The sequence below is a fragment of the Rhea pennata genome, chromosome 3 (assembly GCF_028389875.1).
Source record: "Rhea pennata isolate bPtePen1 chromosome 3, bPtePen1.pri, whole genome shotgun sequence".
Taxonomy (NCBI): domain Eukaryota; kingdom Metazoa; phylum Chordata; class Aves; order Rheiformes; family Rheidae; genus Rhea; species Rhea pennata.
The window spans coordinates 23,393,143-23,537,321 of NC_084665.1; the positions used below are offsets into that span (position 1 = coordinate 23,393,143).

Consider the following 144,179-nt stretch of genomic DNA (forward strand, 5'->3'; position numbering starts at 1 on the left):
AATTCAACACAGCTCATGGTTTCAAGCTTTCTTTTACAGTCAGGAATACTGAAAACTTGCTTTCAGGTTTGAAATGAAAGCTGAGATACTGGTATAGCTATATGACCCCAACAACCTAGAGTGCGTGTGACTGAATTCTGCTTTCAGGCTAAGCTATGAATGCACAGTGTTTCTGATTGGAGAGTACGAGGCAAATATACTCTCTTATTGTCTCAGACGTCAAAAATATCTCAACAAAGTCTGATAAAACTTTGCAGATAAGTTTATCTTTGGGCTGAATTCCAATGTGGAAAAGTTCAGCCCGAAAATGATTAGAGAAAGCTACAAGCAACTGGAAAGGATCGTTCCCCCTAAGTTTAGCAGGATAATGTACACATGCAGTACACAAAGCGTGGAAGAACAAAAGCCTGTATTAAAGGCTACATGCTTTTGTTTTTCGTACTGGTGGGTGTAATAAAATAACAGCAACACTTTGCAAGATGTACCAGTTTTAGTGAGAACAAGATCAATTTCCCTCTTCAGTGATTATAATATTCTTCATTTTTTGAGATATGTTTCAAATACAAAGTCAAATATGCAATATAGATGCTTTCATGTAGGCTGTTGCACCAACTGGTGGTCAAACACTTTTTAAAAGCACACACCTATGTGTGAAGCTGCCAGTTAAATGACAAAACTGGGCCTCACTTTTCTTGTCTACATGACATTAAATCTTTCTTTATTCCCCCACTGAAATAGCTGGAGTAAAGCTAATGTAAGGGAGCTGGGAATAAGACTAGCCAGTTCAACTAGGTTGCCTCTAAAAGTCATTTCCTGCATCAGCAACAGAAGTCACAAAAACAACCTGCTATTGCTGGAGTAACCCAGAAGTGAAACAAGCTCCAAAATTTCTTTTTTTCCTCCCTAGGGCCATACAGTAAGATTGCTAAGAATATAACTAGTGAAGCTGTCCAGATATTGCAATGAGACTTAACAACTAGAGGGAGAGACTTATGAATACTGAAGAAAGCATACTGTATAAACATTACAGTCAAATACAAATTTTAAAGAGGGCTCTAAATTTATGTAATCACTTCTGTCTATGCATCCACACAAACGGATCAAGTATGAATTGACTCCTTCCTTTCTTGATATGTACATTCTTGTTTGCTCATGTACAGATGTGGTTTTTCTATCTGCAACCTGGGACACACATTTTTGTGTACACAATGATTCAGTCACTTCTGATGATAGACTTCCTCCAGGGTGGCAGAGAGTCACTGATTCCTCCTACATGGCTTATAAAAGAGGAAGAGGTTAGTTAAGATTGAGGAATATCAACCACATATTAATAGCCACCCAGTAAAATTGGCTAGCCTCTGCCTCCAGCCTGAAGTGATGAGGAACAAGCTGATGGGTGGGACGAGTCTCAGCACGCACCACAGTCGAGTCAAGATGTAGTGCTGTCTGGAAATCTTAGCTGTCATCTTGCTATTGAGAGGTTGAGCAAGGAGCAACACATTTCCCTCTGGAAAGTATCTGGAGAAGAGCTACCCCATTAATTCTGGGCCTGAGATGAGGTAAAAGAAGCCTAGAGAGCAGGATGAGGAGGACTGTACACAGTGTGGCTGGTACAGGTTAGATTATGAAGCTAGTGTACTAGAGCAGGACAAACTCTGACTTCATGGGCTGGAGACAGGCCCAAGAAGCATCAGCGTCACTTTAGAGCTTGTGGCCAGTGAAGCAACTGACCTGGGCTAGAAAAGCAGGTCAAACCCAAGGACTGGCTATTGAGGAGCAAGCACCTGATGGTAAACTAACGTATCCCATCTAAAAAGAATTAGGTTGCCACTCTCCAGGGAAGCAGAGCTGACACAGACATTTGACATGGATTAACTAAAGTTGTATAATTTATATGTTACACTGGAACTCAGAGCAGAAATCCCACTATGTGATTAATTGGTAAGGCTGAGAAATACACCTACGAGGAAGGTCTGTTCGGTGAGATAGCTGTTTGGATGTGTCCCTGAGGGTCTTGTGGAGACCTGAACACAATGTGTTTGCATGATTTATACGGATTGCCACTGCTGAGAGTGCATTTAAGGTCCTGTTTTGTGCCCAGCTGCAGAGAACCTGAATAGGTTACAGAACTGTCTAAAAAACCTAGAGCAGACTAGAGCAACTCGTGGTTTTAGCTTTTGAGATCTCTTACTGAATCCTTGAGATACCAACTAAATTTTCAAATACCTGACAGACATCATTTGTTAACTACAAATCAGGGAAGATACTTTTCATACTAAAACAAGTGACTGAGGCCAAAAGAGCAGTTAGGGGTGTTTAGTTACTGGTAGTGCTACCTATGGTCTTGTTAATAGCTCATTTTAATTATGTCTCCTGATTGAAAACATCTCAAAGTATGTTTATGACTTGCAGTTATTCCCCAGTAGATTTCAACCTCCCTTAAGATTCCCCTATTCCAAGACAAAGTGATGAGAAATAGGAACAGCCGTTCGTGCTATGCAATCACAGCCAAGGCCCAAGCAAATAGTACAGGAAAATCCAGTTCAGTTTTCCTATGGCTTCATTTAGGGCCTGTACTTTATGCTGACATAATCCTTCTGTTGTATTCAACTTTACAGCTCTGCTTTCTGTGACCTGGCTCTGCCTACACCAATTGGCTGTATCTGAGACTCAGGATCTGCAATGATTCATCTCCTGTGTTACACACATCATAGCTAGATAGCAATGTGAAAAAAGAATCATATTCTTGTTTATAGTCTATTGACTTTTTCAGTGAAGAAGTGAAGGAGACAACACGTTTCAGAATCTCTCCAGACTCAGGTTGCACTCCCAAATGTTCACAAATTGATCCAGACCACCTCTTTGAGAACAGGTTACACACTGCAGTGGAATGCATAACTTGCCCATGAACTGCTGCATATTTTGTCCTTTGTATTTACATTTTTCCAAAAGGGGGGGGGAGGGAAGAAGTTTTTTCCAGATAAAGATATTTTCTGCTTGTGATGGATGAAATAAATCTGCATGTCCCTGGAGACTGGCAACAAGTTTACACTAGGAACTGGAATGAAGCCATCAATTCATTTCACATGGTTCCATCAGATGGCAAAAAAACGCATCACATCAGTCCCATACTGCTGGTCTTTTAATCACGTAAGAATGAGGTGACCTAAGGTCTTTGCATCCCACTATTAATTCCCTGGGAACTAACATGATGTGTAGGGATACTCTGACTGTCTCTGACTGCCATTACGACAATGGGAATCAGGTCTGTAGATCTTTCTGTCTCAGGAAGAAATAAAGCACTCCTGCGAGGCTTGCACCTGGTACGCTCAGAGCTTCTCGAGTGCAAAAACTTCTGGCACCTCACGGCTTTACACACCCCAGCAGTGAATGTGGCCATTAAACTTTGTTTATAAACCAGTTGCAGGATTGGGCCTAACCAAATTTTGGAAAAGTGATTCGGACTTGAACATTACGTCAGAGCTCTAACTAACTGATTTCAGACTTTGGTAAAATGTGGGCTCACATGTCAACATTTCAGTTTGATTCGTCTGTAATTAGCCAGAAAAAAACGATATGTAACAACTGCCTTCTGCACCTTATGGTGAGTTTCACTGCATAAAGAGACTCAAGTCCCATTTGCCGTTTGTGTCTAGGTGGTTCCCTGTCCTAGGGCAAATGTTTTTGCTTTAAGTTGCAGGCATCTTTTTAAGGGGGAGCAGGCTACAGTATGTGCAAATAGTATTGAGACCCAGAGGTCGGTGACTACTGACCCTTCCTCTATTCCTGCCATCGTCTTGATTTGGCATTAATACATCCCATTCAAAGGCAACATTTGTTTTTTGGACCACCACTTGTTTTAAGAAAGGTTTATACCCAAGGGATTCTGTATTAGATTCCAACAGGTTACTTCATTAAATGAGCATATCAAATTTGATTGGAAGTTCTCATCAGCTTTCTGTTCCATTTAATTTTATTTTTATACAGATGAAGAAATTAATGTTACACCCATACCCACTGACAAGCCAACTACATTACTTCACATCTACTTTATAACCACATATAATTACATAACCGCTCAGTTTATTTTCTTCCAGAACTCATGGCTCCTCATAGAATCTGTTCTGTCTGATCTAAGAGGCACATTTTGGCCTAAAAACTGGTTTTCAAGACATTTACATGATTTGGGATTTTTCCTATATTGAATATTCCGCATTTATTAACCACAGTTTGATTCAAGCAGAGCAGCAAGGGCTTCACTGATACAGCCTGGAGAGGCTGTGTTAGTGAAGGGAAAAGGCAAACCGCGAAGCAAAATATTCTGCATAAATAGTTTACTTTTACTTGGGCGTAGCTCTTTGATTACATCTCATTTTCGTGGGACAGCTCCCACTTTTTTCAGCCCCACACTATAAAATCTCTCTTAGCACAGTGTGTTCCCTCAACTTTGTGCCTCTTTAATTATCTACGCAACTATGACTCTATCTAAAACTCCAGTCAACTTCCCCATCAAACTCTCCTGTTATTCATTGATTTCAGAAATAAAGCAGCCAGGATTGCAAAGTATTTGCATCTGTAAAAACTCTGTGAGGGCTACCTTTCATAAGAATGGGGCTGGCAGATTACATTCATGTTAAAAGCATGTAATTATAGTTATATAACTAAAAATAGAATGAAAATTAGTATCTGACAATGTTTGCAGGACCACATTTTATGCTAGTATAAACTCACTGAAATCAGTTAAGACAGACCACTATAAGACCGGAGTATAACTGTGGTTAAATGACCCCAAAGATTGTTTTTACGCTCATCCCAAGTTGCATTCTTAAACACATATTCACAGACCACGGGGGCCATTTGTTATAATTTATCACAATAACACTAAACAATTTGGCATAAACATATCTTTCCCTCATGCCAAGAAATGCTATGCACCCCTTAGATCTCAGAGAAACCACCAGGAGCAGCAGATGTTCAGCCCTTCTTGTGAGCAGTCTCAATGCAGAAGCATTTTCATATATGATTTTTATCAACTCTAAAAGTCGATAGAAGTTATATCCTGCAGCCCTTCCTCCTGCGAGTTTTATTTATTCACATGACCAGAGCTGCAGAAGGTCTAAGAAAGCAAAGCTCCTCGATTCGTATTGCTTAGATAACGCAATTGTACATTGCAGAGCACACTGAGAGAGACTTGCAGCAATCTAGGGAATACTATTTCCTGTCAAAGAAAATCACTTCCATGCAGCTACGCATCTGCTGTTAACAAACTGGAATAACTGTGACAGTGGAGTGCCAGCAGCTCTCGCATGTGCTTTGCCAGTGACAGGAATAACGCCTGGGCAGGACCGCGACGCTTGCGGAGTCACGGGATAGCCCAGGTGAGAAGGGGCAATCCTCCCTCCGGCTCAGAGCAGGCCCAGTCAGAGCAGCCAGCTGCTCAGGGCTGTGTCCGGTCGGGTTTTAAGTATCTCCATGGATGGAGGCGTCGCAAGCACTGGACAACCAGTTCCAGTGCCTGACCACCCTGACTGTAAAAATCTTTCCTTGCATGAAGTCAGAATTTCCCAAGTTCCAGCTTGTGCCTCTCATCCAAAACACAACCTCATCCCATACACCACATCATACAGTGCACAAAATCAACAGTTTCACAGAGCTCTGCTACAGGATGTCATGGTATGGGGCCCTTTACTCTATGGGCACCAAGAAATGGACTCAGATCACCTTCTCACCTCCCACAGCACTGCAGAAATAAGCAACAAACTATTTTGAGACTCAGAATAGACAAACTATTCTGAGTTCAAAGTCATTACTGAAGATAAAAGCCAACATCATCAGTAACTGCAGCAACTGGCAAAGAGGCCCTGAATTACCAGTGCATGATTTGGATGAGGGACGGGGCACAGCCAGGCAGTGGGGTAATGCCTTTCCTACCTAGGGCAGTATCTGTCCTATGCACACACGGGAAACTGCTGTCCCCGACAGTCAAGCAAAGCCATTTCTTTCCTGTAGGCCAACAGATATTTTGCAGTCGCTCCGTGGAAAGCAATCCTTAGAGCATTGGAGTGATCCATTCTTACCCTGAACGGTTTTCTTAACCTCAGTCTATGCCGTGCCACGTCAAGGTCACACACACAAAAAAATGCTTTGCACTGATTAAGCTGAGACAGAGCTAAGGAATTTGCTACTTCAGAAGAATACTGCCATATGAAAGCAACACCAGCATACAATTGAAATAATTTATTTACCACTAGAGCACCACAAAAACAGACATACAATGTGTTAAAATACAGAGTAATCGATCACCAAAGTACAACACAGCTGTCCTTATGTTGCTTTTTCTTTTTTCCTTTAAACCATGCCAACCATACAATTGTATTGTTGTTAAAGACACAAAAAATGCTGTCTAACCCACTCCGCTAGGTGCTAAGATTCCCCCTCAGCCCTACGTAACCCCTTTGGGTCTGATCTTTCAAGGGGCTGAACATTTCCTGCCAAATGTTGGGTATCACCAGGTCTTAGTGACTTTGCTGAGAGGTAATTACTGCTGGGTAATTCTCTCTTCATAAGAAAGCCACTGGTACAAGGTCTTTGAGCTTGTCCCATCTAACGTCGTTCGGGGGGGATTTACATCAGAACCAAGGGGCGCTTAGGCCTCACAATATCCCACTCTGTAGAGGGGAATTTCATCCAGGAGCTCTGCACATTGTAGGATCAGGCCTAACATCCTTGATAACTAAAGGGAAATACACAGTTAATTCTCCACCACCTCCCAACCCCCAGGTTGCAGGACCTTTATAATAGAGTATTTCAAATACTACCAGTGCATTTCTGAGGAAAAAAAGTAAAAACAAAAATATATCTGATTCTGGGGTAAGGACTTAAAGAAAAAAGGTTTCATACTTAGATTCAGAGAACAAAAACTCCAAATCCAAATCAAAAATTTCAGCTGCGTCCAGCGCATAGTGAGTAGAGTTGGACAACCACGGGATCTCGTATTCCACTTTTTCAAATCAGCAAGCTCAAAACTGGCTTTGAGCTGCATTCACATGGTAGAGAATTGCAAAAATGTTTTTAAGTTTTTTAAAATGTGTTCATTCTTGCTCCATTTCCTGCCCAACAAAAATACATTTCTCATACTGAACCTGATAAAACTACTTTTGCTGCTGTGTACAGCAACATCCAGAGTATTTACTACCCTGAGGAGTTTCACTGAGTTCAGTGCATCTTCTCGTTGGAGTAAATCTGGCTCACACAAGTATTAGCAGGACAGATTTTTCACTTGTGAATCTTAACTCACTAAATAAATCAAAAGTCTAACATACCTCCTCCTCTGCGCTGAGTCAATGCGTGGGATTAGACCATCTGTGGGGCTACATTTCCATCTAGGCAAAAAGCATAGGCTCTACTGAAGTCCAGAGGAGCAATGTGTGCAAGCCACTGCGGCACTTCAGTTTTACATCAGTGTTCTGCTGAAGGTAAAGAAATTGCACTTCTTAAAACTGGAGCTAACAACATAAAGCCCAGGAGCGTCTTCCTGATACCATTTAGGTCAATGACAGAAAATGTCCTTCTCATCCAAGTAGTTTGTTTCTAGCACAGTTTTCGAGCTTTGCCACTCAAAACCATTCATCATGTGAAATGAACTGAACGTTTCCTCTTCGTGATTTTTTGGCTTATTGAGTTTAGGGATTTTTTAAAATTAAATGAATGCTGTAGATTTTTTAAGCATGTACGAAAACATTCTAGGAACCTGTTTCTTTTTCCTTTTGAAAAAAAAAAAAACAGTAAAGCTTTTTATGTGAACTCAATTAAAAAAAACCTTTTTTTGACAAAGCTCACAAAATCAAGGGGCCGATCCTGCAATTCCTTACGTGCACCGATCGCCTTCAGGGGCTTGCCGTGCCCTTAGAGAAGTTAAAGGCAAACCTCTTAACTGCAATAGGAGCGGGTTCAGTCCTAGAGCCTAACCGCAGGTGAAAGTCCCTGCTGAGCGACAGGCCGCCACGAGGCCTTTGCGTGGATAACGTTCCCACTCGAGCCCTGCTCTGAAGGCACTGCTGAGGCATCCGCTTCGTCCTAGCCTTCTGCACAGTGGTGAATGTCATTCTCTGTAAGGGTCTGCCTCGCCTCACTCAGGCTGGGACATCTTTTCTTGAAAAATCTTGCTCCCTGTCCATCTGTTTAAATGTCTATAGCCAAAAAAAAAAAAAAAAAAAAAAAAGTGTAGAAGTCTGAATCACACTGAGATTCAAATGTTACAAATGGGGATGAATTAGGAGCGAGGGAATGAGGGAAGGAGAGATCGTTTTAATCCACCCTTTTTATAAAACAAAAAACAAATGGAGTCAGGTAGCTTATGTCATAATGATGAACAATATACAAAGCACATGTATAGCAATTATTATAAAACATGTATTTGTAGTGCAAGTCAAAATACAGGGACTCTACTCATACTGGCCAGCTAGAGGGAAACACATGATTCTGAGTGATCAAAAAGAGCCCCAAATTCAAATTCAAACTCATGAGAGCTGACAGTATTACAGAGTACAAAAATATGGTGAAAATTTACACATTACACATAAAGTACTTATTTTTTTAATAGTTTACAAATAGAGATCTACAGATATGTTTCCAATTAAGCTGGCTTTTACTACCCACCTATTGTAATACTCTAGGTATGGTTATATATACCAAAAGAACAAAAAATCCCATAGCATAGCTATACAGCAACATATTAAGGTCTGAAGATTAGACCAGTACATGTTAAATATTTCACTGGTTTACTAAACTGACATTTTAAATCATTTACAGTAAAAAAAAAATCTTAAAGACTTGTCTTTGAGACTGAAACAGAGTGTCCTTTATTAGTAAGTTATTCAGTATTTAAAACAAGGGTTTGAGACCTTACAAGAAGCCTCCCTAGGCAGCTGGCATGAAAAACAAGGTATTTTAAAGGCAGAGTTTCTCAATAATGTAATAACTGAATTCTATTTTAATTGAGCTAAACTAGCCACTACTTTTCAGAATCGTTTGAGTTCCTTTAGGCTTTATATGCATTTCTGGCAGCTTATTTGGTCTCCGCTTTGTCCACATTTGCTGGTTTTCTTTTTTCCAAGGGTGATATGGAAATGTTCGTTTGATAGTTTTTACACACAAATAAATAATGCACTGTTAACTCTAAAGCTAAGAGGAATGGGTAGGATGCCTACTGCGTAACGATACAGAGAGATCAAGTAAGGCACGAGACAGATACAGCAACTCCACTTCATGGGATTTTCCTGTTTTTTTCCTTTCACATAGTAACACTAACAAATTTCTTCCAGTGTTTATTTTTTAAAAGGTTTTTTTTTCCTTTAACTTTGCTTCTTGTCTATCTCACACTATGTGTAGGTGAAATGTTGGATAAAGGCCTTCAATGTTTTGCTTCAGATGCCAGTTAAAAAAAAAACAAAACAAACTTTCAAACAGTTCAGACTAGTACCGCTTTTTTTCTTCTTCTTTTTTTTTTCTTTTAACACTGATGAACCTGGGTTTTCATTTTTCTTTCTTTCTTTCTCTCTCTTTCTTTTTTCCTTGGTATTTTTTTTTTTAATACACACACATCATGCTGTTTCGGGGCATTCTTTAGCTGCATTTGCAAGACTTTACGATCATGTTGGACAGCTGTTCGATTTTGGGCGTTTTGCCAATGTAGTAGAGGATGGTGAGGGGCTCTAAATCCTGGGACACACAGCACGGAGAGGCAGAAGCTTCTGGATTTATGGTGTTATACAAGCTGAGTACCTAAAAGGAGAGAGGAAAAAAGGGTGATTAAGAAGGTTATCCCTGCCTTCCTGACACTCTGCAAATCAAATTCCTTTCTGCTTCATTTCTTCCGATTGTGCCTGACAGGAAGCCCTGAAATCAACAGGAAGATTCCTGGACGTTAATATTTCAGTACGTTTCTCCAGTTCAATCTGTTGTCACCCCCGTGAGCTTCCTAAGCTTTTAACTTGACAGCCTTAAATCCCAGAACAGGTACGTGCCTGGAGCCTGCCCTGAAAATGTCACCCTTTAAATTACCATGCACGCCGTGTTGATATGGAAAGAAAACACTGGAAGGCTTTCATTTGTGTCTTCAGATTACCATTTGCTGTCACAGGATTTCGTGCACCAGCGAAGAGAGCCCGTTAGTGCATAAGCATCCCTCTGCCGTTCCTCCCACACTACCTTTTAGTAGGTCCCTTAATGCCACTGTGCAAGAACTACGACTTAAACAGCAGTTACCCTTGCTGAGAATCAGCTGCGGTAAAGTCAGCAGCTCTGGCGCTTTCCATCACATTAGATTCATGTGCATGGTTCCCTGCACGGGAAGTATGTAGGTTACCCACTGATGATACATAGGTATTTCCGAGGATGCCATTAATGTGTTAGCTAAACACTAAGTGACCTTTTCCTAGAGCTTCGGTACAACATTTACAGCTTAGAGAGACAGAAGATCTGTTCAGGACAACAACACTACTTACTTTATTAAGCAACTTTTGACTCCTTGGGTAACTATCCAAACCACGTATTTGCGACCGTGACAGTTATTCTTCCTCTTTCCTTAAAAAAACAGTGCTGCTCCAAACTACGTACACTATTACTGCACATCTGCAAAGGAACATACTTACCATATTTATACCTGTGCCTGCTGACACTGCTAGTACTATAAGGACACAGCCAGTGACAGCTATGAGGACCATGAGACTTAGCTGTTTAAGTTCCAGAAGAACACAGACCTGGACTTCAATACCCTTCCATGCCAAAGGGAAAGCAATCTGACATGAGGAGTTCTTACTGCTGCCTAATGTTGACCTGGTATTTTAAAGGTGGCTTCAAGAGAGGGAGGCATCATTATTAGTGTGAATCTGAGAGTAAAAGCCTTACTTTATGACAACTGCAATGCCTACGTCCGCCTCTTGCATTTACTGTCTACATGGCCTTAGTGTCAGTAGAGAGAAATAAGCGCTTGAAGGCACAATTCCACTCACCCTAACATAGGTGGCTAAAATACCACATCCAATCCCTAAAAAAAAAAAAAAGACAACATCCCAGATGCCTGTCAGTTCATCAGCATCACAGACAAAGAGTCTCTCTTTTACATACAAACTTTCAAAGTGCAAGAACTTTCAGAGTAAAAGAAGAAATACTTGGCTTGGCACATTTTCATGAAATGGCAGTAGATTCAGATCGTTTCTTGGTCTGGTAGCAGATCAATAACAATGCAAAATGAAGAACATCAAATCATAAAGTAGGTGATAATCAGGTGGTAAGATTCAGCCACATTATCGCTCTGATAGTGTGTCTCCCTCATTGCCTCTTGAGGGAATTCATTGTGCCATCTTTCACTTCTGCTCTTTGGTGAACGGTCCCCTGTTCAGGCAGCCTTCCAAAGCTACACTATGTTAATATTCAGAAACAGTATTTGATACATCCATATGTCATATTGATGAATACATTAAAAATAAATCTCTGAGACAATACACGCCCTCTACTTCAACTTTAGCTTAAGATCACGTTCAGGTCCCTCTGCAGGGCCATATTTCACCATCCTAAGTTATTAGGAAAATAAATGGAAGCTTTTGGCATTGGTACTGATGACAGTCCTAGAAACATATTTTACCCTGCAGTTATAAAATAGAGCTGAAAATTACCAAAGTCATTACTTACTCTGCTATGCTGAGTATCTGAGCTCCATAAATACGGGCATGCTCCTGCACAGAAATTAGCATGATACCCTTTAGGTTCATGAATCCATTTCCAGCCAAGATCCCTCTTGAAGTCAATATAAAGTGGACGCAGGCAGCAATTATCCTGAACATTCCTGGAAATAAAATACAGACAAATGCATCAGTCATAAAAAGCCTACATAGGAGATAAAAAAATAATCTAGTTGCTTGCTGCCTGAAAGATGCTTTAGAGGGAGGAAATTCTGATTCTCAGCAATTTACAACCAAATTACACTAAAAATAGCTTATACTGTAGCTGAAATCAGGTGCTTAAGCATGGCAGTACTTGCTTATACAGCCAAAGCTAATGGTTTGGCTGGAGAACCAGTAAGTATTTTTTCTCCAGGTCCTACTGAATGGCCTATCTGAGTAGGTGAACATATTGGAGCTCACAATTTGTCTACAATTACGGAGCCAGTAAGCCTGGGAACATCCCAGACAGAACTCAGCTTCCTGCTTTCTCAGGCCATAAAGCCTCCTCTTTTGCCATTATGTTCCCTGGGAGGGGAGACTGCTTGGCAGATACCAGCTGCACATCCTAAGCAACCATGAGAGTACTGCTGGGCACAGACACCGCTGGTCTGCAAGTGAGGGGCCAAGTCCTGTATAAACGCCTATCAAAAAGAAACATCAGTTTATATTATAAGCAACTACATCACACCTCCAAGGGACTTAGGTTTGTGTGACTATGTAAGTTTACTGAATATAGATGCATAGTTACCTAAAACAATAGGCAGCATCTAGAGCACGCTTCTTCCGCCGACTGGGCTGTTGCGACTCAAGTCTGTAGGAGGGTAATAACATTAGCAGAAGATGTGGGGTCTTCCCACTGTATTTTTTCCTATTGGACTTTAAAGCTTTCACATCACCACTGGAATATGTGTAGTCATCAATACCTTCAAAAAATACATTTTGGTGATAAACATTGTGTTGCTTTTTCTTCACAAGTTAAATAAACCATCTCTTTAAAAAAAAGTTCTCTCAGAAACTGGGAAATGATGGTGTCAGCTGAGTGTGTTCACTGGCAAAGTGGGAGCAAATTTCAACCTGAGATCCCTGCATTAGGACATTCACAGTTCTTATGCATCTATCTTATCAGCCATCACACGTTCAGAGCCATTAGAATGACTTTTCAGTACATTTACCAAAACAGTTGAAATGAATAACAAAAAAGACATCTTGGGTCACTTACTTCATCCCACAACATGTGCCTACTCGCTCCGCCTAACTTAGTTTCAAATGTCCCAAGCTATGACGATTTTGCCACCTCACTTAGGGCAGTAATCCAATTTTTGAGTAGCTGTACAGCTTTTAAAACCTCATGACACACTTAAAGCTACTCTGGATGCTTAAGGTGCACTTCCCACTGCTTACTTCCATCCAATTAGTTCTCTTTAACTACTAACTGAATAACTCCTCCTCTCCATCACATTTACCTCTTTTTCATTATTGTAACTTCTCTTTCTGTCTCCCACTGGCAGTCTATTTAATCCTGTTAATTTCCCCAGGAAATCAGTTATTCTAGGCCTTTCTTTTGTATATATATGGCAAGGACATTGATCAAAGCATTTCTTCTTGAAGTAGAAATCAGTGACCTCACATTTTGTATTTTCTCTCTTGAAACACTTACTAGCTTCTTATCTTGACAACAGAACGGGCAAAAGAACTCAAGGTGTTAGCTTTTTCTAGCAGTTCAAACAGTGAATTTTATACCTTTTGCTAAGTGCCTTTCGAAAATTAACTTCCTGAAGCAGATAATGCTATCTAAAAAGATATATTTTTCATTCTGTAACATTCACATTGATCAAATGTCATACAATTGTGAAATTCATAGTAAATACATACAGTGGCCTTACTCACATGTACAGTGCTGATAATTACTTAGAGAAAAAAAATCTCAACATAGTGAAACAATGGTAAAAATATACTTGAGACAGAATATAGCTGAATCCTTGAAAAACAAAACAAATGAACCAAATCGTGATACACTTGAATAAATGAGAATTTCACATATAGAATTTGGATTGCTACATTGAGTATGTACTGTAATGGTAATGACTGCACAGTCAATGCCACTAAATAGTAATTCCTTTTTTGAAACCAAAACTTGGTTTAAAAACACAAGGGAGTTTATGTGACCTTGATATACTTGTGCTATCTCACTTTGTCTGCTGTTCATAAGAAGCACACATCCATAGCCTTAGATACAAACTATTATTTATTATTTTATAGCCACACAATCCAGTCTTTAATTTTTCACCAACCAAATTGTCGGCATAAAAAATACTATGTGCAATGAATATACAAAATATAAGTTACAATAAATGGAATGTGCCAGCAACGGTGAGTAGATATTGAGATACTCAGTGTTAACTAATATAGTTCTGTTAAAATGTTGCTGACATAACAAAAAAAAGTAAGAAAAAAGTTATTTAGCACTGTGAAAACAGCTGGAAGTATTTTTTTAGGTACCTACAAAGGCTCTGATGCTCTATACACAGTGAGGACAGAGGAAGGAGCCTCTGTATAGCAATTCATCCCATTTTGCAACAGGTAAGTTGATTCACATCCTGACCATGTCAATTTTCCCCCATTGACTGGGTAACTGGTTTAGCTTTGACAGCTGCTAACAGGCAGCTTAAGTTAGACATGAGATGATTTGTCACTCTTGGATAGCAGGCAGCCAGTATTCAATGTCTTTATGTCACGGAAGTGACTCCTCAGGGAACTGTGCCCTTCCCATTAGAATTACCTTTCTTGCTTGTTTGGGGGAGTTAATGAGCAAACTAGCCGCCTGTCGCCTAAACTTTGAAAATTTGCCATGCCAAGGATTGTTTTCTCTGACACACTTCTAAAATGCACCATAATCACACACAGATCTACTGCAAGCAGCTTACATGTGTGCCACATGTGATCCTAATTCAACTTTCCAGCTGTCATCTTCGCTGAACCATCACAATACTAGGATGGACAGCAGTCAAAAAGTTTAGTTAGAAAGCACTCAGCAAGTTTTCTCATGACTATCCAACACTGGATTGTCTACTGTCCATTTGTCTTCCCAGGTCTCCTAAATATCCAAAATTGAATGCATGTGTACCCAGTGCTGTAAACTGTAACAGCAACATTTAAAGACATCAAAGCTGAATTCATGGAATGAAACAACTTATTTGTACCATTTGCTTTCAGAATAGTTCAGCTGATACAGTTTTATGCTTGTGCCTTCAATACCATTTACTACCAGTTGGGAATCAAGATTTCAAATGAGTAAGCTTTACTCAATAAGTTGAATTCTATTTTGAAGAGATAGTAAGAGCTCTTTGTTTCTCTCCACAGTTAGCACGTATCATAACATTTTAAGAATTTTTTTTCTTTCATTACCTGCAAATCTTGCTTCAAGCTCCTCACTTTTATTTGGGATGATATAATTATTGGAAGGCACGAAGGTGCAGCACGGACAATGTAAACTTATCTTAAATCCAAGGTTCCTGTCTGCAAAACACGAAAGTAAGTGGAATTGATTTTCACATGTGGAGTGAACCTGAAATAGTGCTGAATTAAGAGGAGGAGCTGGGTCAGGAGCGAGGGGAAAGTGCCCATGTTGTCACCTCTGTGATGGAGCCATTCATGTACAGCCTCAGTGACATCAAAAGATAGCCATTCTCCTTCAGCTCTGGTTTTAACTACTTTGCTATCAATGTAGCGCTGTCCTGGTGATGATAATTCTTTGGATTTTAGAACCTGCAAGAAACAACAAATATGACTGCCTATAGATTAAAATATAGTAGGTTTTATCAAAATAAAACAAAGACAGACAGCTAAAATAGCAGCAAAAACTCAAGCCTCTACATAGCAGATGAACATTTGGCCATGTTGTCAGTTTATTTCAGTACAGGAAAGCAACAGTGTGTTTCTGATTAGTACATGGTTTTGACAAAATCTTTACTACCTACTTTAACGGCAACAAGAACAGGGACTAAATCAGCTCACTACTGTGGTAAAGGAGACTGTCTAACCTGGTCTTTCATGTCTCATTTCTCTCAGGAATTGTGCTGCAAACTGTCTCTATCCATCACCGGTTGTTCCACACTTATAAGTGCAGGGGTACAGCCACGGCACCATTTTGCCCTGTCACTGCTGCAGTGCATCCCACAACTAAAGATGTTTGGCTCTCAAAAATGAGAAATGTATTCCCACATTTTCTCTTTGCTTTATAAAGAATTTTCTTAGGGGTATGGGGAGATAAAGGCAATATGAAAACACCCTAGAGAAATCGGCTTACGTTGTCAAGTAAAACACTATTGTATATTCCGTATTAAGAAAAAACATATAAAAAGACTGTAACGAACTCTTATTTTGCAACACAAGAGGACAAGAGATCACAATAAACTAGGACATGAAAAGGGAAGTTATTTTACCATATTCAGTAATACTTGCACTGGCTACAGCATAACAGATGCTGAAGGAGAACCTGTTTAATATGTTCAGTACACGAAGATGTTATACTGTTCACCCATAACTAAACTGTGCACTGCTGCCTTATTAATGCTTCCAGTTTTCCCTTTGAGTTCTGTTACTGGTTACATATTAAAATTAAAAACAGGAAAAAAGTATACACACAGCTAATTCATACAGCTAATCTGGGGGCATGTGGAAACTCTGTGAGGTGTGAAACTTGGCTGCACATGGATTTGTGCAACAGATGATGTTGCTTCTGTCCAGATTTTGATCTCAATTGGTCAGTATTTGTGTCGGAAGATTTATCAAAGCTAGCTACGGAGCATCCAACAAAATCACCTTTAAGAAAAAAAAGTCTCCTCACTTTCAAGACACAGCAACGTGTGCCTAGAATGTCAAGTCCTCCTTATGCCTAACCAATTGAGCAAGCACTTTCCCACACACAGGCAGAGACTGCTATTACTTTCTCTAACTTTTGAAAGAAAATAATTGGGCTGTTGGCTGCTAACAGCTTTCTAGTTTCCTAGTTATTACTATGTTGATAGTTTTGTGATGCAGGGAGACAGAATGCAATGCAATGTTAAGTCAATTCTAACCAAGAACATATGATAACACCACTTTGTAACTTTTGGCATGTCAGTCATATGACTTTGTACATTGTTTTGGGTTCTTCCTTTATTTAACCACCCAAGTATATCTGCAAATGAGTAACTGGCAGACATTTCTCATTGTTTCCCCTTATTTTCTCAACCTGGATTACCTGACACCTAGCAAACTGTGCTGGTGTAAAACAATGGTGAAACTGCATAAAATATGTGAAGAAAAATATTTCAAAAGAGGTGTGAAATTATGTCATCATGATAAAATTATGTTTTTCAAAATGAAAAAGAAGCAACACTGAAACAAACAGATTCTACATGCCCAACATGTACAGTCTCCCCTTTTATTTCATTGGAGCGCTAGACTGCTCAAATGCCCACAGTACATTTGATGCAAATGATAACATTTGTCTTATGAGAGGACAGCAGTATAATAACCTCTACCTCTTCCTTCTGATTAAGGCATTTACAGTAGGACTAGGGAAGTGGAAAGACATGGGAAGATATTGGTTTAAATTCAGAGAGTTATGAAATGCCCTTAGGTAGAAATTGAGGGCATTCAAACATTTAACATTGGGGCCCCTTTCTATGAGGCAACCTTCAAACAAAGTGTTTGAACAACTGTTTATAGAGAGTCTGACAGCAGCAAGGAGGCTCTCATTGCTCAAAAGAGCCAGAGGGATAAGAGCATCAGTAATCACTGCTGGAAAAGTCCCCGAGAAGCACAAATATAATTTTGCCTTGTGTTTCTGAGGACACAACACAGTTGTCATTCTGCACAGATATGTCTGAGAGCAGGAAAAAAAAGAAGGCAAAAGAGACACATGAATTTGGTTCTCCCCTTCCTTTCTGCATAGTCATCTTTCCAAAGACTCCAGAAACTGCATACCTCACAGCAGGTTTGGCAGTGATGTAAGGATCTAAAAATAAGTAATATGTTAAGAGTAACCTACTGTTTACAGTAACTGGTCTTCAGTATGTTATGAAGACTCAGCTGCACCTTAGAATCCAAAAGAGAATGTCTTTATCCCAATCCCACTCCCAGAGAAAGACAAAGTCAAGGACTGTCAGTATGTACTTGGCATGGAAGGCATTTATGAAAGTAGAAGAGATGATCACTACACATATTCAAAGGCAGTGAGAAAATCCATCCTGACCTATGAACTGAATGATAAGAAAAGCATTTGCGGGTTTCAAAACAGAAGGATAGGATGACATCAGTGTGGATTAAAAGAGCTGTGAATGCTATTCCATATGATCCATACTGTGATAGCTGAAAGCAAGGCTTCTCTCCAACTTGTTTATGCAGTGTGTTCTGGAAGAAAATTATGCCAGGAGGAATGAGCTAAAGGGTCACGAGCTAAGTACAGCATAAGTAATTTCCATGATCAGCATCATGGGCTTAGCAGGCATTAGTAGTTCTTAGGTAAAAAGCTACTAAGTGTGAGAAGGGCCATACTTGGTGAGATTAGCAAATCTGCTTCAATCTCTGCATTCTACATGGTGGTACATGCTATAAAAAGTTCTGACCTGTATCCACAGATACAACATGTTCTTCAAATAAGTGTTCCACAAATTATTATGACATCAGCATTTTAGGTTTTCTCTGTTGTCTTCCCCCTTTGGTTCACTACTTTGCACTTAATTTCTGGTCATACCTTCTGCTTCAGTAACATGTCCTTTTTTTCCAATGCAAACTTAAGCCCATTTCCTTTGGGAAACTTCTCTTTCAGTACTTTGACACTCTCAGATCTCACTACTAGATCAACTAGTTTTGCTGCAAAAAATGCACAGCCTTTTGTATGCCTTGCAGCTTTTGTGCTTCAAAGTTTGTCTACTTCTTCCAACTATTCTGACTGGTCTTAGAAGAGATATTACCTTTACCTATAAACATTGCTTTACCTTGCCTTTGTACTTGGCCCATCATAACCACATCAAACTCCACTATCAGATTTCAATTTTAATGCTGTATCAGCTCAAAATATTGTTGTACGACTTGTATTTGCAGGAGCTAAATGAAAGACTAAAAAGCGAAGGCCTTTGGCCAGAAGAGTTTATCTGTAAAATCTAATTTACATTTTCAGTACACTGAAAGTATTAACAGAAGACAAAGAAAAGAGAACACAGGAGAGAAGGAAGACTTAAAATCTGCATGTAAAAGAGGTTACAATTTAAAGTTCCACTTAATTCTTTATCATCGTCCTCTTGCATCTTGTTTAAACACTCCCTCTTAAAAAGGCATAAAGAGTTTGATATCCCTTTGAATCACAACTTGAATTGCTAGCCCCCCCCCCCCTTTTTTTTCCTTTGGTGCATCTGGAAATGCCAGATTCAATCACTTGCATGAGTAGGAGACAGAAATTCCACACACTCAGCCTCATCCCCCTCACTCACAAGCAGCACGTTTGAACATCTGCACGCACAAGTAGCTGACAACGTACAAAAAGTGCATACACACAGGTGCGAGCTTGCACACCTTTACTCATGCATGAGTGAAAGCCCAAGATCAAAATATTCTAAATTCGAGTTCTACAAAATTTCTGCAACCTTTAAATATAGGATGTTGTTCTAGGTAGATCTGTTTGTTTGGTCCTGCTTTCAACATAGGGATAATGCATCGTTGCCATTTTTAAGAAAGAATTACACTGGGAATATATGCGTATGATTATATGATGTGGGAATTAGCTGAATGGGTTCAAGTGTTAAGAAAAGGTTATCTAGCATCCTTCTGGCCCAGGGTGCACAGGAATTTTCCTTCAGTAGCATTGCTTTAAATTTTAAAAACATCAGCTTTCTTTTGTCTGTCCCTCTTTTTGGATGAGATTCCTCCCCTTCTCCTGAAAGCAAATTCTTAGCCAAAACTCTTATTAAACTCTTCTTGTCATACTATCTTGTATACTTGAGCCTTGCCTTCTAGATATCATTTTCTATGTGCACTGCTAATCCTTCTCCCACTGTTTTTCTATTCTGACGTATCTTAAAAATGTATTTTAAAAATCTTAAAAATACCTATGAAGAATCTCTAGAAATCACATACATAAAGATACTGTCAGCACTATAAGGAAAAATAAATACATAAATAATTCATTTAGATAACTGAATAAAGTAGGTAATTGTTGGAAAGGGCTGAGGAAGCAGCACAGACAAATGCAAAAAAATTGCTCTTGCCTCTACATCTTCATATGTTTGGGAAGCACCGTCGGTGTTCTCAGTGGTGCGAACATTTACATGCCTCCTCCATCAAGTCTACCAGATTTCTGGTATGTTATTAATCCTGTTGAGATCTTCTGCTCTTTAGCTCTACAGAGGCATTCTGCCCAGTCCTGTTTTTTAAAGGGGAGATTCTCTGCTCTGCTGGCAGTAATTTTTCTGTGTTCCTCTCTGTCCATTACGAGGAGACTTGACCCTGATACCACCTTGCAAGCATAGCCTGAATCACCATGATCTGTGCAATTAGTAGTGACATGGTTCAAACTGGCTGCAGAAGAAAAACAAATGAGTTTCCAGAAAAGACTGATCTCTAAAATACTTATGCCACCTGCTCTGTTTATTTGTCAGCAAAATGGGAGTGCCTTAACTATTTTTTTTATTTAAGTATCAAAAAACTGAACTATCGATAAAAATATTGGAGGATAAAACTATTTATGGGCTAATACTCCCAAGAATAACTTGTATAACAAGTATAACTCTATCACTATAGGTCAATTCCAAATATAAAAATAAGGAAAATGATTGTCAGTGCATATCTTATAAACCATAAAATACACTGAGAGCGCTATATAAATCATAACAATAAACAAAAGCGTTTCAAAAAAATTAGTAGATACATGTCTTCTTTAAAAAAACGAGGCAAATCAGAGGCTGTTAAAAATCCAAGTACCAGTACTTCATGTCAACGTACTTGTAGCAGTTAAAAAACAAAAACATGAATAGAAGAAAAAACTCCAAGATCCAGGACACTGTTAACAGAAACAGATAAATATTTTGCTCAAATGTTTGTCTACTTGCTTTCTCATATATATGTAGGCAGCTAAAGTAGGGGATAGCTGAATGAAAACATTAGTGTATGTATTCTAAACAATAACTACTGAAAGCAGTCTCCAGTACAGCCCGTCTTTGTGACTCACTACACACATCACAGGAAAGAGCTCCACCGAAAACACACTGGTTCTTTCAAATAACTAGAGCTCCAGAAAAGCAACTGGCTTAGTTTATTTCAGGCTTGATGGCCTGACCAGTAAATACTCTTATTTTCCTGTAGATACCACAGTAAGATGTGAAAAAACAGGAAAATTACAATTAAACATAACTTACAGTGCAATAGTTTTGGGCTAACAAATTCATCACCTCCGAAAAAGCAAATAAATAAAAAATTGGCGGTGGTTCAGCCGTGATGATAAACAGGCTGATGTGTCAATGACATACATCTACTGAAGCCAAGAAAACCGGAGGCACATATCAAAGGCTACACTTTAGCAACAAGGGTATTTTATAACTAGGTTTGAGAACTATGGTCATCAAGTGGTAGGATGTATTTTGGCAATGTATGCTTTTTTTAAAACAAGCTGATGAACTTGCAAAACATAATAAGATACCTAAGAATACCTATCTTGTCTTCTGTGTTGACCTGGAACTCAGGATGGTAACTGCAATCAGAAAGCGTAGTTTCTAGCTATCGCCAAATAAAAGTAAATATGGTATTATCTTGTAAAAGCTTCTCATTAATCTGTTTTTTTCTCTCCATTTATTCTGAACTGTCTGATCTCCTCCCTCCAGATGTTGTTGGCTCCCTGATAACTTCCTTCCTTCCCCTCTCTATCATTTCAGACTTCTGTGATGTTGTTGTATTACAACATCTTCGTGGACTTACTAATCTTTCTCTTACTTATCAGTCATTATCCGTGGTTTCCATTGGAACTTCAAGGGCCTTTCACAATAATGGAAATAACCTAACATGTACTTATGATCTCAAAGTAAGTAAGTCCGGACAACAAGATCCAGTGGTAAGTTATGTGCTGGTTAACATTAGAGCAGAGATAAGTTCAGCTATACTCAGCATCATGGCTGAAATCAGACATTTAGGATAACCTCTTTGGAATTAACAGAATATTGCAAGGGACAAAAATATAGCCCTGTGCAATATAACTACATTCCTACGATTTGCATATGCGGCCTCTTGTGGCTTCAAAATTTGTATGTGCTATTTGCTGCCTAATTTCAAATTTCAAAGGCCTCTTCAGACAGCTCTGTGACTTCACCCAGTCCTTTCTGAAATTTACCCTCCATGTTAGTTCTCAATCCTTTCTCACTCTCTTGTTCAAGGCCTTGGATACTGTCTTGGACACAAGGATAAGCAAACTCTTAATTCTATTGCAAACTACTACAACCTCTTCTCTCCAATTTCTTATTCAATGCATGTGAAAACGTAAGCTGTAAAGTGTAATACCTCCAAGTAGCACATTTTGCAAGATAATCAAAAGTCTACCAGCTATCAGAATGTTTGCTTTTTCTTATCACCACCAGTGCAAGAGACCAACTGCCAGATTTTTGAAAATTCTCCATGTGATTTTTCAAACTCCTTTTGTAACTGCTTTTGCAGAAGAGTAAGTCAGATTCTGCTTTCAGTGCTATGGAGTCAGAAGGGGTTTATAGCTCTCCTGTTTATCAATGGAAGTCTTTCCATTACTTGCAAAGGTCTCTGAATCAGGCTCAAACTGAGGGCAGAATCTTTAGAGACTAGTATATGAGATGCAGATTGCCTGCCAAAATACAAAGGTATGGAGTACTTGCCAAAGTTTTTAAAAAGCTATAGCTCTCTGATCCATCTGCTCAGAACTTGCCAGACACGTTCTTCATGCAAACTTGCAAATAAAAAGAACGTATTGCACGCATAACCCAACTCTTTCTACATCTGGATGGGCTACAGCTGCATCAAGATTCCCTCACTGTGCTGGCTGCTACTCACGTAAAGGTGAAAGAAGGTGAAGTGTGAAAAGGGTAAACAGATGAATGGCTAAAGCAGGTCAAAAAGGGAGGGGACGTCAGATATTTTAGGGAATCACTATGACTGGCTCGTTGCATCACCCTGCGGTGACAGCAAGAGCCTAAGGGAAGAGAACATATCATGCGAAGGGATTCCTCCCCATTTGTTCCCCAAGCAAGGCCTTCCTCGTGCCACTGAAGATACATGTGCAGTATAAGTTGTGGATGCAGCCCTGAGGCTGTTCAGTCTGATTTATGCTTAACCTGGCAGGAAGACTCTGCATTGCATAAGCAATAAACAAGAGCGGAGGGTCTGGGGTCCTTCTCCTGGAAGATTTTGAAATACTGAGTGCAATTTCCTGCCATTTAAGAGATTTTAAGATAGCTCCAAAGAAAGATTTTATGTAAAATGAAGCAAAACAAAAAATCCTGTAAACTTATCTAGTATTTAGCTGTAACTTGCCAGAGGCACATTATGTTTTATTAAAATATCAACAAAGAGGAGCCAAAGTCAACGACAACAGAGTGGGTCCTCCTGTCTCCTAGCCAAACCCCCTGAGTCCTGCAGGGTACTCCCGTATTCATCTCCCCACTAAGCACAGGTCTCACAACCTCTGGCTTTTCCTTGGTCCTGTCCCTGACAGCCTATTTCACTATCTACCATACAAGCTCCTTGCCAACAAAGCTTCATGTTCTTTTCCTACACCTCTCTTCCACAGCTTTTCCTCATAGGTGCAGTACTGAGAAAGGGAAGCAAAGCCTAAGGAGGCCCACAGTCATTTTGTTCTCCCATTACTGCTGTCTGAGTGATGCTGAGAGAATTTTTTGGAGTCTTTTTGCTGAGGGTCTGCCACCTGCTTTTCAAGTCTGAAACGGCTCTATAGCAAGGTTTTCCCTCTTTTGGCCTTAGACTTGATCTTTTTGCTTTCTTCCAGTCACTTCTGTTGGCTAGCTTGCCCTGAAGACAATGCTCCCCACTTCTCCTGAATGCCGCCTTCTCCATGGACCTCAAAACATTCGCACAACCTCCTCCTCTTTAAGGGCTTCCTAGTGCAGAGCTAGAAAGGCAACCTAACATTCTTCAGCATGACGGCTATCACGCTGCTCGGCTTGGTTGAAACTTGTGCGTCTCTCAGCATACTCTGGTTTCTCCGACGGATTGCAGCTTTAATTGCGGGAGTTCAACCCCGTGAGCCAGAGGACTGCCTCTGACCTGCTGCACATTCCTATGCTCCCCCTAACGTATACATATCGCAAAGGGCAGTAAATCTCTCCATTAGCTCAGTGTCCTAGCTTTCTGCACGCAGTAGTCCATAGCTGGGAGGACGCATCAGCTCGTGCCAGTAGCTAATGAGATATTATATCCTTCAAGTCGTCTTCAGTAACTGCTCTGTTCCTGGCAGGAGGTGGCTGCATTGCAGGTAAGTTCTCAAGTCACAGTGAATATGACGCAGTGTTAAATACTTCCCCTAACCCACGCTTGCAGCTTTTTTTGCCAAAGGTACTCTATACACACTTTCAAAAGTACTGAATTTTTGTAGGGGATACAGTATCTGGACCAAAAAAAAAAAAAAAAAAAAAAAAGATTCTGGAACAAACAGAAAGCAATCTGACTGAAATGTACTGCGAACAACTACTTCTGATCCCCTAGGCCTGAGTAGTTGCTGGGGGGGTTCAGGAACGGGGGGGGGGGGGAAGAGGTTGGTAGAGTAGAAAGTTATTAGGCCCACACGTTATACTGCGCTTGGCACTTCAAAGAGCACTGTACATTTGCCAAATAATGTAATCTTGCAACCCTTCAGATTACAAGAGTCTGGTTTCAGGAGAGCAATACCAAAATTGTGAGATTCAAATACATTACTTTTCATGTGGGTCACAGCGATGGCAGTCAATTAAAATCAAATGCCCCAGGTGATATATGTAATACAGATATTCTGCGCCAGTTCAGAGCCACAAACCCTGCTTCCTGATATTTTGTTCTGTGACATGAGAGACTGTACTTTTTGGCAAAAAAAAAAAAAAAGGCCCCTCTGCTCTTGATTATACTGGGATCAATCTGGAGTAGCTCTACTGTAGTTAGTGTAAATTGCCTCAGATTTGCACTACTGAGATTTGGCCCAAATTTATCGTAGCTCACTCTAAACTTATTCTCTAACTGAATAACAAGACAAAACACTGTCTGAACTGGAAGTAAGGTATTTGAAAGACTGACTGTGGTTTAAATTTAAATCTGACTCATAATAGGGTAATATGTTCCATAGCATCTTCTTCCTTATACCTCCAAGTGAAGAAAGAAGCCCTTAAAAAAACTGGGGTTAATGCTGTCTGGCGTGTAGGCGGCTCTGATTCTTCAGCCCTGGCTGAACACCACAAGAGCACTTGGTGGGGACCAGGCTCTCCTGACAAAGGAGAAAAGGGCCAAAATTCTGCTCCCACTTTCTTCAAATTCTTCACTGTAAACTGATGTTCCCCTTGGGCTTCAACATGGTGCAGTATGTTTACTCTGACTCAGCTCTCTCTTCCTCTAATATTTCACATGGTACATTCCCCTGCTCCACAGCCTAGCAGGTACCCACACATCCAGCAGCCTCAGATAATGACAACAACAAAACCCAGCATTTCAGCCGCATTTTTCACGATGCTTTATGATGTGTTACCAAAACATGGCATGGTTTCCATAGGAAGCAATTACTACTTGTTATTTTTTGACAGTCTATACAATAATAAAACTACCTTAAAAACAATACCACAACACTCGTTGAACAACTGTTTTTCACCCTCCCAGGGTTTTCACTTGTCCAGCTTTGTGGTGATGCCTATTTATTTTCTGGAATGCTTATTCATAAAAGACAAGCTTTTTCTGAAGGGTGCAGGAGCTTTATTCATAAATACAGAAGCACCTTAATAAAAGAAAGATGTGATGAAGTCTTCAAAGCAGGCAGGAAAACTGATGAACAAAGACATTCCCATAACAACTGAGCTTTATCTGATCAAATTCCAATAAAGCCCGCATTTGGCATAAATCTTTAAAAACATAGCAAGGCCCACTGGAGGATGCTAAAACTTGTTTATTTAATATTATTCCTCCTCCCTTGCCCCAAAGTACTTTATCCTCTTAATATTTTCTGAAGACTTCATGTATGTTAAAAAGTGCATCACATGAACATACTTGGGAAAAGAAGCACAAAAGAGCTCTGCATCTGAGCCTCCGCTGCCTTACTTCCCTCCAGCTTCCCACTCTCCAAAGTGCTGATGTTCAGCAACCATGATGAACGTGTTAACCCTCACTTTCAGGGAAAAGGAACACCAGAAAGGATAATGTCCTTAATAAGTGTAATTCTCTGTGGCTTCATTTACCATAGATAAAAAAGCTGCTCTCTCTTCCTGGCTATCTTATAGAAAAACAATTCCTACTTCTGTGAGTTTTCTTTTATTATATTCCATCATAAGATCACTTAATATGTGCACTGTGCTTCCCATCTGTACAGGAACACACAGATGTTGGTAGACTAATCCTTAAATACCAAGGATAGTATTCTTGGTGAAAACAGACATTAAAGGAAACCGTTTCCACTCTCAGGGATTACCAGTCACCCACTGGCTTCAGCGGACCATTTGAGACACGACACTGGAGGAAAGCACGTTGTACAATGCTGTCGAGGGCCTTGTTTGACGCAGTGGAGAGCTAACAGCAGAGACAGGTGGAGACAGGGTCCTGCTGTTTCTGCTCCAAGGCCACAGTGGCATGGGCTCATCATGCCAAATAGCCCCAAACTGCCTTACTGGAACCTGTGCAAACAAGGACACAGAGTCCTTTTCTGATGTGGTTTGGAATAAAGAGCCAAGTGCCAGCCCTGGGGAAGCTTAGACAAAAAGGTGCAGTCTCTTCTTTTTTTTTTTTTTTCCTCCCCCTCCTGCAATTTAAGAAATAAGTCTGTAAGGTCAGAGAACCATACACATACACACAAAAAAAAAAAAAAAAAAAAAAAAAAACAGAAAGAGAAATATGTGTATTTTGTTTGCTTGCCTCTCTAGCCACTCCTAAAATTCAGAGTATTACTGTCTTTTCTGTACCACTGGTGCATAACACTATTAATTTGCCACTGGATAGAATTAGAGTGCTCCAGGAGAGCAAAAGATCTGCATATGTCCAGGGAGGCTGCTTTCCCAAGGAATCATAACAGGTGAGCTCCTGCTCTCCCTAGATGATTTCTGCTCCTCCTTCTGCTTGACATAGAAAGAGGAGGAGACACATGAACAATCAGTCCCTGAAACAAGTGAGAAGAATTATAAAAACCCTCATCAAGGGGAATTCAACAAAACAAAACACTAAGCAACCCTGAACTTGGTGGGAGAAAAAAAAATAGTAATTAAGTGTTGATTATGCAAGGAAAAAAAAAATCACATTGCTCCTTCTGGACAGAGCCCTGGCAAACCCAGCCAGCACACATCTCACAAGAAGACAGAAAGCAGTGTTTCTGTGTGGAAGAGGAACATTAGGCACACATGCCAACTCTATTAGCAATCTCCTCTGTGAGGCTCTGTCCATGCATGGCTTTTAATATTGGAAGCACAGAAGCCCAGAATATTCTTCAACCCTTGGAAAATGTATTTGCCTCTCTCACTCCTACTGAGATGTGCATCTTCCTCATTCTCCTCTTTTACTCTAACGTATTTGTTCTTTTCTGATACTCCATCACTGCACTGTTCTGAAGTTCCTCCTGCATCACCAAGGCACCAATACCTCCACTCACCTTTCTCCACTTTCAGCTGCGTTACATTCTTTCTGCTCGCTAAAAGTCATATTCTGATTTGTACACCCTTCTCTCCAACTTCTCCCTGCTTTTGCTTCTCCTGTGAAACACTCACTGCATGCTACCCTCAAGTGTGATGGAAATCAGACTTAGCAGTATTTATGGACCGTGATTCTCCTACAGCGAGAGTTGTAATAAGGAATCCATGCACTTCAGATCAGCCATCAGAGAAGCAAATGAGTATCTGAATACAAGCTTTTGCAGAAAGCTGCATACCAGACTGCAAGAAGTGATAAATATGACTGAAGGAAAAGAAAAGAAATAGCAGAAAGGTGAAGGCTACACAGTATCTGGAGCTTATAAGAAATAAAGCAAGAAGCACTAACAGGCAGCTCTATCATTTTGATAGGTGCTCTGCAAGAAAAACGCTCCAGAGACAGCTTGCCCCTCTACAGGCAAAGAAGCAAAATAATATATCTAACATTTGCTAGCTTCCTTTAGCTTGCTGTTATTTGATATAGAAAAGATTTAATTCTGCAGTAACCTGCATGCATTATTCATCTAACACATCACTCACTGTCCCTCACCCAATCCAGAAAGTAAGTTGCTTTACTCATCAGCTATATAAAGGACTAACATACCAGCCCTAGATGCAGGTGGCAGTCATTTCCATGGGCACAGGCTTGCTGGAGTCATGCTCTCTCAAATAAGCTCCAGCTGTTTCTCATCACAAGGCAAATTCTCAGCCAAGCAAAGGCTCTTTCTTCTCTACCTCTGCTGAACCCTTTGTATCCCACATTCTTCAAACGTGGTAATGCAATGAGCTGAGCTCTGGCACGCTCAGCATACTCCTTTCAGGTGGCTGATTAACAACTCTCAAAAGTAAAACAACAGGAAGCCCAAAGATATTATTGTCTCCTCTAGGATGTCTGAACAGTGAGGTCAAGTCAGAACAAACAACTGCTTTTACAGGCTGGTGGGGCAATGTCATGGGGAGATGTAGTGTAACTCCCTGTGATTACTGTAATAAATTGAGAATATCAGCAACGTTCATCAAAGATTCCTGTTAGTTTTATCTTTTAACAAATGACACGGCGTTTAGTCAACTTTTCTCCCAGCCTGTTCTCAGGCTGCACAGCCTGGTTGCAATCTTACAGTCAAGCATTCAGTGACCACCTGCTGACCACATTCAGTTGGGAATCACGCTTCTGCTACGTTCAAAGAGTCGCGTGCATCTTTTGCTGCTGTTGGTCTCTCAGGTTGGCTTACACAGTCACTTTAGCTAGCACATGAATTCCCCTGTCTCTGGTACCTAGAAATATAATTTGCACTTGAGCACACTGGGATGGAAAATGTGAATATGGAAAGTGTGGGAGAAGACTAACTCAAATTTGAACCCATGGGATTTGAACCAGACCCTAAGTCCTGAACTGGACTGTAAATTCAAGGCAGTACTCAGGCACAGCTAACAGAAATGGGAAAAACACAGAAAAACAGCCAAAGCAGAGTTCAGTGTGCTCTGTTTTACAAAATGGCATCTTACCTAGCAGAGTTTTCTGCAGAACAAGTCCCAGGTTGCTGAAACAACCGTAAGGTTTGCTCCGCATAAAACTGTTGTAAGTAAACCCCCCCCCCTTTCTTTTTTTTTTGGTGGTGTTTCTCAGTAACTAACTGAGAAACTAGCTCTAGATGAAATACGCTTTGGAAAAGATTTGCACAAACAAGCATGCAGATTCTGTGCAGTTGACTTTTATAGAGTTTAGTGTGTGCTACATTATGCACTGCCTAGCTAGGAGAACCTCTACTAAAGCTTGTTAACATATAGAGGCTGTTCTGGGTGGCTATGATGGTTCCTATACAGGACTGAATTTGCTTCATTGGTGATAACACCATCTAACTAAGCTCATAAATCATCTAATGTCGTTGGTTGGTGTGTGCAATGCAGTTTTAAAACAAACTGGAGTCATCCAGTCATTTTCTTTCTCTCTTTCCTCACTAAGAGAATTCCCCGTTCTCTCACTTCAACCCCTGGGCCACCCTACAGAAACGAATCAGCCTGAAATTGCTCCGCTTTGAAACTCTGTTAACAATGACGTTTCTGCAAGGAACAGTTAATAGCCTTATCCAGGGCACAGGCCACAGAAAAGGAAGTTCACTTCTCCTGTGTACACTATATTATAGGTCAGGAGCTAGGAGACAGAGATGCTTTAGGATTACTGTTTGATATCTTGTTCCGTCATTTACTTAAGGCCAGACATCAACAGTTAACTTTAAAAAGCCTCCTCTGTTACTCTGTGGTGAAGCTTAGAGTCCTGCGTCCTGAGTCCTTAGTGTCCTACTTCCTAGAAAAGTTTCATATGATTTTGGAAGATGTTTCCAGAAGAGGCACAGGAAACGGGAGGTTGCTTTTGAAAAATGAGACTTACTTTTCCCTGTGGTTTATTCTACCTGTTAAATGGGTATAATGCTAGTATACCTCATAGAAGTGCTGTGAAAACTAAAGAATTCATACATACAAAGCACTTTGAGATTTTGCAATGAAAAATGATAGGGAAGTGTAAAATTTTACTATTCTTAGTAATTTACTAGGCTGCTCACTGAAGACACCTCAAATTAGTTTTTCAACTCGGCCAAGCCTTTTGCCTGGGAGGCCTGATCCTTTCCCTCCTCAGCAACATTTAGACCAGAAGTAACTGCGCTGAAGTCAGAGGCATCACATCTGTGCAAAGGTGAGGTGCGTTAGGCCCGGCGAACATCGCGAGGAGGCAGCGGCGCAATAACGCAGAGTAAGAGCTTTACCTGATACAGTTCTATTCGTTGTTCCGATACCCGTGCCTTTGAGTTCTGCAGTCGGAAGACTCTAAACTCTGCCTTCACCAAGTTGGAAGCGTTTTTCTCCATCGCTGAGACGTCAAATCTTACGATTCTGAAGTAAAGGCTGTAATAGCTTGGTGGGATGGCATCTGCAAGAAGTCAGCGTAATTTTTTAAAATGATAAAGTACATTGTTCTTTCAACCACTGTAATACAAGACAGCCTCAGGAACCAGTGAGGGAAATATCTGTAGCATGATTCACTTTCCAATGGCCAATTTAATATTATTAACGATTTAACCCCCCCCCCAAAAAAACAAACAGACCACATGTGTTTGATTATAGGAATAGCAAATTAGTAGAGATTAACAACCATTTCCAACTGAATTTCAGGGTGTGCATTTAACCCTGCTCTTTCAACATACTGGTGGAAAATCCTGGATACTAATAAATTGGAAAAAATTTATAACAGTGGGTGTCTGGCAAATGCTTTCAGACTTGCATACAGTTCATCGGATCTGCTAAGAAGACAAATGTAACTGCAGATCGTTTGTTCTGTATGTTTTCTGAATCCCATGTCCCCCCTGAATCTGGAGTATAGATAAAGTATAAATTAGCCAGCTTCAGATTTTATTCTCTATTTAGTTACAAAAGAATTTTAGTGGAAAAAAATATTTATTCTGATTATAATAACCAGAATAGGAATAGAAGAGAAGAAAGAAAAAAGGGAATAAAAAGACAAGAAGATAGTAGGCAAAAATATAATTACATTCATTTTGATTGCTTGGAAGCAGCAAAAGTCACAAACATAACCACTCCTCATTATACATGAGGGAAGAGCAGAAAAAACACTTGGAAAAACTGAATCAATTTTTTAATAATGGTGTTAAATGTATCAATTTAGGTTTCAAAACAGTCTCTTCTTCCTTCCCAACTGTAAATCCTGACTGAGGTTACGAAGCAAAGTACTTTTGCATAATTCCAATTACCCTAAAGGGTTCAGCGATTATCTCAGGCTGTTCCACCTAATTCTGGCCAAAAGCACAAACAGAAAACCATGTGTAGGGCCTCTGAACACGCTCTGTATGTGTGACACTCTCCACACCCTGTTGTTTGGCAAGTTTCCTCAAACTGCGGAGTGGGCACAGTGAGCCAAAGTCAGAGATGAGTCGAAATGTCTCAAAGGGCCTGATAAAATCTCCATTCAAGCTGACAGAAAGGTTTCCTCTTCTCTTACATTTTAAAAACTGAAATGTATATAAAAAAGGAAGAAAGATGAAAATTGTCTCGTAAGTGGGGGAGGCGAAGATTCTCAGCAGAGAAAGCAAACTTCACAGGCTTTTCTGGGGCCACGACAACAGAGAGACTTCAGATAAAAATTCCAAAAGTTTGCATTTTCCCACTAGTCAGTAACTCAGGGCTTTCTGAGCAGTGCCAGGAGACAGCCTCCACAGCAGAGAGGTGAGCAGCTAAGCCTCCATGGAAGAGCCAGGCTTTGTCAGAAAGCCTAGTGAGATCTCCTGCTCAGCACCTTCCCTCAGTTTCACAGCTATCCAGGACATTAACCCATTCGTCTATTGATGGAATAAAGTACTTTCTTGTGGAATATGCATATTTTTTAACAGACATAATACACATAATATGTATTTTCTATGTAGAGCAATTGGAGAAGGTAAATCCAATGCATTTACTTTTATTTCTAGCTGTTAAAGATAACTTGCCTAAACCTTTAATAATACATATGCATATTACTAATACAAATAAACAATTTAAAAACTGTATTGCATATATTCAGTGTCTCTAGACTCATTGTTATTATAATCTGAATGCATTTTCTGAGCTGATATATTGCTTCTGAGCAATGTAGCTGCTCCAGACAATACAAAGAAGCACCACTCTCAGTAACACATTTAATATGCAGGTTGTTGTAGCTCTTCAAATAATTCTTTCTAGGCTTAGACTAACTGCAGAATAAGTACCAACTACAAGTCAGTCAAGAGAAGAATGAAGCAAAATATTTAATGTCTTTACAATATTCACAAGACAGAAGGTGAGAACTCCTAAAATAATCCTAGATATGAGAAAATCTTCAGATGATAAAGGACAATTTTAAGTCTCAACTCTAGATGCACTGTGAGAGAAGACAAGTCATTGAAATGCTCAAAAAAACTGCTGAAAGTACTTCCCAAAGGAGCTCCTCAGTACGGTCAAATGTGTGAGAGGTACAAATACGAACAGGAAATCCCACGCTTCCTTATGGTCCCCTTTAATTAATAATAATAAAGAAGCATTCTCAAATTTCCACACCTGCAGTGCTCTAAAGTAAACTGCATCATGATCAGTATTCTTGCCTACCAGTCTTATTGACAAATTTTTGTGCTGCAATCTTATAATGAGAACTCAAAGAAAAACATGAAGCTTGAGTAATACATTAGTGTATTACTCTGAGTCTCTCTCAAAATTCTCGATGAAGGCCTTCTAAGAAAAGCTTGACCTTATTTAACGGTCATCTTAATTTTGACAGATTTTGAAAATGTTTATAAAAGCTATGCAGTTCAGAGGTTATATCCCCATTTAAAGGAGAAACAGTCTCTTAAATTTACCTTTCTGCTATAGGAAGCTCTGAGACTACCACTTGTTCTTCAGTCAAACCTAATCCTACGAAGAATATAATTTGGCATAATAATATGTATATATATGATTGATGCTTCCAGGATGAGTTGTAAGTTGTCCTTCCCTGTCATTTATTTGAGGCATCAGCCTGCAATTGCATTCCTTGTCGATAAGCCAAACTAGTACATGAGCACTTGCCCTGGCACACACAAACCCTGCTCATCTTTACTGTATTTCATATTCAGAAAATCCTATTTAACCCTGTTTGATTTAAATTAAGTTTCTGATTTATATCTACAGGTTCCTCGCTCTGTCTTTGTAGGGGTATTTTCTTGTTTTCCTTCTGTTTCTCTGTTTTAGATTAGATTGAATTAGATTTAGATATACATTCACAGATTACTGTTTATTAGGCACCAACAATCTGAAAGGAATGAATTCTTGTCTTATAGAAGTTTCTTCTTCTGCAAGATAAATTTCACACTCTGCAAAAACCTACAGAAGAAATCTAATTTACTTATTCTATCACCCACAATAGCATCCACAGGAGTCAATTCAGAAAGAGGCTTTATTCATGGACAGCTTAAAAAAAAAAAAAAAAAAAAAAAAAAAAAAGCATTCTTACTGACTGGAGCCCTTCTACTGTAGAAGAATGGCTGACTGCAGAACTAGGGTTTACATGAAACTTAAACATCAGGACAGGGAACCGTATTGAGTTTACAAGGTGTTGGATTAGCCTTTAAGTGATTTCAGTTGATGCAATTTATATCTTTTTGTGACTCCCCCTTAACCTGACAGTTGTATCAATTCAGACTCAGTTGGACACATCTGGGCTCCCCTCTGATTCTGGCCCAATGATATCAGGAGATGCCAGCTTAGCTTTGAGTAAGCTAGCCTGCAAACACAGTTATGCTGTTACAGAGCAGACTCCTTAAGTATTCTTTGAAAGATTATCACTAATGAGTGGAATTAAATCAATATGTTTCCCGTAGCTAAGAAAACATAATTTTCTTTTGTTTTGGAGAGAGAGAATAGTAAATGCAATCAAAGATTTCATCTTTATTGTCTTTAAATTATTCATTAATTCAATGTCAAATCACTGAAGACTTCCAGCTGTAATAATCATAGTCACAACCACCATAGTAAAGTTGAGACAACAGTTACAAAACACAGTTGGAGAAGGTAAAAGTAGCATCCCTCTACCTCCCTTTAGTACAACAGCTGAGCACTCTCAACACTTAATCAAGATACGAGCATCACAGGCTTATTTTTTTTCTTCTTATTTTGCTTGAACAAGAGGAAACCTCATCGGCTCTTTCACGCAGGAGTCCAAACTTCCAGGTTAAAAAGTACTGTGGTACGTGACTGCTTGCTGAGGGCACAAGGACAGCGCGGTTTCTGGGCCTCTTACTGACTTTGTCCAATTTGGGGGAAAGGCTGAAACCCAGGCACCCTCTAAGCTCCTATGCTAACAACCAGGACAGAAAACGGCCCTGCTCCTACGGAGCAGGGTAGCACCAGCAGGAGGGATGCAGGGAACCTCTCCAAAATACTGAGCAGTGCAGTCAGCAGTGTGATACTTGCCCATGATATTGCTCCAATTAATACTTCTACAGATGAAACAGTGTCAACAGGAAAGACTGACCACATTCTGTGACCAGCTGCCCAAAATAGCATACAGACACCTAGGCATGGCTCCTGGCAGGGCAGAGCGATGGATTCAAGTTCCCTTAAACCGAAAGGGGGAAATGAAGGAGTTTGTTTCCTCCTAGAGATACTCCCCAAGTCAGGGATCTGCTCCACGAAAGGATGACACTTTTGCCTTTAACAGTTGTGTTTGATGAACTAAGCCCTTCATTTCCACTGCTTTTCTCACAAGTACTGAGTGTACCGACATTTCAAGAGAAACAAAACATTCTGTTTGATATAGCACTTTTAGGATTTGGGCTTTGTTTCTGGCAAGAAAAAAAGACCTCAATTCAATTGTATCCAAACTAGAGTTTCCCCCCTGGAATTTTCATTTCTCCCATTGAATCAAAAAATTAATTATACGCACAGTGCTAGTTAGGAAATGTAAACAACTTTTCTGTTCTTGCTGGAAGAAGCCAGACAGGCCGACTTCACACATACACCCACACTGGAAAGGCTGAGAGCTTCATTCTAATCCTTCCATCAAGGGCTTGTAATAAATGCTCCAAAGATTTATTTTTATTTCCTTTTGTGTTTATTAAACTTTGGAGGGTTTCTTTTCCTTTTTCTTTTCTGTCTGGTGTTGTGCCCATTCTTTACTACAGCAGCTACAAAACACGGAGTGTCCCTTTTTCCCTCTCCTTCTTCTTTTTCCTCATCTTCTTTCTGACTGCAGTACATGAATGACCATGTAGTAGGCTTTGAAGCAGCATATGCAAATATTTATAAGAGTAGCTTGATTGTTATTAAATGCAGTTGTTATGCTTTCTATGCTCTGGCAAGCTTCCCTAAACCCTGTAACTATTAGGACCATTTAGGCTGTTTAGATTTCAACTCACTGATAGCAAATCCTATTTTTTTTTTTTAACAAGCAGCAGCCTCCTTGCATAACATGACATTGTTTCTTCCCTGCCTGAATTTTACTCTCTGATCAACATATGGGTTCTTGTCACGAGCCAGGCCAGACATCCCTTTAATGACATCAAAATGTGGTAAATGAAGCAGCATGCTCAACAACATGGAAGGAAGGGCAACGTGTAAGCTAAAACTGCTCATCTTTTCAGCAGGATCCTGTCCTGTCTGGCACACTCTGGTCACAGATCCTCTTCTCTTTTCCATGGAAAGTCTCTCCAAGAAATTAGAAACTTGTCTAACCCATCTGGATTCCCAAAGCTCACGGCCAATTACTCTGCTGACCCCTCCTGACCCTGACGTGACTGCAGAATCATGCTGGAAACAGGCTCTCTAGAATGACAGTGGATATATGTAAATACAGTGAACCAAATTACGGGGGCCTACAGGTTACATCTGAGAACTCAGATTGGCCCTCAGAGGTAAATCAGTTGTACATCAGCTTTCCATTATTTTCTGAAACTCTATCCTGCTGTGACATGAAGTTATGAACACATCCATTAGCTAATCAGTGCTCTTGGACAGAAATACTTGCATAGCTCTCTATTTAGACATCATTTGCAGCCTCTTGCAGCAAGTCTTCAGAGTCAGACTGCATTAAAGCAATGTAAGAGACACTGCATTGGCCCTGTGTCCAGTTCCAGATTTGCTTTAATATTCCAGTTGTCACCTTCAAAGCTGCCAATGAATTATTATCTATATCTGTCAGCATCTATTTGCTATTGAGGTCAGCAGGGACATTGTGCTGAAAGTCAGAATAAAACTACTGGGAACATAGTGCATACTGTTTTCAGCTGAGGCTTAATGGCTCTGAAGTAGCTTTCCCCACAGAAGAGGATATATGTGCATCGAGAGCATAATGCAAAGCATATCTGTTCTGTTATTGCACCTTTTGTTAGTGAGGAACACATACAAAAAGACTCTTAGCTAGGAATTTATCACAGACATATATCTATCCACGGCAAAGTGGCATAGATGATGCACAGTTCCATACTCCCTGATGCACTTAATCTTGTTATTTACTGCATTAAGTAGCTGTGGATAGCTGACACTTAGCAAGAGAGAGACAGGCATAAATAGAGGAAGAGAAAGATTTCTTCAGCAAAAATTCAGAGAGAATGAGAACAGGTTGAGGGTCCAACTGCTGAACGATCCTTTTAAATACCAGAACAACTAAAGACTAAAAAATGAAACCGCTTCCACTCCCATACCACTAATACTGATTGCTAGATCTGTCACGGCAATTAAATGGAGAAGCCTCAACATGCCTTCACTAAGAAAACAGATTTTAAAGTCACGAGGTTATTCCAAAGGGGAAAATCAAAGAAACATAACTCTAGTCTTACCGGGACTCCTACTGCAGCTATTTAAACATGACTTTCACCAGTTATGCTAACAGTAGCCAATCCTGACAATGCTTTCTTATTTCAGTAACTTCTTTTTATATCATTTTTTTCTTTTTAATGAAGACACATTGCACGCCTGACATTCAGCAGAGAATCCCTATTTGTAATTATTATGCCATGAGGACTCAATAAATGTCACAAGCTCTCTGCAAACTCTAGGCTGCCAGAGCAAAAATGCTCAATTGTCAATCAAGGTCTAGGTGGGCACAAATTTACAATCGAATAATTACCAGAGCTTGTGACGGATCTTCCACTGCTAAACCACTTGCTATTCCTCCTTAAAAACATACTGACCTCTATGAGAAAATACGGAGGGGGAGGGAGAGAAGATGATCTCCTGATCGGAGAATTAGGTACAACTAGGCCAAGAAAGAATTTTCTGACGATATGATTGATCATATTACGTGCTCCTTAAAATCTGACAAGGGGCTTCTCGTTTTGCTGCTACTTTCTCATTCCTTCACCATCTGGAAGCAACCAAAGACTTGCCAAAGCTCTGACTTCAACTGTACAGTAAACTGGCGGTCTGGCTTCCAGTTATCGAAGTAATTAAATCTATCAAGCTTCTGCTACTGCTCCGGGCTTTGGTGGACTTTTGACATTCTTATACAACTGTCTTTTGTATTCTTGATTTCCATAAGGGAGAAAAATATCCCACAGTAGTCTTCGGGTCAAAATGCAACTGGCATAACAAGGCAATGGAGGCAGCGTGATCAGCCATTGGAAAATCATAATTGGGGATTAGGTTGTGTTCGCACAAAGAGAGGCAGTAAAATAAAACTCAAATCATTGGCGTTGCCCTTGCAAAGCTGCTGCATAGGATTCGTGACACAAAATGGCTTATGCCTTTGGCTTCGCTCTGAGGGTCATTTCGAGGACACAAAGAGAAAAGCGTCTTGTTACATGCTCCCTAATCTGTGCCACTTCTTCTCTACGCGCACTGGAGCTGTATGACTCCTACAGCCAGCATCAAGAAAACCCCGCCAAGAAAAGCTACCATTGCAGCTTTAAGAGTCTAAGAACAAGAAGCATTTTAGATCTGTATTTTTTTTAATTGTTCTCCCTGGACTGGACCAAATCATGTTGCAAATTAAACCTCAGCCATATTTAAATGCTGCAGCTGAAACTGACATCCGATGTTCCTTAATTTGGTCTGGAGACCTTGGTAAAAAGGGCTGTAATCTTCTTGCATCACTCAACTGCCTGATTTAACTGAATCTAGTCAGTCAGAAACTCTCCACTTAATTCTTTTTCCCTTTGGTCCATCTCTGTCACCCTTTCGCAATTATTTCCAGGAAGCTACTAGTCTCTGAAGTCTCAATCTGAAAAATGATCAATACTATCCATACCAGCTAAAAACCCAAGACAGATAAGATATTAATTCGGAACAATCAGCTATGGCATCTCTTTTTATCTCTTCCTTTTCCTACTGGTACCGTAGGGGGAAACAAAACAAAACTGCTGGACAAAGATCACATACGTTTGTCCATCTCCTTTGAGATGCAACACTAACAGCCAAGAAGTCTGGAGTATGGCAGATTCCCATAACAAATCCTTCTTGAAAAGGTTCATGGCTATTCCATCACCCAGAAAGCGAAGGAGAATGAAACTTAATATCAAAGAGAAATATTTTAGGAGCACTCTGCTTTATCTGAAAACATAGCCAAAAGCCCCCAATACAGTCTGCATGATCACCCTCCTGTGAGGACTGCATTGCTGTCTGACATACTGCTGCTGCAAGGGAACCGCAAGTTAATGCAGGTACATGCTGGCACAGAAAGACTGATTTCCTAGATTGGGCTACAGATGCTAATGTGCTGCTAACACAAATGGATTAATCCCTTTTGTGCATTAAGCCAGATTTTAAAGACCAGACCAGGTTTTCTTTCTCCTTCTTCTTCTTCCTCCCTTTTTTTTTTTTTTTTTTTTTTTTTTAATCAAAGGTCTCCAAAGAAGTAACTGCAACTGGATGTTTCTGGCCTGATTTTCAAGGAGCCCAGCAGTTCTTGTGACATTCTGAAAATCAGTTGTGGGTTTTGCCACTGAAATGGAACTGGATCTCTTGGCCAACTAGTCCCAACTTAATCCCAGCTAAGAAGTACAGAAAACTTTGATCCTAAATCTTGTCTGCCTCTTGGCTCACCTTGCACAAGAACACACAGCAAAAACTCTCTGTCAGTCCCCATGAGCTAGAGAATAGCCACATATGTAGAAAATAATAAAAAAAAATCAAAAACATATCTGCAGGACTAGAAGCCAAGCCACTAGGCTACACACAAAAAGCAAACTACCAAAAGAGCAGAAAAGTTGTAAGAATCCCCTGTGCATCTTTCCTCCCCTCTCTTCGACACTGTATATTATCTACAGCCTTCATCTAACTACAGTGTCACCAGATGTCAGTGGGATCGGCTACTCTGCTCTTCCCTTCCCTGCAATTGACTGAACCATTAAAAAAGGAATACCCCATCAAAGCTACGTACTGTAACAGCAGAGGCAGCAACAGCAGTTCAGAGAAAGAGCTACTGCCCATGCCTGCTCCATTACCTTCTGCACCCTGACACCTAGCAAGTGACAGCGACGGAGGCGGGTTGGTCAGTAAGCGAGGTGTAAATGTCAGCGGAAATCACTACCTACAACTACAACAATGCAACCCCCTTTCAGCTCTGATTTGTTATATGTAATGTACAATGTAATATGCAATCAAAAAGTGATGCTCACAGAGTAACTCTTTTCAGAGTCAGACTGCGTAGCAGTCTGCCTGAGGAACTGCAGCCTAAGTCTTTCTCTGGCCTCCCTCCCTCTCCCCCAAAACTGCACATTTGCAAAGAAGATCAGAGAATCTGAATGTGTTTCAGGATCAGAAGAGAAATACTTAAGAAATGTATACATCAATGCACAGCCCTTCCACACACAGCCATACTATTTACTTAAGGGGAAGTCTGAAGTATAGGCTGTATAGGTTGTCCTGAATAGAAGGGAAGTATCTGTGGAATGCATAGGAAGAAATCGGAAAATAAGGACTGGAGACAGTGCACATGAGGTTTACATCTTCAAACATGTGTTAGGATAAATTACCACAGAGGTTTCTAAAATTTTTGTCGTTACTACTACAGCCACAGAGTAGTAGTGAGGCAATTACAAGTCACAGTCCTGATTCTTCAGAAATTCTCCTGTCCCAGGAGTGCACTCTATTGAATAAGACTACATTCCTCTAAGAATCTGCATTTTTCTTCTGCAGCTTTAAGAAAGTGAGGACTGCCCAGATCGTTTCTGCTATAAAATATAATTCTGTGAGTATTAACTTTTAGAACAGTCAGACTAAATAAGTACAGAGCGCTGAATCAAATGCCTGGATCCAAACCTCTTAAGTTGGAGGATGATCAGAAGCCAGACTCCACTTGCTGAAACTTCTGGCTAAAACGAAAAGGGAAACTGTCCGGTCTCTTCTAGGAAAAAAAAAATGCCCTTAAAACAAAACTCAAAACTATTTTTTTCCCACTCTGATTCCAGTATGTTCTCAAAACTCACCTTTTGTCACTGCTAACCCTAGACTATTATATCTGGTGTGTGAGCAACATGTATCATTACAGTGCTGGGAACAGAAAATCATTAATGGATCTCTGTACGTCTGCCCAAAGCATGGAGAGTACAGACAGGACCAAGCAATCGCTGGTAGTGGCACCGTGACAGACTGAAGGCAGATGGTGTGACCAATGTTGAATGCTCCTGCTTCTTAAAATGAACACGGAAATCTTCCCAAGTTATGAATCCGCCCCTCCAAATTACACCTCTTCGGATGAAGCAGAACACACAGCACAGATCTGCAACTGATCTTCCTGTCTGGGAAAGAGCAGCTATTTGCCTACTTGCAAAAACTGAAGTAAAAGGAAAACTGGGTCAGCTAGCATGTAGCATGTAAATACTTGCAAGTCTCTCTCAGATGTGCAGTGCCCCGTGTGCGCTCTCTGATGCTGCCTTTAAGATTGCTCGGAAATGAATCTGCTGAAGAGGAATTCCACAACAGAAACTCACCAGACTCTCCTCTCCGCTTGCCTTAAATCCTTTTAGGCGCTTGGCTTGCTCTCACCCTTCCAGCTGAAACGCAGGGGCTGGGCAATGCAAACAACACTAACGCATCACAGAAGCGCCGTTTTCAGGTCTGAATTTCGAGCTGCTGAGCAATGTTTAATTGAAGCAACCCAATTACTCAGGAATATTACGAAGAGCTGCAAATGCTGATTTTTTCCATGCTGGACTATCTTTCAGGTATATATAAATCTTCCAGCGTTTTAAAAGTCTGAAAGGTATGACCCCAATTCCCCTTTTTTCAGAGTCCTATTTACACATCTCCTTTCATGCAGAGAAGCCAAAAGGGACTGTAAATACAAACTGTGCTGCTAACTATCTTTGCTTCTCAACGAAGTCATCTCAATTTCATGGCAGGTTAAAGCATACAGTGGGAAGAAATGGCAGAGCTGCTTTCTTTCCCAAACTGAAACCCCTTAGAATCTCACTGCTGCTTATACAATGCTACGATTTTAATAGTGAGAGAAAAAATACATCTTCACAAGTAAACCCAGCAGCTTTGCCGGTTGCTCCAGAAGGAGAGCGCGTCTCTCATTCCTGGATCTCATGCTACCGCAGCGGTCCCACAACTGCATGTTCCTGATGGGAACTGTCAGATCGTTTTCTGCTGGGAAGATGTGTGACAAGCTAACAGCAAAGCTGCTGCATCCATCAGCAGGCATCAGGACAACTTACAAAGCTACCGAAGCCTCTCAGAAATCTGAGTGATGTTTTGGCCCTACTGAAGTCATCACCAAAACATTTCCACCACTTTCAAATGGCCCAGGAATTCACCCCCACACTTTTAAAGAGGATTTTCACACAAGACAACCGTCTTCAGCCCCTCTGCCTCATGCTCTCTGTTGATTTGGGTTGCCAACAAAAGGTCCTTCAGCTTTCAGCAGTTATTTTGTGAACATTCAAGGAAGAAGAACTCCTCTCAAATCACCATCAAGATCCTTTGAATAAAATCCCAGATTATCATGTATCACCACTGAAATCGAATATGTAAATAGATGTGTGTTGGTTTGGAAAATTCTCAGGTATGTACTTTGCTATTCTGCTTACACTGGAATGTAAGAAAAATACTCCTAGTGTCTTTCATCTCTCTCCATGGAGTGCTGCTCCTCTTCCAGCTAGGAACCATAAACTAGGTACACTCTCTTATCTCTTTCCTTAAAAAAAAAAAAAAAAAAAAAAAAAAAAAACACCATCAGGGAATACAAACCAGCCTTCACTCAATGGCAAATGCAGATCTTTTGACTTGCCCGCATTGCTGAGCTGAGTGTTATTGCATTAACTTCACTGACTTAAAACAGATTAGATTAATTTTCTATCATTCACAAGATTGACTAACAATTTTCCTCGTAACAAAGACGAGGACCTTTTCTTTCTTTCATTTGCCAGACTCTTTTCTCCTGGTTGCACAGTGGTGATATCTTCAAAAGCAACCTGTAACAAGAGGATGTTCCAATCCATTGGTTGGACGAAGGAACAGACGTAACCATAAGTCCAGCTGCATTACTTGTAAATCATACTGCTTTATACAGAGATTTGGGGTACTGACTGCAGTGGTTAAAAAAACCCCGAGTAGTCATCATCTTCCCCCCCCCCCCAACCAAGCAATTTCGAATTTTTATGCAATAAAATATTTTCCCCTCTCTTATCAACAATAGACTAAGGTTGGTGTGTGCGTGTGGGGGGGGGTTGAGAAAGACTTTTGTTCTTCTTCTTCCTGGCACCTTTCTGATGAATTTCACTTACGCTGATACTTAGCCAGCTGGATTAAAATTGACTTCATGGTGTTATCTCAGGGCCAACTTACTAATCAGCTATATTTAAAAATATGTATTTTGGGCAGACATACTTTTATTGAATCCATCAGACTCAGTGAAGCCATTACTTGTTATGAATCTGTTCTTCCCTTCAGTACGAAAGAAAGACTCGTGGCATATCTACATATAGCTGCATATGTTCTGCATATCTCTTCTCTTCACAGCTCTGGGATTTCTGAAGGTTTTGAGGCCAAGGCACAAGGTCAGCGCCAGGCACGTGGGAACCAAGGAATCTTAACAACTTCAGTGGGAACCTGCCACAGATGGACAGGATGCACCTGCACTCGGAGACAGCAGTCGGGTGCCAAGGTGGCTGCTCGGGCCAGCTCGGAGGCAGCAAGAATGCATTCTCAACACACTGCACCAAGTGCTAAAAGGATTTGTCACCATTGCTCGGTAATAAACCGAACACTATAAATATAAGTCAGGCAAAGAAAGCAGCGTTCTTTCAGCTGCAACTAAAGCTCCTAGAGCGCACGCCGGACAGCTGGTGATACCTTTCAGTGACCTCCGTGCAGCCTAGTTTTGACACTTTCAGACACAGACTCAGCATTTTTAGGTGGCCCTGCAGAGTAACCCCACACCTACCAAATGTAAATAAAACTGTGATCGCAGGGTCACGTGCTCCAAGTTGGGCTGAAGACCTTTCTGGAGGGTGCAAGGGATTAATCTACAGAAAACCTCAAAATTAACAGACTCACTTTAAGGAGGCTGGGACCAGAGGACAAGAGACTAGAGGACAATCTCATGCTCTTTTTTCCAGCAGTGAACTATGCTTCAGATGCTTATACTGGAGCAAAACACATTTTGAAGTTTATAAACAGACTTCACATATACATATGAATATATGTATAATATATAATTTATAACATATAAATATGTTATTGTCCCTTTCCCACAGACAGAGACATTAAGAGCGGTTATGTAATTCAAGTAAGTGAAGGAATCAATTGCTGGTCATGTTAGGCAGCAGAAATCCCAAGTCCCTTGCTTAGCCCACTTAAAATTTAAATTTACGGAGCAGGTGGCCAGCCAGTTGGACGAGCCAGCTATTGCTGCCCCGCTCTCCGTAGCGAGAGCCAGGAGACGGCGCTGCCTTCGGTACCAAGGGGTCCTGCTCCCCGTGGGCCCAGGGAGCCCCAGTGGCATCTTCTGAGACCCCAGAGGGCAAGTCCACCAAGAGGGACTGTGACGAAGCCCGAGCTTTACACAAAAGCACAGGCATAAACTCCCAATGCTAGAAATCAAATTAGTACAATTTAAAGGCTAATCTCTCTAAGGACCCACACTCAGTGCTTCTTTGAAGGTAGGCCATGCCTAGCTGCACACGCGTGTGTCCGTAAGATCAGGCCATTCACCGGCAGTCAGTTGTGCAAAGCCTGCAGCTCCTACAGCTAACACGCTCATCACAGGCTCCCACTTGTGCGTTCCGATGCTGGGTGACTTGAACTGCGTTTTAAGTCTCTGCACATGCACCTGCATTTTATTTTTCTACATAAAAGGGCTTCTAATCACAAGTACTGTTATGAAATCCAAGAGGACGCCTGAAAACCTCAAGATTATACAATGCCACAGTGAAACAACACTATACAAAAATCTGCTTTACAAAAAATGTACCGCTGTAGAACAAAGCTGTGCCGAGGAGGGGAAAAAATGGAAAACATTTTGAATTATTTAAAGAATTACTAGGAAAACTTTCCCCAAATCCAATTTTCTCCAACAGTGTCACAACAACCACAAAGCCGTCATACATGACAAACTTAGTGGTGTTGAAATCAAGAAAATGGCAGTGAAAAGACATTCTCAGGCTATTTCACAATTCAGTTTAAGCTGTTCATACTGCTGTTTTTATGGGTCTCTCTACCTTAGCACAGAGTAATCAAAATTTCCCCCCTCTCCTTTATTCCCCCCCCCCAAAGTCAAATGTTTTATTTTCCCTTGTATTCTTTTTCAGGATCATTTAACTGTCTAAAAATGAATGTATGTCAGATAAGTGATAAAATCAGTCTGAATCTTCAGTAGAATAGCAGGGCTAGAAGCCTACCACTGATTCAGGAAAGAGCCAAGGCATTTACTTCACATTAAATATAGTCCCGCGGAAGTCAGCTTATGAGCTTTCCTAAATAGCCATGTGCTTAAAAGCCTTCCTGCATCAGAGCCCTTAACAGTAAGGGAAAATGGTATGAATTTATTTCTCATGAAATTCCTTAGATTACGAGCCACAGGATCAACTCCTTGATGCATCTCAGTCTAGCAATATGATTTTCCCTGCTGCTTTCCCAGCTTACCTAACATCTGTGTTTTGGAGAGAACTCCTCTGTGCAGGAGTAATAGTGGATGTTAGTTTTCATGCCTATGCTACTGGCCTTCCTGTTCAAACTACCCATGGGAGAGATGAAAACAAGTGTCAACTTTTTCTGCATATTGGGCGATTTACCTACGATCTCATCTGAGGTCATCCTATTCGTGTCAAAATGGCTAATACCTAGGCACCTGCTAGGAATGCTCTCCAGACTTGCTCAGCCTGGATTACATTTCCAACTAGATACAGCCATGCCTCTATCACAAAATACTTTTGATTCTAAAGCAGGAAGAGAGTACTGTTTCAGCTGAAAACAATTGTTACCATACATGTCTTGCACAAAGATCAAATTAAATGGTGTATCCCACACGACCCAGTAGGGCACTGGTCTTTGCTCTGTCATGGATGAGTACATCAAGTAAGAGCATAGTAAAAACAGGGTAAGTTGCTTAGCCTGTTAACCTGAAACTTGGAAGTGGTGATGTCCTTTCCTGAGCAGAGGAAGGCAAAGGACTACCTGTTACCTACAGTTGCAGACCACCACATCACATGATTTACCTTAGAACTGCTCTCTTCTGAGTAAATTGTGAATTATCCTTTCCCTCTCTCTATTTGCATTTACATAACCCCCATCACCACATTTTTAAGTGCACATCTACCATTCTTCACAGTTGGTGGTAGCTCTCTTTCTTCTGCTGCCTCATCTCACTTGGAGCTCTCCCATCATTTCATTCCTTTAAACCACTGAGCCATTTCCCCACTTTAATTAGTCCCTTAAAACTTTCCTTTCTCTTTAAGCTTATGATTATTCTTTCATTAGAGCATTTTGTGGTGAGCAGAAAAAAAAATGAAATTAAAGAAAAAAAAACAAACCAGTTACACTGTCAGGCTCTGTACAATGGAATGCAAGTATAACTTATAAGAAACAGAGCCAATGCACAGATTGCTAATGAAGGTAACACCATCAATTTTCACCCTCTTCTGGAAGGGAAAGAGAGTAAAACTGACTATGCAATCATAAAATATACAAAATTAGATAGGCTTCTACAAATGAAAGTTGCCTGTGAAAGCAGTTTCCAGGACTATGGTTTTAATTACTACATAAATGAATGGAAAATAGGATTAAGGAATTTGCACAATTGTAACACATCCTATTTGGAATTACAGCATTTCTTTTAGCTACAAAGCATGAAGCCATAATCAAATAAAATCCAATTTTAGAACTAGAACCAGTTATTTCAGTTTGGTAGACAAGAATCTGAAATCACTCTCCAGCAGCATTTAGATGAGACCAAAACACAATGTATGTGGGTGATTTTACCAATCTCCCTCATATCTTCTCCAGCTTTGAATTTTACAGTTTGCTCAAATCAAAAATGTTTATGAGTTCCAGCCATTCAGCCTTGGCTCATTTACCAGCTCTGTTTGTAAACAAGATTTCAAGCACTGATTGAGCCATGGAACATGATCTCGAGCTCTAGCAGGGGAAGTCTTGTGACTAGACAAAGCCATATGGGTATGAAAGCAAAGCATGCACAGGGGCAAAAGTGTTAAAACTGCTGTTGTGTCACTGTATTTGCAAATGTGAACTGACTCTTAAATATCCCCCACCAAGTTGACACAGTTTTTCATCCATGGTTAGAACAGGTCTTTCATTTTCTCCCCTTCCTTTTTCTTTTTTTCTTTTACTTCCATGCACAGTGATTTTAGCCTGAATAAACTGCCCGTGAGTGACTATTCTTTACAACGTCGTCATCTAAGTCAGTTACCCAGGAAGAATTCAGCATGCTGTACCAGCTCATTCAAGCTTTTCTTCCTCAAGCTTAAAATCTCCCTAACTCCCCACTCCTTCACAGGCCTGCTCTTCATCTCTGGTTGAACTGAAATCTGGTAAATATTACACTTACAAGGTAACAGGTTTGGAATGTGAAGCATCTGAAGCTTAGCATAGTCTCTTCTTGGCACTCAATGTATATACTTTGTTGCCTAGTGCCAAACAAGTATTCAACTGGCTTTATTCAATTCAAATAAATACATTAAATCCCAGGACTGTATAAACGTTGTTTACCAATCAAAGACGTAGTTAAAAGAAATGCCTTCCTAAGGAAAGCAGACAAATGCCACTTGCCTTTTTAGAGTCCCTGAAGAGCAGCGTCTCAAATAAACCTTTCGATTTGGGATACAGAAACACATGCTTACATCTTTGGTACCAAGACGATGGAAGGAAGATCAGAGTTGGTCTGTTGTGCTTTCTCCTCCCATTGCTTTCCTTGATACATTATCACCTGCACAACAGCAAGGACTGGCATATGCAAATCTCTGACATTTTGTAACCAAGTTCACAGAACGGTATTATCAACCAACTGAAGACCTTTCCTGGATGGAGGATTGGGTATACATCTGACCACTGCCTTGCTTATACTGAATTAGCCCTAGATGTCTGTGAAATATGGTACTTAACGAATTAGGGAAGGAGACTAGCGACATCTGCTTAAAGCTATCTTCCATAACTAAGAAGGGAGAATAAGATGCATTTACCTGTTCTCTTCTTGATGCACAAAAGATATTGTTGATGCTGAAGGATAGGAACAAGATTCATAAGGCAACAACAAAGTTTAATTCTCTTTATAATCAATCATTATTGACTGGCAGGCATTTTCTCCATCATACAACATCAAGCTTCAGATATTTCTTACCTGCTAACTTAAGGCTAAGGCCTACAGAGCTGTGGGCTTAGCTTTGAAAATGTTAACTTCCAAGGGCTTTCCTTAGACCCCAAGACCCCCAAAGCAAGAAGAGATTTTCTGAATGTAATACTTCTTTCTGCTAACTTAACTACTGGATTATGATTCCTCATATCCAGTGCAACAAATCAGAAAGAGAAGGATTTTCATCTTACAAACCTTCTGTCCCACATCAATGTAATGGCTGGTCATAATTATTTGCCAATATATATTTAGCTCTGAATGTTATAGCTAACCATATTGTGAAGACTTCTAGAAGTCAGTTGCACTGACTTGTTCAAGAAGCACTTATAGATCAGCATGTGGAAAAACTGTAAGTGTGCAGAATTCAAAATGCAAATAAGAAACATATCTTTCTTTCTTCTTCCAGAGCTGTCAGTGGTCTCAGGATTTTCTCAGTGGCACTGTAACTAAATGTAAATGGATTTTCCTCTTATTACACATTATAGAATTGTTCCACTAAATAGTTTACTTGGCTGAAGCCACAGTATTGTTCAATTACTAGTGTCTGTGAAAGGAGCAAAGAAGATCCAACTAAGAGGTTTATTTACACATTATATGCAAATGGGTATCTAGTATTTCCTCCGAGAGAAGGTGTTAATGACAAAAGTTGTCTTACTCTTTGATAGAAAACTTACCTCTGTACAACTTTAGTAATCTACATATAGACCATTCAGTGCTCATGTATCTTGAAGCAATCTAAGAACTTCAAAATATTATGCTTTCTAATCCTACCCTCAAAATCATGAAAGCCTACTCTCCTCCTCACATCAATAGAAGTCTATTCCTCTACTGAAACTAAAGAGAGAGACTAGTCCATAATGGCATGCCTATTAGAGCTGTGTTAAGACTTGATAGAATACAAAAAAAAAGTTAAATCATCAGTTGAATAATCATTGTATCGTGAAGCTTGACCACCCAAACTGATCACAAGTAACAAGACTCTATTATTAGCACTTAAAAAGAGGCTGTAACAGATGCAGAGGACAGGCTCTTGACCATAGCCACCTACTAGAAACTGCAAAATAATTCCTGTGTTCTGATATAAAGATGTTCAGAGCAGCCAAGGAGATACCAAGTTGTAGCATGTCACTTCATGCTGCATACTAGGAGATAGCTGGCCATCTTCTTCCATGGTATCTACACTCTTGCAGGCATGAAGATGTAAAACAAATCTTCTAGACAATGCTCTACAAAAACACTGTCGTTTTGATGACAATGTAAAAACTAACAGAAAGCCACTGAAGTGGTACTACAGCATAAGCTCAGTATTAGACATATGGGAAACACTGCATATTTTTAACTAATAGCTCTACTTCAGTCACTTCTTGTTGATACCAGATCTGTAACTGAGTAGCTCTGGACCTAAATACAGATTTCACCTCCCAAAATATAAAAGGGAATCCCAAAAGACACCAACACTCAGCACAGTTATTATATAAGAGACGCTGACCAGTGAGTTACCATTGCTTCTCAGACCCTGTGTTTCATTCAAATGTTTTTTTAACTTAATGCTAGAAATGTCCTGAATTCTGACGACAGGAACTGATTTATTCTGACAGTCTATTTTTTATTCAAAAACACCTTCTTCATGTCTCGTCTAAGTTATGGTCTCCAACCCTTACTGGCCCATGCACAGTAACAGTGACTAAATAACGCTCTTGTGAACAAGTGAGAGCCTCGCCAGCATGCTTCAAAACAGTGATAAGTTTGAAAAAAAAGATGTTTTGCCAAAAACTATAGTCAAACGTTTGAACTTTTCAAGTTCTAATGTTTGTTACTGCTATTGCAAAACTTAGCTATTTCCGACAGTTTTATTTAAAAAAAGAAAGATCATTTTTCTGAAACATTTTGGGCTAACATAGTGTACGATGTCCTAGACAGCTTTTTAAGCTTTAAAATCATCCTGTTTCAAATACTGGTTAATGTAAATCTGGAAAGTTGCCTCGTCTAGAGTAAAATCATATACAGATTGAAAAAGGATTAAGTTCTTGTTACAATATATGCACTTTTTGTATTTTAACCTCCTCTTGACTGGACTGGAAGAAGAGAGGAGAGAAAAGGAGGAAAAAAATCACTGAATGTTACTGCAGTAGTGGTCATTACAGTAAATTGTATGTGCATTATGGGGCATTACAGACACTTAACTCTTACTTTGCAGTGTGGCCCCTACTTGAGACAGGTTAACACACCAGAGGTACTACATGAGTAAAAGGCACAAGTTCATACTGTAATGAGCACTCAGCTCTTGTCTGTACTATTCGTAGTAGAGTTTTCCGGTTTATAAGCTAGTCTAGTGTTCTTGGATCTTACTGAAACAGCTAGACGGATCCAGTTGGATTTTCCAAAGCACAGATGTCCTTCACTGAGACACTACAACTATCAGTCACTCAGGAGCGTGGCTACCTGCTTTGGATTCATCTAAGGAGGACTAGCTTTTAGAAGTGTATCACCAGGACTTAGGTTTCAGGTTGGGTTTTGTGTTTTTTATGAGTTTCTAGCTATTACTGCATGCTGACCAAACCAGCCACACACAGAAGCAGATGTCACGACAGTAAGACCGCGGCGCAGAGCAGCGCAGAGACGCATCGGCAGCAAGCGGTACGAATGCAAACCACACGCCACATTCGCAGGCGCTCGGAATTCCAAAGCCAGTGGGATCGTGTCCAAGCGCAACAACAGACGGCCTTCTGCCTGCGGTCTTAACGGCGACTTGTGCTCAGTCTGTTCATCCCCCTACCTCTACCTGAAGTTTCACCTGTTTTGTTTTACTTATCCATTCTCTCCTCCTCTCAACAGTAATTCAAAAAAAAAAAAAATACGGTTTCGTATTTGCAAGCAATTGTCCTGCTGCCCTCCTGGGCAGGCACACATGTTTGAGACAAAATTCCCTAGAGAAAGAGGCATGCACACACACACGTATATATATATTCACATGAAGAAATGAAAAAAAAAGAAAGAATATATATTTCAGACTAAGAAGATGATATCCAACTAAATATTAGAAAAAGATGTTCTGACCATTTATGGTTCAGAGGGATCCAAAACTAACGCAGACTCCAGACAGAGATCACATTCAGCGAAAGGGCTCCACAAACTGCATCACACAACACCATGACTGCGATAATGAATATGGATAGCAATTACAGAGTCAACGTCTGCATTTCTTAAAGATCAAAACAGACTAGGAATGCATCAGCGGCTTCTCAGAATAAGCTACAGAGTGAATTATGTGCAAACACATTAGTTCAAAGGAGCATGAAAACTACAGCGGCTCTCCAGAGCAAGCTGTAAATTTCCTGCTCTATGTGCATTATTAGTCATTCCTACTACTAGGGTTACACAGGTATTTGGTTGACCTATGTCTACCGAAGCAGGACTCCAGTAATATTCCTTCTTCAGTCACGCAGGCTCAAATTATATGGGATATTTCAGGGTCTTAGGAATCATATTCAAAGGGAACACCACAGTGGGAACAACACTGTGAAACAGGGAACTGTCCACAGGGCTTGTTGTTGGGCTTGGTTTTTTTCTTTCTTTTTTTCTTAAGTAGTGGTTCCATACCCTGGAGGTAGAGTCCATCTAAATGCTGCTACAGAAGAACGTGTCATTGTGAAATATCATATATATTTACATGAAGCACAGTATGCTTCAGGAGTACTCTAGCTCTACCCAATCCAAGGTTGCCTTACCATCAAGATGAAGGGCTCCACATTTCAAAGGTGGAACTTCTGAATTCATGATGAAGGCATCTACCCAATGAGCACGAGAATTACTGCACCTATTACGAGGGGGTGATGCTTTTTACCCAATTTGATATATTTGACATACGTAATGTAACACAACAGGATGACGCTTTCAAATGTGAACTACCGGACACTTGAGCTAACTGCACCACAGTTAGGCCAAACACAAGAAGAAAGATATGCTATTTTTCAATTTGCACAAAAATGTCAAGAGTTTCTTTTACATGCACAAAAGCTATACTGGAACCCGGAGGAAGCAAAACCATAATAAAAATTAATTAGAAATATTAAAATGACTGAGAAAATAATCCAAAATACTTGCTAAACTGAAAGGAAAAAGCAAGAGGTGCAGGGTTGGTAGTGTATGGCAAATAAACAGTTCTCTCTGCAACACTGCAGCAAAATAGCATGTTCTGAGAGCACAAGGAAAAGTGAAAATAAGTCTTTTACTACAGAAGCTAATTGAGATCACATCAAGAATATGCCTTTTAGTGCTGCACATCTCTTTCCAAGAAAGATAGTGGCAAAGGGGAAAGAATTCCCATCTCAACAGTGAGATCTAGAGGCTCTCAAGCCTGATGAAAGACAACAAAGACTAAATATCTATATGAAAAATAATAGAATGGGTCACAAATCAACCATGCAGAGTCATCTGAGGCACACAATCATCAAAAAGGGACAGTAACTTTCCAGGGCAATAGTATTCATTCTTTAGGAGAAGTTATAGCATTGAAACTTACTGGAAACTTACTTTTCTAGGCCTCATGATGATAAAAACAAAGACAGTAGAATACAGTGGATCAGAAAGAGTAAAGCAAAGTAAAAATGACTCCAAGACAGACCCCCCCCAAAAAAAAAAAAAAAAAAAAAAAAAAAAGCTTATGATGCGCATCTGGCAAATTTAGCATCTCTTTAGAGTGTGATTTTCTACTTGGTTTGACACAGTTTGATATTTCACTTAACTATAGCTGGTGGATAAGCATCAATTTTAAACTAATATTCCATGTGATCCCTAAAACTAGTGGAAATGGCTAGAAAGCAACTCATTTCATCCTGAAATGGGTAGGATGGATCTCCCTTTGGAGGATATCCTTTTCCATTCACTGTAGAAGGGCCAAAAGAACTAGTTTAATTTTTCAACTATTAAAATCAGGTAATATAGGTATTAGTCCTAGAGACTTGCATTCTTCTAACTTCTACTAAGTACCTGAATGACTTTCAGGATACTGCTTAGTTTCTTAAGCAGAGTGGGGGTTTTTTGCAAATTGTGGTCATGTTCCTTCAAAGATGACTTGGGACCAAAAATGTGTGTATTTGGCCCTTAAACTAGACTGAAGGAAAAGGACATACCAGCACTTGTAGGGAAACAGACCATTTGCCTATCAAATCTTGTAACCTCAACTTCTCTTTTGTGTAGGTCCGTGGAGGTATATAGGTGAAATCTTAACTGTACTGGGTAGATGGTAGGAGTTGTCAGCGGCTTCTCACAAAGAAACATCTGTAAGATCTGGGGAGCTTAATATTTTTTTTTTCTTTTTTTTTCTTTTTTTTTTTTTTGGCAAATATGAAAGCTTCCCTGCCTCTGTATGTGGCATCATGAAGAGTATACACAAATACTCAAATCTTAAATTACATTGAAGTTCACAAAAACATCTCAATTTGGGAGATCAAATGAGATGCATACAACAGTCAATGAATGAGCTTTAAAAAGATGCCTATTAATTTTATTATTATTTCACATTTTATTAATAAAGCTCTCTCATAACCATGTCCTGATTACAAGCATTCAAAGAAAACTCAACTGAAAATTTAAAATAATAGCCAGAGAGAATTTAAATGTTTCTTTTCATAATTTATCTCCAAATCCCTGTTGCCACTTAATTTTCATTTCAACAATTCAAGTAGCTGCATGCACATCTCGATACAACTGATCCAATCAATTCCTGCTAATTTATCACTCAGCACTGAAAAAATTATCAAGAGAACATTCCTGACTGCCAGGAAAAAACTGTGCTAGAGATCTGACCAGAGTAATGAAGATAGAAATAGACACCACAACAACATAAACAACTTCCCTCATCGCCCAAATGTGAAGAAGGTGAAACACAAGCCCAAATGAGCTATGAACAATATGCTGAGAAAAGAAAAGCATGGAAATCCACATATGCGTCTGTGTAATTGACACAAAGTTAATACTTCATGCCTACACTTCTGAGATCTTAATTAATTCAAGGCCAGAGCTAATATTCTGTGAGCAACTACCTGGTCAACAGCTGGCACTTTAAACAGTTGTTGAATTTGGTATGATCTCCTCAAAACAAATATCAAAGCCGTACCAGCCCAGGTTTCATGAGGGTGAATCTAGCTCTTAGATAAGCACATAAAATTCCCATGGATTAAAATGAAAGTTACAAACACACAGTTATTAAAAGTGGGAACTGGCCCACCGCTAGGTGTTAACACTTCCATTACAAATCCCCGTTCTCCATGATTTAGAGCTATCTTGTAAACATTCTGCTTCATAATTAAATATGGCATAGCTACCCTTGATTTACCACTTAAAAAAATAAATATAACCCCAAAACTTTGCAACAGATTTCCAAAAGGAGTTCAAAGTAGTACTGTGCAGATACATCAGAAGCAGACTCTCAGCTGGGCAGTACCACCAGAGTGGATGCAACTATGTGAAGTTATGGCAGCTAAGGACCTAGCCCATGCACATTTAACTCATTTTGAAAACAAGCTACCAATGTGCTAAGCTAATGGTTAGGTAAACAACACATGCTTGGTATAAACCAAATCTGTGGTTAAAGGGTGGCACTCCAAACACGTAATGCCTCTCCTCGTCGGCTCCCCCAGCGGTGGAAGGAAGACACAGAGACAGCAGGGGAGGCATTGAGACAGAAGCAGGAAGAGAGAGAAAAGGCAGAAAAGATTAGCTCGACAGTAAAATCATATAATCCATGGGATCAAATGTAGGTCTCCTGGAAAAACGATGCTTGGAAATCACTAATAATCAGAGGATACAATACACTAGTGTCCTAGAGACCTGGGAAAGCTACTATGTTAACATAAAACTTAAGCAGTCCCTATCCAAAGGGCAAAGACAAAGGAACCTAGCATATTCTGTTCCTCATAAATATCAATTATATGATTCAGGAGAGCAAAGCTATCCAGTGCCGTACATTGGGTCAGGAAGACGCTGCCACTTTTATTTCTTGAGGAGTGTAAGAAAATGTTACTCTCTTAATTCATTCACTTATTTCAAAGTCAGAGGCACGAAACAAAGGAAACGCGCACAATTTATTTTTCCACTTTTTTTCACAGATTCCATTTTCAAGAGGGCATCAAATCCTAATTCCACCAGAGGGAACGGCAATAACAATACAAGGCAAGAAGTCAGAGCTGAGGTCTATTCCTTTCTTTTGATAGCCTCCTGTAGGCACCTGTACACGGATTAGAGACCCTTGAACAAAAGCCACTAAAGAACGCTACCTTGTATTGATTCTTAAAACGAAAAAGGTGTGATGGTGACTGTATTCAAATCTGACAGGTGGCTGTCACACACAGACAGCAACATGGTTCACAGTTAGCAAGATACTTCCACAGAAAGGATTCCCTCACTGTTCCAAGCAGATGGTAGGCTTCAAAACCAGCGAAGTTCAGCACGTGGCAACCAAGGGCCACCACACAATGTAAAAATCCACCACGCACAGGCAAGTGTCACTTGGTAAGGCAGTTTCATCCTCTCTGTCCACAGGACCAACGCATAAGCTTGGACACAAAGGACTGTGGACATCTACACAATTTTTTCACTTACCTAAGCCTTTGAAAAGTTTTGCCATGAATTACCCCTTAGGTATTTTAGTGTTTGTTATTGCTTCTAGTGGCATTTATGCTGATGTGTAAAAAAAGATGTTTTTAAATAGGACATAATGTCAGGTATAGAATATCAGAAGGCAGTAACAGAGCAAAAGTTGTCTTTAAAAAAAAGGAAAATAGGAAATAGTGAGGAACTAGATATAAAAAAAGAGTGGAAAAATATTCAGATAAACTCTTTGCTAGCACCTGGATGAAAACAAGGGGTTGAATAACAGCTCACATGGGCTTGTCAAAAGCAATTAGTGTCCCAACAAACTGAAATGCCTTCAGGACTGGATAACAAGCTTTGCAGATAAACCACAGATGCTATTTATCTTGACTTTAGTAAGTCTGGACACTGACACACCCATTATCAAATGAGGGAAATATGGCCTAATCAAAAAACACAGTATGTAGACTGCAAGACAGGAAAAGTGAACTGAAAAAATACTTATCAATAGTTCCCTGTCAAAATGGAAAGGTCTATCAAACTAGGTACTGCATAGCAATGAGATTATTACAGAACTATAAAAACGGAATAACGATTAAATCTGAGTGGCTCAGCCAAAGGAAGAGAAAACTGAAGTGTTACAGACACACAAAAAACCAAAAAACAAACAAAAAAAAAAATTCAAGTATGTAAATGGTTACTGCAAAAAGTGGGAGAAATGATCTGTTTTCCATATCCATGACATGAGTAGTTCTGGGCTGCAGGAAGGGAAGCTTGCGTTAGACCGCAAGAAAGTCTCTGGGTACCAAGGAAAATGAAGCTAATACAATAGTATGCATTGGGAGACTGTGGTGGCGACTGGAAGTCTTTAAGACCAGGTTACACAAATATCTATCTGGAATGTATATATACACTATACAGTCCATACCCTGCTTCTAATGCAGCACCGGCTAAGCGGCCTCTTGAAGTCCCTCCAGCTGCACGAGTCTTCTGTGATAACTGGCTGTTGGCAAACAGCTCGCATTTCCAAACAAGCTTTATGAATGCATCTATTGATACCGACATACATCAGATATATTTATACAAAGTAATTCAGGAATGTATGTCATTAGGTCAGGTCCCAGAGGTTAAAGATCAATACATTAACACCACTACTGTCAAAAGACCTATGCTCCACCCAGTCAGAACTGGGCCCACTATGCAGCAAGGTAATAGTATCTGTGAGCATGAAGCTGAAGCTGTCCTACGCAGAAAACTCCCTTTACAGTCGCTATGAACGACAGCCTTCGGAAATTCTTTCTGTGGCAATGATTTGTACATGCTAAACACGGATCTCCAGACAATCAAACTTAAAGATTTAATTGTGTTTCTTTGAAACACTCTGTTTCCTGGGGAATTCACTTAAAATAAAACCTGCTATGATTATACTGCACCTAGCTATCTAATAAACCATAACAGCTAAAAATACAAGTCCTGTGTTAAAATAATTTATATGTTCAAAATATATAATAGAAGCAATAAAATCTCTGTGGTATTAGTGTCAACTTCATGCTTAAAACAACTCGGTAAGTAATTATGACTGATATTCCATCCTATGCTCTTGAATTCCCCAGGCCAGGATGCTGTGTTGTACAGTGCTTTCTTCCACTACTGATACATTACCTTGAGAGTACTTATTAGAGAAAGTTAAATTCAGCATGTAGAGTGATGGTGAACTTTTAGCGAATTTACTATCCTGTGCTTTTTTCTTAGTCTTTGGCATTATTTCATCCTAAACTTTGAACTTCCTGCTTTTGCTGATGTGCTTTTCAAGTTTAAAGTGAAAGAGTCCAATAACTGAAGCCAAGAGTTTGACCTCCATTACAACTGGTTTAATCTTCTGGGAAAATATCCTCTTAACTCCAATTTCTCTTTTCAGGCTCACCATGCTGCTGACAAGAAATTATAGTTATTGGAGCTATAAAGCCATGATTCATGCCTGGCTTGCAAAATAAAAATGTACCAGTAGCACTTTTGCACCTAGTAGCACTAGAACATGTGAAGGTTCTCCATTTTTCATGTATGATCACTTCCTAGACAGGTATGCTAGAGCAGGACAGCCGCAGGATGAAGACCACTACCACAGGAAGAAATACATAAGCTCACAGGAAAGCCTCTGGGCTTAGCGTGTGCACGCCTTTTGCTGACTGCACCATGGAACATCATTATCTGACTTGTCGGTTTAGATGGGAAGGTCTGTAGAACTAGAAAACTACTTTCAGATCAACAGCGCCTCACACAACAGCACCTTATCTTCATCAGGGCCTTGTGCAACTACTGCAATACAAATATTGCGGCATTCTTCACTTTGCCTCAATTGGACAGTGTTGTTAGATGGATGCAGCATGTTTCTATCAAGAAATATTTGGCTGCACTTCTACTGGAGTGAAATGATCCCTGTAAATACGTGAACAAATTGTGGTTGGCCCTTGGTTCCACACATCAGAAAACCCTTCTGTCAGCAGCTGCAATATGGGGTGAAAGTTGGCTGGTGCGCTAGCAGGACCAGAATGGGAGCAAAGAAAAGGAGCTCTGTTACAGAAGCTGTGGAGAGCCCTGACTCACTAGAAGTGGGCAGTCATAACCTTCCCAGCTGGACTGTTCCTACCCATGGATGTTTTACATAGCACCTCCCAGCAAGATGTTTAAAGAGGGAAAAAAAAAAAAAAAAAAAAAAAGGACGATGACTGTCAAAAGTGAAGTTCTTTCTCAATTTTCTTCTGAAATAGAAGAATGAAACCTTAAATTCCTTGTCACAAGCGATGAAAAAATGTTATTAGTAACACAGGAGAACAGCAGGCAAAGTCCTTGAACTAAGGGTGCTTGTGCCTACCTGCTTGGCTTCCAGTATCTAGAAATGGTATGAATGCTTTGTTAACACTAAACATAAGATAGGTATCTCAGTATTTACCTGAGGTTAACAAACTCTCTAAAGTAGAAGGATCCTACCCTCTTATGAGCCTTCCAGCTTAGGATCAGGAATACAACCTCTCACCAGGAAGAATTACCTTAATTATTTTTATCACTTGGACAGAACAAGTGGCTTTTGCAAAGTACAGATGTGCTGTATTTGCTCTGGGTGTTGTCGCTGCTTTAGGCAGTCAGTAAAGCGGCATTTTTTGCATTCAACCAGAAGAGAGCGAACTGCAACAAACCAATCTGGAAGTGTATAAAGCACAGATCACTGTACTCAGAATTCCACGAAAACAAGTAAGCAGAGCCCTCTCCATGTATCAAAGAACTTGCTTTACTATTTTGAGAAGATTTCCAGTCAATGGTTATGTTAGGATATTCATCAGTTCCTCAGACGTGTTACTTTTTGTCACCGTTGGTTCTGTCAGTTGTGAGTTGAGCTCAAACTAGCAGCTCTTCACCTTTTGCTGATTTTACTCAACATCCACAGTAAAACCTGAAGCAGCAGAAAAACAGAAATACCCCATTTATGAAGGTGGCATGAGAATCCACCGCATCTCCACGAGTCTGAAATGGCTCAGGAAGAATAGACACTGACAGATTCAGGCATGTCAGACTCGGGACACAAACTGCAGAAGGGACTTCATGGTAGTCATTTTCACACCAGGTCCTCTTCTGAAACTTGTTTGTGATGAAACCACAATAGACGACAGATTCTTCCGAACTTCTCAGCAGCTTAGAAGAGAACTCTTCTTAGTTGTGTTCTTTAACAAAGGCCCCAAAAATGGAGATCAAAGAACTAAGTTTAACCAGGTTTTAACCAGTTGAGTCTGCAACCTTCCATTTCAAAGAATACTCTATGAAGTGAAACATTTGTAATGTTGCTACTGAGATAGCAACTTGCCTGCTGCCTCCAAAAGCACATCTATAGCTGAAGCACTTCTGCCAACACTTCACCTCATCAACAGGGCTCAGATCCTCTGCAACACTCAGGGCTCCAAAACAAAGCCACAGATCCAAATCTCCTCAGAATTTTGGGGGAAAAAAGCATGAGATATAGAGCACTACAGGTTGCATTCAGCCCTAAATATGATGAAATAGAGGATAAAGCATAGACCTAGGATCTGTTCTTAACAGAAGAATCATGTGCATATGTCTAAAGAAAGGGGGGGGCTCATGCAAGGTGTTAGCGGTGGTGGCCAGCCACATGGGAGTGCCCACCTCCCCTTACAGAGCATTCAAAAGTCACATGCAGAAAAACTCACTCCGACACTGGATTGCCCAACACAGACTAATATTTTAAATCTATTACTATTTATAAAAGCAAGGGGTTTTTTATTATTATTTTTAAGGAGTGGGCCTCACTGCTCAGCTATTCCGCCTGGAAGATTTAAAAAGTGGTCAGGAAATTTTGGTATTGACTTGCAGAGAGTGAAGGAGATGAAAGCGAGTCCCACGGCATAGACTGTGTTCCTCCAGCCCCACCTCTGCCAGGAAGCGCTCCTGTTCTCCTGGCAAGCCGCACGGCTGGCTGCCTTCTCGTGCTCAGCCAAGGGTCCAGAGAACAGAATTTCCAAACTATTCCCTGGCTGGAGGAGGAAATGAAAGCAAGTCATTTTCAAGAAAAGCAGGTTGGATTGTCCAACATTTTCACTCTGAGAAGCAAAAAAGAAAAAAAAAAGGCAAGAAAAGGGAATTATACAAGAAGTAAAAGTGTAATGGAGAAGGAAAGGCAAAAGAAAACTGTATTTTTTTGTGTGTTGCAAAGAAGTCAAGATTCACAGACTCAAAGCACAGGCAACACATCTTTAAATGATTAAGATAAAGACAGTGGGTAATAGATGAATGTTAGAGACAGAGGGAAGTGAATGATTTTAACCACATTAAAATCATGCAATCTTTCCTGCTTCGTAACAGTAATTACAATTAAAATGATTTACACTCTGCTCCAGTGCAAATCAGGAACAGGAAAACAGAGAGGCTGTAATTCTGTTTAGGGACAACTCTCTAAGCACTGGCAGTTAACGCCCGTAGCTGCCTGAACACAGGAAACACACACCTGTCTGCCCATACAGAGGCACTCAACACTCAACTCCTTCTGCTGTTTTCCACCGCAACTGGCCTAGGCAGCTCCCAGCCAGCTCATTTCTGAAGATCCCTAAAAGTCAGCAGAGATCACATGCAAAGCATGGCTGCTCCCCGGGGCCTGAGATGCTGCTGTGGAGAAGGATTAGGAGTTGCAGTACTAACTGTACAGTACAACAAAACTTGGAGGAGCTAGACTAAAGAGCTTCACGTACAACTGCCCCCAAATTAATGAGTATCGCAGGAAAGACTGATTTTGAAAATGTGGTTATTCCATTTAATAAAATAATCTGTCAGAACCAGATTGTTCCCTCAAGATACTTTATTAGAGTTAATTCTGGTTTACTGTTAATGTGGATAAACTCAAAGAGAGAATCAACTCTATTATTTAAAGCATAGTTTGTATTAAATCATAAAATATCTTGCCCTCTATGGTATTTTAAGGCAAGTGACATTTCTTTATAGGTTAGGGGCTCAAATCTCCAGCTGGTGTAGGAAGAACATCTCCATAATTTCTTCTGTCATGTGGTCACTAGCTGAGTTGGTCACTTGCACGTCTCGCATGCCTTGTGCTGTGAAGAGTGGAAAAGAAAGCCCAAAACATCTTCTACCTTCCCAACTTGTGGTCTCTTGCAGCAAAACTAACTTCAAGACTGCCCTGTCCCTATGGCAGAGCAGTTGCTGGCTATACAAGCAGGACGTAACAGATAACCACCTGCCTTGTATTTTGTAGTTAGCAAGGCCATGCTGGAAGACATTAGAGCGGGAAAGTGTTTGCCAGTCACAGCCGAGGGACAGTTCACTCCAAAATCTTGCTCCAAACGACCACACAGAGCCAACCTCACCATTTCACTTGTTAAGGCACGTTCCCACATCTAAGGACAGGAGCACACAGGTTGGCACTCAGGAGGACCAGCCAGCTCAAGTTGGCGATGCCGGTCATCAGCGTGGCACAGGAGCATGGGGCAGCCACCGGCCTCCCCAGTGCCCCCAGCCCAGGCTGCTCAACAGGCTCAGGTCAGGCCTTCACATCTCACTCCTGATGAGACGTAGTAAATCTCTGCTCAGCAGAGACTCATTCCCAGCGAGCAGCACACATTCATGTTTCGTACTATGAAGGAGAAAGTTATACAAAACTGAACACGATGAGCTAAAGGATTGGACAGTATTTAGAGGAAAAAATTGAAATTATAATTGGTGTATTTCCTTACTATATAGGCAGAAATGACACAGTCCCACAATTAAAAAAAGACTCCCCTCACGTTAGAAAACCATCTGTGGCAGGAACTGAATGCCACTATAAAAAAAAAATTAAAAAACACTATGCGTTGCAAACAGAAGAAAAAGTATTAACTGCTAAGAACTATGCATTAGAAGATAGCAACCACAGACAATAGATGAGAAAAATAAAAAGGGCATATGAATTTCATTGCCAGCAAGCTTATGTAAGTTCAGAAGAAGCTTAACAGTGACACTCATCTATTATAAGATAAAAATGGTAGAGGTAATAGTGCAGGAATATTAAATATACTTATGCTGATTAAAAAAAAAAGCCAGGCAATCATAGGATGGGTTTTTATTCCAGCAGCAACTCCAGAAGACCTCAAGTAATAGCTACTACAATCAGATATTGTAGACTAGCAAGATCAGAACATTTGCATCAAGGTTCTTAAAAGAGCTATTCAATGAACTATCTAAATTATTTAAACTGTCTTTCAATGAATCTCAAATACTGGAAAATATCTTAAGGATCTGAGACAGACTACATTTGTTAATATACAATCCATAAACAGAGCAACATATGCCATTTCACATATGCAGTTAGCCTTACATTGATCCCAGAAAAAATATGCAAAATGCAGGAATAAGAATGAACTGATGGGAATTAAAGGAGGATAACCAACATGAGCTCAAGGAAAACAGATTCCATGGATCTGGTATCTCTGTGAGGGAGACCCATAGTTGTGCTGATAGGACAATTGTGTTAGTATAATATACCCAGGTAGCTGTAAGACATTTAAACTGGTGTTATATGACAATACCATTAAGAAACAGGAACTGCATGGCCATGCAGTAAAAGAATTAAAGCCTTGGGTTTTTTTGATGAGACTCAAAATATAATGGTAGACAGGAAATCATTATCAAGAGCAAACGTCTAATGAGGTCTCATAAGGCTCATTTCATAGTCCTCTGCTATCTAATATCTTTACCAGTTGTCTGGAAGAAAACTAAACCATTATTAATCAACTGTAGATGAAATAATGATAGGGATATGGTAAATAATGAAGATGTGCCACTAATACAGTGATTTGAATTGCTCTGTACACAGGGTACAAACAAATATGAAGATCTAAAGGTTGGTACAATCAATATGAAGACAACCATCAAGATAAGAGAATCTCAACCACACTTATGGAGTAAGGGACTCCATCCTAAGAGCTGGCAACTCTGAAAAGGAATTAGGGAAAGGAGGACCTTGGTGGATAATTAGCTAAATATGAGTTGCTGCCTCTCCCAGCAGAGCTTCTCAGAAAATTACTGCTGAAATTAGGCATATAAACTGTGGGATATTGAATTAGTGCAGACAGTCTGCAAATATGCATGTATTTGATAATGACACAGCCACTGTTGAAGTATTAGTATCTGTGATTCCAGAACGACAGGAATAAAGCAGAGGGGTTGCAGAGTGGGGCTGCAAGAATCAACAGGGTTGGAAAGCGTCTCAAGGAGCTCAGCGTTTTTAACTTGCTAAAAAGCTGTGGCTCGATCAGAGTCTATAGATCTGAAACACACACAAAGTAGGGTAAAGTAGCTCATGCTGAGGCCCTGTCTGCCCTAGGCCAGGGTCCTCCAGCAGCCAAGCCAGCTTGCGTAAAGCTAGACCAGTGTCCTTCCACAAAACTTCCATCTTCTGTTAAGTGCCTGCAGAATGCACATAAATTTGATAATGGGTCTTCAAAATAGCAAGCAAAGGTATAAATCAATTCAACTGCTACAGCTTGAAGGTAAACAACTTAAAATAGAATGTAAGATGCTCATTTTTAATGAATATAGTCAGTCATCAGAATAATTTACCAAGTGTTGTGAGAGTTCCCTTTCAAAAACAAATTAATTCAGCAAAATTCAATGGTCTGGAAAATACAGGTAATGAAACTAGAAAACCATAACAGTGGCTTCCAGCCTTTTAATCTATTAGTATCAGTTCTACCATAACCCAAAGCCTCCTAAAGCAACGTTATGTCTCACCTTTTCTAAGGCACAGTAACATATTAATTATTCATTAACTATGAGTGTGACCAGGTCAGGAACACTATACCCTAAGCAGAATCTGTCATCCCTGCTGAACTTGATATCTTCTTCAGCGGTGAGGTTGTAATTCAAGTTCAATCAGAAGCCTGCTCGCAGGTCTGACTGTTAGATTTAAGACGGTTTATATTCTTCAACATTGTAATATCACCTTGGATTAAATAAGAATCAAGACCTTTAACTTCATATCCCACATCAAGTGGTTTCAGATCAAATCTGATCCCAACATGACACAGGGAATACCAAAACAGAGATGGCTGTGTTTAGACAAAATGTAAACCAAGCTTCATTCTTTTCTTTAACCTGTGTTGGTTGTTGAGTTCTCCCAGATTTTGGAAGATATATAGTATTAGCAGAACTAGTACCAGTACAAAGAGATAAAAGCCAACACCCAGGACACTTGTAATCAGCAAAACAGATTCACTTGATTCAGGTTTTATCTGAACAGAAGGCTGGGACCCTCAAAGGCTACTGAAGAACCAAGATCTGAACTTCTAGCTGCTTTAGGTGCTTCTTAAAACACCAGCCACAATGATTGTTCTACTTGCCTACACAATCACTGCACAGACTCCAGTTTTAACAACACAAGGAAAAATCTGGAGTGACTATACTGACTCAAATTAAATTGTTCCAATTTTTCATCCACGCAAAAAAAAAAAAAAAAAAAAAAAAAAAAGGTACCTCAAAAGTTAACTCATTATTTCATGAGGCACTACGAAATATATCAAGTCAGAGAAGCTTTATGTAAAACCACGTGCACTTTCATGCTGTAAGTGCAGCTCTGTTCCCAAACTACTTGGCTTTCCAGCTTGTAAACTCAGCATATATCATGCAGCAAATTGACTTTTAGAAGTTGTTCTCCTGGCTCCAGCTCTATTCAGAACTGACTTCTAAGATTTTATTGATAACATAAAAACACCTTGTTGGCTAAGTCCTGACCTTTCTTTACAGTCCACTGCCTAGGGATTTGCGATGTTCTTATTCACAGCCTTCAGATTCTTCCCTGTTCTGGGTGTTGAGGTCTGATTTTACTTGTTTATATGAAATCCCTAGATGTGGAGTGATGAGATTCTAGACAAAAACTCGCTGTAGGGAGGATGATAGAGATATATTATGGCATGTTTATTTGCTAAGACCTTCACAGTCAGATGGTCATTTATTTTAGATGGGGGAAGTGTGGAATACCTAAGAAGTACAGGACATGAACTCATGCCTCTCTCTCTGCATTCTGCAATTCTTGCCATATTGCTGCCATATGCTGTTCACAGATGACATCTGCCATCAAATACTTCTATCAATAAGCTACTAAGGTATTTATTTTTTAAAAGTGCCTCTCTCTCTCTCTCTCTCTCCTTTTTTTTTTTTTTTTTTTTTTTTTTGCACAAAGCCTCATGCAGAAGAATATCTCTGGTGGCAACTCAGTTAAAGGGGAAGTACATTACAGTAACATGTCCCAGTCTATGTCCCAGATGTGGCTGGTCTTTGAAACAAAAGCAGAGCACTTAATACCTGATGCAAAGACTTTTGCAGTCAAAGGAAAGACTTTCAGTGTTTTCAGCAGGCTTTGGACCAAGGCCCTTAAACAGGGGAACATACTCTCAAAAGGCAGAAAATGGAAAGGTCTGGCTGTATCACATGTATAGCTGGCCTTGTGGCAAGTGTGCATTAGGCAGATTCCTTTCCAAACTCTACCTCAACAAATACACTTTCAGCCAGAGAAAATTAAGTCTCCCAATAAAGTGGGTAAATAACAGGACTCCAACTTGGAAGGAGGTAAGCTCCTTTAGACACATGATATTGTTGTAACTCAGCCTCTGGCCACCTTTATAAAGGTCTCTTTTTCTAGATCCTTTTGGGGCTCTTTTCTTCCCTGATTAGCAAGGGGAACGTGAAAATTCCAAATACACGGTTCCTAGCATTGGGGAGAAATCTAAGCCGTAATGTGGGAATCCAGATTCAAAGACAGAGAAAGCTCAGACCCCCAACAATCTGTTTGAGTTCATCGTAACTGGGACTAAGCTGCTCACTTCGTTCCCTTGCTTTCCAAACTGTATATCCTGGCAGGGAGCCTCTCAGTTCATATCACACACCAGATCAGAACAGCAAATTTATTTTCAAGAAAGCTGGAACATGTTCCTCACTCACAAACCTAAAGCTGTATGCACCGTCTGCTGCAATCGCCTGCCATTATATGCTACGTAAATATGCAACAAGCACAGCAAAGGAAACATACAGACATCTTTCAGCGTACCTCAATGTTGAAATGTGGCTACTTCAGTTCCAAAGTGTACATCAGGAAAAATTCAAGGATAGAGCAGTGATTGGCACAAGACATAATACAGCCCGTCTTCTGCCAGGGAGGCCCAGAGCCAACTATGACAGCCAAGAAAACTGGGCTAGATCATTCAGAGATTGGGCGAGAATGAGAACACCAAGGATCTGCATGGATCCAACACATCTCCTGGCAGATGAAAATGTTCTACTATGTTAGAGAATACAATACATTGCTTAACATTGCCTAATGGTAGATGTCCCACATGGAAGCATCTCCTGTAGGCATGCAGACAAAGGAATGAACTGCCATTATCATATGTAGCAGTGACTCCGACTCCTGGTCTCCATACCTTTTGCTTACTAGATATTCACCACATGCTCCATTTCAGCATTATCCAGTTAACTGGACTGATTCTAGCATCAAACCTCCAAAGCACAGAAAGTAGGAACTGCAACACAAAAAGAGCTGCTCTCATTACATTCATTCATTACATTCATTCAGCTGCTCTCATTACATTCTCATGTCATTACATTCATAGGACAGCAGTGATGTCTCTGTTTTTCTAACCTAACCTGCTCCTGGGATACAGCAGAGGTTCAACATGAAGCAGCAGCCTGCCACAAGTTCTGGCGACTGCTGGACTCCTATCGCTTTGTGCTTGCCAGCCACTTCTGGCTATTATTTCAATCTACTCCTGCACCTGAAGAGAGTACATTTGCTTCATTGTATTTATACAGGGCTTTGAAGATGTAAAGTTCTGAAAGTGTTATTCTCCCTTGTGTACATCTTGGAAGTCCCAGAGAAGCTCTTCATGACTGTTTACCCAAAGCACTAGAAGTTCTACTTATGTATCATATTGGACAATACTCACTCAAATAGCGAGGGCTACTCTACATTCAATTTGGGGTAGTTAGAGATTGCCTGTAAACACAGTGGTGGGCTCAGATTTATTCAGCATTCCCACCAGCCTTCATCAAGTATGGGAATCCCGAGCTAGATGTTGTCTGACCAGAAGAGTCAGTGCTGCTAGATATTTGTTCTTCACTCTCCAGAGGATAAAGTTCACCTAATTTTTTTCAAGCAACGAAAATCAACATGTTCTGATTCCTACCTCTCCATCACCACTGTGGTTAAGATAAGTTACCCTCACTCTGCTTCAGCTGAGCTAGCTGATGAATTGTAAATGCTACATGTAAGCAAAAACAAATAAGAGAAGGGACTTTAGCAGTGCTAAGCTTGCCTTTTAAAATTCAAGGCAGGGGTTTAAAAGAGATGAAGCCAGGGAAAACACTGGATACTGACACCAGCCAAACAGGGAAAAATACCGAAGTTGTAAGACTGAAAAACTGAAATGGAAAGAATGACAGATTTACTGCTGCATTTGATGCACGTAACCACTGATAGACTCTCCCTAGGAAGTGTTGAAATTACAATCACTGAAATAAATCCAGAAGCGAAAAATTAAATTATCTTTCCCAGAACATTCTAATTTGAGCTTTGGCAACATCAGCTGTTTTAATGTTCTTGAATATGTGCACGCACGTGTGTGTGTGCACGTGCACACACACACATTTAAGTACAGTAACCTCTTTCACACAAGATCTTCCTCTTGGTTTTCACAAAGGCAGATTGAAGTTATGGTCACTTTGCAAAGTTTTTTCTTCAAAGTCTATGTCTAAATGCACAACTGTCAGGCTAAGTAACCAATAAACATTCTTAGAGCAACTCCAAGTTATGAATCAATGGTTATTTGTGAACTCAGCTGTCAAGACAGATGTGGCATTTGTCAGTGCAGTGTGGGTTAGATATAGTGGGAAGGAGCAAACAAACAAAGTCAAAGGGCAGTGACACAACATTTTCCTTTCCCCCGTTCCATTTACCTAAAACGATGCTCAGCTTTTGCTGAAGCATAATACAGTAGTCAATGTTTTCACTCAACTTGCCATATTTATTAAAAAAAAATATTTACACAAGTAAAAGAAAAATGGAGGAAAGAAGGGGCAGGATCTTTACAATGCAAGAAAAATACAACTTCGAGAAATAAATCTAGATTCACAGAAATCAACTTATCTTCGCAATGTCAGTGATATTGAATCAAAACCACCACATGGAAAATGAAATATAATGAGTCATTTTTGTTACATTAAAATGTATTATTATGAGGACCACAGGTTAATTCAGGTCAGAATGGCCATATCGTCCCACCTCCTGTTCAAAGCAAGGTCAGCTATGAGGTCAGCTTATTATTTATATATATAATTATGTATAATTACCTGAGGTTAACTTATTATTTAAAGGTTTGTACAGCCACTGTTTGCCAGAATCTTAGCCACTCGACATCAGGCCCTATACATCAGCAAGGAGAGGCTGCTGCCCTAAGGGGACTTCAGTGGCAAAAAAGCTTAGCTGTAGTGAAGATCCTGACTATGTTAACGAGCAAACATGCAGTTAAAAATCAACTCTTGCTTGTCTTCCAAATCACAACCTGAACCACAGGAGAAATGCTCTAAAGATCCCCTCCAAACTCTCAACCATAAAACTGCTGCACGGTTCAGCATCTCCTGGAAATCAAACGTATGGCAGTAAACTCTTACAGTAACACTAGATATATTTCTGTAGAGCCTGGCATTTTGCAGTGAATAAGCAGTCTCTCTGCACTGCTGCCCAAGTTCCTCCTCATCCGATTTCCTCCACGTATGAACTGCTATACAGTTTCCCTGCTGAAAATCCAGTAGTTTTAGAGGCCACTGTGCTACATGAGGAGACAATTGCTGCACTTTGGACCAAGCAGAGCCCCCAAAACACGTAAAAACCTGCTCACCAGACAGGTGAGGCCAGATTTAGCACTTCAGTTTGTCAGGTCCAATCCTGTGCCACTCAAGCTAAGAGAACCAAAATAGTGAATAGACTTATGAATCATTCTTAAATTCAAAACCAAGCAGTCAAACTGGAAGGAGATAAAACACAACTCTTCACACTAAGTTTTTCCAACTTCTTGTTTTCTTCTCACAGCTGAATTTTTGTGTTTCTTCTCTACACCTTTCAGTTCTATTTCTTGTACAGCTGAGTGCCCAGCTGCAGTCGTTAAAGAGTAGTACAGACAGTAAAGACAAGCATGGGGGAGCTGTATTAAGAAGAAACATAGCTGCTTTAGATCGACTACTGCAGGAAGCCAACTGATAGCAATATTGCAGTTAGGCACCTACTAGTGGATATCAGAGATTTAAAAAGAAACAAACAACAGCTTGTGGTTGAAGGCAGGATGCAAACCTCCCCTAAACAAATGACCAAAGCAAACTTCTTAGTCTAAACAAATCAGCTGAAACATCCATAACACAGTATTAAATTAAATAATACCTGGGGAGCATATCATTCTCAAACTAAAAACTGCCTGCTTGAAAATGTACAGCATATGGTTTCACAATAGGAATGAAAACATTTGTGTATCTTCACTAATGACTTGTTTTGTCAAAATACATTGGGAGTCTCCTCTTAATCTGTAACACAGAAAGAGCCTAGCACAGACACTGCAGAGGCCAAAGCAGACAGCTGCCCAACACGATAAGGCCTTTTTAGGACCACAGGAATACTAGAGTCCTTTTCTCTTTTGTAATAAAGCTTCTGAAGTATTTCCTTTTCACTGGGCTCTGACACCCAAACGACAGATCTCAAAGCAGTAGAGGGATCTGAACTGTCTGGTTCTGTTCTTCTCTGCAAATGGCCGGTGTTCGGGAAGCTAATTAGGCATACACATATGGACCCATGGTAATGAGTTCACCCATGTGAGAGAAGCCCTGCACAGGTTTCAGCACTTTGCTCAAGAAGCTCTCGGAGGAAGGCAGCCAGGGATCCTCACTCATCTTTTCACTCAGCTCTCACGCAAGCAAGAATCTGAGACTGACAGAAATACACTCAAGGTAGTGACCTCAACATAACGCAACCCTAGAAGACCACTACTGTTCTTACACAGGGCACCAAGGATGAGATAGACTAAAATCAGCAACTAATGAAGATTAAGATGATACTGTTTTCTTTGTCCCATCACCTACTCACTTCACTGAGTGCTGGGCATCCCCAGTAGGCCTCCAGCAACAAGCTCCCTCCACTGTATGTGAGGGCTGTGCAGAGCAGCAGCAGACAAGAAAACCTTTCCAAATAGGTCTCCAGGACCGCAAAACATTCACACCGGCAAGGAGCTGGAGGCTGGGGAGCGGCAGGGCAGCGCTACCTATCTTAACCCTCTCATTCACCAAATTACAGAGTGAAAGTGTCTCTAAAAGAGACATCACAGAGAAGCTCAAGAAGGGCTAGGGAAAGGGCTTTGGAATTCGTCCCACATTTCTGTCTTGCAGGTCTTCCCATCTTTCAGAGTTAAAGGGTGACACGGGTCTTTTTCTTTCCCAGACGCTTCCTGCTCTAAAACAAATGCAGTGACACTGAATTCACCACACCGGATCAGATTCTTGATCCGTCTCCAAGCTCGGTGCCCTACATATGGCTGCAGCAAGTAACTGATGATTCAGAAGGAAGTCAGAAAACACATATAACACACCTTACCATCTGTTTGACAACAGCACGAGTGGAAGAGCAGCACTCTCCGATTTCAGTAGCGTTCAACTAGCGCACCAGAACATACTATTTTATCGTCACTTAGTAGGTAACTACTACTGTCCAGAAAATTACCCTGCCCCTTTTTAAAGTCACTTGCAGTTTCCTGTGTTATCATTATCACAGAAGAAGATTATCCTGAATGCCATTCGTGCATAAGCAGCAGAGAGCTGTCCCTTCCACATCTCTCCTCAGGGAAGCCTTCAGGTCCTCTTAGCAAAAGAGAGCAAGGCCGGCGAACGTGGGTTAGGCCTCCTGCAAGAGGTGGTCCAGGCAGTGCCAGCAGGCCATAGGGTCAGCAGAGTTAGAAAGCTTTAAAATCAGGTATTTCTCCGGAGACTGTTTCCATATCATTAACAACATAGGAAATCCTGAAAGATTAAGTTCTGTGTTTCTGCTAAATGCAAACACACGTGAGCTGCACAGCAGTAGCTGTTAACATTTTGGTAATGATGCAGTCAGCACAGGGAGACGCAGAGCACAGCCACTTCTGTACCAGTAATTCTAGTGCCCTGAAGACAGGGAGCCCACATGCATATAAATGCTGGTAAATCAAGTCCTTGTTGACAAAGTAGAAGCATGTCATTGTGCGCAGCCCGTTTATAATGTTGTCTTTCATTAGGCAAATATTCAGCAGAATGACAGTCTATGTAAAGTAATATTCATGGCTTATTTCTTCATGAAAAGATAAATCCTACCTCTGAGCTCAAGCTGGAACTTGTAGAGGCTACTTTGTACTAAATTAGTTTAAAATCCAGGTAAAAACAGGACCAAACCCAAAAGAACTGTGATTTCTTAGGCTGTTGTGTATTTACAGACTCCAACCACGTAGAAATCTCAAAACAGTCATTTGCTTGCATAAGCCTTAAGCCATCAGTACTGATCGACTCACTGACTGCAATACAAACTGCCATGAATGAAGATTACAGAGTTACGCCTTCAGCCCTGCAAACATGTGCTGCCTGTCTGTTCTTCTTGAGCGTCTCAGGTATGCATTAGTATTACAATTTACAATCCACAACTGTGCTGGAATTAAATTTCTGTATGTTATCAGTGCAACAGCTACCACTCAGCCTTAAATCAATAATTAGCTTAACTGTCAAACCCCATGTAATCAATGAAGAATTAAAGAATAATAATATTTTAATGTGATTCAGTTTTCACAGAAATCAGTATTAAGCATCTAGGCAGATAACTGCTGCTCAGTGCACAGCGTTCAAGAACTCTGTCTACTGTTGCACTCAGGTTCCATATTCCAACTCCCTCTTTGAACAGCTCTGTAAAACAACTCAATTTCTGACTGCCAGCTGAGCTGAAGAAGAGATTTAAACTTCCAATATCTAATCCATGCCGTTGCAAGCACAACACATGTAGGCATGCTTCATGAACAAACACCTTCTGATTTTTCAAAATATCTTTGTAGCATTTTTTTTTTTTTTTTTTGGCTACTCCACCACTACTTCTCACATGTGTTGTTCTTGGGTCCATCAGAAATTGCTGAATTTCCACATATATTCTGACTAGATGTGTCTTTAACCTCAAGTGGACTGTCAAGCCAGATGCCAGATGCCCCCTTACTTCCTCAGTGCAAACTATCAGTAAACCTTAGCATAACTTCACTTTGAGCCTTAAACTAACAGCATGTGAAAAGATTAATATGAATAAATTCAAAACTAATCAGATCCCTTCTTTAAATGTTGACACAGTATTATTTATATCCCATAAATACCTTCTTGACTAAAATTCATCCCAGGAGATTGGCATCTTGCCAGTCCTATTCATATTTACTGTATTTATATAGTACAGTTGGCCAAGGATAATATTTAAGACAAAATATGCCTTAGGGCATATACAATATCTCTTATAGTTTTCCTTTTAAATCTCCTCATTGCTAAAAATATTTAGTCTGAACTTTATAAAATGCCCCACAAAGACCTATCAGCAATCTGTAGTGATATATTGCTGACTATGAGTATAATTAGAACATATTTGTAATACTTGGGCTGTAGTCAGTTACTGAGCGTTAGCAACTTGCGGTAGAAACTGAACCACTGATCTTTCCCATGCCTTCCTCTCAGGAGCCTTTGACCTTCGGTGCGCTCACACTGAACCCCCTCTCCCTCCTGCCTCTCTCAAAAGCAGCAGAAACTGCAGAGTTAAAAAAAAAAAAATCACGCTGAGAAGTTTAGGATAAAGTGGCTGTGGCCGCCAAGGCTGCACTTTCAATTTCTTCCTTTAAAATATGGTGGAGTGATTTCTTCCCTTCTGTCTTTTTTGGAAAGGTTCGCTCCATCCAGTATAACTAGAGAGCAGTGGAAAAACAGTTAACCTACTTACTATGATGTTAGCGACAGCACTTGCACAGTAGTACTGGATTTGCTGCTAAATGGCCTTCTGATCCCAAACTTGTGATGCACTCTGTTGGTAGATACCTGCAATCTACTTTGCTCTTCCAAAACCTCTATCGATACTTTCGCAGATCTGGCCTCCGTCAACATTTTAAAAATAGATCCTCTTTTGTCAACACTATCCAAGTCGCACACCACAGATATTTTAACTTTCTGGAAAGTATGCGGCTGCGTTTTGGACTACCGGTTCTTCGTAGTTTGTTCACGCGCGGAAAAGGGATAGGTGTGTGGTCAGGACTGACGCGTTTTTGCCTGTTACAGGGTCACCTCTGCGTGCCGATTTGCCTTTACCACCTTTGTGCATAGGTGCTCGCCACCCTGTTCAGGGCATGAGCCGCTAGGTCTCCAAAGTGCTGACTTTCACCAGACACACCAGCAAAATACTACCGACGGCTGCAATGAAAACCTGACACGATTTCTATGTTCCCTCTCAGTACTATTGCTACAAGTTACACTGAGCCTCTTTGCTCATACCCACTTGGCTCCAATACACACTTTTTGCAAAAAGTATTTCTTCCCCGAGGGTAAGAAGGGTGGAGTATATTTACCGTGGCTATTATGGACGGTGCCATAATTACAATAATAAAATGGCTCTGACTGCCAGGGTGTCCTGTACCTGATGCTGTCATTTAACAATAAAAGAAGAAAGGAAGGCAGCTGCAGAGTGTGGGGTTCAGATACTTTGGCTGGCATCCTAGGACTATCGCATGCAAGACCGAGCAAGCCCCAAAGCTACAACTTGCTAAACTAAAAATAAATAAAGAGAAAACGCAATTAGAAACTCTCGGATGAAGTTACCAAGATGGCTGCATTATCTATTTAAACAGGAGGTACATGCTTTTCAGAAACAGACAGCAAGGATATAGGGCATCAAGTGGCGGGGAGGGAGAGGAGCGAGCGAAACGAAAAGAGTCGGGACTAGAATTTGGATACGCTAGCGGTGCAGTTATTTTTTACTTCTGGTATTTCACTTTCCTCGGTATGATGATGATCTAGATTCTTTTAAGGGAGTGCTACGCTTTTTCTTTCTTTCTATACACTGAAACTTTGCTACCAAAACAAAAAGGCATGCTGTTATGATTATTAATCATCCTAAGTGGATTTGGTCAGCACAGGGCGTTTGTAGCCTTTTATTGTGCAAAATGTGGTACGGATCATCAGAAGGTCATTAAAAACAGCAAAAAGCAGGCGGGCTGAGACAGGTTCCAGGAATCGAGACTAACCAGAAGGCAAAAGTTTTTCTGTACCTGAAGTGAGAGCACCCGTGAACTGAAATGGGTGGCTAGCTAAAAAAGGAGGGAGGCAGGCAGTCTGCGCCTCTGTCCTCTCTGAGTACCAATCCGAATAGCGGTTTGCAGGACGATGTTCTGGAGGGGCGCAGAGAGAAGAGAAGCAAAGCGAAGCCGGTGACTTTTAAGTCCTCCTTTTCTTTTCAGTTATGGAGTGATGGAAACCTGCCCGATCCAGACACTCCAAAGGAAACAACAGCAGTGGAAAGATATTTTAGGAGATTGCACATGGGGCCGCAGGGGAGCCGGGGAGCCGAGCCCAGAGGTGGGGAAGGACTGGGATCCCCGGAGGGGGAAGCTCAGGTACGTGGTGGTGGTGGAAGGCAGAGGCACCATTAGGGACCCCAGGAAGGGACTTTCAAGGGTGACCTGAAACCTCAGAAGTCTGACGACAGCTAAACTTCCCCACACACACACACACACGTACACCCCCGCCAAAAGAAACCCTATGAGCAATCAGCTGAGATGAGAGCAAAATAAGCAAATAAGGAGGATTATGATACATGGGGCTGGTATTTCAAGGTGCCGGGCACCGCCAAGCCTCGGGGCAAAATTACACGCACATGCACAAACACAGAGGACTTACTTTCAGGGTAAAAAGGCTGCATGTCTATTTTGTAAACTTCTTTGGCATAATACTCCTCGTCGCTCCTCTCCCTTTCGCAAGTGGCGGCTCTGTGGTTGGCTTTCTCTTGCAGCAGGTCCCTGGTGCTGTTGTAGATGGAGATGACCTCCGGGGGCACCTCCTCGGGCTCGGGGTACTCGTCCGGGGGGCTGGTGAGCTTCAGTTTGCTCAAGATCTGCCCCCGGATCGCCTCGATCCTCTTGCGCATAAACTGATCCATGTCGAGGGTGCTGCAGGTAGACAGGCTGAAAGCCACGGTGGCCAGATCCAGGGTGAGAAACACGCTCAGGAGATAGCAGTGCATTTTAAGTGTTTAAATACAGCGCCCCCAAAAAAGAGTGACTTTAACAACGCACAACAACAACAACAAAATTAAAAAAAATAAAAAGGGGGATGTGTGCAAACAAAGGGAAGATCTACAGACAAAATGCAGTTAAAAACCGGACTGCAAGGACGACTTGCAATCGAAAAAAGCCCGGGAGCCGTCAGTGACAAAAATATCAACAATAAAAAAGAAGCAAGTTGCTACAACTAGCTAAAAATCGAGGGTGGAGAGAGCGGGACAGCCAAAACGGGGAGAAAAAAAAAAAAAAAAAAAAGGAAAAAACCCAAACGGACAAACAAACCTGCAACTCAAGTGAATCGAAAAGAGAGAACAGCGAGCTGGCGGGTAGGGTGGAAAACCAAAAAAAAAAAAAAAAAAAAAAAAAAAAAGGAAAAAAAAAAGGGAAAGGGGTGGGGGGGTGGGGGAGAAAAAGAAGTGATGGGTATTAAAGGGCGCTGCCGCAGCCGGCGGGGGAGAGGGTGCCGGCGCGGCGCTGAGCCCCGCCGCGGCGCTGAGCCCCGCCGCGCCCGGCGGCTCCCGGCGGGCAGCGGGCACCGCCCCGCGCCGCGCCGCGCTCAGCCCCCGCGGCGGCGGCGGCGGCGCTCGGCTCGGCGCGGCGCGGCCAGAGGCGCGCACGTGCGCGGCGCGGTGCGCGCAGCCCCGGCCCCCGCGGCCGGGCGCAGCGGCAGGCGGCGGCGGCCCCGCGGCGGCGCCGGGCCCCCGGCGCGGCGGCAGCGAGCGGCGGCGATCCCCCGGCCGGCCGCGTCCCGCAGGCTGCGGCGTGCGCCCCGCGCTGCATGCACCGACCCACCCCCGCCCGCGCCGCCGCTCGCTGCGGAGCTCTTTCCAGCTCCCTCCTCTTCCTCCTCCTGCCGCAAAGCCAACCCCAAGCCGCAGCCGACGGGGCAGTGCCGCGCCGGCAGCCTCCCGCGGATCGCCGGCTCGGGCGGCCGCCCGGGCTCGCTCGGCTGCCGCTCTGCCCGCGGCCTGCCCCGCTCCGCGCCCGCGGCGCCCCGCTCCGCGCCCGCGGCGGATCTAGCGCTCCGCCCGGCGCCCCCCGCCCGGCGCCCCCGGCCCCGCTGCTCTGCCGGCGAGGAGGGGACCGGTGCCAGCAGATAACATCACGGCCGCGCAGGGAGAGGGAGATTTATAAGGTCTCCCCGCCCCACGTGCTCGCCTCTCCGCAAAGTGACGTGGTGGGGCTGCATGGAGCAGAGGGCTCCTCCGGCTGCGCCCGCGGCCCGGCTATTTATTCGCCTCCGTGCAAGAGGCGAGGGACTCGCCGGAGCCGGGCTGCCCGCCCCGCTGCCTTTCAAGGTGCCTCAGCCCCGGGGGGGGAGAGGAGAAGGGAGGGGAGGGACCGCGGGGCTGGAAAGAGAAAGCAGCTCCTGCCAGCTGGCTTTTTTTTCCTTTTCTTTCTTTCTCTTTAATGTTCCTTGCACCTATTATTAAAGTAATTGGGCCAAACGCCACCCTTGCTTTAGAGGAAGAATTAACCGCTGTGCTTATGTGCCTCACGAAAAACCACTTGGATGTGCTTCTGTTAAAGTTTGCAGGGGCAGAGAAGACGGATTATCCTGCATAACTCTGCCCCTTGCATCATCAGCAGGAGTCGTTCAGTCGTTGCTCTGCCCAGTGCCTCACTCTTAGATTTCACTTCCAAGTGTGTTTTGGGCAATTCTCGTAACTCCCCTCTGTCAGGCTACGTGGTAATCAGAGCTATTCGCAGAGCAGGGAGAGAAGGAGAGATGATGATTTGCTCCTGCTCAGAGCTCTCCTCTCCTGCCAGAAGTGTGCAAATACATCCTCATCTGCACTTGACAGAAATTCTCGACCCAGGTTCTTGGTCTGAGTCTGTAAGTCATTTTTTCCGCTACCTCTTTTGGCCACAGGAAACACCGCAGGCTCAAACAGTTGCTTATCTAGTGCATGTACGGTGGTAATGTCTCATACTTTGACCTCAGTAGGACAGCCTCCCACCTCTTCCCTAGAGAAATTATTCTACAGTCTACTAGACATCCTTCAACTTCATGCCAGAAAGCTTTTCTTTCACAAGCCATTTATCACCCCTGTACATCAACATTAACTTCATAAAGTGATCAAGTAGCCTTTTTCCTTACCCTCACCAACTTTATCCCTAAATTCCCTTCAGAATTAAGTTGTCACTTTTTTGGTTGATAGGTTAAGACACAGGAGGAGTTTTGAAGCACGTGTTCCTTGCAGTGGCAAGGCTATTTCTGAAGAACCTCTTCTTTTTTTCCTAAGGAACATGTTCATGGGACATGCAAAAAAAAAAAAGTGTTCTAAGGGACACAGACATTCAGGACCACAAGCTGGGCCGCTCCCCATGGCATTATCCATAAACACAAGTAAAGGAAGTGAGCTAGGATGACTCAGATCTCTCTGAAAGCACAGCGACAGTCATGTAAGACATAAATCAACAAAACACCACCAAAGAGTTTCTCTGTTTATTGCTGCTTAGGGACCATCTTCCTTCTGTGCAACACTAGAAACTTTTCTGAACTTCCAGAATGGTAGCCCCAAAATTCAAAGCAAGATTTTCCTTCTCAGTATATCTTCAAGGAAAACAACTTCCTCAGAGCAGTTATGGCTTTGAGCTGAGGAAGATAAAGGCACATAGCCTGCACTGAACCATTTTTTCTGCATTGGCAGGGCTCCACTACAGGGGAATCCCTAGTGTTGCTGGGAAAACAAGCAAAGAAGAGACTTCGAGAGATGTAGAAGTAAAGAAAATACACATTTATAGGTACGTAATAATTTTGAAGGCAAACTTAATCCTCAGTCTTTAAAAATATGTGGATATGTATGGCACTGCAGACACAACTGAGATTATATCCCCCTGAATGCAAGAGTTAATGCTGCTTTCCATTTAAATCTAGGAATTCCTACAAGACCAGATTAAATGTCTGTACCACAACATCACCTTTAACTGCCGAGTGTGTCAATGTCCTTCTCCTACTGACCTCAAAAACACAGCTGCAGTGACAGGAATGGCAATGTTTCCAAAAAATCACTCAAATAAACGAGAAAACTCAATGTGTAGACTCAGCTGGTTTGAATTCTGTAACACACTTGTACAAAACTGAGGGGGCAATACCTCAAGCCCTTATATCTCACAGCTCCATCAACTTCACTAACCAGCTGAGGAACTAGCAACATAAGGTACCTCAGCCACAAATACTTCTGAAGAAAAGAGTTATTAAATTATTTCCTCCAACAGCTAGAGCTGAAGCTATGAAGGAATACCTTATACTCAGTCCATGGCCCCGAAAGACCTGGCTGTTGTTAATGTAGTGCCCATCGCTTGCCTTGGGAGCTTCAGAGCAGCAGAGGGGACAGAACAGCATACCCTCCTTCTGCAAGGGCCCTAGCACGTGGACAACAGCAAGCTTTCCATCATCTCTCAGAAGAGCTGTACAGATTTAGGACTGCCAGATAGCAAGTGTTTTGATTCTTTCAAAGTGTATTTTTATTCCAGTTTGGAAGGAAAACCAAACTTTACAGCTTGATTTTTCACAAACCAAGAAACTTCCTTCACAGAAAGAAATCCTAGAGCCTCGTTGGTGCCCAAATTAAGGCAACCCCTAATACAGACTACCAAAATCCTGATGTCTTCCACACCAGGGCACGCAGCAGGCTGGGCGGCACACGCCGCAGCAGATGCTGGAAGTCAGAGCTCCACAGGAACCCACCATGTAAGCTGCCAGAGATCCAGCCGGGCTGACAGGAAACCAGTTAGACTAGATTTTGAAAGTTTCTGAGACTTTCTGATTTGGCAATGTTTTCTCAGAATTTTTCTGACTGCCTAGAAAAATGTTGTTTTTGTTCTCGTTCAAGATGGCAAGTTTGCCTCCAGCCCGACTGCCCGACTTTGACAAGGGCCGTCAGCCTTACGAGGGTTCAGAGCTCAGCTTTGCCTCGCCGCTCTAACAGAGCTGGATTCCCCCAAACTTTCTGGCCTCACCATGGTGATGTTTTTGCCATGCAGAACTTCCCAGGAGCAGCAGAGACGGGCTTAGGCTTTTCTGTTAGGAAAGCCCAGACCCCAGCCACTTGAGCTAAATCCCCAACAGCTGCAGAAGGCCTATCACACATGCTTGCGCTGCTCTGATTCGCCCCAGGAAAGGACACCTACATACTAGCCAAATCATTAAAATACACATCAGCATTCATAAACACCAACTTTCCATTTTGCAAATGGAAAATATCTGGAACATATACATCATGATATACATCAAGATATGCCTGATCTTATTTCCAAAAATCTCTCCCCCGCACATACTTTGCTTTAGCTATAAAAGCACGGCAAACTGCACTCCAAATGGGTGACATTTTTGCCTTGATAAAGTGAGCAAGACACTGAAGGGGTAATCAAAAATGATCAAAAGTTACACTGCCAAGTTATATGCATTGTTCAAAGCTGGGTCAATGCCCTTCTGCACAGGTAATTTAATTTCTACATACTTTTAATTTTCAGTATTCATATATCTAACTGTCAAAATAATCATCATTATGGCTTCATATTTTAACCTGAAAGGGATTTTTATTTATTTTGAAAGAGTTTGCATTAATTTACCTGTTAGCTTCAAAAGCTGTTGGGAGTGTCAGGCACTACAGTTCAACTAAGCTTACTTTTACCTGCTCTCTGCCTTCATGAAATGGATTCATCCTGCAGAACCATCAGTGAAATTTTTGTGACATTAAAAAAAAAAAAAAAAGAAAAAGAAAAAAAAAAAGAAAGAAAAAAAAGGAATTGGTCCTTAGCATACATACACTGAAAGAACAGAACTTACCTGTTCTTGAGCTTTTAATTCAATACAATACTGTCTTTTTATATATTGATTTCTTTTTTAATAAACAGTAACTGTTTATTACAAAAACAGGGACACCTGGAAACTTACTTTGCTAAACTTAAAGGTTTCATGTTTCCTATTAACTTAAAAATTATGTGGTCAAGATTTTACAATTTGTGGTTTCTTTTTAGATTGTTTTGGTTATACGCAAATGTGCTGTGTGAAATACAAAGGCAATAATCTTTCTAAAACTGCTGACGACCAGGTCATTAAGTAAGGTGGCTAGCCACATTTCATAAACTAAAGAACACTGTTGGAAGAGAAATAACTTTTAAAAAGTTAGGAGGTGACTTTCGTAAACTCGCACATTGATGACGAGTGTAGGATGATTGCACAATTAATTCTTTGTGGCACGCACAGAAGTCTGCAGCAGTTACTGTGGTCATGTAGAACCTCAGTTATTCTGATGTAGGGTGCTAGTCAAAACGCTTTTGAATTCTCCTTTTTATACAAGTACATATATGAAGGTTCAATCTGTAGAGCCGAGGTGGCACCTAATAAAGGTGAGGCAAAGAGGAGATGACAAATAATGGAAAATTGCAATATATACAATAACTCCTAGATTTTACTGTTTATTATCTTTAGTTAAGTAGAAGTCCATACTTGATGCCATACATTTCATTAGTGTGCACACTAATGCCAATATGAATTTGAGAGCAAATCCTGCCGACCTCACTAACGCAAGCAATCCCACTGCCACTAGGATTGCATTTCAAATAACCACAACCCACTCCTGCAACACACATGTTCCAGGAGATAATGGCTACTTTTTATTGCGTGCTGTTTAATATGCAAGACTGCTATTCATATATACACACATTCATATGTAACTACTTGCCAACTTCACAAATCAAAGGCATGTTTCTGCTTCTTTTTGTACCACTTTTTGTAGACCTCATTCATGCCAACAGATTCAGTAACTTCACAGAAACAGTCACAAGAGAACAGTCAATAAGAGGCGATCAAAAAAAAAAAAAAAAAAAAAAAGAAAAGAAAGAAAGAAAGAAAGAAAAACAGAAAAACTAAACAAAAAATCCCACACAGGAATCACTTCTGTTGTCCTAGGGAATGCTACCACCTCCACCATGATGCGAGAACACAGTATGACAGGAAGCAATAGTATCACACAGCAGTGTAGAGTACATGTGTTTAAAATTCTACCTTAATAAAATAAAGGTAAGGGGACATCCAGAAGGGAATTGACAAAATAAGAACTTTAAAAAGAACCTGATACTGAGACACTTCAAGGCAGAAAGACAAAATCTTGGTGGGAAAGGGAAAGTTCAGGAAGTGCTGAGATCCCTTAGAGTAATTCTTCCCCAAAGACCCCGAGACACAGGAGAAATTCTGCGAACAGAAAGGAGCGTGACCATTACTCTGTATTCCAGTTCTGGTGTTATTATCCACATATTGCATGGCAGGGGTTTGACAATCCCGAAAATAGCTTTCCTGCAGTAAACTCATCCACTCTCTCTGAAGAATGATGAGGGATATGACGAGTTCTAAGGAATCAACAAAGAGCTCAACAGTCTATAAACTTTTTATCCTAAGAGCAGACATTTGCTTTCTATCAAGTACGCACACCTCTCTGCTGCATCCAAAGGAGGTTTTCTTTTGCTCCAAAAGCCGGTGCCCATCTTTAAATCAGTCACAATGGAAGTCAGTCTTGACAACAATTTTGTGAATGTCAGAAGTTCCTCCCATGGTTACACCTCCGAGTTTGATCCTCTCCTGTGCATGTCATCCTTCTGCAGTGGCCATGCCAATCTTCTCTGTATCATTCCAGTCTTAGTGTACGTACCACCAAAACCCCCAAAAGGCATTTCTTAATCCTAGCACCTGTGGTTTTAATCACCACAGGAAATCCTGTTCCCACTGAAGTCAATAAGACATTTGCTGTAAATATCAACAGAGGAAAATGATCAGATACATTTTTCCATTTTTGAAATTTTTAGTTAGTGTAAGTGTACCAGTGTATATACCATAGGGACTCGACATCTACTTTTAGCAAGAATGACAAAGTAAAGACAGTAGAATAAAAGTCAACCCTTTAATCTCACTGTTTGAACTCCTAACCTTCATCTCTTTCTCAGTACACGGCTGTTACATGCTATTTTTGAACTGCTCAGTGATGATTTGAGTTATGCCTCACTAAGCATCATACAAATGATACCTAGAATATTGTATTTCTAACAGAACATCTACAGGCACTCAATCAGCAAATAAAAAATATTTAACTCCAATTAGAATATGCTTCTAGATGACACTTCTGCTGGTTTCTTTAAGAAGATTACATATCGAGCAAAATTAAACAGCAGCAACTTCCGGAACGGGCCAGCAGTAATGTAATATTTTAAGCTATATTCTGCCCTGCAAAACAAATGAACAAACAAAAAACACAGCCCTGGAACTGGCGTCCTGGTTTCTTCACAACTTGCTGGTGCAGCTTACACAGAAGAGAAAAAAATTAATAAGCTAAAGTTGTTTCAGAAATACTTTTCCTTATGTTTTTTAAGCAACACATGTTCAAGATAATCCTAGGGAGTTTAGAAAATGCAACGTATTGTTTTATATTACCTCACGGGGAAAAAAAAACCCTCTACATGCAATATTAAAGTTTTGTGCTGCATTCACAAAACCAGTTCTGGAGAAGGTCTTTCAATTTCCTCTCTCCCTTCTCCTCCCATCCTTGCACATTTTTAGACCTCCTTTCTATGTCTGACTGCTGAAATCAATGGAAGCTATATTCTTGCATTGCTGATGGCACGATACCCTTCCAGTAAGATAGTCTAAACATGGTGACTAAATCTATAGATAGAACAGAAAGCTCCACTTCAACTGGGATTCACTTCCATGCAGCAGAACTTCTCATAAAGCTCACATATTTTATATTATTCTGAAAGTCGTTGCATACAAAGGTTAATTGCTAACTGAGCATAAAACATGGACTTTTCTCCTTCATGACGCTGGAAGAATGGGCACGCTTATTTTGTCAGTGCAGTTAAAATACTGCTCAGTGCAATAGGAATTTAGCAATATAAAAAGATTTAAATTCTGCAGTTAGAATTGCGTACTCTTTGATTCTGTGATAATGCAGAGGTTTTATATTCATGTATTCTCATATAGATTGCCAGCAGAGTGCAGATAACCACAAAGTAAATCTAAGCCTACTGCTGCTAGTCTTGCACTTCTTATGTACATTTTCAGGCCCATTAGCCACAGTTTGCCTCAGGTTGAAATGACTTATTTGTTTATACAGCAACTGTGAAATGATTTTAGAGCCTAATCTAGAGCAGGCCACCTAAAAGGAACAGCTGAGGCATTCAGTATCTTCTCAGTCTATGGTCTCTTAGCTGAGATTGCCATTAAAGACATCAGCTCTCCTGGTTTTTAGTACAATGCAGCTTTACAAACCAGTCTGAGATCAAGCATCACTGTGAGGCAGCCACTTCCATTTTCTGTTCGACTCAAGCTTGTGATCCGGCAATAGTATAACCTGAACCTCTCAGTCCTTCCTGATTAATAGTTTTCTTCTATTATCTTCTATCCACATTAGTGCAACCCTTTACTTAGAAAAGACTGTAGGGCCTGCACCACCATTTCACACAGCCTTCCTTCAGCCTTCCACTGATACTAGATCTAGTATCAGTCCTTGAGGAGAGAGTCCTTTCTTTGAGCATATTTTGAAGATGTGCAAAGGCGAAGGAAGATGCACTGATGTCAGAGCAGTGAAACATTCAAAAACAGTAATCTCCTATTCATTCAGATTTCAGTTTATTCATAAAACCCAATCCCTGACTACTAAGGCTACAAAGAGAATTCTACTGCACTTCAAATTAAGTCAGACCTAGGGCAAATTAAAATTGCAAAGACCATTCATGGACAGGGACAAATTCCCAGCTGTCCCACTTTCTGGCCTACTGCATACCCCTATATCCTCTTTGATGCCACCATTAGCATACAGCAAAGGAAAGATTAAGGAGCAGAAACTACTGACAATGTTACTTTCATAATGAAATATTACAACAGTGAAAGTTTTATTTTCCATTCAGCATCATATGTCATGTCCTTTTTTTTTTTTAAAAAAACTTTGCTCTGCAGTATATTATGATATCTCAGTAGGCAAAGAATGTGATCTGCAACTTTCAAATCTGAGGCCCTGTTGACCCAGCAGGTCGTGAGATCCATATAACTGTTCAGCTTTCTCAGCAGAAGGGCTTCTAAAAGCCCTGTACCCAGAAACAGATGTTCTGTGCTTTTCTTATTCATGTCAGCCACAAGCACCTGTTCAGGTCTGGGCTACATCTGGGAAGAACAGAAACAGCTCTACCTACGCATCTGGCAGGCCCAAACCAGGGGCTTAAAATGGTGTCTCTTCCTTCCATAAAGCTCATGAGGAAGAGTTTGTGCAACACTCATTTTTAAAAGCTATATAGCTCTTTAACAGAACACACTCACCCCATGTGGATGGTATGAATTAGGAATGTGCTCAGTGAAACATTCTGAAGAATGAGAAGAACCCGAGAATACCTTCTCTAACCTCCAAAACAGGTGCAGTTTAAGGACAAAGTCTTTAAAAGCATTAAGGAAGATCAAAAGAATTGCAGTTTATTTCACAAATTTAAGAGGCCTCTACTTTCTAGGAAAGAAAAGTCAGAGAAAGTTACTAGGAAAAGATTTAAGAACAGTAGACATCAAGAATGGGAGAGTTCTCTTCATTAAATATGGAAGCACGATCTGTCCAAGGGACATTAGCTGCCAAATTTCTCCTTCAGGTATATAAGCTGAGAGCTTAAATGACTACTCTTACAAATATTTAAGTATTATTTGAACATCCACCTCATTAACAGAGCAGTCAGAGCTTAAGAAGGTGGCATACACATTGGCTGACAAAGGACCGGAGTCCACAGGCCCATCATTCAAATATCTTTTATCAAGCAGTCAGTTGTCTTCCCACCAGTAGTGGAAAGAAATATTAAGAGAGTAAAGCATTAAACTGAGTTTTTTCCACTTCAAATTTAAACTAAGTTTAGAGCACTAAGTTCTCAATTGCTATGGATAAACATAATGCTTAACAAGCTTAACAAGAAATTCAATGATTTGTGCAAGGCAGCACAGAAACATACTCAGGTAGAAATATCATTAAATATCATATTTGCTACATAAAGCCATATTCATGAGTGACTTCCATGGACACTCCTCATTGTGTTTTGTTCATCATGCATATTAATCTTGACTTACCGCTGGTTCAAACAGGTTTCATACCTCTGACCTTTGCAGGCCCAATCCACAGGTCACCAGCAAGACGTCTGCATATTGACAGCACAGTGCATAAAGAGGGAATCAATTATATGTTACTTGCACACACATTTTTGGTAGTTTGGCAGGTCATCTTAATTAATACCCTCTAGTAATGGTGGTATCCCTCTGACCATTTACTACTATCTTAAAATAGCAGCAAGTAGAGAAGGCATACAAATCACCCTCTGTACAGAAAACCTAAAATTTAGTTCCACAATGCAAAAAAAGAAAGCAATCTGCCATGTATATCAAATCAGACAGTCTAGCATTGCTTCAACAATCACTAAAGTGTGTGAGAACCAAAGGCAAAGGCCTGTCTCTGGTATGAGTAATACTGACATTACAGAAAAAGACACAGGTAATTCACTTCCCTTCTGTCTTGGGCTATATTCTTTGCATCAAATATATTTCACTTCTACTTTATTTTTCCATATTGACATCAAAACTAAAATAAGTGTTCCAACAGTTACGCAACAGAGTACAAGTAATTAACACAGCAGATGGCCAGAAAAGCAGTGGTATTAGAAATCTTGACCTGAATGTTCTAAAATTCTTTATAGTCTTTTCCTGTTACTATCCGGTGACATCCACTTGAGAATGTTACGATTTTTTCTTTTAGCAAGTATTTCTTTCAAAAGCACATAACTAACAAAAGATTTGAGCAGGTATTGTCAAATATTTCACTGCACTGAAGAACATCAGTATACACACTGTGTTACTAACACCTTTAACTACGTGACATCCTTTATTTTTGAATCTTAAGCTCTTCTGCAGATTTGCACAAGCCTGAAAATGCTGACAACACAATTCTGGTCATCCTTTATCTCCAAAAATCACTGTGAGGTGGTGACTGGGTCATGGGCAGAGATGTCAGTCTGTTATGGAAAGCAGTAAGCTCAAGTATTCAGCCCTCTAGTAACAGTGCTCAACCATAGGCACCCATCTGAAAATAGGTGCACACCAGTTTTGTGCTCTGGACTTAAGATACACTAAATGTAAGGCTGCTTAAAAAGTATACTCTTAGGAGGCCTTCCCAGTGGCAGAGCTGGGAATGAAGCCCAAAGTGTAGTGGTTATCACATCTGCTTTACATGCTGAAGGACCTGGGTTCAAGCCCCAGTGGAACCACCAACAAGAAATCTGTGGCAGGTTGGGCTAGATGATCTCTAGAGGTCCCTTCCAACCTTACTGATTCTGTGATTTCTGTGAACTGCTGATACCTGTATTTCTATCCCCCGCTTCACACACTTCTAATATGTAGTTGTCCAGAAACTTTGCAACTTATGGATTGCTTGAGAAACAAAACAAAAAAAAAATCTCCATTGAATAAATTGTATGTAAACTGAAAGTCAACGCAGTACACATTCAGGATAATAATCAAAAGCAAACATTCATACAACCAAGAAAGCTTTTCATTGCCATTTTGCTTGGATAAAACAATACTTATACATGTATTTCTACTCTAAACAAGAAAGGGAATGTCCTTTGTAACCGGGATAAAGAATGAAGTTAAAAGCAACAAAGTCATTTAAAGGCCAAAAGGCCCTGAATCATAATCTCTAAGATTACACTCATAATGCAGTTTACAAAGGGCTCACAAATAGCTAGCAGAGACCTTGGTAAGTATTCCTATATTCAAACAGGTCAATATATCTTAAAATTGTGCCAGGCAAGACTTTGCTAACTTCTACTTGCGTTCATACAGGCCTGTAAGATGAACATTAAAGATTAGTACGTACCAGTAGGTCATATATTTAACCATTTCTGAAGTATGTATTAGGTTTCTGATAATAAAAAGATACACTGGTTACACTTTTTAATAGTGAACTATTAATGATTTAACTATTTTTGAGAACACAATGTCTGTAAGAAATATTAGTGACAGCAGGCCTCAGTACAACTCTGATCCTGGTTAGCAGTTCACAACTAACAGCAAATATTCTGAAAAAGAGAGAACTAAGAAACATTAAGAAAGTGTTGCAAAATAATGTTTGAGAAGTCTATTTACTGGCATGAGAGAATACACTATTGAAGTAATTGAAGCACTATGAAGAAATAGTGTTTTTTATGAGTATTCCAAAAAATCACCTTCCAAAAAGCCTGTGGAGCCACTTGTGTTCATGAAGTCTTATCTGAAGGCTTCAAGAAAATGCCCTAGTTCATTTTAGGATTTGAAATCCAACAGATTAAACACACTGATTTAAGCATAGGGAAATCATTCCAAAGAATGAAGCAGTATATGAAGACAAGCGGAAGCATCTTCTTTGGTGTTGGAGCTATTCAGTTTAACTTGAGTTTTATTTAAACATGTTCCTGAAAAAAGCAATTAAAAAGATTCATTTGAAAATAACCCCCTGCAAAAGGGGATAAAGGAAAAGCGTGTATCTGCTAGATAATCTACATAGGTTAAGTCTTTTGAGATTCACATATTGAAAGAGTTTAAAGCCACTGCTTTAGATAGCAGGAAATGAAAGTGACACTCTTCCACCTTACTTTGCAAAGAACGTCAGTCTCCAGCATCTAAGTTTAATCTTAGTTAGCACTAGTATCCCATATATTCAATGAAACACTAAGATTCTTCAACACTTCAAGCCTTCTCTCAGCCCTCTTACCCCTTACCTCAGCAAGTCCTGAAGAAATTGTTGAGCAATTTGCAGGGGCTGGAAGTGAGCAACATTGATGACTGCTCTGAGTGGATGTTAACTATGCCAGGACTCATTTCATAAGAATGAGGAGTTTGTCATTAAGTTGTGCGAAGTGTTGTGTGCCAGATGACTTCTGCCTTCCTCCCTGGAGACAGCTACTGAGCCAGCTCTGTACAGATGCAGCTTTACAGACCACCTTCTTCTGGAAGCATCAGATAGTCAACACACTTTTATGGCCTCCAAGTAATTTAATTCTCTCTTAAAAAAAAAAAAAAAAAAAAAAAAAAAAAAAAAAAAAAGAGAGAGAGAGAGAGAGAGAGGGAGAAAGAGAGAGAGGAAAGAAAAATAGCGTCCTACTACCATTAGGAAGCGCGGGGGACCTGAGACAGCTGCTTCCAGGCTTTTTTGTTCTGCTCATCTGTCAGAATCGGGAGAGAACCTCCCTCAAAGCTGCAGGACAAGTGGGAGATCTTCCCCCTTGCTCTAGCAGGGAACACTGTACAGTGCAATAGAGTCAGGCACAGAAGGGATATTCCACCACTGCTTTCAAAACATTTCCCTAACAGCAGGCCGAAGAAAAGCAGAGGAAAGCCGGTTCTTTTTTCCCATAGGCCAACTCATGCTTTCCTTACTGAAAAAGTCAGCACAATTAACGTGAAGAGAAAACTAGACCAGAGGATGACAGATACAGGAAGAACTGACCCTATGCCTTCTCTTATTTAAAGGAAAAAAAAGAAAAAAAAAATTTGTTACTTGCATGCAGTCCATAGAATATGAAGTCCTACATACTCTGAAGTTGGCCAGAAGCCTAACAAAACTAGAACCACCCCATCCTTATTGGCTTTATATAGATAGGTACAGAAATATACAAAGTTTAGATGATTCATGCTCTCTGGAATGAAGGGCAGCAGCACAGCTCTTTTTAAGCAGTGATATTCATGGGAGAAGGCAAGACGGACTAAGAACTCAGAGGTGGGAAGAAGTAGGAAGAGCAAGAGGTGGTGGCGTTTTTATTTTTTTTTTTTTCCTTAACCTGTAGTAAGGGAATAACATTACTGAAAAAGTAGGTAGATAGGCCAGCTGATTTTACAACCAAGAGAAGAGACGAAGATTCCTGGGCCAAACAGGGTTTAGCTCTTCTTTTCACTAGCAGGTCAATTAAAACAAACCTTGCAAAAAAAAAAATTGTTGCCAAGTGCCTAAAATGAAAATATACTGCTCCCATTTGCATCCCAAGCATTCAAAGTTTATTTCTCTTTTCTTGAGATAAACTTTTCATTTTTGGAGGTAGTTACCAATTTAAATTATTCTAAGAGTTTCTCTGCATATGGCAGAACTAAAGGGCAAGGAAGAGTAAGGTGCAATATCAAATTTGTAAGGCCATCAAGTTAGATATAAAAGTCTGCATATTTTGCTTCTTAAAAGGTAAGAAATGCTCTCAACCTATAGGCAAAATACTGAAGTACTACTGTGGAATTTAAATGCACTAGGAGCTCAAGTTTGTTTTTTTTGTTTTTTTTTTTTTTTTTTAATCACTATTAATACATTCCACATTTTTTCTTAAAAGCACAAGTGGCAGTTTAGTATTTTAATGAAAACATTACTGCAAAAATGCAAAAAGAAAATTCATAAACCTAGAAGAGCTAGGAAAATTTCAGAGTATTTTCAGAGTCACCAGTTACCATCCTCAGTATTTTTTTCATTCTGTAAAACTGTAGATTTAAGGCTGCTCATGCAGTTTTTCACAAAAAGTAACTAAATTCTGCAGGAAAAAAAAAAGCAATACCAAATTAGACTACTGGGTTATTTTATAGACTCAGAATTCATCACAGTATATTTTTGTATTGCACTAATGAGATGCCGGTTCTAGTAGTTGAACAGTTATACAGATGTCTAACCTTCAGAAGCTGGGATAACCATATGTCAAACTCTGTGGTTTTGCCACTTGATATTTTGGGTGTATGCCTTCATTTGTGATAATAAATATCAGGCCACAAACTAATGTCTCCTCAGATATCGAATATGTTTAACACTCAAAACAGCTTGAAAATCTAAACATTTCTGCAGTTAGCTTTGAGTTCTCCTCAAAGAATTATGCTACAATATATACCAGATGAATAGGCTAGTGATAACACAACTATCGCCAGTTGTTAGGATGAGTTTCTCTCTACGATTTTGTAGCTTTTATTCTGAAATACACACAAATCTCATTCTCCTCCCATCCACAAATGTGTTAGTTTGAAAATCTAAATCCACTGTCCTGGGACACATTTCAATGAAACTGAAAGGGTGAAAATTTAAGAGCAAGTCACTCCTAATAGCATCCTACATATAACCAAGTACAAAGAGAAGTCTATAAATGACAAAACTGTAGAATCAGATAGAATAGTATTATGTATTTTAAATATCAATTAACAGGCAGTAAAGCATTATCTTTATATAGTAAATGGGGAACTGAGAGAGTAAAGTTAAAAGAAACTACACAATATAAGACAATCAATCTGAAACAGAGAAACAAACAGAATTCAGCCCCAGCTTCGTATTTAAAACTCCTTAACCACAATGTTATTCCTTCTACATACTGTATATAATGTGCTTATATATAATAAGTAGTACTACATATGTTAACTTCTGCCTTTTCACAACCAGAAAACCAGTTCGGAGAAATTCCTGTAGTTTAAACAAAGCCACTAGTGTTGTATCTTCCAAAGTTTTGTACTCTCACAGTACACACTGAGAAGGGCTTTTGTTAAACCCTTTAATGACCTAGAGAATTAGCCTTATAGTTGACTAAACCAAAAGATGCATCTCATAGGTTCAGTTTCTTACTGAAAAAAACAGAGCGCCAGAATTCCAAATGGAGCAACACTAAATACAATTTTATTCAGCATTGCTAGAATCACCTCTCCCCAAAATAAAAACAAGAGCAATGACTATTGTTTCCTCTCTTACCAGTCTATTAAGATATATAACTTCAGACTTGTAATGGAAATAAAATATATATACAAAACCAATCAGTAGAGTCAAGTCTCTCTTTTTACAATTGTATTTCCGTAGTTATCTCCATTCAAACTAACGTTCCAAAAGCAGAACTATCACATTAATGGCTACTTTTCTTTATTATCTACAAAACCTTTTCTGGCCAAAGTAATAAAGACTCTATAGGAGTCCGATAACTTTACAAGGTGACGGCATTTCTATATTTATTGTAAGCCATTTCTATTGCGAATTGCTAACAACTTTTCAAAGTGCAACACTGATTTAGAAATGCAGGCGCACTAATACATCAATTGCCATGACTAATGTATAAACTTTTAATGACCTTGGCAAAAATCTATCTTTCATTGGGCAGGTGCCACTATTTTGACTGTACAAATGTTTTGGAAATATGTTGAAAATTATACATGTTTTGGAAAAATATTTCAGGATTTCAGTATAGTTAATGAAGCTGTATTAAATAAAAGTTTGAAGTGGAGGAGAAAAGGCACCCCAAACTTGTGCAAGTCTCTACTTTCTTTAAAAAAAAGGAGAGACATCCTCCAAGTGTTGTACATTCACAGAATGTTGACTTTTTATCCAAACAAAGAAGATAAAACATTATCTTGAATGGCTTTCACTTTCATTCATCAGTCACTGTCTTGTTTCAGACCATCTCCTTGTTCAGTATTGCTCTCTCCATCACTCTCTTTGTCCCAGTCTTTCATAGATGCTCCCATCATGAAGTCATCACGGAGTATATTCCATTCTGGCCCCTCTTCAGACTTCATTTCACCCTAAATGTTTGAGGGGAAGAGAGGGAGATGAGATGAATGCAAAAAGGTGGCAGTGAAAGATGGAAGTTCTTCAAGCAATCAAAATTAACGTCTTACACTTTCAAAATTTGTATTGACAGACACACTGAGGGCTAGCTATTTATGCAAATTGATGTAGAAATATGGAAGACAATAGAAAATGATGCTAATAAGAAAAATTTTTAAAATCAACCAATAAAAGAACATGGAAACAAAATAATTATTGCTCACGGATGAAACAGTCAACCCTGGGCATGGCGTCTTTTATTAAAATCTTTCTTGGCAATCAAAATGGATTCATGATATCATTTATTAACCCCCAGGTGCTGCTTCATTAGAACAGTTCTTGGCACATTTCTACAACACAAATATGGATTTAATAAAGGCTTAAAAACCCAAAATTTAATATTTAACATATTTTGCGATATGTGAACCAAATCCCCTTTATGTGGATTATTACCTCACTACCTGGGCTTGTCATATGGTGCAAAGCTGCCTCTAAAAGAAACTGAAAGTTGATCTACACTCAGCAAGCCAACAGCACCTTATTCCAAATTTCCTACTTCTTGAAAGTGGACAAACTGAGGCCACACTACATGGACTGGTGAATAATAAAGAAAAGCAATAGGAGCATAGGTTAGCATTGAAAACATTGCTAGGTTGCAGTTCTTCAAAGTGACAGAAGGTATTTGGGCAGTGCAACAGCCCCATCCTGTGGCAACAGTTTTAAAGAACACTGTGAAGTAATTCCTAAATTCTTAATGTTACATGTCTTTATGTGTAACATTTCCCACATTCTTAATGTAGGAAAATACTCAAAACTGTTCCATGTACTAAGAGTATTTCAGAGGTTTAAGCCCTAGTAGCAAAACATTTCTAGGAAACAACATGGCTCAGTGTCCAGTAAAGAAGTGAAGAACCTTTCTACCGAACAGTAATCAGATGCAGTGGAGAAAAAATAATTCACTTTTGCAGGGCTTTGGAAACAGAATTGTACAGGCATCTCAGATAGTGAGTGCTTTTCCCGCTCTCCCTGCTCAAAAGAACAGGATTCAACTGACTCACAGTTTAAGTAACTGCCAGCCCTGATGTTGGATGGGGATAATCCGTTTGGCATCCTTCTGCGTTAGTACTGCTTGATCAGAAAGCAGTAATTGAAACAGGAATGCCCCTCAAAGATGTCTTTGCTGACATTGCTTTGACTACTAGATGCAAAAACTGTAGTAAAGGGGATCGCTGTAGACTTAGTTCATGCCTTTTCTTTGTAAAGCATACCCATAAGCAATGACTGTTCTGTTTCCATGTTCTTTTTTTAGCTGGTTAAAATAAGTTTTCTTATTATCATCAATCTGTACTCCTGCGAATATGCAATACATTAGAACATATTAAGCTTATATTCAGGCAGTCTCTGGGAGAAAGCAGCATAAAGAATTAAACAGCAAGAGAAATAAGGAATAGAAAATGCAGATCTATCACTATAAATCTAACACAACATAACACACCAACAGAAGCTATGTGGGTGTAAGAAGTCTGCCAGACAAGACTTACTTTTAACAGCCATTCAAAACAGGAACAATCATTTAGAGATGTGACTTGCTCTACAGTTCTTTTAAGATGATTATTCTCACAAAACAGGATAAAGATGCTTGTACTGTGTTAGATTGTTTTCATTTCTCAGCTGCTCTCATTAACGCCTGTTCCTAAGGGTAACTCTCTCTCATCTCCAGCAGCAATAGAAAAAAAAAAACAATACCCTTCTTCCCCAGGACAGCAGCTCCTATCCACTTTCACTCTTGCAGCACTTGACTTCAAATGCTATACCCAGTAAAGGCTGAAAGCATCTAAGGCAGAGTAATCAATAAACGGGAATTAAAAGTGGAAAACATAAGGTCCCTAGAGAGACCTTAGAATGTCCACATGGGAATAACCTGTATCAGTGGAAATGCCAGTACTACAATGAGGGACAAAAACAAAAATACTCTGTTCTTGTAACTGTATTCTAGTTGTTTTATACTACATTCACCTTTCCAAAGAGAGAGACCAAAAAGATTACTGAAGTCATTCAGTCCTTTTTCTAAAAAAAAAAAAAAAAAAAAAAAAAAAAAAAAAAAAAAAAAAAAAAAAAAAAAAAAGCCCTCTTATCACTGTCTAAATGTGGCAGAGTAAAACTTGAAATATCCAAATGGATATCCAGATATCTCTTTTCATTTAAAAAAAAAATCTATTTTTTTATCTTCTTCCAAAATGTAAAATAATAATCAGAAAAAACAAGAGACACTCCATGATTTTCCACACATGTAGACTTCCCTTTTTTTTTTTTTAAAGAAGACAGAAGCAGTATGTTATTGTCAACAGTGACAAGGAAGTGTTCGAACTTAGAAAAGCCCAATGTTCATGCTCAAATTCATCATAATCTTATATTTAGCAAGAGATCAGTCCTGAACAGGACAAAAGCAGGACCTCAACAAAAGAGGGATGCTGATCCGACACAGCATTACCTACTACGTAATGTGGCACAAAGTTTGAACAGAGGTTTACATAAGCACTAGGGAGAAAGACAGAGGCAGCATGCCTATGCCTGAAAGATGGAGATTAAATGCTTGAAAGCAAATATTTAACCAATTTTAAGCATGCTGCCAAGTGAATGAAAACTCACATTTAGTATCTTTGTTCTTAACTCATTTACTGCTCTATTTTCCCCTACAATAAAAACTACTCTAGTTTTTCGTATCACAAAAAATTCCTAAAGTCTTAACAAAATATGCAACAAGACTCTATGTATAATTAACAATTAATTCAACTGTAATATCACTTCCCAGCTTACTTTAAGAATGTTAATGTATTTGGCTTTTCAATGCCATAATCTAGTTCATCTAAATAAAACAAAACTGATTCTTGGCACTTGGAAAATAAACTAGCTTTCATTCCATACAACTACTTTGAGTTTCCAGTCAGCTGTTCATCCACATCTCCCACATTTCACTACAACACTGAAGTCCCCTTTGAACATCCCAAAATGAAAACAAAACAGGCTACATAAACATTAGTGTGTGCTGCTAAATAAAATGGGATCCCTCGAGCAAGATAAAGAGTGAAATACTCTCCTCCTGCTTTAAAAATACATTTGAATGGATTAATTCCCTGCCTGAAGGTGCGATAACCTTTTTTAAAAGGCATAGGGGGTAAGGGGGAAGCAGTTCCTCAAATGTCTCAGAATTTTTATCACTGATATAGGGTGATGTATTGTTGAAGTAAGTTGAAGTAAGACAGAAAACAACTTGATGTTGTGGATACTTTAGTGCAGATACTCATTTGCTAAGACAGACTAGCAGTCAAATTGAAAAGAGGAAAATAAAAATAGACACTACCTTGACTGCTTGGTGTGTCATCTAAGCTATAACAGCATCAGTTCAATCTGGCACAGCAAGTGTCTGAAGTGGGGAGATTCCTCCTAAACTGATTCTGCTTTGAAGACATACCTGCAAAAATCTGCACCAGGAGAAGATGACCTGTATTTCTTAGATAAGTCCTAAGAAAACAAACAAAGCTCAGGGCTGACACACAGAGAAAACTTGCTTGCAGGATGTGTTCTTAGGATCCAGGCTGGAGCTGTCTCCTAGATGCTTCTGAAGTAATTGATCTGTGAAGGCCCCACGGCACCAGCAACAGCTACGTAACCATTCAGTTCGAAATACTACAGCTAGGAAATTAAACAACTTTGTGTTGGCTTGTTTCTTTTACCACAGTAAAAGTTTGGAGCTATGTAATTCACTCTTGCTAAATGAAGTCACAGTAACCATCCTGAACTGAGATTTACCAAGTGCAATGCAGGAGCTGCTGCAGAGTGCACGGGCGCTTCTGAAAGCTACTGCCCTTGTAGCAGAAGCAAACATGTAACTGCACATCAGCTGCATCAGTCTGCAAACCAATGCCCTAGCTCAAACCTACTTGCCTTGAAAGCTTAAGTCCTATGTGTCTAAGTCACACTACATCGTCATTTCCCTCTGCTGCTTTACTGGGACAGCAAATTCCTAAAACCAGAGCGGCAAATTTTGCCAGAGCTTTTCAGAGCCCTGTCTGCAAGTAGATAGAAGTCCTATACTGCTTCATAGTATTAAAAAATACGTCTGAAAACAGGACACAGATTAAAAACAGCATTTTACTCTGCTTTCCCCCAACTTGCCACTTTAACATACCTCAGTTTCTTCTGCAAAACAGAAAAAAATACCTACATCACCCCAGAGATTCCCCTACAGTCTATCTGTAACTAGAAGACACAGTAACTGTGGGGTATTAATAAATGAACATTTTTCAAAACTAAGAATTACAACCAGCACTCTGGGCTCACATGCCTTCGATCCATGTACAGGATAAACTGCCAGAGCTTGCAGGGGCATCTCTCTTTACCATCACATACAATAAGCGTTTATTTGTACCTGTCAAGGAAGGAATTTCTAACATAAATATCTCCAAAGCAACAATTTTAGAGTCTTGAGAAAACATTTCCAACGTGTCTAATTAATTCGAACTGCCTGCCCAGTTTCCTCCATTTTGCTCAATACAGCCATCTGAGAGCTTCAAATACAGGGAGGCTTTTGGTGACAACAAAGGAGCTGAAAATGCCTTCTCACGTACATCTGACAACTGCCCTTTCCTAGCAGCCTGCACCTTTCTGCAAATGACTATTGCTATTCTGCAGCCCCTTCCCAAGCAAGCTGGTTTAAAACCTCCTCAACAGAACCAGTGCAGGGATACCAGGAGGTTTGTGAAGCCTCCATATGGAAGCACTGAGAAGGGGATGGACGACAAACACCATGAACAAACATATTACCCTGAGACGGGTTCTCAGGCATATCCAGCTTCCCAAGCTAAGAGAAAAGCTTCCACTAGGCTGCAAGAAATAAATAATAAAAAAATGCAGCCTATACTATCTAAAACAGCTATCTAAGTAGAAACTGAGTGTAAAGACTTTTATCAGAAAAATCGAACTTTGGTTTAGTCATTAGCACTGCTCGCAGCTTTAACTGATTTGAATGACAATAATATCTCAATTATAAGCCTTATCCTGAAGGGACAAAAAGCCACAGGCCTGAAAACAGTGACTACACTCTACACCTGCAACTATCTTGAACCTCTGAGCCAAAGTTTCATACCAACACATTTACTGGATTTTGGAAAGCACTTTCAAACTCATGGAATGCACAATTTGCACAACAGAGGTCTCTTCTGCTCCAGTAACTCTGCAAATCAGTTTACTCCTTAAGGTAAGAGTCATTCAACACATATTTACATCTCCTCTCTAAACGAGGAATTTGAGTGACTAAACTCAATTGCCTTGGAATACTTGAAGTGACACTATACTTGTGGATATCAACAGCAGCACAGGAGATTTATTCACAGTGTGAACCACAGGGTCTCTTGTGTACACCAGAAAACGTACTAACATTTCTAGTAAACAAACAGATTTTTTTTTTTTACAGTGTGTTTTGAATCCTGCTGTTCCTGCTCAAACTTCTTTGCAAGTAAAGCACTGGAATTATTACTACAAGACAATGGAAGCACAACAAACATTGATTTTCGTTTCGAGCATAGCCAGAAGACCACCCAGAACTTAACGACCCGCATGAGGCATCTCCCCATCCTCACATCCTCCTTCGGGGTTTACTACAACTGGGAATGTGCGAATGAGAAGGAATGTTTTGGGTTGGCATGCAGAGGCTTAAACACACACCAACCCATGAAAGGTCAGAACTGAATTACAGAAATTCTAAAAATAAACATTCATTTGGACTTAAACAAAGAAGAAAGACCGATAACATCATTATTAAATACTTAACTACAAAGAAACATAACAGAAAACACTTATGAGAGCAGATTTCTTTAACCCTGATCCATTAGAAACCTCATAAATTGGTATTTCTGCCAGAAAAAAAAAAAATCTATTTTAAAAATTCAAGTGCAAGATGGGGCCCTTCTGAACACAGGAAGTGTTGGAGTTTTCAGTGTTTGCTGTGCTCCAGGTTCTGATAGCAACCATCTCACAAATCCTTCCACTACACAAGGAATTTTACTGCTCACTGCTGCAAGATAATGTCTGGCCATACTGGCATTGAGATGCTCATTACATCTGTTTTTAAGTGATGATGAAAGGTATCAAAGTTTTACTACAGGGGGATACTCACAGAAAAAGCCTTCTATTTGTTGTTCCATATAGTACTGTACCCCTTCCAGAATGCATGCATCTATGCACATCACTTTTCAAAGGAATATAATCGACTTCAAACCTACACAGTTGAAACAGAAACCTCAAAGGTGTTTGAAGAAATATAGTAAGACTATCTCCTTCCAACTTGTGACTTATGCCACTTATGCAATTCTCCCAGCCACCCACAAATGAGTACTTTTCAAGTAGGTACGGAACAAAAGTTACTTCACAGCAGACCACAAATTATTACAGAAAAGATACAGACAGAAAGAACACATTCCTCATACTAGGTTATCACGTAACACATTTGTATAGCAAGTTTTCAGATAACGTTTTCAGTATGCCATATCAGCTCATTTTCAGTCACAGTCGTTCTTTTCTTTTGTAAAAACAATCATCTCCATCTATGTTTTCACCTTCACATTTCCAATGCTTAATTATCAGCAGTTACACCACCAGGAGTGAATCACTCCCTAGCATATGACCACTGCTGTCTTGGTATTCACTTGATGCCCCAACGCTTTTCTTCATCTACAAGTCTCCATACAGCTTGCATCCACTTGAACCACAGGGTCCTTAGAGCAAGGACAATTTTGATACTGTTTGCACAGCACTCAGATCAAAGAATTCTTTACACAAAGACCCAATCAGCACTGTGGTTAAAAACAGTCTCTGATCAAGATTTTTATACTTAAACTACTACATGTTATATACTACATGTATGCCACAATGCTTCACTGAGTATCTTAATCCTGACCTAAAAAAAACCAAGGCTGTTCTTTAGAAAGAATAGGTTTTTCTAATGCAATCTAACCCCAAGCCTCAGCTAAGAGCAGTCTGCCAAATCCTTTTTATTTCATATCAAACACGTGAGCTAATATGGGTTAATAACCAACAGCAAACTTGCATGGACTCTGTCTTATTGGCAGCTTTCATCAATACTCCTAAAAGGAAAACAGTGAATGAAGAACCTCTCTATTTGGAAAAATGTGATTCAAAGTAAAGGAGGAAAGAACTTACTATTTCAGCTCAGAAAGGAACTCTGCACAGCTTTCCACAAGTGATAAAACGGTTTCTATCAGTTAATTGGTTCTACATTTCTTTATGTGTATTTCCTGCAGTAACGAAGAATTATGAAGTAAGGATGAGCTCTCACCCTGCATGTTACCTAGACCCACAACATTCTTTTTGCAAGTCATCCAGTTCCCCAGCCCTTAAACCGTACCTGGAAGACATGTATGTGATAAAGGTTATTTCCTACAGGTGATGCTCTAACCATCCACTGTTTTTCATCATGATTCAGCAAGAGGTAGAGCAAAGTGAGCTGCAAAAGGTTGTCTTAAACAATGAAGGCTATAGTAATGACAAAATTTCGTCACTTCTAGCACTTAAGAAGTTATCTCATATCTGATTAGGAACAAGTGGGACAACAGCCTCCTCTTTCTGATTCAGGACTTCCACTTGGGTCCTGAAACAAGTGCAGTGATCCAAAAAACTGGGGAGACAGAAGAGGAGTAAAAAATACACAGTGAATTAACTTTTGCATATTTACTGAAGTCTGTATAACTACTAAGCAGCTTAACTGGTTAAATTCTCCTTCAGATGGTTTTTTTTAAAAGCAGTTTAAAACTAAGAAAGACTATACAACATACCCATGATCCCAATCTCTTATCTTACCATCAAACCATCTTTTCTCCTCACTGCCTACCCTTCCTTCTCCTTCAGAGTTTCTGCATAGGTTTTTCACAATGCCTGCTGAAGCTAGGAAAGGTCATACACAGAACACTTCAAAAGCAAATGGAAAAGAGGTCAGATCTTTAAAGGACGACATTTTTAGTATTACTTGCAGTAACAGTATGTTCAAAAAGCAAATAAACAATACCAGAAAAAATAAATCACCTTAAATATCAGTTTTAAGCTGTCAGTGAGTTTCAGAAACAGTCATTAAAAAACAAAATTCTTCTATGAGGAAAAAAAAAAGTCAGCAACCCTCTGCCATTCTTCTAATTTGATCCATCACTCCTGAACTCTAGCAAGATGGACAGAAGAGTAGGTGTGCAAAGAGGCCATTTCCAATACACATCTTCAGCACTCTGGAAACCAGAGTATTTTATACCTTAATAAAACTTCAAAGTAAGGGAATCACTTTTCAAGGTAATTTACAATAGAAAGTGCTTAAATGGGGAAAACAAACTTGTTCAGACAGACAAACATCACCCTTCGTTACTTCCAGAAGAGAACTGTTGCTATACAAACTTTACGAAAAGTTTAGATATATTTTCTCTAACTACATTTACTCAGGAATAGCATTGGTTGAAACTCTTAAATTGACTCAGTTACATAAGTCTATAAGCAATAACCAGAAGTACTTAATTATTAATTAGTGGAGTTCAGTCAGTGGTCAGAACAAACTTTGGAGCAACCAGGTAATCAGCTGTTTGATAGTTAGGGAATTTTGTAAATAAATATTTGAAATAATTGAGATTTGGAAAAAGTGAAAGGTCCCCAGAAGAATAATGACCTGAAAGATTCAAAAGGAACAGGAGAAAAAAAAAAAAAAAAAGGAAAAGTTTCCCCAGCTCTACTGACTTTCATATCTTAAGCTATTACGCCTTCAGTCAGTAAACCAGTCACAGATTAAACTGAAGACAAATTTCCATGAAAAATAACTCTGCAGATCATAGTTTTAGATTTCAATAAAGCAATTCTAATAGGATTAGACATTTTAGGTGTCTGTGCATTGTGTAGTTACAGGAAGATCAAAAGATGATCACATGTAAACTACAAGATGCACAAACATAACCCTCCCTGTGCTCGTTTTAGACATAGTTTTGCTGAAAAACAGCCTGGCAGCATCATCTGGGAAAAACAGGGTAATACCACAGTTGCCCATGCACTCCTGATCAAACAGGAAGGCAAGTTACTCTCAAATACTATAGCTAGAGCTGATAGAGCACTCTTAATGTTTTCTAACATTTCAATCATTAGACCTGCATTCAGTTATAAAATTGCCCATAGTTCAACTCCTTCAGGCTGAAGTTTTCTAATGAAATCATCCGCTTCAGGCTGAAGGTTTTGGGGAAATCTGAATTAAAAACACAACCTTTCTCAAGATGAGATTAACCTAAAACAACAGCTCTAAGGAGGAAAAAAGAAAGAAAAATGAATTTCTTATAGGCATCCATGAAAACTTTCTGTCATTCGTTTTTGTGACTTAAAATCTTAAGAACTTATTTTGCAGTTGGAAATGTGCCCTTTGCTATCTTCACGTACATCTTTGCAGATCTGGGGGGATTCCCTCACTCCAAACCTCAGGTCATGTATGTTCAGTATAGATATGTGAGGCATTCAGCAATTAAATTCTCTTTAAAAAAATCTGTTCTCACTGATCACATACTATCTACATCTCTTAAAAGACTGCATTAAACTGGACTGTTCACTGATCATGCTGACAACACGGGAGCAGGTCTTCTTTCTGCTCAATTAGTTTGAAGGGTCACTCTAGCGTCAGGCATCAGAGCGTAGGACTGAACATACGACATGCTTAATCCTGCACTGCCATGGGAAAGAAGCTGACAAGAACACAAAACATGAAAAGGATAAAGAAGGTTCGTGTAAAGTGAGCAAAAACAACCCTTTTTCCTTTCTGACTTCTAATTAAGTATAACAGAAGAGAGGCCAAAGGAGACTGAAGAGTAGAGTAGAAGGGGAAACCTGGAGATAAGGACACAGGGAAAAGGAAGGTGAACTTGGTGAGATACTGCTGTTACTCAGCCCTCGCTCCTCTATTCTGGAGCCGAACTCATACCATCAAGGTCTCGACATCTAACAATCAGACACACGTAACACTGGCAAAGACAAACATTTCCATGTAACCAGAGATGCCTGTTACCAGCTACACTGCTAACTCAGATGATAGGGAAATGAACTTCTACATCTAAACATCCAGTCCTGCAAAATGACCCAAATTGGGTGAGCAACTGTCTTCTTGTGAACAGATAAAAAAAAAAAAAAAAGTTACTAACAATAAACTTTTAAAACCACACAACTAGCCTTTGCCTTAAAGAATGTAAGGAAGTTAGGATATAGCAATCTGATGGTAGCCTGTACAATATTTATCCACACAGATTTAAATTAGAAAATTAGAACACAATGTGTAACTGAATAATTAACAACTATTGAGACAAAAACAAAAAGTTACATTAAAAACACCCAAGCATATAGGAGGTGGCCTTCAAGACAGTATACACATTTGGGAAATATAGCTACAAATACAGGATTCATAAAAAAATCCAAATTAAAATTTCTGTGCATGCAGTGGGAAGATGCTTATTAAATTCAGGAGAACAAGTCTACTCTGGTTACAGCTGAACTAAATTAATATTTGGCTGCCCCTTCCAATCTGCTGGAATACATGTGTGTGTAGTCACTCTTTCAACCAGTTCTGTAATGTCAGCACACAACAGTTGTAGTAATAAACTACTACTACTCTTCCATTCTACAATGTCATTATCACCTGTTGAGATAAAAATTTCCTTTGAAGATTAAAAGAGGTGTTGGTACACTTTACAAAAGTTGCTAGGAGAAATCTATGCTTTCAATCACACTTCAGAAATAAAATATTTCCTACAGCTGGTTGAAGCAGTTGTTCGCATTCTCGCCATCCAAACAGGTGTATGGATGAAAATAATAATGAAGCTTTTTACATTTCTGTACTATGGAAACTGAAAAAAAAAAAAAGTAGAATGACATGCCAATGGCCACTACTTATTGCAGTAGTGAGAAAAAGAAGGCAGGGCCACAAGTTTTAAACAGATCTAACTTTTCAACTGGAAGATACACTTACATCCTCATCTAACTCGACAAATAAAAGCCCCCATTCCACTTCTTGCAATCCCAGCATGATCAGTCTGAGTAAAAGTCAGAAGTGCAGCATTTCTGTCCTTGAACAGTCTTGAAACTACCACTTAGAACTGAAACATTTATGGAGTTTTAAAATGTTATGAATAAAAAAAACCATCTACAGCCAACCTGACTCTAATCATCTGCACTTTACTTAGTTATCAAACACCATGCTCATTCATAAAATACACATTAGTCAGAAGAAACTCAGCTAGAAAATTACTTCAATTCTCAGTCCAGCTTGAGAGCAAGCACTGTCTTATATGACTAACAGGCAATGTGAAACAGCACTTGCATTCTTTTCTGCCAATCTTTCCTCCTCTTAATAAATTATTTTAGAGTAGATACTATTTAGACCAATACAACAATTCTTTTTTCTAGCTACTATCTCAGCATGAGAATCAAATTGTACTTCTATAGTCATACAGTCAGCAGTAAAGTTTATAAAAAAAGTAATCTTGCAAGGTTTGGATCATAGTAACTGAAGCAGAATGGAAAAACTTGCTCTTGTTTCCACCATTTAAATGCTCTGCAGTAGATTTGGAATGAGAAAACTTACAAGTTCAAACAAATGCGGGTAATTCAGAAGATTCAAAATTAAAGGTTTAGGAGTGCAGACTATGCTTGTCACAAAGAATATTTGTAATTTTCACTCCAGCTATTTATTTTATCATCCACTAATGTTTTACAGGGATCAACACAAATGATAAGCGAAAAGGCAAGAATAGAGTTTTTGGTGCTTCTGCTGACACCATGTAATGAATGACCCTGCTGGAACTGACAAGCAGCGAGGGAGAAGAGTTGAGTGTGCCCTGGGAATGTTAACTCTAAATTGCTTTGTTTTCATACAGTTAAGATTTCAGTCCTCATATAATTCACTACATCTGTCAACATGTCTCTACAGGTCTGAGAGATCAGAAGTCTCATTCAACCTTGGAAGCAAAGTTACTTCCTTAAGCCATAATACTAACAGTGCCCAGAAATTTGTTAAAGATACTTAAAGCATCCCTTGAGTCTAATCTAATTTATTGGAGTCTTGGACTTTCATTGGAGCACTGGGCTTTCATTAAAACTGGAATATGTTACGTATATTAACATAACCTGAGAGTAACAGGTATGAGAACTGAAATTAGCCTCACTACAATCACATACTAAAATCTATCCTTGAGACATACCATGGTAAGAAAAAGAAAAATTATGTGTAGGAAGGGAGTTTCTTGTTTCTCTAATTAAGGATTAAAAAAAGAAAAAGAAAAGGAGGTGCTAGAGAGCAAAATATTTTCCTAATAAGGATTTATCACAATCTGTAATTCATTATCATTCAACTTCAGATCACCTGTTCCAATTAGTTCCAGCTCAGGTCAGATGAACAGCTGACAGACTACAGAAAAGAAATTAGTTGTCTCAGAGCCAGTATAAGAAAGAATTGTCCATGACAAAAATGTCACCTATCTTAGGTCCTGTGATGTCATTCAGAAGCAACTGTCTGAAAGGTTATTCAAAAAGAAAGGAATTTATCTCCATAGGAAAGAAAAAAAAAATTACAACAGAGCTGCACTGGGGCAGTGCAAGGAACCGCCACCACCAACTGCTGTGCTTCTTCTATGGTCATAAAGCTGACTTCAGCCTCCAGGACTGGAAAGACAGCATCTCTGATGTATACATTTTTTTAAACCAGTAGATTAAAAATGCATTTCTTAAAGAATCTTACAGGTGAGCAGTCGCAAGATACAATCAACACATATTGAACTGAAAACTGGCTCTATAAGGATTATGTTAAACAAGACCTGAAATGCCTTCCATCTCCTGACAAATGCTATTAAAAAAGAAAAAAGAAAGAAACACAAACAACAAACCAGTGGTATTTTTAAATTATTGCATTCTTCTCCCACATCGAAAGGTTTTCAGATGAGGGCAGGGGAAGGGAAATCAAACGATTTTACCCAGAGGCAAGCACTGTGTACAATACCTTGGAAAAAAACAGGGAAAAATATTACACAAGTCAGCTGGCTCAGCAAGGATTAAGAAATACCTTGATAAACAGTTAATGATATGAAAGACAAAGCTTTTGGCACTATCTCAGAAAAGTAATTACTCTCGTCTGGGCACACAGAACCTGAAAGAGGGCAATAGTTTCAGCTGGAAAAATAAGTTTTTTACAGCATAATACTCTTTCTTTCATATCTATACCGGCTGTTTAGGCCAATGGCTAAAAAGCATACAAGATCCCTTGCAAGGACACAGGTTGTCTGTTTTTCCCATTAACAGAAGAAACTAACAGAAAAAGAATTTTAGAAGTTGGTTGTGCTAAAGTGAAGTATCTCTTTCAATGCTAAAGATGGGCCTTTACAGAGCACATACTTTCTTTTTTATATGCATATATATATACACACACACGACTAAATAAACCACCACAATAGAGCTTTATAAGGGATTTCTTCAACATATTGGGAAGAAGTCATCACCCTTTAAAAAACATGGCAGCAAATCTTGCAATCACATACCACCGTAGAGAGCGAAAAAAAAGTATTTGACCAGTCTTACAAATACAGTTGGCTCCTTTGTATAACACAAGGCTTGGACAAAGAAAGGTTTGCTTTCACTGGGAAAACTTTATTCTCCTATTTTTCTTGCTGACTGCTTGTTTTACGTGGGTGGGGTAGTATTTTTATTGTTCTGGACTGTATTTTAATTGATGGCAGGGTGCCTAGAGTTTGGGATTGGCATCTCTTCCATTGTTTATGTTGAAATAAATAAATATGTTCTCCTTTCTTAAAAAAAAAAAAGTACACCCTACTCAAGTGCTAAAACCAAAACAGGCGCTACAAAAATAAAAAAATCAACACAAAAACAAGAAAATCCCACACCTTGGTATGATACAAACAACCTGCTGGACTCCTGCTCTAAGAAATTCACTAACTCTTCAGAGATCAGCCTTACCCCTGCTTCCCACCCTCTGAAAAACCCACAAAGACCAAGAAGCAAAGATATGACGCAGGAAGCCAGCAGTAGTGTTCAGTGGCAGATTGTTTGTACAATTTTGAGGAGGAGACTCAAGATCAGATTTTGGCCTCAACCTCAGGCATCAACAAGCAAGAGAATAGGAGCATGCTAAACTGTTAAGATGTGTTCTCAAGAGAAAATAAGGTGGATTAAAACCAGCTTGAAAAAAGTTCTTAAAGAGTTTGGTTCAGCACTGAATGAAGAGTCACTGCAAAAGGAAAAGGAGAAGAGGAGGGTGGTCTATATGGGCAGTCATGACTATTCCAGAAAAGCAAGTATAGCTTTAAATTCATGACAAAAAAACCCTCAGGTTTGAAGGTTTTTTTGGGGGGGGAAACACGACAACATCACTTCTCAATGCTCAAAAAAACCAATAACCAGTCAGTATCCAAAGTATTATTTCTCCAAAGCACTTGAATGCAAATGTGCTGGTACTGATGCTGCCAAAATCAAACATTTGTTCTAGAGTAAAGAAATATTTTAAAACTGTATTTTCTGGCCTAGTAATTAGAAAATTATCCGCTAAAATTTTACACACACAAAAAAAACCCCTAATTTTTGCTCAGCTATTCAGTCAATGTCAGTCTGCCACGGTTTTGCAGCTGATATACAGTTCCCATGGTTGTTACATTAACAATCTTGACCAGCCTTTAACAACAGCAGTAGTAGTAATAGGTACTGCCATTACTCTCAAGTTCTTCTGCTATTCCCGAGGAAAAAAAAAAAAGAAAAAAAAAATCAAAAACCCACCCCCACACATGCACAACCCCCACCCACCCAAACAAGCAAGCTGGAATTATTTAAGGAGAAATAAAGTGTCAGCACCAAGCTAAATTGTTCTCATTATCCAAAGAATTTAAAAAATACTTTAATATTACACTTGCATGAAAAGTCTATGAGCTCTTCATGCCAGGCAATGTTTCAGCATGCTCCCCAAGTGCACACAAACAAAAAACATATGACAAACTGTTGTCTCCCAACTGATTAAAGTATTTCTTCTTGGCACAGAAAAGCACTTAGTTAACTGCTGTGAGTCTGGGCCAACAGAAGTATTCCACCCACTACCAAGCACAAAGTTCAAACCTGAACACAAATACCCTTCAAAAAATGGGCAGCTTCTGAACTATGAGAAAGAACAGGTCTAAGCAACTTGTTTTTAACTCTGAGCTACTTGATGAGTTGAAAGGACCAGTAAAGAGTTGGATGAGTCCCACAACATTGTCTTTCTCACTTGAGCACATTTGGAAAAAGTAAAATATGCTAAAATGCTTCTTTCCAAAACATCGCATCAGCAATACAGCCACACCAACTAATGTACACAGAATTAGGAGAAGAAAAATCCTATATATAACGTTTAATATGTCTCTTAATAGGCTGTCATTATAGTTTCTTTCCATTGTAAGACAGTTTCTTTCCGTCATAATGTTCACTTGCATGGCAAAGCCTTTCAGTTGCAGATACCATAATCATTCAGCACAAGGGAGTTTCAAATTCCCAGAACTGTGCATATACCCAAGTTGTAAGGTCCACTATATCATCTAAAATCCAGTTACCACAGGAGACATCAGGCCTTTTACAGTATTAAAAGGCTATTAATTATTATTGCTCAAACTGCAAATTTCACAAACCTGCTACAGTCTAGCAGATTCTGTTACCTACTTTTGTACCAACAAAGTCCAAGATAAAGCCCATTTTTCTAACTTACTCTTTCTAAACACAGCTAAACCTTATTCATACACAAGGCTCGATGTCCAACAAGATAGCTTCCACAGTTCTGTATTTTGTTACTCTAAAGAGTAAAAAAAACATGCTCAGAAATACTTAATCCCCAATTGGCTCCAAAAAAACCCAGACACTTGGATAACAGCTGTTCTAGAGAGCAGGCATATTAATGGATAAAAATTATACTGGGAAAAGATCCCATATGAGTTATTTCAAAAAGATGAAGCCTACCTGTTTACTTTTCGTGGCCTTTCCAGAGGGATTCTGGTTTCCTTTAGCACCTTCCATGCTTCGTAGAACATTGATGAAGTCTTTCTTTGAAACAGATGACATCAGCTTAGCACGCTGTCTGTCAGACCTCCCGGCTTTCTTCACCTTCTCATCAACGTTCTTTTGGTGCATCCTGACAGCATTAAATAACTGTACGACACCTCTGGGATGGGGAAAGAGGAGGGAGAACCAAAAACAGAAAAAGCCACCACTTGTTACTTCAAGCTGCCTTTACAGAAGTGAACTTTCTACCAAAGCTACCACTCAGCACAGATGCTAGAAGGCTTCTAGCTCCAAAAATAGTTACTTAAAACTTCAGCTCAGCTAAGAAGTAACATTCACTACAAGGTAAGTGGATTTCAGTTTTCAATCTGCCTTCAAAACTACTGCTATGAACTAGTAACAAATTACTTAAACGCACCTGGGGTCAAGGTTCATGCACTTTAACTCCGTAACTATTCAGACTCTGCTATAACTACAGTACATTGTTCCAAAACTAATGCAAGTGCATATGCCATCCCCAAAAGCAGGTTACTCTTCCTACAACTAGTTGTTCAATTCCTTAGACAGGACATTAAGAACAGCATAAGCAGGGGGACAGGGCAGAAGAATAAGTCCTGTAAGGAGACAAGCATATGCAGGCACAACACAAGTGAGGTGTTCAGATACTTCTTTGACATCAAGCCACTGTAATTTAAAATAGGCAACTGAACATCAGAAAAGTGAGTCCAGTGAAAAGTGTATGGAGAAGACAAAAAAAAATAAACACAAAAAAGCAATTGTTCTGCATTTTTAAAGTATAAAACTAACAAAGTGAGGTGCTGCAGTAAAGCACCTCTGCTAAGCAAATATTACATTCTTGTCTAAGTTTTTATGCTTTCATAAAGCTTCTGAAATCTTTTGCTGAACTTGATACTGTACAATGCAGACCTGTATATAAATCACTCGGCTCCCGCTAGTCACTTCTTAAGAGTTCAATCTGATTGGAAACAGATTACCTATGCAGGCTTTTTCCCCCTTTTTTCCCTCCCTTTAAGATAATATATTATTTTTAAAAAGCATTCGAAAAAGAAAGAAAAACCTCTTACCTCGTGGCAATTCTCTGAAGATTTCTCTCTCTGTCTCTGTCTTTGACAACATCTGGCTTCACTCGGCACATCATTTCCCACTCCCGCTTTTTATCGAGCTGTGTTATAAATATTGTTATGTGAAAGAACATGGTGCATTTGAGAATGTAGCATGCTCTGATGGAATATGTAGCAAGACGGAAAAAATGATAAATCAAAGCTCAGTTTGCTTGGGGGTAAGGGGAACTCCAGAATGTTTTTATAGGGCTGGACAATGGGTCTGAGGGAAGTTTCTAGCACTGACACAAAAGGGGCCCCTATCAAATCTCAAACAATCATTTGCCTTTATAACAAAAAAAGATCAGAGTCACACCACAGTGACACCTCTGGCTGGAGACAAGCAAAAGGAGTCTAGGGAAAACCCAAACACCTTCACACTGACTGCTAGGGACAAGGGAATTACTTAAAGAGAACTTTCAACCCAATCCTCCAAGCCTTCATAAACTGATCATAGAGCAATTTATACACAATAAAATCCTGGACCTATCAAGACAGGCATGTCACATTTGGGGCCTCAAGAACTTTACTTCCTCTGCTGAATTAATCATGACACAGCTTTGTGATCAACAATGGCACGTGGCAAAGACTACAAAAAATAAAACCCAAACATGAAAAGGAGTACCCATTGGAGAAGCACTGCCTTGTAACAACAGTGATCAGTTTGGTCATTGAAACAATGAGCTTCAGAACAGGAAAAATCATTTTTCCCAGTATTTTCATTGGACACAGCAATGCCAGCTCTATATTCCCATTACAATAGTAGAAAGTTCTATTTCCTCAGCCCCTGCTTCAGGAGTGAGGCAACGATGGTGAGGTTTTTTTTTTCTTCCTTCTAACAATTTAGCAGTGTTCTAGTCATGGCAACGTTGCATTAAGTCTGTGTTATACAAAAAGTCTTTCATGGAATTATAGAGTCCTTATCTTTACAATTCCAGGCAGACTACTACAAATACATGAGTTTATGACCATGCTTTGGCCTTTGATCAAAAGAACTGCCCTATTCTAGCTTCCATCAGCAAGAAATTAATAAAAGGCAGACTGTTTTCAAGATATTTTTAAGGTTGAACAAATCAGTTTAGAGCCTTGCAGCCCACCTCTGCTTTGCAGTGCTCGATGAAACCACAGGTAACCACAAATGAATAAATGCCCTACTGCAGTCCTCTGTATTTAAAAGGCAGGCTATGGCCTAACCACAGTATGTCCCAGACTATCAGATAGATAAGCTGGTTATCCCATTAAAACAGAACTGGTAAGAAGACACATTAGAAGTAATTATGTATTTTTAGCCTAAAAAAGACATCAGTTATAGCCTGGAATTCAACTTCCACCAAAAAACACACAAACCGCTTAATTGTCAACATAGTTTTGTTTTCCTCATAATGGTTTCAGAATCGTAAGTAATTGAGAACATGGTCATAGTAATAAAAACTGCTATTAGGAAAATCAGTGAGGGGAGTAAACATAGTGACTCACAAGCATATAAAGGATTACTGTAATTTCAAGCCAGAGGCCTTTGATTTTGGAAGTCATAGCAGAATTTAACAGAAAGCAGTTTTCTAGCCTTTCTTCCTCTCACCTTCTATGACAGAAAGACAGAATAATTTTCACTTGTAATGCCCAAAAAGGCATTTATGCCCTAGATTAACAGTAGCCATGAGGAGACTGAGCTTCAAGCAACTGCTTTTCACTTCCTAAACAGCAAAAATGCCATAAGCTGAGAGTAAAACTGACTGCAACAGTCCTGCTGCCAAAGATGAGCCTGTATGATGGCCCAGAAAAAAAAAACAGTAAGGGTAAAGGCCTTACAGCATGCCTGCCTGGAAGGTCAAAAAACGCAAGCTACTTGAGATCAGGAAGAGACTCCAAAATTGAGGGAGCTACTTGAGATCAGGAAGAGACTCCAAAACTGAGGGAAAACCTCTGAGTGCTCTCCCAAATCTCTGCTTAGGGTATCCTGAGCACATCCTCATCTGACTGTGATTGTACAGGGAAATACTTTGTCTTTCTCACCTTCCTCCTCTTCTCCAATCTTTCCTGTTTTTCCTTTTCTCTTTCTTTCTCCAGTTTTTTACTCTTGGCCAAGATGATGGACTTATTTTGTGGAATCTTTTTGTTGAGCACTTTTGCCATGGCATCTGCCCAGCCTGCACCTGGGCCAGCTTTCGAACTCGAAGGCTCTTCCAACACATTGCCAACAGCTGCCGTTTCATCCTCATCGTCACCCTCCAGGGCTTCACCTCCTGAAGAGTAGCTGTCTTCAGGGAGTCCTGAGCTTAACTCAGAACCTAGGGAAAGAAAGCAAAAAGAGTATCAGAATTTCTTCCTTCTAGTGAGAACCCACCACTACTTGAATTTCCTCCATGTGCAAATGTTACCAGAGTTCAGGCCCTTGCACTGCTTGCTGTTATATCTGACTCCTCAAGACAGCGCCCAAGAAAGTATGCACCACAGTAATGAATTTATTAGAAAGTATACAGTGCAAGTGCTTGCTCCTCTCAGCGACTGAAAGCGACTGAGGTTGGGTAAAAAGGATTGAGTAAAAGGGATAAGACAGCCTTGGTAATTTATTATTAGATGAACGAGTATTTTGATGATTCAACATCAAAATCTAGGTTTCTAATAAAAGATTTCAGTAGAAAAACCCCTATAAATTGTATGCATACATAAATACGCAAACACATATTTATGAATGTATGTATGTCCATACATACTTGCATACAAACTGCAACACTGACACCTAGTGTTTAAATGCATATAGCCAAACCTGAACATAGGGTGGACATATCCTACAAAAAAAACAAAGCTTGGTCAACAAAAATAAAGCCAGTAAAATATGATCAACAAAGCAGAAAGAGTACACAGAAAGAGAACACTTTGTGAATTAAGACAGTTGTCAGGTATCTCAAAAGCAGCCAGAGGCACTGTGCTCGCATAAACACTCAGATTTCATTCCTCCACCTTCTTAAAAATGCAAAAGAAAGCAATAAAAATATTGGACTTTGGAATCACACAAGAGCAAGACATGAGAGAACAGCCAACCAGACATAAACTGAAATCTCCATAAGGAATGTTCTCTCATTAGTCTGCTCAGTGGGTCAAACAGCAAAAGTAAGATCTTCAGCTGTGAGGGTGATTAACTGGAATGAGCTTTGCTCAAGTTTAGGATGTACTGAAACACATTTGGCTGTTTCAGAGGACCCATCTTACCACATAATGAAAAAAAGTACATACAAGTGTCCTGACATTACTAGCCACCACTCTACTAATATTTGTATCACTCACACATTTTCAATCAATTATTTTACATGCACTTTCAAGTCCCTGAAGCAAGGGACAATTAGAATCAGGCTGGGTACTGACTATACAATCCCACCAGCAAGGAGACAATTTTCCAGTGATCTTGACATATTAGTTGACTGGTTTTAGTCTATCTAACACTCTCACACTACATGAGAAAAAATATTTTAAAATCACAATGCTATGTTCTACTGAATCAAGCATTTTAACATTTTTAACATAGTTTTTTTTAACTACCACCATTTAATTTCCTTTATCAACCAAACTGTTAAGAGACAGAGATCAGGACTGCTTGAAATCTATTTTCCATAAACCTATGCTGACAGCATTACTGATAGTCTTGTCTTCTCATTCATTATTAATCAATTGTGCATTTATTTACTTTACAAGCATAAGCACAATCTGTGGCCATTCTAACTCATTTTGCTGCCTTTTCCATTTGTCTTTTTGAATCAGCAATAAAACAAACTAGCAGCAAACCAATCATGTTAACTAATTTAAAACTAAGCGTCTAAGGCCCAGACATCAGAGGATGGGAAGGCACTTGGTTATCATTATGAAAAGAAGCAAGGCTATACGTTTATATCACATATGCAGAATAGAAATACTTACTGAATACTTGTGGCTTACATATACACACATATACAGTATGATAACTCTACCCCTAACTGCTTTAGCGCTTTGTATTCATATTAGACTTTAAAGTACAAATATGGTCATGATACACAGAGCAAGAATTACTGGGTTTTGTAACAGCCCTTACTATAAAAGGGAACTCGAGAAGTGGAAAATTCATTCAACACACTCAATCACTAAAAGCTGCGTTGTTTTCACCCTATATGTCTCCATACCCTGATTTCTGAAGTCAAAATCAAACTGTTGGATGCACAGAAGTAGATCTACAGGTAACAAAACTTGACAAGTTTTCTGCCCCATCCTTGTCTGTACTAGAATATCACCATCCTGTTTTAAAATTACGAATTAATTCACATTTGTGGCTTCCTATACATACCAAATCTAACCTCTGCCTGAAGTCTGAGCCTGAACTCCGCACACTGTTTAGGAACAAGTGCCTCAGTTAGCCATAAAAACCACTACAGGCTTGGAAAAAAAGAAGGAAAGTTGCAAAAGCATACATTAACTTTCTTCTTTATATCACTGCCTCAGCCAGTAGAGCTAGCTAGGAGGCTAATGCCCCAGACCAAAAACACTGCGGAAGACGAGCAGGACTTTGACCAGTTACAGAAAGGTGAACAAGGCCTCCACAAGCAGCCAGACATATTTTGAGTATGTCCGATGATCCCTCAAGAGCAAGAGATGACGCACACGTACGCCAAACTAACGTAAACTTGATGAATTCTCCCAGAAGAACCACTTGGAGTGATGTTCTGAGTTTCAAAGGTTCACTCTGGGCACAGTTTCAATATAAAAAGCCCTGATTCTGCGCTGGGGAAAATTACATACACCTCCACTCGCTCAGGGACCCGCGCCGCCCAGCCAAGCGGCGAGCACCGCCCGCCGGCCACGCCGCGGCAGCTCGCTCAGGCGAGCCCCAGCGGCGAGCCACGGGCGAACGCGGGCCCGGGGAGGGGGACGGGGAAGGGGAAGGGGAGAGGGAGCCCCGCGCCCGCCCGTTACCGCTCTCCGCCTCCTCGCTGCCCGCAGCGCCCCGTCCACGTGGGCCCGCCACGGCGGCCGCCATGATGAGCGGGGCGCGCGCTCGCTAACCCCTTCCGGCGCTCCCCCGCGGAGCCGCGAACGCGGGTTCCGCCTCCCGAGGTTCCGGGCCGCGCGGCGGCGGCAGGTCCGCAACGCGCCGCGCGGAGCTGAAGTCAAGTGTAAACTGCTGGAGCTCGTAACGCGCTGCTGAGGTGTGATGTAAGCGGCAGCGCCGGCTGCGCCTGACCCGCACGTGTAGCCAGAGGCGCTGTGTACGCTGCGCTGCCGCGGCGGCGGGCGCGGGAGGCCTGTGCGCGGCCGGCGGCGTCCCCGGCCGGCGCCCGGCGGGAAGCGCTGAGGAGGCGGGAAGCGCTTGCGAGCTCCTGCTCGGCGGGTGCAGTGAAATGCCTCCCTCCTCATGGAAGGGGGGTTTGTGTTCAGAAAAGTAGGTTATCCACGGTGTGTAGGAGGAAAAAAAAAAAAAAAAAAAAAAAACACAACACCTACTGATCACCCCGTCACTCAGTCTGATACCGCTGTAAATAGGTACATTTTCAACTAGTGCCATGAGCGCCAGTTAAAACACCCAAATTATAAAACAAACAAATCTTCTCAAGCAATTTCTCACTTAAAAACGTTTTAACCTAAAGCAACGAAAGCTTGTTGTCACAAACTACTGTTACTATGCCGCTTCAATGTGCTGGTAGAAGTGTGGCGGTAGACGCGAGCGCAGGTAGTGAGGCCTCGCAGGAGGTTTGCTCAGGTGGCTTGTTGTTTTTAGTCACAGTCATTCAGCCAGTGCGTGTGGATCGCTCTTACGCACATTCGTTGGCACCTTAGAGAGCCTGTATGCCTAACTATATATTAAACTAAGGGAGGCTAGCTCATGTTGTAGAGGAGATGCAATGCAGTATCGAATATATAATAACATGCAATAATATTATTAATGGTCTCACAGTGATGGGTTGATTTTAAGATGACATTGCTGTTTTTTAAAGCTCAGTTATTATATGATCATGCCTTAGGAAGAAAAAAAAAAGCGTAGAGGAGAAAAATGTTACATGTAGAGTATTCTTCACTATTTTGTAGGTATAAAAACCTTTAAAATACTGCTTAATTTCTGCACCCTGCATTTTTGCAAATAAATATTTCATTTGTTGTTGCTATCCTGCATAGTCAGTGATTCGTATCTTTGTACTTCTGTCATTCGTTGTTTTTTTCCTGATGATGTGTGTGGCAGCCAACATAGCACATTCTTTTTGCTACCGTAGAATCAGGTGGAAAAAAACAGAAACTGAAAAGAGATTAGAGGGCCAGAAATTATTACATAGCTCAGGAAACTGATTTACAAGAAAAAGATTAAAAGGGATAAATATGTACTTGTTGGTAAAGTGCCTGCTAAGAACAAACCCTGTTGGGCTTATTGTTTCTCTCACAAGCAGTCCTGCTAAGCAGAGCTTTGTGGGAAGATTTCTGTCCAATTCATTGTTACAAGCAAAGAGAAATCCTGTGTTGAAGAGTTTTGGGTCTCTGCTGTGCTCTTCAGAGGAATATGCATAAGTATCCACATGATGTTTAATGAAGAAGTCCAAGTTCTACAGAAGACATCGTATCTCATGCTTTACACTATAGGGATCAGACCCCTAGGGTTTGACACCAGAAAAAGGAGTGTCTGCTTAAAGTAAGCACTAAGGATTTGGTAAGTCTGCTATGTGATGATAAAGACACTTTGGTATATTTGGTATGATTTAGCTCTGAATCATGTTGCATCAGAAGGGATACTGCCAGGAGAAGGTTATTAACCTAGATAGACAAGAAGATCTTCAAGTATGGTGATTACTGTCTTCATTATGTAGTATGTAGTAGATAATACTGTTGAACATGCCTTACTGTTGGTAGCATATTTGTTTTGGAAGTATGTCAAAATCTTCAGGTTAAGACTTGTAATGGGGTTGCGAGAGAAAATCATGGATTTGAACCCTCTTACCTTAGACCCAAATGAACGAGTCACGTATTTGATAGCATACTTCTCTCTACAAGCTTCATCCAAAAGCATTTGTCAGCAAATTTGTTTCCAGACCTCGTTTCAAATGGGCATCGTTGTCTCCCATCACAGTGGCCTGAATGCTTTTTTCGTATTGAAATTGTGGTTTGAGGAATGCTGGAAATACAACCAGCCTAGAAAATATTTTCAGTCAGATATAGCAACATTACCTTCCTGTTTATCATTGTCAGCAGCATCTGATGAACAGCTGAGGCACAAGCTGGTATCCTACATGTACAGGTCTGTAGTAAAATCATGGCTAATGAGACAGAGCAGGAAACTTTGATCTTTGCATGCAGCAGAGCCAATGTCTGAAAAAAAACTGTAGAAAGGATGGCACAGGATTTTGCAGTCTTAACATTTTTTTCTCTCTTAGATTTAAACTGTGTAATGTCTTGGCTTACAGTTAAAATATCAATAATGCTAAGCTATAGCCCAATGGAGGTGGTTACCTCCATTATATATATTCCACATAACAAAAATAGTAGCAACAAAATGAAGGCAAAGCCAAGTCTTCTTAAAATGGTAGAAGAGCTCCCTTATTGCTGTTCTATTCTTATAATGCATACATCCCAGAAATGTGCTAAGCAAAGTGTCTTTCATCTGCCATATGCTTGTTGTCAGTTTGTCTCTAGGATAAAGAAGTTTGTGTGGTACATTTGAACATACATAAATGCACAGACACACAGCCAAATATGCAATGCGTTTATGTCAAAGAAAGCAAGGTCAAAGAAACACACTTTGTGCTTAAAGGAGATAGTAAAGTTTTTTATTATCCTTAGTGGTTGTGGAAATGCACTCTAGAGATTTGGTTCATTCTTACTTATACAGACAAGATTACCCTTATTCTCTAAAGCACAGAGCTGTAGTTATCAACTAAGATTTTCATCCCAGAGCGTAGCCTTTCAGATATCCTGGGCCCAGGCCACAGATAGGAGTCAAGTTTAGACTTGACTGAAAAGCCTTTGAGATTTTGCTGGAAATTTGTCTGAGTCTGGTGCCACTGGCTGTTGAAATCACAGCTGGTTCCCAAACTGACCCTCAGAATGGCCTCCTGCTCTTGCTGCCCTGTTTCCCAGGCAGTTGCTCGCCCTGGTTGGCCTAGCTGATAGCTGCCTTTCCTCTTCTCTCTGCCTGCTGGGGTTCAGCCTCAGAAATCCTGGAGCCTCTCACATGCTCCAAGATTACCCCTGAATTGTTGTTAAGTTGGGATCACACCTTTCAAAGCCAACACGGGAGAGGAATATAGTTGTGATACACTCATGGTAAAATGTATTGCTGTGGAGTTAGTTGCCCTGCAGAAGCCTGTATTAGCTAGTTTCACAAGCTCCAAAACCTTTGTGATTTGCTTATAGATTATGTTTCTCTAGTTCAGCCAACACATAGCAAAGGGTCCAGCACATTATGCAGAAAGGCAGGGGTGGAGGACTCTTCTCATGCACTCTATCCATGGAAAAAGCCAAGTCACAGTAAAACTTTTTAACTGTAAGTCAGAAAATATCAAATTCAGTCAGAAAATATCAAATTCAGAAATGAAACCTGGTACTAGCTCATTATCTGCTTGGATGTGACAGACTCTTCTAGCCAGACAGAGCTTGTGTGTGGCTGATAGATGTAGAATCAGTCGTATTCTTGCCTAGGATGGCCCCATCGCCATCCAGCAAGGAAAGGGGTAAGAGATGGGAGTTAAGAAGAGCAGGATTGTTTTCTGTTCTTCCCGTATCAGTGCTGGAGGAGGAAGAACTACTCTTGTAGTCCTTTTTTGAAGGGAGTGGTAATCCACGGTAATAACTGGTTAACGTCATGTTGAGATGTATGTGGCAGCTCACATGCAATACAAATACTGTGTTAGGGTGACTGCAGTGTAAGGAAGCTGTATCTCATCTGCACTTGCACTCACTTCACTTATAAAGCTCTTCTTTTAAAAGGATGGGTCAGAGGCAGTCTGTTTAATTATCACATATCAGTAATGTGATAGAAGTTGCAAGAGCTTATATTTTAATCCAGCTTTGTTCTAGATATTATGGACTTCATTCTGCCATATAACTAGAGAGTTTATTATCCACTTTTGCTGTAGAGAAAAGGAGATATATTCATGAGCTCTTAAAATCCCAAAAGGTGACAGAGCTTAAACAGTCAAGGCTGGAACAGAAAAAAAGAAAGAAGTGATAGAGATAACAGGCTACTTTAAGAATGAAGTAGGTAGCCCTATGTTTTATTTTTCATAACTTCTTGGCTATAAAAATCACTTGCATGTGTTGCTTTCCTGGTAATGAAGAAGTTTAAATTAATTCTGTGCTTGACAGCCACCCTTGTTCCTTGTAATTCCTGGTTCTGTCTATACCACACAAGTCAGAGCTGTGCAGAAATTCTTGTGCTACTTCTGAAGAAGCTGAGGAGCAGCCTGCAAGGCATCATGTACCTGTACCGTTTCCAGTACCTGAACTATCTCTCCAAACTACCTTATGGATCTCTGTACTGCAATGTACATTATCTCAAAAGAAATATAAATTTATGTCACTTGGAGTGCCAGTCTCGCAAGTCCTCCTTTCTTTGGGAAAGCAACCACATCTATTCTTGAAGACTTTTTCTTCCAAATATCACCCAAATCCTCCCAGGCTAGAAATCGTCGTTCTCCTGTAACAGTCTCTGGTTTTGGATAAACGATTTCTAAGGTGTGTGAGAGCATTGCCCTACTCTCCTTAGAGCATTTGAATGGAAAGCTCATCGAATATACAAACCCCTTTTTCCTGCTTTCCTTTGCACCAGGAGAACCTTGTTCATGATGAGTGAATTAATGGAATAACAAATTCAGAAGGTGTTTTCTTTCATAACGAATAGGAGTGGTTACTGGGCCACCGGTGGGATCTGACAAAAAGGCCCATATTCGTCAAAGGAGTTGTGAGGGTTGTATAAACATATGAGGGACTTCCAGAGCTTACCGGGAAGATTCATGAACCACAGGAACCTGAAAGCAGTTTCTATCATTCTGTTTTGATGCCAGTCTAATGCTTTGCTTTGATACTGTTTCCTGTGGAGCTGTTGAGCTAGCTCAAGAGCTTTGCTGAGCAGTTTGGTGAAGCTCTTGGACACTGATAAACCAGCAATCACTGTTCCAAAGAAGGCCCTTGTGCTCGTAAATCCTTATGCCTTTTATGCCAGGAACTTCACGGCATGATATGGCAAAGAACTCTAATTATTTTTGATTATTTTTGGTAATTAACAAAATAATTACATAACCCAGCAGGCCCATCAGCACTTCTTTGTATACATTTTTTCTTTCGACAGCTTGCACAGTCTAATTCAGGGCACTAAAATAATGAGACTGAGAATGTGATTTGGAGAAGGAGTGAGATAAAGGTGCACACTCTTGGAAGCTGAAGCTGGATTCACAGTTTGGAAATGAATTAACTCGCTTTCTCAGACTCCTCAGAAAAAAAAACATATTCTGGAGAGCACATCTCAAAAATTAAGGCAAGCACTCTGTATTTTTTCTTCCAAACAACTGTATCAACGTCCTCTCTAAGCAGACAGCGCAATGCACATTTAGTATCGGTAGCTGAGCCTTAGCATGGGGATCAGCCGCAAGAAGGAGGCTGATCTGAAGTGGTGAAACCAAATGCAAAGAAGCCCCTTTGGATCGAGATCTTTACACTTAACTTTCAGTAGAACAGAGTAAGCATTATAACTGTGATAATGTCTAAAGACGTATATATATAACCCCTTGTTCTGTGATGGAAAGTGTCACTGGTGTCCATCAGAACTGAGCACTGTGGCATTCCCAAGTTTTCTGTGGTGCTGTACCCCACTTGCCATATATGGAGGCCTTATTATCCCAACAGCTCTATGTTTCTGATCCGTCCTGTTGTGTTTTCTTTTCCTGCTTTCCCCCGTGGCTGCTACTGCTCTCTTCCTCTTCACTTGGTGAACAAGTTGCCTCCACTCACACATATCCTCAGAAGAATTGTCCTATCAGGTCCAATGGAGGCTGAATCCAAAGCCAAAATAATAAAGTGCAAAATCTTTGCCACCATGTAAGTCATATTCACAGCCTGATTCCCATCCTAAAAGAGATTAATAGCCATGTCCCTCCTCTGCCCCCCTGCTCCCAACTTGTCAGGACATTTACAGATGAGGAAAGAGGAGCAATTCTTAACAAAATACTATGCTTTCATGTAATAACTACTGTTCTAATCATATATTTAATAAAACTCATACAAGCTGACATTTATTAAATCATCATAAAACACCATGTGATGCTTTGTGGTAAAACATTTGTTTTACCTCATTAAAGATCTAGCCCAGTTCCTGGAAAGTGGTTGAGCAGAAACTTCCCATTTTTTTCAGTGGGTCCTGAGGCTCATAACAACCTAGTGCAGTAAATTTTAACATTTTTAGGAGGATGAAAATGAGTCATGGACTGGTAAGTGCAACACTTTCAAACCTCTTTGCCTGAGGTTTGAAAACCTCTTTGCCTGAGGTTGCCCCTCACTTGTAAGCATAAATACATATTTTGAGATTTAGCTAAACACTTGTAAAATTGTTAACTATTTAAGCAATGAAAACTATAGAAAAGCCTTGCAGAAAAAAGAACTTTCCTGTACTTAGAGAAGAGTTTTGAAACTGCAACACAGAGTCATAGGCTGAAAAATTATGTTAAAAAGAAATTGAGAAATGTCATCCACTGAATGTGGTAGAATATCACACTGCATATGCCTGGGGTAGTGCTGGGTAGTCTTAAATCGGTTTTCCTAACCTTTAAGTGCTTGAGTAGGCAACTATCACTATAGTTTAAGATAGTTTATTTTATATGTAGTTATTGTTTATATTACAGTAGCTTGCAGCCAAAATCAGGGTTCCATTTACCATACATCTCCTTGATTTAAGAAGAGGTTCCTGTTGAACTGTACATGTCACGTAAAGGAGTAATTATTATTATTATCTCCTACATTAATATAAGAAAATGAAAGAGAGATAAAAGGACTTACTAGATGTGATAACCAAATCTTAAATTCCTTTTTCCTTTCTTTCTCACTAATTTCATTCATTCATTTAGTAGTACTTATAAAATTTTTGATTATCGTAGTAGATTGCAGGCAAAGTAACCAATCTCATCCCTATAGTTCATATGAATGAATTATGATAGTCATACATTACCTGACCTAGTCAAAACATGCACTAGTAACTGGAATATTAGGAATTTATGTCAAATTAACTACGTTTTATCATTATCTGAATCAGAGGAGTTACCTGGAGTTACACTGCAGAAAGTGCAAAAAGGACTTGTCCCACAAAATATTCTGTTATATCCCAAGTAGATTTTAAGCCTTAACAGTCTTGTCAAGGAGGACAGGTTGGAAAACAAAACAGGCAGTGAATATTTTATATAAATCTTTAAGGATTTAGATGTTACTTTTTTTCATTTAAGTTATTGTCAGCCATGTTCATCACATAATTTTAAAGAATTTTCAGTAATGGTTCAAAAGAGACAAAAAAAAGGGGGGGGGCAAATAAGAGAAAGTGGAAAAGCTTAGATAATCTTTGAAAGTTCTCTGCTGCTCCATGGATATTGCAAAAAAAGAGTGTGGCTTGAACCTGTCTGTAGCAAAAGGTAATTCAAATGTTTAATCCCCAGATGAGAATAAATTTGTTTTGGAAAAAAGTTCCAGAAGAGTGGCTTACTTAGTATACCTTGAGGATTCAGCAGGGACAGTTCATATAAATACTGACAGTGTGAATGTCTCAGTAGTTATAAAGCAACAAACTAGAGAAGAAGATCATTCCTTAAGGTGATGGGTTAAAAAATGAGTTATTTATTACTATAGAACAGCCTCAGTGAAGTACATATACAGTTTTTTTGAAAAGGTTTATTTATTTGTTATCTGCATCTTTTAAGCTATATCCAACTATTATCTCAAATTATAAAATCTTACTGAATCTACCTTGTTAGCAATTATGATGATGTTCACAAAATCAGTCAAAGCCTCACTGCAGTGAGTTCACACAGGCTGTAAAAATTAGGAAAAAATTATTAAATGCAGATGCAGACAGGGTAGTGAAAACCAGTATTGTAGCTACAAAGCAAAGACTATATTATTGGAAGATAATATAGAGGATAATACTCATATTAAGAGCTAAAGAAAGGTTTTGTAAGTGATTATATTTCATGCTATACTAGCTTCAATTTTTAATGTGTTTTATTTTACTATAAGATATAGAAGATCTGTTTTTTACCTAGATTTAGCCTTTACTTTCAAACTCACTTGCACAAAATGAAGACTACAGGAAATTATTTTAGCAACTACATCTATTTTTACAGCTCATTTAATAGCAGGTTTTGATAAATCTATCTTCAATAGCACCTAAGTCAATAGGTCACCCTATAAGGTAAGTCACCCCATTCCAGTTAGTAAAAAAATCTGATTTAGAGTCAAATTTCTCAAGTCCTGTTCAGCAGAGTTCTTATACACTTGCTAAATCTCAGCATATGAAACCTCCCCAGGAGAACTTGTGGGTCTGAGACTTATAGGCAATATGCTTAATTGCCTTGATGAATCACAGAATCACAGAATAGTTAAGGTTGGAAGGGACCTCTGGAAATCATCTCATCCAACCCCCCTGCTCAAGCAGAGTCACCTAGAGCACATTGCACAGGTTTGAGTATCTCCAGAGAAGACTCCACAACCTCTCTGCACAACCTGTTCAGTGCTCTATCACCCTCACAGTAAAGAAGTTTTTCCTCATATACATGTGGAACTTCCTGTGTTTGTGCCTGTTGCCTCTTGTCCTGTTGCTTGGCGCCACTGAAAAGAGTCTGGACCCATCCTCTTGACATCCTCCCTTAAGATATTTGTATACGCTGATAAGATCCCCTCCTGAAGCCTGAATACGTGATGTTGCAGGTACGTTAGCCGTGTCTGGAATGCTTTGCTCATGCCTGGGTGGCAATGGAAAGCCATGATTCTCCTATCAGAAGCTATTCTGCAGAATAATTGTTTTAAAATTTTCTCCTGGTGGCTGAAGTACAATGGGAACTGGTTTGCAGCTGGCCTATCATACTCTCAGATTTTCAGGTAAATAGTACATTTTGAAGAACATGAACTTTGCTTGAAGGGAGGTCACAAGAGGACTTTAACCACAGGAGAATAAACATTGCTTTCAGATACACTGATGCAAACCAGTTCCTCCTCCTCTGGCTTCCTCCTCCACCTCCTCCTCACAATGGAGATCATCCACAAGTCAGTGGATCCAGCTAAATCTCCTTTAGTTTAATGAGGACCTTGTTAATAACCACAGTAAAAACTTTTTAAAACAAGGTGAGGTATATCAAGAACCTTATAGTGTTTTGAACATTTTTCTTTCTAAGCTCTTCAGTGGGAAGTGAGATATATACATTTAGAGATGGAGAAATAAAGGGAAAGAAAAAGGTGATATATCAAGCCAGAAACATACTATTTAAGGTGGATGCTGAAGAGGTTCATCATCCAATCTATCTTCATCAAGTTTTCTTCTCACCACATTTTTACAACAGGCACCCTTCCAGGTAACTTTGTGATTATTTTTTAAAGTGTTTTAGGAAGCTTTCATCTTTAGTAAAAGTCAGTTGATAAATTCCTGATTTCCCTGAAATCAGTAACAGATCTTCCGCTATATTCAGGGAAACCAGGATTTCATATGATGTTTCTATTCTTTTTTGCAAAACTGTAACTGCTAATGATCTTGAAGTTCATTTCCTTGCCTATAAACATCTAGCAATGCATTTACCTTGATGATGAAATTATTAATAGACAAGGCTGTTATGGTAAGATTACTCTTTCAGCTTTCATCTAAATGCTAACGTTAACTAAACTTGAATCATTCTTTTTTTTCTCCTCCAGCCCCAACAGAAATGATTATCACCAAATGAACTCCCTGATTTCACTGAGCAATTTTCTTGTAAATGAAATTACTGACTGGAACAAGGGGCTGGGATGAACTTATGTAGCTATTTGTCATGTTTCAGAGCAAACAGTGCTTGGAACTCCTTTAATCTTCTCAGGTCTATTTTTTATAGCGTAGGTTTTGCTAACTTCACCCTTTTTGGAGGCAACCACCCATCCCAAGAGTGCAGGAGTCTCTGTGCTGCAACCACCATGAAAAGCACACTGATACAGCAAGAACATTTGACTTCTGTAAAACCTTCAACTTCAGGGTTGTGGTCTTTGGGGCTTTTGTCTAAGGCTTTATCTGAGCCTTATCACTACAGTATTTTAGAGGTATCTGAGAAAAGATTCGTGTTAAACGTTTCATGTGAAACTATAGGGAGCTGAATTGCTTGATTTAGTGTTCTGGTTTTTGGTTGCTTGTTTTACTTACTGTGTGAGAAACAGTGTTTGGAACAGGATCTAAGGAAATGTTTGAAGGAAAACAAAGTTGGAGAAATGAGCTTTACTTTTAATCCTGAAAGCAGTTAGTTGCATAGTTGTTCTTGGTTTTGTTTTGAGCACAAGTCCTGTAAACTCAGGCTCGTGAGACAGGTCTGGCTCCTGCCTGAGTGGGTGTCCCCATGCTGGTTTGCAGCTCATTTCTTCTGCAGAGATGCAGCTGCTACAGGGTGTCATGGTAGCAGAAGGACAGACAACTTAGCATGTATCAGGAGGCTTTCAATATTGGGACAAAAACATTTAGCTAGCCTGTGGTTTGTGACAAGACAGAGTGGAGAGTGGATGATGATCTGTACTAAATAGATGTAGTGCTGCATTTTGTATCAGTTAAAGTCATTTTTTCAGGTGGTTTGTCTTCATTCCTGGATTTAAATCTGTCATTACTGCCTTATAGAAAGAAAAAGTGGAAAGATTAGAAGGCTGGCATCAGGATATATGGGTTTTTTGGTTTGATATATATATACATTGTTTGCAGGTTGTCTTCTGTCTTACAACCTGATTTTTCAGGTGTTCTGAACATTCACAGTTTCAGGAAGAGTCAAAGATTTGTGTGTGCATTACTACTTAAACCCTAGTTTTTAGCGATAAAAGAAAAATACCCACATATATCTGAGAAGACAAATGTGGATCCCACATACATGTGTGAGTTCTTAACGAAGCTCTACAGAAGCTCTGCCTTTAGAAGAAAGTGTTTCTGTTTATCCTTAATAGGAATCCACTGCATGTAGCTGAGTAATGGGATCTCTCAGTTTTTATTTGCATGTGTTAGCTTTTTCATTGCAAATAGGGCTCTAAATCTTACTTTAGAAATGAGTATTGCACTATATGTGAGTGCATGTTGAAAGGAAGCTATTAATAATATTCATTATGAAAACCTGATCATAAGTGTTTTTAGTCCATTAGCCATTCAGCTTTATTTATGTCCTCTTTCAGGAAGAATTTGAAGCCAGAATTCAAAATATGAAGTTTGGAAAAAGAGCAACACATGAGGTCATAAAGTACTGTCACATTCAGTATGCTTGAAAATCCTTTTCTTTCTTCAAGTTCTTCTGATAACCTTTCGAAAGAGGAGTGAGTATTCATCATCTACTGCTTTGCTATCATTAAATTAAAATGATTTTAAGAAACACAACTCTGATGAACCAAACCAAAGTAATCTGCTAGTTACACAAAATTAGAATGTACTGTACTTCCATAAGTTGTTTAAATGTACTATGACTAACAGTCCTTTATTGAATCTTGATCCTTCACCCTTCAGGCTTACGTGACATAACTTTATTCTTGAGTATTCATCCTCACTGACATAATATGTAGTACTCTGATCCATCTAAGGATAGAAAAAAAATAAATACATTATTGAAATACTTGTAATTAAATTCCCATCTTCATGAACTTATTCAGACTGACCTGCGTTAGATTTACATATTTCTAAAAAAAAATAGGTCTAGATCCACAGTGTCCTTAGGTCTCACTTTGCAAAATGCCACTCTCAGCATTGAAGTTTTGCACTAAACTAAAGCATATTATGAGCTTGGGGAAAGCAGAATGATATTCTAAAAGAAAAAGATTGTTTTCCTGTCAGAAAGCTTGATCTCTCATTCCCATGTTTGTGTCTCTAAAATAGTATGGGAATGCATGCATTGCAGGATTTATAAATTTAAAACTGCTTGTAGTTACTACTTTATCTGATAAATAAAACCAGCTTACACAGCGGAGCTCAAAAAGAAAATGTTTCTTATGATTTTCTTGGAATATAGTTACTGTCAGCTCCTGAGATTTCCGGTATATGTTTACTGTTTTAATGTATCCCTGCAGCTACGACTTGATCCTGTTGCATTTAGCAGTTGTGAGTTTGGGATTTGAAATGTCAGCAGAGGGGCTGCTCTCAATGCATCACTGCTGCCAGGGGTAGCCCTGGCTGTGGCAGCCACTTTCAGGAGCTGCTGCTGTTCATATTTCACAAAGGCCTCAGGAAAAGTAGTCTGAGAAATAGGGCAGTGTAAAAAAGAAATAGTCTTGGCTAATCTGTCTTCCTGTTCTGGTTAACATATGGAGAGGTATGTTTATTGTATATAATGGAAATTATTTTATGATGCATAGGGAGAATTTTCTCTCTGATTTACATAAAAAATGCAATGGTTAGCCTGATGTAATCATTTGGCATTCAGTGTTTTTCGATTGGCTGCTGCTCAAAGGCTGAAGTGTTTTTTGCATGAAGAATAGGTCTCTAACTTCTGAATTAATTTCTGTGGGAGACAATATGGATGCAATGTTTTTAAAGCTTAATTTAGATTCAAATTAGTGTGAAGGCAAGCTCCTTGAGTCACCTAGTCTTTCTCTGCAGAATCATTTCTAATTGAATGTTAAGATCAAAGTTTAAGTTTATAAGAAAGAAAAACAAGTGCAGATAAATAGTTATTATCTGACATCCTTATGAAAATTCATGACCTGCAGCTTTATCAGAGACCTTTTAAGAATTCTAATTGTGAAGTATGCATAACTATTAAATGGCTAGAACGCTTCAGTCTCTTGATAAGAAGCGAGTTAAATAATTGTCCTGTTTAACTTGTGCTTGTTAACCTTTAAGGTCAACTAGTTTGAACATACGTTTAATGAAATCCTGGAGCCAGAATTTATGATACTGCTGCTGAATGTTAAATTGGACAATTTACATAAGCAGGACATTAACCTTCTGAGCACTAAATAGCATTTTAGCACTTAGCCGCTGGGGACAATAAGGGACATGTTCTATATATTTGTGATTAGCTTGCCTGGAAACTCTCATGATGACCAATTGGCCTACCAAGTTTAGCAGCATAATTAAATGAATGGACTCAGCCTAAGTAAATTATCAGTGCTGTGTACAGTATATCATTATAGTCCCAAGGAAAAAAAAAGATATGAATAATTTAATATTACATTACTAATTTATCAATGCTAAGTGACTGTGAGGAGGCTCTTTGTAATTCGTTGTTTTAAATTTGATATTTGATTTACTGCTGGTGTGATTAAACTTGAACCTATTTCATTTCTTTATCGGAAATTTATGGTAACAGCAGACTTTTTCACATGGTAATGGATGTATTTTTCGTTTTCTTCTGCTTTGATGATAATAGCAAATACAAAGTATTATACATTGCCAAACTTGTAATTAAGCAATTTGTCATAACAAGGCATGTGTGTCCTCTTTTGGCTGGGAGATCTTGTAGCAGATAAGGGTAGCAGACTTGCAGATGTCAGTGCTCCGAGCTCGGGGAACAGAGGAATATCGGCGTAGGGAACATTTTTCTCACAGAGCTGAAAGGTATCCTTGCTCTGCCTACCTCAGTACGCTCTCAGGGCAAGCTAAGGCGACATGTTGGAAGCAAGCGATGTGGTTTTGGAGGGGGTGAAAGCTCTGCTTGTTCAACAAGGCTTCACGTCCTTGTTGTGTTCGGTGCTGCAGGGGCACGTGCCAGGGCACGTTAGGATGCAGGATGTGGACCGCTTCCCGGGGCCGAGCAAACGCCCGGTTGCTTTTGCTCAGATGCTTGCATTAGCTGTGAGGTGCCTTCAGATGGGTGCTACGCAGGAGCTCGGGCCCGGCACGTGCGTGCAGACGGCGGCTTGGCCTGGCAGCCGCCGGGTGTGGAAGCACTGCACCCTCCCGCGCAGCACGTCCACCCAGGAGCTCACACTCCGTCACCCAGCAGAGCGAGGGGAATTGAGTTTACCAGAGCCAAAGACACTGCCTTTTCTCATGGTTAACTTACACTTTTTGTGGGCTGAGAAAGAGACATTTTTGCAGATTCTGCTACCCACAGCCATTGCCACTGGTAGAGTATTTAAGTTATAGAAACATTCTTATGGAAAAAAAAGAAAACAGTGAGCAAGGGGTCTCATCACTGAACGAACGAATCAGGACAGTGACAGCACACAGCAAGTTAACAGCTCAGTGGCATTTCAGAGTGTGAGGGAGTTCTAGGGGGAGGACAGTCTTTTTATAATAATAGTTTAGGATTTTTTTTTTTTTTTTTTGTCTTCTCTTTCTCTCTCCTGTGGATTGTTCAGTTTCAGAGAGGAAGAGAGGAAGGGGTTGCTGAACCGGGAAAGAGGCACAAGGAATAAAGCAGGAACCAAAGTCATTGAAAGGGGGGAGAGCAGAGAATGAGGAAAGTGCATAAAGCTCAGAATGAAAGCAAAGGGGAGAAGGATGAGATGAAGTGGAAGAACAGTCCATGGCAAGATAGAAATGAAAAGAGCCCCAAGATCCAGCTGTGGAATTGTGCAATGACACTAACAGGATGATGTGATAGTACTGTTGTCTTTCCCTTATGAGATAAAGCAAGGGGAACCACTGAACTCCACTGTCACTCTATCCCATGGAGTATGCTGAAGGTGCAGGAGAGGCTGAGTGTTCCCAGCAAGCCCAGGATCTGTGTGTGTGTGTGCTGGGCATGTGGAGGACTCAACATCTCAAAATTTGACTTTCCAACTTTCCAGGGTCCTCCTACTTCAGGTTCTGTATGAAGACTGACCTGTTTCTTCACCACTGGAGAAGGGATAATGGTTCTGAGGCTGATTTTAGTCATTCTGTTGATGTACCAATAAAAGAATGTAAACTTCATCCACTGGTGAATTTACTGTAGGATGGCCATGATACACTCACAGAGCCTGGATGGATTAGGCCTTCATAGTCATTCAGCTATTCTCATTCCCTCATCGTATGATAGTGGTGCCTGAGGAAGTCATGAAATGTGAGAAAGACACAGTAGAGTTCATATTGCATAGCTCTTTATACATACAATCTAATTAAGGAGGAGAAGAGGTTCAGGTTCATGTGTGCTATCACCTTATGCCTCCCAGAAGTAAATGACCATACAATCAGTGTCTCAACTTTCTCTCATTTTTACGTCTTTTTGGCAATGCAGAGGATGATGGTGAAAAAATCATCCTTCCTGAAAGCTAAGATCAGAATTTTATGTGTATTTAAGTGATTATTTAATCTGTGCCTAAGAACTATGACTTGTTGCATCTAATTCTGTTGCATAATAACATAGCAGTTCATTAGATATAAGATTAGACTAGTTCCTTAAATTCTACTTCTTCCAAGTACTTTGGTAGAAAGGAAAAAGGAAGAAATGTGAACTCTGATCTCTGAAAGAGAACCACTCCTTACAAATACAGTTCTGGTTTTCACGAGTGGCCAAGTATTTGTGGGAAGCAACACAAAATTTCTGCCAATTTTCTCTGGAATCAAGCAGAAATCATTTCCGAGAATACAATCCTACCTTTGAAATTTGTCTTGAATATGCAAATACTTTTTGATTCAAAGCAGAATACATCAGACATACCGGGAAGTTTATGATTGACTGGGAAATTTTACTGCTTTTAAAAACCTGAACCAAACCCTCATGTTTTCCACAGTCTAGACAAATTACTTCAGTTGGTATTTTGGATGCTTCCACTCTGGCTAGCTGATGTGTGCTAACCTTTTCAATCTCACTTACTGATTACATCGCAGTTAGAAACTATTAATAACAAAATACCTGAACAAGAAAAAAATGTACAGTTAAAACCATCAATAGACTTATTAATATGCCTGATCACATCCCCCTGATGATTAGTCAAGGTGTCATCTGACAACTGTAGACATCTGGTAGACCCAAAAAAACAATTTAAAAAAGGAAATATGTGTTTTCAGAAGCTGATTTTTCTCTGAAAAGAAGCTCTTTCAGTTGCTGATTTTTCCATATAGAGAAACTTGGGTGACCTGAGTTCAAGGCCTGGTTTTGGCACACAAATTTGTGTGATATTGGTGCAAGTCACTGTGCTCAAATGTTTCAGCTTCTGAGCTCAAGTCCTGCAGCATACAAAATGTAGGTAAAAGGGCTATCTATCCCTCCTTCAAAAAATGCTGTGAGGAGATATAATAGGACTGTGAGCTACTTTTACACTAATAAAAACTATGCAAGTAGTTCCCCTTTCCAGGAAATAAAAGAAATAAATTAAAAGTTACTCAAAAAAATAACCTTTGTAGCTAAAAAGTTTTCTACCTGGTGTGGAATAAGTAGACTTCCATCTGATATCAGGGAAAAAGTCACGCACTAGCCCTTTTTAGCCCCAGAGACTCAAACTCTTAAAAAAGATACATTATCAGCACTGCATGGATCTATTTCTCCACTTCATTTTTGTGGCATCAGTGCATCAGTGCTTTCAATCAGCCATCACTGGGATTACAAGGTGCAGGGGGGCTTCAAAAACAATTTTAAATGCACTCTTCTATGTATGACAATCACCTTTCCCTTCCTCTGCTCTTCCTTCCAGGTATTTGTCATTTGAGACACTTCTCTATACATCTGCCAAACAGTTTTACAAATGCACTCAAAGTTCTTCACTTTCCAGCAGTGGCTCTGCAGGTGAGCACTGTCCGTCTGAAGCAGCACCAGTAGAGCCACACAGAGAGAGGACCTGCAGGGGAAGCCGGAGGAGGGAGAGCAGAGGAAGCAGGAGAGAGCGGCTTGAAAAATGTGCCTGTTTCATCAGCGATATTCGTCAGTCTGAAATGCTGAAAAGATTGGTGAGGGCTGTTCAGTGATAAAACTTGGATTTTTAATTTTGTGATCGCAGGCAACAGTGATGAGTTCAGTTAGTAGAACCAGTACAGACAGAAACCTTCTAATGTGGTGGCAGTCTGCAAATAGCAGCAAAGTAGCACAAATCCTAACTAAAAAAGACCGATCTCTTAAGACTCATTATGTATATATCTGCAAACCTCATCAGCTTTATTCAGGCCAAGCTCAATTTCCACCTCTTTTGTTTCTCTGCTCTTCACATTGTTGGAATTCAATATAATCAGCCAGTTACATGTTTTGGGGACTGGTCCTTAGTATTGTATTCAAGTGAATTCAGTCTTTCACTTTTTCTCCTCAGGTAAGCCTGCAAAATATTCCTCTCTATCCTCCACTGCAGTGTTATTTGCCGTACCATTGCTTCTGTCCTGTTTCCACTGTAATGGAAACCTTGTGTTCTCATTCACTTGCCTTTTTCCCCTCACCTTCATCCAGGAATGTTTTTGATAATTCTGGAGCAGACAGTCTCCTGTTAGAGAAGTAAATTCACATAGGACCATGCAAGTGTTGCACCAGAGGATACTGAGGAGGAATGGAATAAATAGCATCTCTCTCCCCAGTAAATATGCACCAGATTACACAGAGAAACAGAATTTTCCTTCAGAGCAAGTCTTTGCCCAATTCGTGGTGTAGTATGGACTAACCTATGCGTTAAGCTGTTTGCGAGTTTTTAAATTTTTTAGTTAAAACATTTTTAAATTGTAGCAGATGTATCAGTGGAATGCATCAGTCATGCAGAGGGACTTTTCATCACACCTTTAGAACTGCCTGTGCTAATTTGCACCTACAGGAAGCTGCACATTTAAAGTTACTGGCTTTGCTTTGTCTTCAGTTTCATATGCATTTTTAATGACACTGTTTAATGATACCATCAGTTCCTTAAATACCCCTCATCTTCTATTTAACCATGCTAACGATAGCGTATATACAGAAATTGAGATACATAAAGAATTATTTTGTAAGTGTTAGTGGAAGCTGTGGAGTCCCTCTCTGGATCTTTCTTTCTCTTCCACTTAACATTTTCTATTTATTAAAAAGTTATAGATACTATTCCTAGTCAAAACCTATATGGAATTATGTTTTATACAAGCTCTAAAAATATGTAATCTTAAAGAATTTTTGAGATGAAAAAGTCAATGTAGCACTGTAGAAGTCTGTCTGAAGCAATTTGAAAATTCTTTTAGTCTTTCTGTTGCTGTAAGAGATCTTCCCACGAAACAATTGCTATCTTTTAAGAAAAAGAGAAAGACATTTCTCTGACATGTTTTCCATGCAGATGTTCTTAAATATAATCCCTTCTGTTGCTTTGGTAAGTCAATCACACTAACAGGTACCAGTTATTCAGTGAATGCCTTGGGCTAAATAGAGCAAGTGACAAAAACACTTTTAGGTTGTCATGTGTTAATGTAAAATGCCCCCAGACCCCAATGCTTATTCATCTTCATCTAGTTGACTAATGCTTTTCCCATGTTGTTACATGTTGGTAAATTAAAGAAGCCTTCCAGACAGTTCTGTCAACAGTTTACTGAAATGTACCTCATTAGTGAGGTTGAGCTGTCACATGAGTGTAATTTAATCCTATTGAATTATCATTCAAAAATGCTTGAATACCAGGCCTTTGTACTCTGAGAAAGAAGGTTTTCTAGGAACACTGCCACATTTTAAATTGATTAGATGTGAAGCATGCTATGAAAAGAAAAAAACAGAGTTTTTTAAACTTACAGTAAAGCTTATGACAGCTCTTTAACTGCATCTTATATTTCAGAGAGTAGCATAAGGCCAGGTGCACTACCATCGAGCCTTTGTTTTTCATGTAGCATAACAGAGCTGAGAGGCTGAATGTCATGCTTAAAATTGAACATTTTTCCTCATCTGAACAACAGAATGAAAAAACAGAAAAAAAATGCAAGAAATTAGGAACATGGGGTGGATTTCAATGTGTGTTCTAGTAGATCATATGCATATGGTGCTCTTTTTGAAATCTTTGGAATCAGTTCTGTATTATTTGACCAATTCAAATAAGATTTAATCCCTGAAGTTTAGAATTTGTTCTGTACATCATGTATGGGTGCCAGGAGTCTTTAGCACACACTGCTCCTACTGAGATCATAGAAACAGCCCCATCTGCAGCCTGACTATAATATGGTTGGGAAGGCTCCAAAGTGGTATGTATTTGAAAAAAAAAACCATCTGTTTAGTGAAACAGAGCACTTCCTAAAAACATATCTATTTCAATAATGTTTTCTGTTACAACTGATATGGGGGGATTCAGGATAGAATTGATAATCAGAATGAGATGATCCAAATATACCCAAGGATGGGCTTTCCCAACCTATGGCAGATCATGGTTCAACTCTCCTGTTTCCTGCATCCTAACTGCACACTCAAAATGCTAGACTATCAGATTCACAGGAAAAACTGCAAAAGATCATGGATAGTCTTGATACAGAACAGGAACCATCTTTAAATCTTACACAACAGGATAATAGTTTCTCATTCACATCAGCATTCGGTCCCAAGCAAAGGGGTGACATGATAGATGAAGTGCAGTATTCATGTGTATATTTGTCCCCTATCAAAAAAGACAGAGGAGAAGTGCAATGATGTCCCAGCAACTCTTGGTTGCAGAGCAGTGGAAAAGACTTCTGCCGCAGAACAGGAAGAACACACCTACTCGAGTCCTGTTCCCACTGAAGGTCACCAAGGAGTCTCTGTGGAGTGAGTCCTCAGTGCTTAGGGCCAGCCCTACCTAGTTTTCTCTTCTGGTAGCTCTGCTAGCTTTACATATTTAATGAGATTTTATGGTTTTAGGCATTGTAAATTATATTCGCTTTCTCAGACCTCTAAGACCTTCCTCCACCTACCTTCCCTTACCTGTCAAGTTTCACTGGGTATGCTTTAAATTCCAGAGAGGAGAATACTGACTTTGCATAACATAAATGAAAGAGCCACAAAGCGTTACATTTTCATACAAATTACATGAAACCCCCAAGATTCTGTCCTTGAGGGGAGACAGCAAAGTAGCAACTGTGCAGAGAAACAGGGGCTTATGTCTGTGTGTGTGTGTGTGTGTGTGTGCGCGTGCACACCTATGCACGCATGTGTGCATTCAGGGAATAATACTTTATATACTTCTCATGAGGTAAAGAACATTAGACTGCTCCTGTACTTTGCAGATAGCAAGTGTTAAACAAATGCGAATTTTACAAATAGTCTTGGAAAACTAGGAGTAATTGCCACAAACCTACACATGAAAAGTTGCACAAATCTGGGGGAAGCTAGTAAAATAAATTGTTAAAGAAAGAAGCTTTTGGAGTGGGCCAGCATTTTCTCTTTCAAACATCTGCACCTGGATTTATTCCTCAGTGAAGTGAATATTCACTGAGTCAATCAAACTTTTCTTCTGTAACAGAGGCTGGTACAAGCAAAGCATTTCCAATGACGAAAATGAAGTTTTACATCTTGTATGTGTTGCAGAATGCAACAGCTGAGCTCCACAGACTACTACGGAGAATACGTAACCTCTGTGGAAAGGTTTCCCTCTCAGAATGGTCAAAGGGACATCAAGTCTGGTCGAGCGGGGTCATCAGCAGAACACTAACCACTTCCTTGCCACTCCTGTGACATTACTGCCACAAAGGCATCTTTTCGCTTAGGGGTAAGATCAAAAGAAAAAATTAAGCTTGCTTTGTAACTGTGTGCCATTTTTTCATGTGTCAACACAGGTTCTACCACATGCAGTGCTGAATATCTAAACCGAGGAGCATGGAAGTTGGATAGTTTTCAATATCTTAATATTTCAGTATTGAAGGCCTGCCTCCCAGACCTCAGTCTCTCTGGTGGCAACTTCTTTGTGTTGTACCATGGCTCAGCCCAAATCACTAGGTGCTGGGCCGGAGTCAGAGTAAATCTAGTGGGAAGGAAGTTGGACTGAGTCATCTGACTCTCAGAGATGCCAACAGGTATACGATAATAGACACCTCATTTATCAAACAGATAACGCTAGCACTTTTGGGCGATAAGCGCTATATTCCATGTTGGAATTGCAGTTGATGAAGTTGACCTTGGGAATACGATATACATCTAGTAATGGAGAGCAGTAGTCCAATCATAATGTTAATTTGAATAAAGACAGTTATTTCTAGTGTACGTTTCTAATCACTAGATTTTATGCTAAACCCCCCTTTTTAGTATTGTGGCAGTCTAGGAGGCAGAAAGAATGGTAACTTCATTGCATAACTTGAATTTGAAGGGTACTGGAACTTACAAGTGAGAATGTAACTAATGACACAGAGCTTTCACAGAGCTGCATTTCTCATGCAATTTCTGAATGCTAAGGCAAGAATAAAACAGGAGGGTCACATGCTTGTTTGCATAGGCCAAGGCATACCTGGAAGAGTTGCTTACTCAGTTGTCTCATGACAACTGTGATTATGACTCTTCTTTTGGACCCTGGAACAAATTGTATACATAATTCTGAATTGATACAGTTACATGCAGAAGAATAAGAAAAGTGAAACGAAATTGAGTGTGGATCCTTGTGGATCAGGGATATGTATTCAGTATTCAACTATTCTAATATCATTCAGTAGAAACTCTCCAGGCAGTTTGAAGAGAATAAAGAATTTTAGGATTAAATGAAATACTTCTAAGATTTTGATCCTTGATTCCTTTGTCCCATAGTACTTAATTTAATTCATAGAAACTCCTACAGCTACCAGGGAGTTCATGTAAAAAGGATTTAATGCAAAAATTTCAGGTTCATATTAAAAAAACACTCTCTTTTCATGTGATTTTGAAGAAATAAAAGTTGTGCTTTTTTTTTCATTCCACATTTTTGAATAGAATAACTAATATGCTTTCTTGTTCTATTTTTAATTCTACCAGAAATATTCCATGCTGTAACCATGTGAATCTCCAAAAGAGTATTTCTCTTCAGAATATGGAACTAGCAGTAAGCTTCTTTCTAACCATAGAGGTTCTGGTCATAAACCATTTTCTAAAAGAAAAATAATATCGTATTACAAAACAGCTCACCAAAGTATTCCTAAAAATGCCCAGAAATTAGAAGCCACTAAAATTCCTTATTTATTAGCTTCAGAGTTAAAGAGTAATGAAGCATAAAACCGCATATTTGCTTCTATATTTATCTTTTCTTGATTTTTCCCTCAAACATTTTGGATTACAAGAGATAATTTTAAAGTAATAAAGTGACTTTAAATCTTTAAAAAATGGTGTTTGCTCTCTCATATATTTATTAACTTATGAAACCATGTATACCTTTGTGATATGATAATCTTCGTTGTCTACTTCTTTCTTTCCAGTTCTGTGTTTTGTGTAGCTATGTGTATTTGTGTTATATGTATTTATGTTTTTTAAGATCAAAAACAGTGAAATTATATGTGTACTTTTACTGGACTTTGTGTGCTCTCCTTTTATAAGTAGCTATATCAGGAGGGTAGTGGATATCACTGCTTCAGGTGCTTTGTACCCCCTGAAACAAAAAGTATTGAAAGTTTTGAAAAGCATAAGTAATTGCAGGCATCATACATGTTACGAGAATGGGAGAGGGCTCTTACTCATAGAAAACCAAGTAAGAAACCAGATATTCTTGTTCAAATATTGTTTTGTGGAAGGACAATGTGTTTTGAAGGAAAATGTTTTATTTTGCATTTTTTCTGGAAGTAAGTTACCTGAACTTGACTTTGCATCTTGCTAATAACAATCTGGAATACCTCCCAAGGATTAGGTGAATAGTATGTTCCTGGGTAATTCAAAGAATTGCTGTATTTTCTTTCACCAGTTACCAGTCAGTTCACTAGCCAATTACTGAACTGCTCAGATTTCAGTATGTCCCTAGAATATTTTGAAGTATATGAAAAAAAAATCACGTACAAAATCGTGGTTGAAATCTTGAAGTTCAGTGTCGACAGCTCTTGTCTAGTCACCCCGACAATTTTGTTTTCAGTTACATAATTAAGAAGTTATCTGTTGAATTCAGTCACCTACCTCCTAATGTAAAGTCCACTGAAGTCAAAGGAAAGATTCAATTTATTCATATTTTTCATCAAGCCTTGTTGTGTTAGCATCTCATTTTCCAGTTTTTACCTTTTAAGTGTTATATCCATTATCATTGATAATGTGCTATTAATGCCAGTAGTTACTGTTCTGGTCTCAATCTTGTGGTGAGCTTGTAATATTATATACAGAGCTTTGTGGAGGTATTTTTATTAACTAGAAATGTGTTTTAAATATCTGAAATTCCTATGGCTTCTGCTTGCAATGTGCTTTATTTTCAGCTTCACTGCACACTTGCCACTACATTGCATCTAAGGTTAGAGTTCAAGTATAGGTCCAAATTACATTGTTATGTTATCTAATATCTTCTGTAGCATGAGGAAAGAGAACTAGAAGTTGTTCTGAAATTTTCTTTCAATTTGTGCAAAGTTGAATTACTTTAATTTCTCAGCTAAGAAAAACTGGGTTTCATCTTTATACTGAAAGAATGCTGAAGAGCTTTTTAACTTTATATTCCTATTTAGGGCATAATTTAATGACAGCTAGCAGCTCAATGTTGTTTAAAGGAACAGTCCTGTTCCCAGTTAGTTTTGCTCCCTTAGACCAGCTCTGGTGCTTACCTGATCCCGTAACAAGCCAGCTCAGATCAAGATGCAACCAAAAAGCTTTTTTCTTGTGAAGTTGGTTCTCTACTGGCTTGGTGAGGCAGCTCTGAGCTGGCTCAGAGAGGTACTAGGGAGCATAGGATCACGTGCCTGTGACAAAGCGAAAAGCCTTGTTTGATTACAGCAAGTTTATCCACTAATGTTGAACTGCACCCATAGAATCCAGCTGATATGTTTGAATAAATCAGGTGAAACACGAGTGTCACTGAAGACAGTAGGAGTTTTAGCATTCCCTTTCATGTGTCCATCAGAGCCAGCTAATGTAGGAGGCACAAAAGGGCTAACAACCTTGTATTTGAATATAGCTTTAGCCCAGAGTGTTATTTTCCTTCTCTGTGGAAACCATCACACTAGGAAGCCCTTTCCATGTTATTCAGTGAGCGAAATTAGTGACAAACTGTTTGCATATTCTCAGAGTATAAGGAGAGAGGATGTCACCTGAACCCTCTTCATTCAGTAGTTCACCTGCAGTATGGTTGCACTGTAAAATAACATACTGCAATATCATTCTGTGATATTAAGATCATAGCTTTTTCCCCTGTGAAAAAGCAGAAACTGAATAGCTGGGCATAGAAGTGTAACATAAAAAAAGGGAGTAGTCATTATTCACAAAGAAAAATGAGAATATGAAAGCTGGTGTGCCTAACAATTTTGCAGAGGGTGGGCATGCTCCCAGAGCAGACACATGCATAACTGGAACAGGGCTTTTGCATTGCAAGACAGATTTGTTGTTTGTTTTATTGTTACTTTAAAGTAGAGGTATAGCCTGCAAAATGAGATGGGATAAAAGGGAAGGTTCAGCTTTCCAAAAAGAAAAAAAAACAACAAAAGACATCATGGAAGGACCAACAAGGTTGTAAGGCAAACTTAAAATGGATGCTACTGAACAAAAAGTCTAGAAAGACTAGGATTGTTCTGAAATGCTGGTAGGTCTGTGCTTAGGAAACTCCTTGACCTGTCTTTGACCTACTCTGTCTTTCTTTTTGAGTTCCTGTTGAAGCCTGTAAGCACTCAATGAAGTCTGAGAGGTCATTTTTCCCCACCCATCACAAAATGTCACTGTAAAGGCAACAGCATGAATTTCTTCACCCTTGTGATACACTTTCTCCTCAAGCAACCTAACCCCCAAGTGTGAGGAGAAATAGCCTTGAAAACATTCAGTTCTTGGTATGTGGTTCTGTTTCCTTGGAGATAGCAATATTTGTGTAAAATAAAGACATACTGAAATTGTAGTATTTTGCAAGGTCTCAGTTTGCGTTGATAAAAGCAGCTCTGAATGAATAGATAAGCTGGCCTTTTTCTCTTGGTCTATCTACTGCAGTTTCTTCAAGAAACCTTTCTGTGGTAGTCTTCTCTGGCAAACTGATTTTACCTATGCCATAAAACATAAATGCAGTAGATAGGACCCTCTTTGGACTCTCAGTGCAGCGCCATAAAACATAAATGCAGTAGATAGGACCCTCTTTGGACTCTCAGTGCAGCGCTTATAATGTTATAGCTCACCTCACAGGGTGCCGCAAGCATCAAATGAAATGCAAAGCACCTCTTACCTTCTCAGCTATATTATATAATGAGGCATGAAGAATTCTTAATTAATTGAAATGAGGTGTGGCCTAAGAGGGCTGAGAAAGAGCATATTAGGAACATCTATACATCAGTAGAACACTATGTGAAGCCATCTACAGCAGCTCTCAATGGTTAGCAGGAGCTACGCTGCCAAGACTTCTCATGGGGATGTTTTAGTTCATGAAAAGCATCATTTCAATACGGTTGTACTGGCTTCATTACCTAACTTATCTCATTCCAGTCTAGCTTGGTTATTATTGGTATATATTGGTTATATGATATATGTTATGCTGTGGAGATGCACCTGGCCATAGAAACCATTTTGTGCTCAACCTGTTAGGGAGCAGATGGAGCAGGCTGCTTCCCAGGGGAAGGTGAGCCCGGAGCCAAGGGTGACACAAAGGAAGCAGAGGCAGGGATCTCTCAGCTAGAGGGCACAGCCCCACAAATCTGAACAAGAGGAGCGGATCAGGTTGAGCAACAGCAACCAGGGTCAATCTACAGCCCAGACAAGCTTGTAGTTACAAAGCAAATCCAAGGGCAAGCCAGGCCAGCATACCAGGTTTAGCAAGATTCAAGGTCAGCTATGCTATGCATGCAACATCAACCAAGGGTTACAGAAAGAGCCTGAGCTTAAATGCAGCTCCTGGGTCAGTGGCCCCAGATGAGGATTGTCAGGGCAGTTAGAGCCTCTTGGCATACTCATGGCCACGACACAACCATCTGCCATGATTCTTTAGATGTGTGACTTCTTGTATCAAGCACGATGCTTAAAGCTGTGTGGATGTCAATGGTGAGAAGGACACCGGTGCATATTTTATTGCTGCATGCCTACCCTTGCACAGGAGACGCGAGAAGAGCAAAGTGAAGTGCACCTCTACTCCCTGTGGCATGCTCAGCTGAGACTATAAACAGAGTAACTTCTAGATTGCCCTAATTTACATCTGGTCAGGGACTAAGGCAGTTTGAAAATTAAAAGGGCATAGCCACAATTCTGATGGTTTCCCCTTTTTCCTTTATCAGGTGGATCTTTGCAAAGGAAATAATCTATCCTACCTACCTGTGAAAGGTGTGTTTCTGAAAGCTCTGTCTTTTAATTTATTGTGACTGGTCTTGAGTAGATGGTGAGAAAAGGCTTTTCTTTCTAACAGGATTAATGTAAATTAGGAATTATGCAAATAATTGGGAACAAATCAGTATAGCTTAAAAGATGTTAGTCTTCAAATTTTCGTTGGGTTTGTTCTTATGTTTTACCTTTCGTTTTCATGCTCATGAAAAGTGCTAGGCTGACAGATTTAGAGATGAACTTCCCTCTTTATCCAGCTGTCCTGACAATGTACTTCTTCCGTAAGGGACCACTTTTAAGGGGACTGGATGGTAGTTTGATTCCTACATTATGCTCCTCTGCAAGTAACTGCCAGTAAGAATATGACCTGCTTCTGGCTGTGTAGGTGATGAGATTTTGGTGGGCTAAACTCATGGCTGCAAAAAGTTAAGCTTTTAATAATTGCCTTAATATTTAGATAATATGTAGATAATTATTTGATTTAAGCATCAAGAGAGATCTATATGCATAGAGACATCAAATATATATACATATATATTTTAAATGCCATGTACTTGCCTTGCCTTATACTACTATTTGTTCTGTGGGCATAGTCCATGGAATTATCATCTTTACAACTATTTTGCAGTCATGACACTGTTATTACCATACAGGAATGAGAAAAATATTATCTTTTTTGTGTCAGTTTTCATTAAATCGCTAACATTTTTATAACAAATAAAGAGTGGCTACTGTCAGCCACTTCATGCTTTTTTATCATTTCTAGTTGAACATGAGGGTTTTTTTCTACAGATACTAAACTGTGAAAAATGATTTTTTTAAGAATAAACAATTTTTATATAAAATACAGTACATTAATCCTACTGCAGTTTAATGTTAGTATACTGGAATTTGATCATTTTCTTAAATCCTGAAATCAGTTGGTTCTCGGTTACTTTTCAATGACATTTAACTGTTAGACTTAAAAATACAGAAGAATGCATTATAAGTTTTACCCAAAATGATTATGGCAGTCATTTGAATAAAATACAGATTTTGCAAGCTGTAAAGCATATCATTATACTATATACTGGTCTAACTAAGGTTTGGTTCACAAACTACAGTGCTCTAACCAAGTCATTAAATCTATCTAAAAGGGCCTCATTTGAGAAGCAATAAAATTTTTAATCATTTTATTATTAAAAGAGTGTTTAATATGTAGCTAATTAAATGCCAAAGGCAGGTTATCTGAGTTTAACCTTCAAAAAGAAAATGATGTATCAAAGTCTGCCTCTGGCATCATGGGATAGAAATGTCATCCTCATAATCATTGCGTGACAACTAGCTGGTGGCCTTTTCTACAGCTATAGTTAAATTACCTGATTAAATTAATAGCCATTTAGATGTTTTAGGAACTGCACAGACCTATACTAAATGAAAATTAGGTCCATTACATTTTCTGAGTGGGCTAGATAGACCCTAAAATAAAACACGTATGCCATTGTCCACATTACTTAGATTAAGCAATTAAAAGCCCTTTCTTAAAAGCTACTAATTTCCCATAATGTGCCAAGAACTAGGTTTACACTAATGATCAGAGAGAGAGAGTTTAGCTGCTTTTCCCCCCACCTTTCTTGTTTATTTTACTATTAAAAAAAAAAAAAAAAAAAAAAAAAAGCAGGGACTTGTGTATATATGTTAAGCATATCTCGAATGAGCAAGTGCATGTCTGTGTTGTGCTGTAGTGACTCCTCTTAAAGCCTGACTTCTTGGGGGAGCCATAAGGGAAGTCATTAAATGGTCAGACAAAGTCCAGCTTAAGTCAGTATGGTCTCCCCAGCTCAAGTTGGAGGCCTTCCACATTGGACACAGGGGTCTGTCTGTGGGCTTCATTGCAAGACTAGGGCCTTGTCTGTCACAGGTGGTCAAAATGATAGGTGAAGAGCTTGACATTCAAAAGCACAACGCTTGTGTTTACCACACCAGGCAGAGTGCTTTCAACTACGGAAGAGTGATTTTTAATAAATACTCAGAAAGGCTGTTTGTTTTGTCTCAATATTCTACTTAGGAGTGAGAAAAAATAAGTATATTCAAATTTTAGATAATGTCTGTATAATTCCTTAAAATCCTATTACTTAATTGCTTGCAGATGGCTTGATGTGTGTGCAATGTTCAGTAGGAAACATGTTTTCCTGTTCATTGCTATGCAAGTTTGGTTTAGGGGAATAGTAATTAGAGCAGGTGGTGGGACTCCTGTGAACAGGTCTGAGCTCCACCACTAATAAATTGTGATTCTGCATCCTCAAATGTGCTGAGCAGGCTTAGCTCCCTCAGGATCTGGCCCCAGACAAGCCTGCGATCTGTGTACCCATCTGTAAAATCAGCATGGTTATTCTTACTTCACTGGGAAGACTGCTGTGAGAATTATGAATTCATCTCCGAACTATTTGGGACCAGACTGCACTGTTGTTCCATTGCTTGTGCTGTTGCATCACTACATGAAATCCTAAAGGATCTTCTTACCTTTTTCCTTTTTCCCCTGGGAAATATCGTTTACTGTGCTGTTCCTAGGAGTAGTTCAGCTCTGTTCCCTGGGAAGGCTGGTGGGGACAGCAAGGACACGCAGGTCCTCCTTTCCCTTCACGCTGGGAGCCAGGCTGTGGCGAGGGCGTTCAGGGTGGCTGCAGACTCTCACCCTCCCCTTTGCCCCTCATTCCCAAAGCTAATATCTCGCCCAACAGGGGCCAGGCAAAGCTAGCGTTCGTGGGCTGTTGGATTTCCAAATTCCTCTCCCAGGTGGGTGGCTTTCAGCCACATCTGTGGCACTAGTCCGCTCAGATCTCGGGCACGTCAGCTTATCTGTCTGTGCCTCTTTTTCCACTGTTACCATCTGTTTGTCTCACTGATTTAAGCAATACATTCTTCACAGCAGGGACTGTTGCTACAGCATAACACAGCAGTGCCTCTGTCCCAGACGGATCCCATAAGCAATATTGTAGTTTACCCCCTCCCAGAAACCAACATAAGGAGTTCCACAAATGAGAAATTCGGTATAAAGTACCACATGTCATTATTTTATAAAGCTGCCTTTCTTTATGTTGGAACTTACTGCGCGTCTTCTCTGGGTTTTGACTTTCCAAACAGGATTTCACTTCAGTATCAGATCTGTAGGTACATAAGGCAACTAATCTTGGATGATATATGGTTGTATGTCGGGTGTGCACTCACCGTAAGGGACTTTTCTAAGGTTATCTAAATGCTTAATGCAATTAGAATTGTGCTACAATTTTGATTTAGATATGCGTTTTATAGATGGTTATGCTTTAATCCAGTTGTCAATATTTTATGCAGCTCAAGTCGAATAAAACACTCAGGTGTTTTAGGGGTTTAGGTGCAGATTTTTAAACATGTGACCCTCACTGAGACCGGCAGGAATACATACACATTTAAATTTGCCTGTGCACATTCTTAAAGGTTTTTCTGAGTCACATTGCAAATTTCTGTATCCTAAAATAAAGGAACATGTTCAAAACCAGCCTCTCATGAAGTAGAGCAATCTATCCAGTAGATCAAGGCAGTACATTCTGTAAGTCAAAAGTGCTCATTGATCTGTTCTTTCTTCACAAATTAGATAAAATTGTTTTATAAATTAGAGTTTGAAGTGATG

At 39.8% G+C, this 144,179-nt stretch overlaps 2 protein-coding genes, 1 long non-coding RNA gene and 1 other non-coding gene across 5 annotated transcripts; 1 reads left to right on the plus strand and 3 right to left on the minus strand.

Moving 5' to 3' along the window:
• Positions 1 to 6,222: 6,222 nt before the first annotated feature.
• Positions 6,223 to 75,846, minus strand: TGFB2 (transforming growth factor beta 2). 2 transcript variants are annotated; one of them, XR_009957860.1, is made up of 8 exons: positions 74,982 to 75,846; positions 30,340 to 30,503; positions 15,356 to 15,488; positions 15,129 to 15,239; positions 12,472 to 12,646; positions 11,692 to 11,845; positions 9,482 to 9,783; positions 6,223 to 8,189 (listed from the first exon to the last, which is right to left on the minus strand). XR_009957860.1 is itself a non-coding variant. In XM_062571805.1 (7 exons), the coding sequence occupies exons 1-7, from the start codon at positions 75,322 to 75,324 to the stop codon at positions 9,625 to 9,627; spliced, it is 1,239 nt and encodes a 412-aa protein (XP_062427789.1). In that variant the 5' UTR covers positions 75,325 to 75,846; the 3' UTR covers positions 8,288 to 9,624. The 2 variants fall into 2 exon arrangements, 1 of the variants encoding a protein (XP_062427789.1); XM_062571805.1 differs by lacking the exon at positions 6,223 to 8,189 and having other exon boundaries at positions 8,288 to 9,783.
• On the plus strand, positions 74,625 to 78,331 carry LOC134138321 (uncharacterized). Its single transcript, XR_009957861.1, has 3 exons — positions 74,625 to 74,698; positions 78,019 to 78,112; positions 78,246 to 78,331. It is a non-coding gene; the product is annotated as an uncharacterized LOC134138321 (long non-coding RNA).
• A 3,597-nt stretch (positions 78,332 to 81,928) lies between these two features.
• LOC134139348 (U6 spliceosomal RNA) lies at positions 81,929 to 82,031 on the minus strand. Its single transcript, XR_009958127.1, has one exon. It is a non-coding gene; the product is annotated as a U6 spliceosomal RNA (small nuclear RNA).
• An 8,991-nt stretch (positions 82,032 to 91,022) lies between these two features.
• Positions 91,023 to 114,193, minus strand: RRP15 (ribosomal RNA processing 15 homolog). Its single transcript, XM_062573564.1, has 5 exons — positions 114,120 to 114,193; positions 111,195 to 111,469; positions 109,146 to 109,243; positions 108,019 to 108,220; positions 91,023 to 91,937 (listed from the first exon to the last, which is right to left on the minus strand). Exons 1-5 carry the CDS (start codon positions 114,181 to 114,183, stop codon positions 91,791 to 91,793), a joined length of 786 nt encoding a protein of 261 aa, XP_062429548.1. The 5' UTR covers positions 114,184 to 114,193; the 3' UTR covers positions 91,023 to 91,790.
• Between the last annotated feature and the right edge of the window lie 29,986 nt (positions 114,194 to 144,179).

Excerpts from the sequence above, each read along its gene's own strand:
- TGFB2 (XM_062571805.1), bottom strand. The coding sequence starts at position 75,324 with ATGCACTGCTATCTCCTGAGCGTGTTTCTCACCCTGGATCTGGCCACC. Across the intron at positions 11,846-12,471 it reads GATGCTGCCTATTGTTTTAG|GAATGTTCAGGATAATTGCT; the intron begins GTAACTATGCAT and ends TTTTATTTCCAG. Across the intron at positions 9,784-11,691 it reads CAGATACTCAGCATAGCAGA|GTACTCAGCTTGTATAACAC; the intron begins GTAAGTAATGAC and ends CTCTCCTTTTAG.
- RRP15 (XM_062573564.1), bottom strand. The coding sequence starts at position 114,183 with ATGGCGGCCGCCGTGGCGGGCCCACGTGGACGGGGCGCTGCGGGCAGC. Across the intron at positions 108,221-109,145 it reads CTTCAGAGAATTGCCACGAG|AGGTGTCGTACAGTTATTTA; the intron begins GTAAGAGGTTTT and ends TCCCCATCCCAG. Across the intron at positions 91,938-108,018 it reads AGGCCACGAAAAGTAAACAG|GGTGAAATGAAGTCTGAAGA; the intron begins GTAGGCTTCATC and ends TCAAACATTTAG.